Raw genomic sequence first — 124,000 nt, forward strand, 5'->3', positions numbered from 1 at the left:
CAATAGAGATCTGAAGTCGTAATGCAAATCTATCCTGGTCCCAACCGCGGTTTGGCACCATCTGGTGGCACGTATCCACCACAGCTTAAATATGGAGTGGTGGGCATTCCAGGAGAGGCCCAACGATTTCCAGGAATCTTCTGGTTGTTTGGCTCCTTTTTCACTGGCTCTAACTTGGAGAGACTGGGCTAGGAACATACTGACTATGCAGGGAGCCACTCTTCACCTTATCACCTACTTTGCCAGACAATGTTGCCTGTCATTTCCAAGGTAAGAATTTTTACCTGTTCTTTGAGAAGATAATAGGAACCAAGTATCCATTGCACAATCTTGGCGCCATTGTGTGAAAGGATTTTACTTTAATTTAAAGGTATGAAAAATAGCAGAGGACAAGAGCAAAATCCTGAGGCATGGTTCCAGATGATTCTTCCATGTATTCCCAGGTTTGATATAATGGTAAGGGAATGGGCAGACAGCAGGATAAGAAGTGTACTGTGTCATTGGGCATGGATTCCTCATAGAAGGGGAATGCGTCCCCACTTCTCTTTTGGTGTGAAATAGTTGGGTTAACACCACAACTCAATGCCTGGAAAGACTGAGCAAAGGGTCCCTTGTATTGTTTGAATTGACCCTTATTTTGAACACCTTCTATAGTACCTAACTTTTCTGACTGCTAGAGTTATTGTTTTTTAAAGGCACTCTTATACTTTTAATACATACAATTTTACAGAGAATTTTTTTAATTCCCAATCTCACCACCCCCCAAAAGTGATTCTTTAAAAGAATACATAAATGTGTTTCAAAAATTCAAATAGTGCTAAGAATAATAAGATGAAAATTAATCAGTCTTTTTCTTTTCACCTTCTCCCTCAAATAACCACTGTCAGCTATTACTAAGCTTCTCTTATACTCTTGCAGTTATATACACATGCCTGAACAGTTCTGCATTTTACTTTTTGCACTTAATAATATATTTTGGAAATCTTTCTGTATCAACACAGTTACATACAGATCCACCTCGCTGAAGAAAACTACATAGAGACAATCATTCGCTGCCTTAGCCTAGTTTCCACCCAAGAGCAGAGCCTGAGATAAAGCTTTTTGTACAAGTAGTTTATTGGAAGTGACTCCAGGATCATGAATGAGTGGTAGAGGAAGTATGGTAGCCAACTCCCAAGACCGCCCAATGTTCCCCACCCCTTGGTATTCACACTCCTGTGGAGTCTCCTCCCATATTGCACCAGAGTTGATCTATGTCGCTGACAGCGTACAGCAGACGTGATGATAGGTCCCTTCTAAAGCTAAGTGATAAAACACACTGTAGCTTCCTGCTTGCACTCTCCCTTGTCCTCTCTCTTGGATCACTCGCTCTGGGGAAAGCCAGCTGCCATAAGGTGAGCCGCAGTCCACACTGGGAAAAACTCCTGCTCACAACCACGTGAGTAAGTTCAGAGGTGGATCCTCCAGCCCCAGTCGAGCCTTCTGATGGATACGGCCCTGGCTGACATTTGAACTAAATCCTCATGAGAGATCCTGAGCTGGAAACAGCCAGCTGAAGCGGATTCTGATTTGTTGACTGTGGAACCTGTGAGAACAAAAATTTGTTATTTTAAGTCACTAAGTTTTGAGGTAACTTTTAACACAGCAGTAGATAACTAATACAGGAAGTCAACCAGAGAGGGCGGGAAAGTCAATGTAAGGATATGTTCATTGCTGCTATGGTCAATGGATGCTCCATTCAGCAGGACCTTCTGAGGAGCCTTATGAACTGCATGTCAAGCATTCCATCAGCCCCATCCTTCACTGGTCAAGTGTGCTCCATGGGTGTTGACTCTCCAGCACTTCCAGGATACACATGTGTGAGTGCCAAGTGGGTTCTTACAGGCTTCCCATGCCACATTGTGAGACACATGACGTGGCTCAAAGCAAGACTGGCGGGTTGTGCCTGTGCAAACCTGCTTGAAAACTGCTCGAAACTGCAGGCTTCACAGCTAGAGGAGTGGACAAGATACAACTACACACTTATAACCGTACACATCAAAGATACTTCCCCTCCCCTTTCTTTCTGCAATCTATGCTACATGGCTCATTTTTAACAGAACATTCTTTTTTGGTGTTTTTTTTAAAAAAATACTGAAACTGAATACATTTGCCACACTTCTTCCTTCATGTGAAAAGTCAAGGTTTTATTGTTAATGTGTCTATGCTTAACTCTATATAAATTTATAAAGTAACTATTTTTCCCTTCAATTTGCAATCCATTAAATTAATAAAGGGTCATGTATTCTAATGGATAGCACTAAAACGAATCAAAAGAATTTCAACCCTCCACATTGTTAATCCACTTCTCTGAGATCCCTTTGGAGTCTGTGACTAACTAAAGCAAGAGAAATTTTGCACTTTGGGTGCCCATTATGAGCTGAGATGAATCACCACTTCCTCTAACACATCAGAAATTGCAGTTCAATTCAACTGTGAGAGATGTTGAAATGTTGATATTTTTCTCTTAGTTTGAATTTTGTATGAACTTTCTTTGATCATATGGCTTCTCAAAACCACCTTTCTATTTTTTGGAGGTCAGTCTTAAACATAGGAAGACATTTACCTGCACCAGGGAAAACAAGGTCCTGCTTCTTCAATGGGGCGCTCTGAGTTTGTGAATCTTTCTCGTCTGAAATTGGATGGAGAGATCTGTTGGCAGAAACAGCCTTTAAAATAAAGGTAACAATGACTCAACTTCTGAAGTAGAGCCAGGTTCTCAGGCTGCAGGGTGCTGGGGTTAGCAGAGAGAGAACTCATTTCAGGAGAGCACAGGAAGCTACTTAATGTTGCTTATGAGTCAGAAGAGAGTTGGATCCGTGATGACTGAACTCTTATGTAGTTACACATATTCGCAGATACCTTAATATGTGTGTGTAAAACATGTATGTGTGTATTTTTATTCATCTGTGTTCTATGTTTTGCTTTGATAGGAACCCCTCATCCCCATCCTTCCTCAGCTTTTTGAAGACCGTAGTAATGAGTCACTGCTGCCTATTGCTTTGAAACTAAGGACTTTCTAGGTCAGAGATTTTTTTTTAACATTCTCCTTAATTCAGTCCCCTCGGTGGGATTTTATATAAGTGCATGTAGTTCAGAGACTTCTTGAATGAGGAAAGAAAAGTTAATCTATATTCACAATACATCTGCTATGTGCTTGGAACTTTATACACTATTTTATTTAGTCCATAAACAGGCATAATACTTCACTCTGAAAAATGTGAAAATGGCAACAGGGGCTTAGTTATGCTAAGAGACTTCTCCAACATAAACTAGGATGTGGCAGGCTGGAAGTGAAGTCAGGGATTTCCTGTTCACATAACCCGTGATCTTCCCACCACAACATACTCTCTCTAATTCTTTGTAATCATGGCCTTTGCCAAGGTTCAGTGCTGTGCCAGGTCACTACTTCTCTGTATAATTGTTTCTTCTGAAAAATGAGATATTTAACGCTGAGAGCCAGTCCAGTTCCAACACTATTTAACTTCATTTTGTTTTCCATCAGGGGCTTTTAGGGTCTGGCCATTCATAACAAAAATGCTGAATAATACACATAAGCCATGCTTGGGACTACTAAATCTGCCATTATTGAGACATTGATTACTGCCCCATTTTTCAGAGACTTGTCCATTTGTTTGGACGTTTAGAAATAGTTTTGCAAACAGAGAAGCCTCATATAATCTGTGCTCAGCTGGGAATCAATATAGGTTTTCTCTATCTGACTGTGGGCCTTCAGGCCAGATGTCTTGGGAAAATTTTAGGGAATTCTGCTTGATAAACCAATTCCACTAGTGAGAACAGAGCCTTCTCTTTGGGGCCTCTAGCCCCCTCTTTCCATCTTTGGAAGCAAAGAGGAATAGGCAAACAGCTGGAAAAAGCAGGATCTCATCCCAACACTCTTACAGTCATCACTATATCTATATATTGTGCCCTCTTAATTCTAATAGGTGCCCCCCACATGCAGAAGTTAGGTGATATTTCTGGCAGTTTCAAGATAAGTTATTTTGTTGGAGATGATCTTTGAAGTAGTACTAAAAGGTAATATTTCCAGGGGTCATTACTACTTTAATAGGACTTTAATAATCCTACTTTTTTTCCTGGAAGAGAAAGAACCCATCTTCCCATCTTACAAGAGGCACTGGGGTGTCTTCTGGCCAATTGTTGGCATGAAGAGCTATCTTGAAAAAGAATTCTGATCAACTCCATCCCTTTTGCTCTATTAGCCAATCCACATGTTTTTAAAGATACATTTTGAAAATCAAAGAAATAGAAAATGTTATCACTGCCAATTTCTGTTTGATAAGCCAGTGAAGAAAGTTAAAAGAGCAAATGACAATGAAGTGAAAACTAATATAGATTAACTGAATGCAAAGATTATTTCTTAAGGTTCTGTACATGATACTCTTAGCCTTGTTTGGCTTGAACAAGATAAATTAAGTATCAGGCTTTGCATATATCTTTGCTTTGCAGTTACATTTCTCTCCTTGAAATTAGAAGCCAAAATTCTGTGTTCAGGTTATGAGGGTAATCTGGCTGAAAACATACTGGAATCAAAGATAACTTTTTGCTAAATAGAATCAATTAGATTCTAACAACAAAAAACTCTTCTTTCTAAGTAAAATCGAGACAATTCTTGAGACAACAGTAATTAACTCTCTCATAACTGGAGTTTTAAGATCTTAATTTGGTCAAATAAAGGAGGAATTGAATAGGTTCACTTTATTAAAATTAGCTCCCAAATAATTCTGTGATACAGACGAGAGAGCCACAAAATAAAAAATAAACAATCACTACTAGTAACAACTACTACTATTTTTACTACTAATAGTTACAATTTATTATGCCCGACCATGTATCAGACACCATGTGTAATGAAGCACTGTTTCTCAGCAGTGCTGTGTCTTTTTTTTTCTACTCTTTGTGTTCTAATTTGTGCTTTCAATTACTGATATCTTACATTGGCAACTAGCTGAATATTGAACTCTAGAATTGTGTTCTTTTAATATTAGGAAATATAATTTTATTTTCAAACAACCAAATAAAAAGTTCAGACTGATTTAAATACTTTTGATTCGAATGTTGGATATCACTACTTTTACTTTGCATTTGAATTCTCATAGTTATGAATATTTAGAAGACAACTTGAAACATTTATGAAAATGATTTTTATTTTTTTCATTTTTTGCATTTACTGTAATTTATATTTGTATAAAATACATTAACATTTTGAATATGATTATATTTATTTTTAAATCTTTTAGATCCCATAAGTAGAACACAAATTATGAGGAAGTGTTGATGACAACACAGCTAGTAACCTTACAGAATTAAAGGCCAAAAAAATTGGAATTAATATAAAATTATTTATGATTTATATGTGCTTTTATTTATATATACTCATCCAAATATTGTCAAAGCAACACTCATACATGAGCAATCATGATTAAATTCATACGTCTTTGACATTTTGCCACTAAACTATAGTTTGATGAATATTTTAAAACTTTGGTTGTGATGAGGCATATTTGTCAGGGTAGACATATAGGACTCATTTTATTTGTTTGCTTCTGTTATTTGTAACTTCTAAATATTTAGGGCTCTGTTGAACTGACCTTCATTTGTATTCTTGCCCAGGGCCCTACAAATGTTAAGGGTGGGCCTGGGGAGAGGCACTTCCACTCCTGTAACATTCTCCAGGTCCCTGCCCTTAGTGCTGGACTTAGAGATCCCCTAATCAGACCCCTGTATTTTACAGATGGAGGAACCCTGATGGTTGGCTTCAAGCCTAAGCCAAACCATCACGTTGTCTGCATAGACCAGGAAATGGAGGCCCCTGAAGCAGGCAGAGTGGCATGTTCCTTGCGCTCAGCTGGAGGACTGCCAGGTCCCCTCTTGCAAACAGTTCACTCATCTTAGACTGAAAGCATGGGCCGCGATAGCCAATTGTATGAGGTTAGCTTATTCCTCAGGCTCGCAGGCAGCTCACATGGGCAGCAGGCCCCTAACCAGGAGCCCTCTCCAATTGCCGACCCTCTCTCTCTAACTTATGTATCTTTTAACAAAGCATTGTGTTGAGGCCACCCCTAGGAATAGTGCAGTATCCTGGGGCTAGAAGCAGCTAAAATGGTATCACTGAGAAGGTGGTGACCAGAGTCTAGGAGAGAGATGAGTGTGGAGATGGCTGCCTGAGAGTGGCCTTTAATGGATGGACACGTTCAAAGTGACCTCAGAAGGAAGGAACGGGGAGAAAAATTCCATATCTTCCACCTATTTTCCTCCATCTCTGGCCAGGGCTCCCCATTGGTCAAACCTAGCTGGAGGTGAGAAGGCACAGAAACCCTGAAGATGTAATACTTACCAGTCAAGACAGAGCATATGAAAAGGGGTGGAAATGCATTTGCAGGGGCAAATGGGTGAGATTTGGTACAGCAAGTGAGTCTTTTTATCATATATTTTGGATCTTTTGATTGTCTTGCTAAGCAGGATAAGTAGTGGATGGAGGGACCAGAGCACTCTAATACCTGAGCAAACAGGGTCCCTGTGCAGGTTGGAGTGACTTCCTCCACAATATCTGAGACCCTTCCAGTGCTTGGGACCAGCTGGGACCAGCAGAGCCACCCAGGAAGGGTGCTCTGAGAGCAGATCGAGACCTGTGTGGGCCTGGTCTTTGTTTCTTTCCATCAGGGCACTTTTTGATGTTCTATTCCACACACAAACGGGCATCAGAAGCTCGGAGTAGCTCTGGGACTTGTGCTGTGGGATGGTCGCTAGTGATCCTCGCCAGACCCCAGTTCCAGGGTGGGGGCCGGACAAGTGGCTCACTCTGCTGACTAGTGTAGTCCTTTTACGGGATCACGTGAAATTGGGCCACCAGCATGGTGGTGACAGACTGACTTGATGTGACTCTCACTCAGGTTAGACACAGGATGAGTTCAGGACTCTATTTTACTGCTGACCCTTGGCTCAAGCAGCATGTGTGGCCTCTCAATTGTCAAGGTTCCAATCAGGGTGCCACCTTCATCTCTAGAACTCATGAGTGGTAGGCATGGCAGAAGGCATCCTTTGGCTTGTGTATCCCCCACCTCTGGTACCCAGAGCAGTCTCCCACCCCCTCTGAAGGCTCCATGCCATATATTGGTCGGTGCCCCAGACCAGGCCACACCTGTCTGGCTGATAGACTTCAAGACCAATGCACTACAAGCCAATGGGTCCATGTCCGCTCTTATCTCTGGAACTGTGATGTGCTCTCAGGTCTGTCTGAGACTATGCCAGGTAAGGGTGACAATCCTTGCACAATGGGACCACTCTTCTCGTTTCAATCACTGGCCTCTTGCCTGTCCTTCTCACTGGCGACACTGTGTGGAAGGCAAGGGTACAGGTGACACTGAAAGAGAGAACATTCTAAGAATACATTAAGGACTAAAGAGTTCAAGAGAAGATATGGTTGGAAAACGTTTTGTTCTATATTTAAGCTATAAAGCTCTGGATGGTAAATTTAACATCATCGTGAATAAATTATTGTTCTAATTTCCCTGCATAGATGGGGTAAGACTTACATTTGTGGGCTTCTCCAACAAAGCACAGAAACACTTTCTAAGTCACTGGAAGCCAACATTCACGGACAGCACAATAGATAGCACAGTATTTAAAGTAATGATATAACCAGCATTAAATAAATGGTATTGAACAACTGCAGAGGCAAGAAGAGCTTTTGTTTCCCACATATAAAGAACCAGCATTACAACAGCACTGCTACCATTTGCTTGTGGTAAGAGATATGAAATTGTGCAGAAACTTTGTCAATAAAAAACAGGAAAAGATGGTTCCCAGATCTGAGCAGAAAGAAACGGCGCCTGGATGCCACAAAGCATCTTTATTGAACCGATTAAACAATAAGAAATTACTAAGTACTTCTTCTCTCCCGTTTATTCTAAATCTTCATCAATAAAATACTATTCCTCCCACCAACCCATGACTTTTATAATGCATTTTAGTCTAGATGTGGATATAGACGAAGGATCCAAAAAAAATTATTTGCCTAGAAGGAGCTCTGTGGAGGACCCTAAGGAGCTTTCTCCCTTAGTGACCGGGAACAGGGGGCAAGGTTAATACTGATTACAAAGGGAGTAGATATAATGTTGATGTAATGAGATCACTGACCCAAAAGACTGAAAGCTGGGTTCAAGTCTGGGCTCTACTTCTTACTAGCTGTGTGGCCTTTTTTTTTTTTTAAATAAATTTATTTATTTTTGGCTGTGTTGGGGCTTCGTTGCTTTGTGCGGGCTTTCTCTAGTTGCGGTGAGCGGGGGTTACTCTTCATTGTGGTGCACGGGCTTCTCATTGTGGGGACTTCTCTTGTTGCGGAGCATGGGCTCTAGGCACGCAGGTTCAGTAGTTGTGGCTTGCGGGCTCTAGTTCAGGCTCAGTAATTGTGGTGCGTGGGCTTAGTTGCTCAGCGGCATGTGGGATCTTCCCGGGCCGGGGCTCGAACCCGTGTCCCTTGCATTGGCAGGCAGATTCTTAACTACTGCGCCACCAGGGGAGCCCTGTGTGGCCTTATGTTTTTCTTTTTTTTTTTTTGCAGTACGTGGGCCTCTCACTGTTGTGGCCTCTCCCGTTGCGGAGCGCAGGCTCAGCGGCCATAGCTCACGGGCCCAGCCGCTCCGCGGCACGTGGGATCTTCCCGGACCGGGGCACGAACCCGTGTCCCCTGCGGCAGGCGGACCCTCAACCACTGCGCCACCAGGGAAGCCCTGTGTGGCCTTTCAAAGTGAACTTGACATCACAAATTCTCAGCTTATTCATATATAAAACTGTAGTAATAATATGTGCCCTCCTTACCAAATAGGTTTAGTTTACTGCCAACAGAAATTCATGTTTAAGAACAAACTTTGTAAACTTTACAGTGATTTGAAATAGGTATTTTGAAATAGCAAATTTTGTATAAAAACAACGAAAATTCTTTTCTCTTTAAAGTAATTCAACACTCTGTATGCACATTCTGTTTATTTTATTCTAATTAGTGAAAAAATAGTCTCTCTAAGGTCACCTTTTCCTTTCAGTGGTTCAAAGCAGCATTCATTAGGCCTCTTTATGTAATGGAACAGTCAAAATTGCATTAAAATTATTAAAAAGCCATTTCCCATCAAAGGCTATTTGATTTGGGCTTTCCAAACCACTGACAATTTCACTGTTGTGTGTTTTCAGCAGAACTATGCATTTAAAGCTTATATATAAGCTGAAATTCTCCCCCAGGATATCAAGAACACCACAACTTTCCTTTGGTGTCATTTGTGTTATGATTTTAATTATTTCTTGACATTTCAGAAGTGAAAGCTTTGGCCTCCACTCTCTATGACTTCAAAAGATGGATCCCATTAGATCAATAAGTGGGCCAAGGGACCGAGGGGGTAATTTATACTGCCATTGCCATTCAATTTTCTTTTAGCCTGGGGTCTCTTTTAAGCAGGAGAACACGAAGATGAAGTGCTGCTGTCTAAGCAGAAAGCCAAGTGGAGAAAAGACTGGGCTCTATTTTCATTATTTGGCTGAGAAAAATAAACCTCTCTTTGTCTATCTATGTCTCTAATTTATTACAGTTCTTCATTGCAAAGTATTTCCAAAGATTAAAGTCCACAGTCCATTTGTCATTGTAGAGTTAGAGTGTCTTAGCCCTTGTCTCCTTGCAACAAGTTTACCTGGTTTAGACCTCACGTCAAAAGTCATGAACACACAGCCATGAACTTTGGAAGGGAAGTCAGGGGGTATTGATTTGGGGGATCCTAACCAACTTACCCCTAAGTTCTTGCATACTGTGAAATCAGCATGTGATATAAATGAGGGTGATGTACTACCACAATATCACAGATGTAAACGAACACACTACTGTGGTTTACTAATAGAAATAAAGTTCTCTCTGTTTCTGACCTCAGTCAGACCATTATTAGAAGGTTGTGAAATAGACTCATTTGGAGATACTGTAATTAAAAGTAAGAAAACCTAAGAAGTATTCAGAAGTCAAAAATGACTATAAGGTTAGGAAGATCCTTTGATGAAGGCCTGAAGGTCTACTTTGGGTTAATGGAGACATATGAAAGGGATTTAATAGTAGCCTTTGGGCTTCCCTGGTGGTGCAGTGGTTGGGAGTCCGCCTGCCGATGCAGGGGACGCGGGTTCGTGCCCTGGTGTGGGAGGATCCCACGTGCTGCGGAGCGGCTGGGTCCGTGAGCCATGGCTGCTGGGCCTGCGCGTCCGGAGCCTGTGCTCCGGAGCGCGAGAGGCCACAACAGTGAGAGGCCCACGTACCGCAAAAAAAAAAAAAAAAAAAAAAAAAAAAGTAGCCTTCAAATAAGAGAAGGTTTTTAACAGGAGGCAATAAGTTTTTTCCTTATCTTCCTGATAGGCCTTTATTACTTTGCTTGAATTTATTCTTTCCATCTTCTCGCCAACTCTCTGTTTTTTGCAACCTTAAAAATCAGTTTCTTCTTAACCCTGAAGACATTCATTTCAAATTTATAACAAATTTAACTTGCCACCATGACATACGTAGGGCCTTATATATACAACTCCATCCACAGAATCTGTAATTTCTGTCCACTCAACCCACCTTTCAGTCACTGCTTCCTTCCACTCACTATCCTGTCCTTTCCTCTCAACTACTTAACATGACTCCTACCCCAGGGTCAATCATCTTGCCACAAGGACTTCCAGGCCCAACTCTAGTCTCTGTATCTCTGCTCTCCCACAGCTGGAGATATTTAATCCTTGCTTGAAGACCGTCTTAGTTGAACCTCCAGGTCTTCCTCACCAATTTATCCAGTTAGTAACAAGTTAGTCGCGCTTTCATCCAAATACTTCTTGTTCCTTCCTCATTATGCTTAACTCTGGTTCGGGTCGTGGTAAGCATTTTCCTGCAGCGAGAGTCAGCATACCAGAGTGGTGAAAATGTTCACACCCTGAATTTAAACAGTTTGCCCCTTGCTAGCTCTGTGACCTGGGACAAATTACTTAATCTCTCTAAATCTCTCTAAACTATAAAGGAAAGATATTGGTAGCATCAATCTACAGAGGCAGACTTCACATGAAACTATCAAAGCTTAAGCTTTAGGGTTCTTCTCTTGCACAGGTTCCCTTCAAAGTCTTGGGAGGAAGAGCACTAGTAATGTGTTTTACTTAGTCATATCTTCTTGAAAATTTTGCAACAGTATGATATGTTTGATGTCTGTCTTCCTTTGTTGTAATTCCTGTCATTGTATGGTATATAGACTGGCCACAGACATTTCTGGGATCCAGGTACAGGGAAGTTTAGTTGGTCATATATTTAACTTGAGTGTAGAAAGATATAAGTACGTGTTTCACAATCACTTTGTCATGTATGATTAAATTTTACTTGCTTCCAGAAATATTCTTACTTTACTGCAGAGTATGGCATCAGAAGTATGTGGATACAGGAGAAAAATCAAGTTGTGAAATGTACAAATCCAGAAGATAATTTGCATAAAACTCTTCCAATTAGATTTATAAAATTTATATTAGAGGGTTCCAATCCTGTAGAGGGCTATTCAAAGGAGCATAGGAATATAGTCAGTAAGACAGCAAATACCAATATGAATGTACCATATGCTTTTTGCTAAATATCATTCAAAAAAGATATTTTGATATATATCATTCAACATAGATATTTCCAGAATTCCCGTGTCTGTAGGACACAAACCAATAGTAGCAGTATTAATACAGAAAGCAATTATATCTGTAACAAATATTAAAGAAATTTGATAGGGCTTTCCCCAAATTTTACAATCATCTTAAAAAGTTATATTACCAAGATCAATTTTCAGCTTAATAAAAATTGATAATGAGTGTCTAACTCATTATCAATAATGAGTTATGAAGTTGAAAGAAGTTTTTCTAAGTAAGCAATAGTTTAAAAAAGAAAACAAACTTTGACAAACGCTGCTAGAGAAAATTTTCTATTCCCTGTATCTGTTATCTATTGCCTGGATAATGCTGTGTGCCAACTGCAAAATCTCAGTGGCATTCACGGATAAGCATTATTGTTCATGAGACTGGAGGAAGATGGGGGTTGACCAGATGGCTCTCTCGATCTTAGCTTCATTTCTTCATACGTTTGGGGATCAGCTAACTGTAGGCTGATCTAGGCTGGCTCTTGGCTATGACAACCACGGTGATGAGGCTCTGCTTCACGTCTCTCATCCTCCAGCAGGCTGGTCTCATTGTAAAGGTAGAGGTGCAAGACAAAGGAAGCTCAACTGTGCAAGTGCTTTTCAAGTCTTTTCCTGCTTCCAATTTTTAACATCCCACTGACCAAATCAAGTTACATGGTTAAGCCCAAAGTCAAAGTGGTACAGCATTACAAAGTTATGTGACAAAGGTGTGAATATAAGCAGTAGTGAAAATGGGGGCCATTTTAAAAATTGATTCATTTAAATATAAACATTATAAAATGCTTCAAAGGTATGGTGCAATCACTTCTGACATTCCCAGATTTATTTTGCAAAGTACTAATTACATAGAGTCACAGTAGAAAATGATTATAGAGATGAGATTTTAAAATTAGGATTTAGAAATAATATACATTGACTTTTAAACATTAGATATTACACAAATTACCCCCTTCCTGATAAAAATTTACCATCAAAATTTACCATTCTGTTTTATTTATTGTGTTACTTACAGTCTTACCTTTAAACTGAAGAGATAGTACCTGTGTAGAGGCATTTGAGGGATGTACAGATTTCATCAATGTTATTAACAGAACTTTATTATTATTTATTATTAGTGGTTAGCATTATTGTGGTAATTATTTTTCATTTCTTACTATTTAATAGCAGAAAGTAGAATGAGCTAAAAGGTGGAAGGGGGAAGATGAATAGCTGAACTGATATGTTAGGGCTGGGATGTTGAGAAAGGTGCTTGCCTCAACAAGCAGCCAAAGTGTGGCATGATGTTACTAGGCTGAACACAGAAGCCACCATCACCCTTTACTCCAGGACTTGAGGGGGAGCTAGTTGGACTGAGGGAATTACCAGAGGCAGCTCTCCTTCTCACCGGCATGTAACCAATAGCTCTCCATTTGAATCCAGCCCCTTCTGACCTGATCTCCAAGGTGCAAAAAGAGTGTATTTTCCTAAGGCACAAATATGATTATATTACTCCCTAGTTTTTATGGTTATTGCAGTGGCCTCCACATTGAAACTCATTAGTGCTCTCTGTTCAGACAGGGGCTCACATCTCTAGTCTCAACTCTTAGCACACCTCTTTATTCTATTTTTAAAACAAACAAAAGCCAACAGATCAAACAAGGAGAGAAAAGGTGTTTTCCAACCCCAATTGTCCTGCAGTGTCTTGCTTCTGATCACTTGGGCATACCATGCCCTCTGCATGAAAAAGTTTCCCTCTGACCCCCCACCTACCCACCCAGCCCTGCACCCAACATAAGCATATATTTCCTTCCCTCTCCTGCCTTTCCTATTCTTCCTTCAGGGCTGAACTCAGATCATACTTTCTCCAGAAAGTCTTCCTGGAAAGCAGCCTTCCTCAAACTTGCTTAGTGTCTATCCTCTGGGAGCACATAGACCTGTGCATTTAACCCATCGTAGCCTTTATCACTCTGCACTGAAATTGTCTCTATATGTGCCTGTTTCTCTTCTAGATGCAAGACTCTTATGGCCAGGGATTGTGCCCTGCTCAGGATGGTAACCCAAACCCAAGCTTAGCATAGTGCCTGACACAAGAGAGGGACCAAATATTTGTTGTTTTAAACTAAGCATCAGTGGAGAAAAATAGGGATAATTACATTCTTATATTATTGTAACCAGAGATCTTCTGAATGTAGTCGAAAGAATCAGCGCTACTCTCAACCCTTCTTGCTTAGTCATCTGTTCTTTCAGTTTTGTCAAATAAGGACAAAATGCCTCCAATATTCTAAAGATAAGGGAACAGACATTGTGCCTTTTCATGCCTGAGGACACAGTGACTCATAACAGGATGCTAGTGTATGCTGGAAACACCATCTCTCTGTACTGTTAAACCCACTGTCCTTTACAATCAGCTGTGTTTATCTCCAGATGTGTTCTTTTGCTATAAGTCATCAATGTATAGCCTGAGCTGGGAAGCACATTTATTCTCTCAGGCTACCTGCTACTGGAATAGATCATGTTCAGGGAATTCTTCTGTAGCTGATCTCAGTATTTGTCTAGATCTAGGCTTTAAATAATTAAAAAAAATTAGAACATGTGTGTGTGTGTAGGAAAAAGAGGGTGTGTGTGTGTGAGTGAGTAAGAGAGATGTAAAGAGGCAAAAAATAAAAAAATATATGCCTTCTATCATAGCAATAGGAAAAAATCTATTATCTTGGATTTAAGGTTAGGAGTGTGTTCCCATTTTTCATTGCTGGGTAAGGAATCACCTCAAAACAAGTATCTCCTTGATTGCAAACGGGGTTGTACATCTTTCTATTGTTATGCTAACTAGCTGTATTTCTTACAGTACTCAACTTTTGGTTTCAGGACCCATTTACACATTTAAAAATATTGAGGACCTCAAAGCTTTTGTTTATGTGGATCATATCTTTTGATATTTTTACCATATTACAAATTAAAACTAACAAGTCTTAAAATAGGCACTTATTAATGAATTGAAAAAACCTATTATATGTTTTCAAATATAAAATTTTAATGAAAAATAATTGCTTCTAAAACCAAAAATAATTTGAGAGGAGTGGCATTGTTTTATATTTTTACAGCTTTAATCTGAAACTTGTTAGAAGACAACTGGATTCTCGTATTTGCTTTGGTACGCAATCCATTACAATGTGTTGTTTTAGTTGAATTATAAGAAGAAAATTCAGTATCTCACAGATGTGTAGCTGGAAAAGGAAGAATATTTTAATAGCCCTTTCTGAAAATTGTAGGTTGATTTTTTTTTTTTTTTTGATACTGCACAAAACTCACCAAGTGGCTACTTCTTAAAGGTTACTTTGAAAACAGAATCTGAAACCATAGTAATGAAATTTTGGTGTTCTTTTCAGTAAAATCCATTGGCATTTCTAGGACTTTCAATATATTTTTCTACCCATGCATGATTTTAAAATATCATGCCTAGGGCTTCCCTGGTGGCGCAGTTGTTGAGAGTCCGCCTGCCGATGCAGGGGACACGGGTTTGTGCCCCGGTCCAGGAGGATCCCACATGCCGCGGAGCAGCTGGGCCCGTGAGCCATGGTCGCTGCACCTACCCGTCCGGAGCCTGTGCTCTGCAACGGGAGAGGCCACAACAGTGAGAGGCCTGCGTACCACAAAAAAAAAAAAAAAAAAAAATCATGCCTAAGCCACTTAGAAAATATTAACTTGCTGAGTTATTTAAAACTTCCAAACATTATCACATTTCATTACAAAGTATCAAAAACTCAAATTTGTTAATATTATCACCAACCTCATCAGAAAAGTGTTGAAGAACTGGCAAGCGGTCAAGTTTACCATAGTAGTTACACATTTTCCAATATTCTGATTTTTCACTTGAAAACTCAGCTTTTTGTCACTGGCAACAAATATAATTGTTTTCATTAAAGTGAGAGCTTACTCAGTTCAGTTTCAAGAAAATGTCTTCCAAATACCTAAGTTCAAATAACCATAATTTGTCAATTCCTTCAAGTATAATGTTGTTCCATGAAAAAAAATGGCGAGTTCCTCTTGCAGTTTAAACAATCACAAAGTGCTTTCTCGAGATACTATTATAGTTCAGTATTCAGCAAAAGTGCTTTTTTGTTTTTGTTTTTGTTTTGCGGTACACAGACCTCTCACTGTTGTGGCCTCTCCCATTGCAGAGCACAAGCTCCGGACGCGCAGGCTCAGCGGCCATGGCTCACGGGCCCAGCCGCTCCGCGGCATGTGGGATCTTCCCAGACTGGGGCACGAACCTGTGTCCCCTGCATCGGCAGGCGGACTCTCAACCACTGTACCACCAGGGAAGCCCAAGTGCTTTGTTCATACTTCTTATTTTGTCACACAGCAAACTAACAAGTTGTGTCCTCAAGGACTGAGATTTAGTAAAACTGATAACATAATGTTACTGCTTCATCGAGAACATTCTTCATTAAAATTGGCCTTTTTGTTTTGTGTTGTTTTATTTTGTTTTGTTTACCATGAGTGCACAGTGGTGAAAAACACAGTGATCACAAGTTTGGTGCTGCTGTCTTGGTTTACGCTAAAGCGCCAGTAGTTTGCTCACCATTGCTTTTGTACAATGTCAACACAGAGGGGTTAGTATCCAAAAATATAAACAACTCATACAACTCAATAGCGAAAAAGCAATCCAATTAAAAAATGGGCAGAAAATCTGAATACACATTTTTACAAAGAAGACATACAGATGGCCAATGGGCACATGAAAAATGCTCACCATCACTAATCATCAGGGAAATGCAAATCAAAACCACAAAAAGATATCACCTTATACCTATCAGAATGGCTATCATTAAGAGGACAGGAACTAACAAGTGTTGGCAAGGACTGGAGGACATTATGCACTGTTGGTAGGAAGGGAAGTTAGTACAGCCACTATGGAAAACCGTATGGAAGTTCCTCAAAAAATTAAAAGTAGAACTATCATATGATCCAGCAATTACACTTCTGGGTATTTCATTCAAAAAAATGGAAACACTAATTGGAAAAGATATATGTACTCCCATGTTTATTGCAGCATTATTTACAATAGCCAATATATGGAAACAACCTAAGTGTCCATTGATGAATGAATGGATAAAGATGTGATAGACACACACACACACACACACACACACACACACACACACACACAGGAATATTATTCAACCATAAAAAAAGAATGAAGTCTTGCCATTTGTGCAAACTTAGATGGACCTCAAGGGCATTATGCTAAGTGCAATAAGTCAGACATGGAAAGACAAATACTGTATGATCTCTCTTGTATGTGGAGTCTAAAAAATATATTAAAATTTTTACATAAAACAAGTTTGTAGATACAGAGTAGAGAACAGATTGGTGTTTGCCATAGTCAGGGGATGAGAGATGGGAGAAATGGGTGAAGAGAGGGAAAAAAGGATTTGATTCTAGAGACATTGCTTTATTAAACTTTCTCTACCTTCTCCATACTTCTAAATAGAAAACAAACATGAGTTAATGCCTGACCCTGAGATTCCATCACAACTCTCACTGAAAATGTCATCTTAGAGTTTGGCACTTGTGTAGTTTTATTTATTACTTCTGATTTGGATTCCTTGCTAAAAATTTATTTTAACAATATGTCATTTTACCAATATGTTTCACCATATAATAATTAAAATATGCTCCCTAATGAAGGAGAGTACAATTTTTTAAATCCTAAAAAGTGAAAATGAAAACTCACTGCCAGTGTTTATAAAGAACAGAGTAGTTTTAAGTGCATTATTGCTGTACTACACATGAGAGAGAAATATGTCGATGATACAGTTGTAAGTAATGAGATCTTCAACTGTCAACCAGTCTGACCTAGCAAGGTACTTCTATTTGTCATAACTAAAAATTCCTGATGGTAGAGCTTGATTTTGGGTCTTACCAAAGCCTTATTCGGACTTGGGAGAAGTGCATTTACCCCACTCCAGCTGTGGTTAGCTTCCCTGTCTCACTTAAAAAGGTAAAAAAAAAAAATTGAAGAAGCACTTATGAAGGTCACAGCCTGAAGCACTGGCTCACTAAAAAACTGAGATTTAATCATAAGATTATAGAACACTTCCCGTTACCAATATCTTATCATCACATCAACAGGGCTCCAGAATAATAACAACTGGAAGAGCTGCAAGGCTCAGACTTGATTTAAGAAGGAATTTCTAGGAGAGCCCAAAAAAACAGGGGGACAAAAACAAATACACTAGAGGAATTTAAACCCTCTGCCACCTACAGTTACAGAAAACATTAAATATAACCCAAGTCCTAACTGTATTATGAAACCACACAATAAAGGCCTTTAGCTCAGTTCTTATTGCCCAGTGAATCACTACTCTAAGCATGTCTTTCAACAAAAAATAAAAAGGCAAGTTAAAAGGCACAGTCTAAAGAGACAAAGGAATCATCAGAACCAGACTCAGATATGACACAGATGTTGTAATTATCAGAGAGAGAATTTAACTAATTATTAATATGTTAAGCATTCTAATGGAAAATGTAGACAACATTCAAGAATAGATGGCTAATGTAAGTAGACAGGCAGAAACTCTAAGAAAGAATCAAAAGGATATGCTAGAAAAAAAACTGTAACAGAAACAAAGAATGGATTTGATGGGTTCATCATTAGACTGGACCTGGCCATGGGAAGAATCAGTGAGTTTCAAGACATATCAATTGAAACTTGCTAAAGTGAAATGCAGAGAAAAAAGATTGGAGAAAAAAACCCATACAAACAAACCCTGGAACATTCAAGAACAGTGGGACAATTTTTGAAGATGTAATACGTTTATAATTGGAATACCAAAAAGAAAAGAGTGAACAGAAGAAATATTTGAAATAAAAATGGTCAATAATTTTCCAAAATGAATGACAGACACCAAACCATAGACCCAGGAAGCTCAGAGAATATCAAGCAGGATAAATACCAAAAAGAAACAAAATCCAAAACAAACCTCACATAAGCATATCTTATTCAAATAGCAGACAGCCAAAGCCAAAGAGAAAGCCTTGAAAAAACCAGAGGAGAGAATCGGGAAGATGGCGGAAGAGTAAGACGCGGAATTCACCTGCCTCCCCACAGATACACCAGAAATACAACTACACGTGGAACAACTCCTACAGAACACCTACTGAACGCTGGCAGAAGACCTCAGACCTCCCAAAAGGCAAGAAACTCCCCACGTACCTGGGTAGGGCAAAAGAAAAAAGAATAAACAGAGACAAAAGGATAGGGACGGGACCTGCACCAGTGGGAGGGAGCTGTGAAGGAGGAAAGGTTCCCACACACTAGGAAGCCCCTTCACAGGCTGAGACCGCGGGTGGCGGAGGGGGAAAGCTTCGGGGCCGCGGAGGAGAGCACAGCAACAGGGGTGCGGAGGGCAAAGCGGAGAGATTTCCGCACAGAGGTTCAGGGCCGACCGGCACTCACCAGCCCGAGAGGCTTGTCTGCTCACCAGCTGGGGCGGGCGGGGCTGGGAGCTGCAGCTCGGGCTTCGGTCGGAGCACAGGGAGAGGACTGGGGTTGGCGGCATGGACACAGCCTGTAGGGGGTTAGTGTGCTACGGCTAGCTGGGAGGGAGTCCGGGGAAAAGTCTGGAGCTGCCGGAGGCAGGAGACTTTTTCTTCCCTCTTTATTTCTTGCTGTGTGAGGAGAGGGGATTAAGAGCGCTGCTTAAAGGAGCTCCAGAGACGGGCGCGAGCCATGGCTAACAGCGCAGACCCCAAAGACGGGCATGAGACGGTAAGGCTGCTGCTGCCGCCACCAAGAAGCCTGTATGCGAGCACAGGTCACTATGCACACCCCCCTTCCGGGGAGCATGTGCAGCCCGCCACTGTCAGGGTCCCATAATCCAGGGACAAATCCCCCGGGAGAACACACGGCGCGCCTCAGGCTGGTGCAACGTCCCGCCGGCCTCTGCCGCCGCAGGCCCGCCCCGCCTCCGTGCCCCTCCCTCACCCGGCCTGAGTGAGCCAGAGCCCCCGAAGCAGCGGCTCCTTTAACCCCGTCCTGTCTGAGCGAAAAACAGACGCCCTCCGGCGACCTACACGCAGGGGCGGGGCCAAATCCAAAGCTGAGCCCCGGGAGCTGTTGAGAAGAAAGAAGAGAAAGGGAAATCTCTCCCAGCAACATCAGAAGCAGCAGATTAAAGCTCCACAATCAACTTGATGTACCCTGCATCTGTGGAATACATGAATAGACAACGAGTCATCCCAAATTGAGGAGGTGGACTTTGAGAGCAAGATTTATGATTTTTTCCCCTTTTCCTCTTTTTGTGAGTGTGTATGTGTATGCTTCTGTGTGAGATTTTGTCTGTATAGCTTTGCCTTCACCATTTGTCCTAGGGTTCTATCCGTCTGTCTTTTTTTTTTTAAAAAAAACTTTTTTCTTAATAATTATTTTTTATTTTAATAATTTTATTTTATCTTACTTTATTTGATTTTATCCCCTTCCTCCCTTCCTTCCCTCCTTCCTTTCTTTCTTTCTCTCTTTGTTTCTTTCTTTTACTTTTGCTCCCTTTTATTCTGAGCCGTGTGGATGAAAGGCTCTTGGTGCTGCAGCCAGGAGTCAGTGCTGTGCCTCTGAGGTGGGAGAGCCAAATTCAGGACACTGGTCCACAAGAGACCTCCCAGCTCCACATAATATCAAACGGTGAAAATCTCCCAGAGATCTCCATCTCAAAACCAGCACCCAGCTTCACTCAACGACCAGCAAGCTACAGTGCTGGACACTCTATGCCAAACAACTAGCAAGACAGGAACACAGCCCCGTCCATTAGCAGAGAGGCTGCCTAAAATCATAATAAGTCCACAGACACCCCAAAATACACCACCAGACGTGGACCTGCCCACCAGAAAGACAAGATCCAACCTCATCCACCAGAAGACAGGCACTAGTCCCCTTAACCAGGAAGCCTACACAACCCACTGAACCAACTTTAGCCACTGGGGACAGACACCAAAAACAATGGGAACTGCGAACCTGCAGCCTGCAAAAAGTAGACCCCAAACAGAGTAAGATAAGCAAAATGAGAAGACGGAAAAACACACAGCAGATGAAGGAGCAAAATAAAAACCCACCAGACCTAACAAATGAAGAGAAAATAGGCAATCTACCTGAAAAAGTATTCAGAATAATGATAGTAAAGATGATCCAAAATCTTGGAAATAGAATAGAGAAAATGCAAGAAACATTTAACAAGGACCTAGAAGAACTAAAGATGAAACAAGCAATGAAGAACAGCACAATAAATGAAATTAAAAATACTCTAGATGGGATCAATAACAGAATAACTGAGGCAGAAGAATGGATAATTGACCTAGAAGATAAAATAGTGGAAATAACTACTGCAGAGCAGAATAAAGGAAAGAGAATGAAAAGAACTGAGGACAGTCTCAGAGAACTCTGGGACATTAAACACATCAACATTCGAATTATAGGGGTTCCAGAAGAAGAAGACAAAAAGAAAGGGACTGAGAAAATATGTGACGAGATTATAGTTGAAAATTTCCCTAATATGGGAAAGGAAATAGTTAATCAAGTCCAGGAAGCACAGAGAGTCCCATACAGGATAAATCCAAGGAGAAACACGCCAAGACACATATTAATCAAACTGTCAAAAATTAAATACAAAGAAGACATATTAAAAGCAGCAAGGGAAAAACAACAAATAACACACAAGGGAATCCCCATAAGGTTAATGGCTGATCTTTCAGCAGAAACTCTGCAAGCCAGAAGGGACTGGTAGGACATATTTAAAGTGATGAAGGAGAAAAACCTGCAACCAAGATTACTCTACCCAGCAAGGATCTCATTCAGATTTGATGGAGAAATTAAAACCTTTACAGACAAGCAAAAGCTGAGAGAGTTCAGCACCACCAAACCAGCTTTACAACAAATGCTAAAGGAACTTCTCTAGGCAAGAAACACAAGAGAAGGAAAAGATCTACAATAACAAACCCAAAACAATTAAGAAAATGGGAATAGGAACATACATATCGATAATTACCTTAAATTTAAATGGATTAAATGCTCCCAACAAAAGACACAGACTGACTGAATGGATACAAAAACAAGACCCATATATATGCTGTCTACAAGAGACCCAATTAAGACCTAGAGACACATACAGACTGAAAGTAAGGGGATGGAAAAAGATATTCCATGCAAATGGAAACCAAAAGAAAGCTGGAGTAGTAATTCTCATAACAGACAAAATAGACTTTAAAATAAAGACTATTAGGAGAGACAAAGAAGGAAACTACATAATGATCAAGGGATTGATCAAAGAAGAAGATATAACAATTGTAAATATTTACGCACCCAACATAGGAGCATCTCAATACATAAGGCAAATACTAAGAGCCATAAAAGGGGAAATCGACAGTAACACAATCATAGTAGGGGACTTTAACACCCCACTTTCACCAATGGACAGATCATCCAAAATGAAAATAAATAAGGAAACACAAGCTTTAAATGATACATTAAAAAAGATGGACTTAATTTATTTTTATGGGACATTCCATCCAAAAACAACAGAATACATATTTTTCTCAAGTGCTCATGGAGCATTCTCCAGGATAGATCATATCTTGAGTCACAAATCAAGACTTGGTAAATTTAAGAAAATTGAAATTGTATCAAGTAATTTTCCGACCACAACGCTATTAGACTAGATATCAATTACAGGAAAAGATCTGTAAAAAATACAAATACATGGAGGCTAAACAATACACTACCTAATAGCAAAGTGATCACTGAAGAAATCAAAGAGGAAAGCAAAAAATACCTAGAAACAAATGACAATGGAGACACTACGACCCAAAACCTATGGGATGCAGCAAAAGCAGTTCTAAGACGGAAGTTTATAGCAATACAATCCTACCTTAAGAAACAGGAAACATCTCGAATAAACAACCTAACCTTGCACCTAAAGCAATTAGAGAAAGAAGAACAAAAAAACCCCAAAGTTAGCAGAAGGAAAGAAATCATAAAGATCAGATCAGAAATAAATGAAATGAAAGAAATAATAGCAAAGATCAATAAAACTAAAAGCTGGTTCCTTGAGAAGATAAACAAAGTTGATAAACCATTAGCCAGACTCATCAAGAAAAAAAGGGAGAAGACTCAAATCAATAGAATTAGAAATGAAAAAGTAGAAGTAACAACTGACACTGCAGAAATACAAAAGATCATGAGAGATTACTACAGGCAACTCTATGCCAATAAAATGGACAACCTGGAAGAAATGGACAAATTCTTAGAAATGCACAACCTGCCAAGACTGAATCAGGAAGAAATAGAAAATATGAACAGACCAATCACGAGCACTGAAATTGAAACTGTGATTAAAAATCTTCCAACAAACAAAAGCCCAGGACCAGATGGCTTCACAGGCGAATTCTATCAAACATTTAGAGAAGAGCTAACACCTATCCTTCTCAAACTCTTCCAAAATATAGCAGAGGGAGGAACACTCCCAAACTCATTCTATGAGGCCACCATCACCCTGATACCAAAACCAGACAAGGATGTCACAAAGAAAGAAAACTACAGGCCAATATCACTGATGAACATAGATGCAAAAATCCTCAACAAAATACTAGCAAACAGAATCCAACAGCACATTAAAAGGATAATACACCATGATCAAGTGGGGTTTATTCTAGGAACACAAGGATTCTTCAATATATGCAAATCAATCAACGTGATATACCATATTAACAAATTGAAGAAGAAAAACCATATGATCATCTCAATAGATGCAGAGAAAGCATTTGACAAAATTCAACACCCATTTGTGATAAAAACCCTGCAGAAAGTAGATATAGAGGGAACTTTCCTCAACATAACTATTTAAGGTAATAACATTAACAAAGTATTTGATGATTATAACATATAGATAAGAAAATTAATGACACCAATGTCATAAGAGATGGAAAGTAAGAATTGGGAATAACCTGTTATAAGGTACCTTCCCTACCTGTGAAGTGGTATAGTGTTTTTACACTGAGAATATTTGTAAATGCATATTGCAAACTCCAAGGCAACCACTGAAATTTTTAGAAAGAACTATAATTGATATACCATGACATTAAATACAATGGAATTATGTAAAATGCTCAATTAAAACCAGAAAAGGCAGAAAAAGGAGGAAAGGAAAAGAACAAAGAACAAGTACAATGAAATAAAAAATAATTACAAACGTGATAGGTATTTATCCAACTATATCAATACTCACTTTAAATGTGAATGGTCTAAATTTACCAATTAAAAGTCAGAGATTCTCGTAATGGATAAAAAAATAAAACTCAATTATATGTTGTCTACAAGAAACTCACTTAATATAAGGACTCAGGTAGGTTAAGAGTAAAAGCATGGAAAAGGCTATTCAGACTAAATCAAGACATTAGTCTTACATTTAATTAATTAATTAATTAATAATTTTGAAAAGTTTCTCTTCCTCCTTCCCCTCTCCATTTCAGGATCATGAAGGAAAAGGAATATGGTCATGTCTTTTATTTCCTGGTGCTCTGTCTGCTTTTCTCTTCCATCATCTGAGTCTTCCAGAGTTGGGACGGGAGAAGAGAGGTTTAAAGGAATAGGGCCAAGATGCAGATATTCAAATACTGGCTGTTTCCCAGGCATAGATGTGGGTTCCTTGGGAACCTCTGAACTGCAGTTTCTCAACACGGGCAATACACTCCCTGGCTGAAATCTTGTGACCCCTACTCAGCTCCTGTCTCTAGTGGTTTACCCCTGTAGTCACCTTGTCCTTGCAGGAGATCCCCACTGGGAGGAGTGGTTTCAAGAAGCTTGAGACTCTCTACCTTGGGAGGTACCTACATGGCCAATGGGAGCTATGTTCTTGCCATAAAATTTTCTGTAAATGGGGCTGCTCTCACCACTTCCCTGGCTCATTGCCTTGCTATTACAAGCTATTCCCACTAGCCCCCTGCCTTTAGAGTTCTTCAGGTAGAAGAAGGGACCAGTTCTATGCCTACATTTCCTATCCCTGGGGAGCATGCATCATGTTCTCCTCAGAGCTGTTCAACTGAGTTCACTCCTCACCTGGTGGTTGAATAGAGATGGTCTGCAAATTTCCAGAGTTTATGTAATTCTTCTTTAGGAGGTCCCCAAAGGCTTAAGGCGGGAAAGGGAGAAAAATGTTAAGTGTTCTCCACTTCCATGTAAGCTCTTTACTGAATTCTCTCAAAGAATCTCCAGTCTTCTCTTACAAAGGCTGGAGGTATACATTGCAGTAGAGAGGCAAAGGATGGTTTAGCTACTTCTCAGTGGGTCCATAGAAATAAGGTCTTGCAGTTTTCTTTAGAAACAGGTTAATTGTCACCCATTCTCCATAGCTTTAGAGATATAGAAGTATTCTAGGACAACAGAATAAATTTCATTTCTACTGAGTTTTCTCTCCCTGAGTAATGCCTACAACCGCTAAATAAGTAACTACATATAATCTATATTGCTAGGCAATATTCTAAGACCTTAACATGTGTGAACCTATTTAATCTTCACTATAACTCTATGAAGTATGGCTGTTTGCCATTTTACAAATGCATACAATAAGATACAAATGAATTAAGCAAGTTGCTCAACATTAGCCAGGTAGTAGTTGCCAGAGCTGGAACCCAAAGCCCTCTAGTCTGCCTCAAAATTCACGCTCTTAACCCATAAGCCATCCTGCCACATCAGCATATCATCCAGTAGTTCCCAGGATTTCTTAGTCCATAAATAATTATGGAATTTTTGCACTGCTGACAGGAAGTGTGAATTGATAGAAAAGATCACAAGAGAGCTGAAGAGTTACTTAATAAGCAGCAGCAATGTATTGAGTGCTACTGTGCACTGCAAAGTTACAGGACTATAGGGGAAGACCAAAACAGACATGGGTTCTACCTTGATGGAAGTTATATTTTGAAGCAGTCTTTCTCAAGAAAGACTCTCAAGTCTTATAACTTGGTTATAACAATTACTAGGTAGCAAAATCAGTTTTGTGCAACAAGACCTACATTAGTTTTTTCTTTTTTAACTAATATAGAATGGAATAGAAATTATTAGAGGGTATCACATGTAGTAAGGGTGAGTTTTGTTTCAGTCATATACTTGTGTATGTGTACTGAATAATATTGGAAAACTATATATTATTTCTTATTGTAATTGTGTGTCAGAAAAAGGCATTGGACTTCACAGGGCAGTCTTGAAGATTAAATGAGATCATTATATATATATATGTATATATATACTATGTATATATATATATATATACATACACACACATACACACACACACACACACACACACACACACACACGAAGTTGATGCCTTATTCTTCCAGAATATGAGGATTCAGGTCATTTTATAGAGAGATATATAAACAGAAAGATAATATCAATTCAAAAATGATGTAAAGAGACAAGAAAATAGTGACATGTATCAGAGCCAGAAATTTCTTCCTCAGATGCATTCCATGAAGTTCTAAATACTTGTAAACTGGGGAACTCAATTTTGGCTTTAATTTTTGTAGTTAAAAAAAAAAAAAAGAACAAGAAAGGGAACCATGATCAGCTCCATCATATCAGTTACCTAAAAGATCAATGCTCAGGGTTGCTTGTAGCACCCACAAGAAGGCCAGAGAGAAGTTTTTCTCCAGGATTCTCATTAGGAAGAGACTCTACAATGCAATACACAGTTTCACTACAAGAAGTAAACACTTAGCTCCATGACAAACTACAGGTAATTAATTAAGGCTATTCGTTTCCTTCCTGTCCTATAATAATCTCTAGGCTCAGATACACAAAGGAGAGAAATGGCATATAACTCTTAAGAAAAGCCAGGGAGAATGCCATTTGAACATAACTTAAAATCGACACAGAACCTGCACTCCGGAATTGTCAAGGCTAAATAAACTTTCTTAGGAATTTGTTCTTCAGGCAATAACAATTATACAAATTTTGACAGGAATTCATACAATTTTAATATGTAAATACAACTTTGTTTCTTAAACTTAGCAAAATTTATACTCATAAGAAATAAAACTTCCTTAAAACACATTCACCATAAGTTGAATAGAAACAAAAACTTACTACTTAATAAGTATGCAAAAATGTGGCACTCTTCAAGTAGCAAAAAATGAGCTATTTTTATCTCTTGTTATGAGTATTTCTTAAACCCAGTTCCACAGATAAAATGTCAAATGACTAACCTAGGTTACTCATAATCATAATTAAATAATGATGAAAACCAATTTCCCTAGAGGAGAAAATGTTTGAAAGTTTTACAGGATGCAGAACCAATCTATTGGAACGGGCTGCTCTGGGGTTGGTTGGTAGGTTGTCATGATCTAGAGAAAGGATTTGGCAGGATTTTCACTTTCAAATCTTTATCCTGTTGCCTACAAATATACCAGCTTCCTGAGAAGTAGTACACAGTTAGAATATATGCTAAACAAATGCCCTTGCTTGATTACTAGCTGGCATGGGTCCTTAATCACTATCTTCATGCCAGTCCTAGTGACACGTTCCTGTGCGAGCATGGGGACAGCGCCAGGTTACTCAGTCCGTGGCTGCATTTCCCCGATTCCATCTTAGGCCCCTCTTGGTCTTCCAAAGACCAAGCCAGCAACATAGTGGAGCTATCTGAAGGAGCATAAGTCCCTGCATGGAAGGGATTTCCAAAGGAGTGGGATTTGTCTTAGTCCAGTTTCATAAAACAACAAGTTCTGTCTCCTTATGTGGTTATCTAATTGAGAGTCCCTGAAAATTCTATTTTCTTTCACTTGGTTTTAGAGAGCATCCAACTGTGTGACGTGGACAGGTTTGGAAGGCTAAAGTGTGCCTCACACATGCCGCCAGAAGAACCTGGTTACAGCATCTGCCAGCTCGTCTGTTTACAGCATGACCCTGATAAGGGTAAGTAACAATAATGTTTAGACTCCTTATGCAACTGGTGAATTGAATGGGTTTATCTTGGGGAACAGTTGGGAATTGACTGCATTTTCCTCTCATCATGGCCTGTAGGCATCTCCATTGTCAGACATTCCTTCGAAATCATCTTAGGTCCTGTAGCTTTTAGTTATGCCTCTTTCCAGTAATTAGGACTTGCTTTCAGGCTTTAATCCAGCCCAGTCCAAAGCAAAACTTCAATCTTTTACTCTTACAGTCAATATAATAATCTTACAATGGCTTGGGAACTACAGTGGGGAGGAGGGATGGCCCGTTTTTCCTACTGCCTTTCCATCTCTGCTATTTGCTTGTCTTGCTTCTTTCTCTGGTGTGATGCAGCCAGAAGGTAGGAGGAGGGGAAAGACACAAACCTGAGTTTCTTCTGACTGGTGCAGTCATGGTCCGACGGCAGGTGCCTATGTGAGGCAGGAGAGCTAGATGCCCCTTGAGCACATTGTGAGTGTCTATGGGAGGCTCCCTCTGTAGTTTTCTGAAATGGTGAGTGACTCTTGGTTAATTTCCAAACATGGCAAAGCATTGGGTTGGCTAGAAACTTCTTTCAGGTTTTTCCGTAAGATGTTATGGAAAAACCTGAGTGAACTTTCTGACCAATCCAATACAATTCTTCCCTTTATTTATTCAGTAGCTGCATTCCTGAAATATCAGAGTATGTCAAAAAGGCACCAAAAATACTGGGTGTTTATGTGTGCAATGGAGTTAAGTTCTGGGTTCAGAGAAGTATAAAGAGGCTTTTCCCCAGTGGGACATTTGAAGGTTATGGGGGAAGTGGAACAATTCTCTGCTGTGTGGGATAGGCCGATGCACTGCAGAATGTCAGGCATCCCTATCTCCGCCCACTAAGCATCAAAGGCAGCACCCAGCCCCCCTACCTCTTCAAATTTCCAGAAACACCCCAACGGGGAATTGTATTGCCCTCATTGAGACGTCTAGCAGCTACTTTTTGAGCATGGGGACATATTACTGCCTGTTCTCAACTCTGAGCCTTTAGCTGAATCTTGAAGACAAAGGTCCTGATTCAGGAAACCACTACTAGGAGTTTGAGATTAAACTACACTTACTGTGCTATGCACTGAGAATACTGATTCTCACAAAATTGTGATAGGTTAAACTTTTGCAAGTGAGAAAACTCAGGGGAGTTCAATGATTTATCTGAGGTCGTTCAGCTAACAAATGGCCACATCAGAATTTGAATCACAGTCTCCTTTTTTTTTTTTTAACAGCTTTATGGGAGTATAATTGCTTTATAACGGCGTGCTAGCTTCTGCTGTGTAACAAAGTGAATCAGCTATACATATACTTATATGAATCACAGTCTTCTGACTCCAATGCATTAAAATAACTAAATTGGACTTATGTGAGAAAGAGCAAAGAAAAAACACAAATCACACTATAAAATGGAGCCAGGGATAAAGTTTATATTCATAAAATGCCTGCCGTAAAGTTCAATAGACTGCCTAAGGCTGGACCACAAATTTTGCCCTGAAATAAAAAGAGGGAAACATTTTCAGCTACATGATTCACAAAATCTAAAAGATAAACTAAAGAGAATCAGTATCCTTAATTTTCCTCTTACTTTTCTTTCTAACTTTTGTGGTCCTAATTATCTACTGCCCTCACTGAGCATTTAGTATGTTGTAGCTTGTACAGTTATTTACCTCTCTATGCATGTTTTCTCTCCCCACCTAATAATTGTAGACTCTTCAGAGCAGAGACTATTCCTTACTGCTTTGTATATTTTAGTGCACACATCATACAAGGTCTGTAATCCAATGAGTCTTTGTTTTTCATTTTGTTGTTGTTATCAGAAACTCTAATATAGAGCATAGAAAATAGAGCTGTCCTAATTGAAGCAGAGGTAGAGGTCCAAGCCCTTTTTCTTACCTTCCCCTCCACCTACCTGCATACACACGCACACACAGGCACACACACGTCCCTTCCCCAGCCCACCCCTGCTGCAAACGCACCAAGCTCCATGGAGCACACTTTTAGGAGGGGAGAACTGGCAGTTTTAGCAGGATGAAGAGCAGCGGCGTTCCTTGGGCAGCCTCTTTTCCTGAACCCCAGGAATTCCTCCCTCCCCTGTCTTTTCTGGCTACAGGAAAAGCATTTTTCTTGTCTCTTGCTGTTTCATCAGACCTTGTTGGTTTGAACTCAGCCAGCTCCTCTCTAAATTGTCCCTTCATTAACTTCCCAACAGTCTTACCCCATGACTGTGCTATCTGCTTCCTGAGGGGCTCCATCTGACAAACAGCAATTCACCAAAAATCAATGAAAACCCGTTTGCCAAAAGCTAACTTGCTGACTTATAGAGGTTGTTATCTGCAAGATTTTCTCTTTGCTGTAGTTCCCCTACCTCTCCTCCCCAGTCCCCACTCCAACCCCTGCATCTGCCCAGCCTCTCTCTCTTCTGCATCTTCACACTGTCTTAGACTCACTTTACATTATCATCTGGTAGTTTGGGTGGAAACTAACTTTTAGTCAGCTGGCTTTAAATTTGCCTTTGGCTAATTGATTTTCAGTGAACTGGTAATTCGGAGGCTTGCTCTTTCTGAAAATTAGCTGTCTGTAAATTTGACTTATTGAGGACTTCCTCTGAGCTCGTTTTGAAGAGTATTGTAGAAGGTTGATTTTGTGAAGCGTGATGGTGCTGTTGATGACACTCTTAACTTCCTAACTTCTCTAGAGCCTGCATTCTCCTCTCCATCCTCAGCATTGCTCACTGGTATCCTGACCTATCTCTTGCCTGGCTCCAAACCATCTGCCACATGCTACTAACTTCTTTCTAAATGCAGATCTAACTATATCTCCTATCTGCTTAGACTAGTCCAACGGGTTCTTAATACCTAGAGGATCGATGCTAAATGCTCATATTTGGCAATAAACTCTTTTTTGACACTCTGGTTCCTGATTATTCCAGTCTAATCCCGTGCTGCACTCACACCCTGCATTACCATCTATTGAACAACTTGCAGTGCACAGCAACCTTTCTAGGCTTGGAGGAACTTGTTCATGCTGTTCTTCCTGCTTGGAATACCCTTTATACCCCATCCTCCTGTTACGTATGTCTTCCTTGTTTTGATCAGGGATCATTGTATTAGAGAGGTTTCAGTTGCTATAGGCTAGGTGATAAATAATCCCCAAATTTTGGTTGATAACAGCCATAATCACTTATCTCATGCTCTCAAGTCTGCAGGTCAGCTGGGGCAGCTCTGTTTCAGGCTGTGGCTTAAGTTTACATCCATTCCTCCTGTCTCTCATGATGGGACCTATGGCTACCCGGGGCCTATTTTTCTCCTGGTGGATCGCAGGTCAAGAGAAGCACTCAATCAGTAAAGTACATTTAAAGGTCTTTAACATTCCAGTTTTCAGTGTGAGGCATATTGCTAAGCACAAAGTCAATGGAATGGAAAAGTTTACTTTGCCTGTTTGACAGTCAGAGTCACAGTTACGTCTCATGGAAAATGGTGTAGATGCATAATTCTGTTATAGAGAGGTAGTGAAGACCTGGGAACTATAATTCAATTGGTCCTAATCATCTTCTCCATGGAGCTTCCCCTAACTACCCCAGGCCCTCAATGGAAGAGCTGCTTCTTTCTCTGTGGATCCACTCCACAACAGACATAATTCTATGATAGCATCTTAACAGTAAATATCTGTCCTCTTCTATCAGATGGTAAATTCTTGCTTTATTCATCTTTGTGTTTTTAAGGTTTATCACAAACACTGGCAGACATTAATAAATCATTGTTGAATCAGTTATTTAATTTTGTCACTAGGTACATTGAGCAAAAGAGCACACATGAGTGTAAAGACTCTAAATGAACCATGTAAACCTTTGACCACAGAGAGAAAAACAAGCTGTAGGTCATTTAATCAAGTTCATAAAGAGAGGAGGGCCTCTTTTTACCCATCTGTCTTTGAGTACATGCAATGAAGATAGCCAAAGCAAAGAGGAGACTTTGGGGACAATGTACGTGGTTTCTTGTGAGCACGTGGGGCAAATGCTCAAGACTGGTTTAATCCAGACATGGGTGGACATGGTGGGAGAGAGGGACAGGGAAAGTGTGGTGAGGGGCTGTCAGGAGGAGGAAACCTCAGCTGAGAAAATAGTCTTGAGACCGTATTTATGAGAACATTTTGTGGAGCTCTTTAAATGGGGAAGTAGCTACTTTATAAGCAAAAATCAGGCCTCTGAAAAAAGAAAAAGGTTCATTGGTTATACGTTTTTTGTAGTTAGTGCAACAAACAAAAATATCTCGGAAATATTGTATAGTGTGTACTTGTAAGATGAGATTAAATAAATTTGTGAAACCTCATTTTAATTAATATAATTGATTATGTTTTAGAGAGGCCATAACATATATTCACATGAATGCAATTTCCAATGTTTACTCAAGCTCTTTTCTATGAGTATCGATTATAATTTCTGGTTTTTTACCAAGTAATCACTTATTATGTTTCATTTAGTTAAAGTGGATTGTGCAAGATGGGGGAAAGATGATTGAATCAAAAAGAAACTAAAAATTTTAAAATTAAAATATCAAACTCTTCTAATTACTTTATTCTCCACGATACTATTTTTTCACTCTCTGCCCCCCAGGTCCAGGAAAGGAGGCATAAGAGTGGGGAGAAATAACTTACTGTAATTCTCTGGATTTGGGGGTTTTTTTCATCATTTTTAAACTTGCAAGTTTTCTCTGTGGAGTTAGGTTAGAAGCCAAGAAAGACCTCAAAGTAAGAGTTCAGATTGCCTAACAAAAATCTATTTTCCTTTGGGCATTAGTTTTTAATCTTTTCTATTGGAAGACAAAAGCTCTCTTAACTTGCCCTAAAGTCCCAAACTTCTGGGAAGAGTTTGCTTGCTTTTAGTGTCTTTTCTTCCTGGCCTCAACCCATCTGGATCCCATTTCTACCACCTTCACTTGGCTGAATCTGCTGTCATCAGAATCACCACAAACCTCCTTGTCACTCTCCGGGGTCAGCACTTAAAACTCAGCGTTCCTCATCCACCTGGCTTAGCGTTGTTTTCTCCTCTACAGACTCTTTTTTCCATGACTTATCTGGACTCCCAACCCTACCGGCATGGCTTCAGTTTCCATTAAGACACCCTCACCCCTGGCTGCCCAGTCTCCCAGCCCCCCAGCTCCACGTCAGTGTAGTCACAGGCAACCAGTCATATTCACGTAGTGGTTTTCAATGAGACTCAAATTCAGTTTGTTCCACACATAGTGATATCACCATCCACACATCTAACCAAATCAGAAATGTGGAAATCTTTCTTGACTCCTTTTTCTCCTTTGTCCATTACTTCCAATCAGTGATTAATGGATTTTCTTTCCTTAACATCTCTTGAATCAACCTGTATCTTTTTGTCTTAACTGCCTTTGCCTAAGGTCAGACTCTCATTATGTCTCACCTGACTTACTGCTACAGGCTTGTAACTGATCAGCTCACCCCCAGTCTCAGCAGCCCCCAAACCATGGTCTATGCTGCAACTAGGATTTTTTTTCTTTAATACAAACATGATTTTATTACATCCCTGCTTTAAGCCTTTCCATAGTTCCCTACTGTCCTCATAATAATTCTTAACTTCGTATAAAAGACCCTCATGATAACAACTCAAATATGTCCCTGGTCCCATCAGGTATTATGCCCTCCAAGCCATTTCCCACAAAAAATTAACTTCTCCAGACATACTGAATGGCTTCCATTTCCTAAAATGCATCATACTTTCTCTTGCCAGGCGTTAAATGTGCTGCTTCCTTTGTCCTCCACACACACCCCTCCCTGCATCAACTCAAACATCGCCTCCTTAGGCTCTCCTTCCTGACTCCCACCCCCAAGGACAGCCCACCCTGAGCACCCTGCCTGATTATTTATTATTATTCCTGTTACTCTGTAATTTCGGACGAGGCAAGGAGGGTATCTTATTCATCACTGAATCTCTGGTGCTTGTTAAATATTTGATGAGTGAACATAAACATGAGGATAGAAGAACAAGTTCGATATGAAGCTAGATGTATGAGGATGACGTTAAGCTATTTTGATTATCCTCTGAGAAGGAGAACATAGTGTTCAATAGCTTGATGGCTTCTATAAATGCTCTTTACCTTACCACTTGCAAAAGGTAGCTTAAAGAAGTCAATCTACCATTGCTTAAACAACACACGTGGTAAGCTGCTCTTAATGCATCCCTTTACTTTGTCTGGCTCTCTGTAAAATTTTTGCTTTCATTCCAGAGGTTAGATTAATCTTGTGCATTTATCTGTAGTACCTAAGTTTTGCTATTGTCCACTCTGAACTCCTGTGGTCCTCATGCATAATGGCTGTACGATGTAGTTAGTTAGGAGCACAGACCCTGGAATGGGGGTCTTGCCTTCTCCACTTATTGCTGTGTGACTTTTACCAAGTTACTTAAATTCCTGTGCCTAGTGTCCTCACCTGTGAAATGGAGATAATAGGATTGTTTGAGAGGTTTAAGTGAGTTACTAGATGTAAAGTACTAAGAACAGGATCTGGTACCTAGTAACACTATACACGCATTATTATTATTTATGTACAATTAATGCTGTCAATACAGTCTCTTATTCTTTAACTGTATTGCCTCTCTCATATTCAGCAGTAACTCCTTGTGGACAGGTACCATGGTTTAAACTTCTTTATACTCCTGAAAGCACCTAGACTAGGACGAGGTTCATAGTAGTTCACTAAATTTTGATTATGCTTTGATTAGTAACCTGGGTATACTCATTCACCAACTCAGGATACAAGTCTATTCCCACTTCTTAGCTGCATGCAGTTAATCCAGGCTCTTCTGTTTGCCCTCCGGGACTTATGTTATCCCAAAAGAGTCAGCTCCACTTCTAAACACAAGGCAGTGGCTACCCTGTGTCTACTCAGATCCTGTACACTCTGGCGGCTGGAATTGCATTAGCACAGGATGTCCTCGCTGGCCCAGATCCCTAGGCAAGCCTTGGTGGAGCCCATGCTGTGCCCCAAGGTCAGGCCTACACGCTCAGTTATTGTTCCCAAGGACTACGCTCTGGACAAGTCCGCAAGGGCTTCCTATGATGAACAAGCCTTGTTTAAGAATCAGCCCCAGGCCATGACCTTTGGTCCTCAGCTTAAATCATTCCTCTTTCCCTTAAGGACTCATAGATTTTTTTTTTTTTTTTTCTGCCCTCAGGTTCTGGTTAGGGCCACCTTGTTCCATCGTGGCCTATTTCCCTAACTTCAGTTTTTAAGGGAGTCAGGGTGATGGGACAGGGGAGGGAAGTTGACGCTGTCCTTTCCTTCCCCAAAGATTTTTGGGCTCATTATGCAAATTCATTCACCCCTTCCCTAAGCTTTGCACACAGAAGGTCAGGGCCACATTAAAAAATCAAATAAACAAAAAATCAGAACCTCCAAAAAACCAAAATTACTCAAAAGTTGAAAGACTCTGAATCTGAATCATACACTCGAGGGGCAAGGCATGTCTCTTGGCCATTCAGAATCTTCTCAACTCTCCCTCCCAGCAACCCTCCATCAGAGAAGTTCTGGTCAAGGTGACTTGGTAGATTCTGGAGTCAGTGAATGAATAGGTGGCTGCTAGACCTCCATTCAAGGTTATTTTTAACAGCCACCTTTTGAAAGACATAATCGTTCTGATTCTTTCCTTCTTTTTCCTCATTTAGTCTTTAATGCAACACAAAAGCAAGAGAATTAGAAGACTCTATAAAATGCTAAAAAGCAAAACGGTAAAACCCTGTTAGGACAAGTTGGACCTAGCAGGGACCATTCTAGTTTTAACAGTGTGAAATTAAAATGTAATTTTATTTCAGTTCTGGGTTTTTTTTTTTTTTTTTTTTTTTTTGCGGTACACGGACCTCTCACTATTGTGGCCTCTCCCGTTGCAGAGCACAGGCTCACGGGCCCAGCAGCTCCGTGGCATGTGGGATCTTCCCGGACCGAGGCACGAACCCGTGTCCCCTGCATCGGCAGGCAGACTCTCAACCACTGTGCCACCGGGGAAGCCCCTGTTCTGGGTTTTGAATTAGTCATGATGTATACAAATGAGTATTGTGGGGAAAATATGCAAAGCAAGGATGCTGCCTCAAGCAGCTCTTCATCTGGGAGAGTCAGTGCCATCTTTCACCAAGAAAAGATACTGAACTACATTCACTCTATTCACTTAGGAGAATTGTAATTATTAGCATTATTATTATTATTTGTATATCACTCACCTCTATCGAGCTGCACAGAAAACACTGGAATGTCTGAATATCAGTAAGAAATGAGTTTACAATATCAAGTTCCAGATTTGATGACAGAGGTAAGAAAAGTATGGAAAGGCTCTGTTGCCTGTTTCCACTTGCATGCAAGAAAAAGCAGGAAGTTTTCCTACTAGAGAAAGAAGGGCTTATAAGACAGTGCTGTGTGTGTATGCCTTTCCCCCTGTTAGTCACAGTTACGATGCTTCTGAGGTTGTCTCTGGAAAACCACATCATCATTTATTCTTCCCACTCACATGCTCATCTCCTCACTCCTGGAATTAATGTTGAAGCCAGGTTTTATGGGGGCCTTGTAAGTCCCCTGAGGAAGCCAGGGAAAGAGGAGGGGGGTGTCTGTGGACCCTGAGAGGGCCTGACTGAGCCTGGAGAGAGTGAAGGAGGGCACAGAGGAGATATCGGCAGTTACGTCCCACTCTTAGAACTGGGATAGTATTTTTAGAAAAATAGAATGATGTATTTCATTTCCTCCTTTGAATCCTGTTCCCTTGAAGTCCCTCAACTGAGTTCTGAAGCTCTGTAGGAAAGGAGAGGACAGATCCCTCCAAGAGCAGGAGGTCTGCCATCAGCCTTGCCTCTTAAAGGTGGATTCCTTCTGGCTAGAGCAAGACAACAGCGCTGAAGCACAGTCTTTATGAAAATGCAAAAAGATACTTTAACTCACTCACCTTATTTATTAAACATTTCAAAATCCTGGCCTGGTAGATCTGATCCTCCAGTTTTGGGGAAGGGAATTCTTCACCTGAGAGGAAGAGTGGGAACGTCTGACCCTTCCAGGGAAAGTCTGGCTTGTGGGAGAAAGATGAACAGAGAAGACTAGAAATGGGTAAAATGACACCGTTTCCAGGTGTCCTGTCTCTGAGCAAAAGTCCTGGGTGTAGAAAGAATGCTGAATAATTTAAAGGCAGTGCAACACACACACAGGCGCGCACACACACACACACACACACACACCACCACCACCACCACCACCACCACCACCACCACCAACAACAACAACAAATAGAGACTTTTGCACCTCTCTTCTTTGAGGAGCCACAAACTGGGTGACCATAGGGTCGGAGTGGAGGGTCTGAGTCCAACTTGCCAGAGTCCGCATCAAACTCATGGCATGGATGTATTTAAATCACCTTGAGTTCCCTGGGAGGGATGGGGAAGGTAGGCAGTGGTCCTGGTCGACCAGCTCAGGTGAAGGAGGGGTGTCACTGCAGGACAGGCAAAATGCTGCTGGATCCAAGGCCACAAACTTCACTCAAGTGGGAGTTACCGCCCGACCTCAGGAACAGAAATGGAACCAGTAAGAGTTGAGATAGGGCCCAGTGAGCAGGGAGAAGCGCTGAGGAAGCTCAGTTCATTACCTGAAGAATTTAGCTTCCTATTCCCGTAGGTTGTACAGTAATCAGGCGGAAGGGACACCATGTGGAAACCAGAAGAGCTGAGGGCCTTGCTAGTGTCTGTGCAGAGACCCTCCCATAACCCCCTTATCTGTTGCTATAAGGTTATGCAAGCTTTCCATTGCCCACTGTACGGGGTGGGGAGTCTGTCTGTCTGGTGGGGTCCATCTGTCTAGAGCCCTCGAGTGGGGGAGGAGGCCATTCCTGAAAGACAGTTATGTAAGAAAATATTGGTATTGTTAGATCAAGTTTGGCTTTCCAAGTGGGGCTCAACGTTTTTCCCTACAGCTCCGCTAAGTAGGAGCTCATGAGAAAGATCCGATGAGTTCTAGAAAAGGAAGAGATTCTATTGTGCTTGACTATCTTCATGAATCTGCACCTCTGCTACACGTCTCTGAAATACCCAGAAGGCAGTTTCTACGCTCTCTTAAAGTGATTGACTCTCCGCAGGTAACGGAATTTGCCTCCAAAAATGTCAGCTGGTGGATGGGTGTGCACAGTTTCCTCCAGGGAAGATAACTTCCTGATTGGCTGCTTTTCACTTCATATGCTCTAAATGTCTCTCCCTCTCAGACGCATCCTGTTTGCTAAAGGAGCTAGCTGTACTAGGGAGAAAAGGATTGCTACTAGTTCCACTGTTTCTTCAGTCAAAACAATGCAAAAGTCTTTAAAAAATAGTCTTTGGCCACTTCTCTGGCGGGAACTGATCGTGCTGGCAGGGAGGTAGCCCGGGTGGGGCTGGGGAGTCAGTGGCCCAGGCTTGTGCAGTCTGTGCTGGCTGCAGCTCGCCTGCAGCTCTGCTACTTGGGGAACTTTAGGGCTGTGGCTCGATTCCTCCTTAGTGACACCTGCTTCCTGCTGCTGTGACTTAATAACTTCTGCAGTTTAGTTACATTGCCCGTGTGTGCTTTCCTTTTAGATTTTTATTTTGTTTCATTAAGATTCAGCTCCTTCAGGCAGGTTTCATTTGACTTTGGTTAGTTGAGGAGTGAAACAAGATCAAGGGAATAGATTAAATACAGACCTATAATGGTCTTCATTTCTGTTTTTTTTTTTTTTTTTTTTTTTTTGCGGTACGCGGGCCTCTCACTGCTGTGGCCTCTCCCATTGCAGAGCACAAGCTCCGGACGCGCAGGCTCAGCGGCCATGGCTCACGGGCCCAGCCGCTCTGCGGCATGTGGGATCTTCCCGGACCAGGGCACGAACCCGTGTCCCCTGCATTGGCAGGCGGACTCTCAACCACTGCGCCACCAGGGAAGCCCTCTGTATTTGGTTTTTACAAAGTGTAGAGAAGTTGGGTCATGAAAAAAGCTCACGTTTGGAAAATTATTTGGGGGTAGGACATGCCCCAGTAATTGCCTGGTTATCACACTTTATCAGGGCTTGTTGTAAAATTGTGTGTATAAACGGTAATATGTCACTTTCTTTCCCTTCCTCGTCCCAATAATAAATAACAAGTTCTCCTTTGAATAAGATGCTCTAAGCGATTCAGCATACTAAGTCATGTATGAGTGACTGCTATTCACTCACCCCTCCCTCATGGACTCAAAAAGCATTTACTGAGCACCCACTATGTTCCAGGTATGTCATAGGTAATGGACCTGCAGAGGTCAGCGAAATCTAATTCTAGGCTTCAAAGAGTTCACAGTCTCATTAAGGAGAAAAGTGTTCCAGGAAAGATAATGAACATCGTGACTATCTCGCTACAGCCAAATGGTAAGACACATGTAAGCAATACAGCAGCCTACGTTACGTGCCATCTGCGTCTGTGAGCTGGAAATTTTCATTCTGGACAAGTTGTACATAAAATACAGAGGCCAGATCTGGATCCATGTCATAATGCCACTCCCTAACTTACGGACACCAAGACAAACCTTTTTGACTAATCTACAAGACGTTTTTAGATTACACAGAAGAAAACGTTGTAGGTGCCGGGGAACAAAGAATGTCAGGGAAGTTCCTCTAAAATATCATTGTCCAGGAAACGATCCAGGTGACCGTGATGCATGGCAAGAGTGACCCTAGTTGGTGACAAGTGACATGTGTTTGTTGCCTTTAGAGCTTCTTCTCAATTTTGTCCCCCTAATCCTCACTGTTGTCTGCCCCTTCCTTCCTATCTGTCTTTACTTCCTAATGACATGCTTTCTTCTTCCACTTCTAAACTTTCATCTAACTCCATTTTCCAAATTTGAAAATACATTTTTTATCTACCTCACTATCACCCACTTTTTAAATACCAGATTAATTTTTCCCCTAAACACTTCTGCCTCACCCTCCCTCCACTGCCTTGAATAGGGAGTCAGGAGAATTGAGTTTTAACATCAGTTCTGCTGCTGCCTAGCAATGCGACAGCTTTGGATAACTTCCTAACCTTGTGTGGTCTCATTAGCCCAATCTGTCAAAGAAGGGGACCTGCATCACTGGTCTCTAGGCTCTTTTCTGGGTCTATGATCTCATGGTTTCATGAATTTTCCTAGAAAAGTCCCAGAAGCTTTGTTAATGTTTTTTCAGTCATTCTTTGAAGTCCCTAAGCACATTTTCCTCTCTTTCTTTGGGTAAAACTTGCAAACACAGAACCACATGGATCTCTATGACCATTAATCTTTTGGGGATGTTGGCGCCCCAGAGCTAAAAAGGAGGAATGAGGGGTTTCCTAGATATTTTCAGACACACGGAAATATTCAGTACTGAAGTCTATGCTTTTTTTCACGGTCATACTTACTGCCATTCTCTCTGGCATTTTCTTTCTTTTTTTTTTTTAACATCTTTTTTGGAGTATAATTGCTTTACAGTGGTGTGTTAGTTTCTGCTTTATAACAAAGTGAATCAGTTATACATATGTCCCCATATCCCCTCCCTCTTGCGTCTCCTTCCCACCCTCCCTATCCCACCCCTCTAGGTGGTCACAAAGCACCGAGCTGATCTCCCTGTGCTATGCAGCTGCTTCCCACTAGCTATCTATTTTACTTTTGGTAGTGTATGTATGTCGATGCCACTCTCTCACTTTGTCCCAGCTTACCCTTCCCCCTCATGTTTTGTTTGCAAAAGAACACAACGATGTCATGAAAGATATGGCCATGTATTGTATTGGAAAAATCATTGCCATCATATTGATAATGCTAATAATAAAGCTAAAATTGATTAAGTTTCCTGAGTGCAGGGCATCACACTAAGCACTTTATGTGTAGTACTTCAGTTAATCCCGCAGCAGCCCTGCATCAGATGTGCTCGAGGGACATTGTAGGATCATATTTGTGGGAGGTCTCAATCTATCTACCAATGATACATTCTAATGATTTTTTCATGAATTTTCCAGTGATATACTTGAATGAGTCTCTGTTTCAGTGCTAGAAAATATTCTCATGAGTGTGGGTTACTGTATGTGGAGATTATAAATTATTGGTATCAGTCAGAAGGTAGATAGATGGAGTGATAATAGGTAGGATATATTAAAGACTCTCTCTATAAACCCTAAAAGATAAAGAGGAAAGGTTGCTAATTAAAAATTTTGTGAATCTTAATCTGATGACTGAAATATCAATCAGAGGAAAACTGTGTATAGTGTTAAATGAGAATTATATGTCAAGGCAGGGAACCAGAGTTTAAGAAGGTGAGTGGGTATTACTGGAAACCATTGGAAAAATCCCCTACATGGGTCTGAGGCCCTCTTGGCACTACTGTGTCCAACTTTTCCTTCTAAAGTAACAAGTTGGTTTCAAAAGGCTATGACTTTATCTATTATTAAACAAGTTGTGCCAAAGGTATCCATATTATTTCAAGAGCAAAGCTAAACCACACCAACCTTCTTTTATTACATATAAGTTTTATATTTATATAATATATATATATATTGTATTTTTCCCTGTGTAGTCCAAATATGACAGAAAAAAATTGCTTGGCTATCACCATGGGTTCACAACATGGCAAAGGTAATCAAGAGGGTTAGAAGACTACCATCTCCAACCATGTGTAAGAACAGATCCCTGGGACTTCCCTGGTGGTGCTGTGGTTGGGAATCTGCCTGCCAATGCAGGGGACATGAGTTCGAGCCCTGGTCTGGGAAGATCCCACATGCTGCGGAGCAACTGAGCCCATGAGCCACAACTACTGAGCCTGTGTGCCACAACCACTGAAGCCCGTGTGCCTAGAGGCCGTGCTCTGCAGCAAGAGAAGCCACTACAATGAGAAGCCCACGTACCACAACTAGAGAAAGCCTGCGCGCAGCAACAAAAACCCAACCTAACCAAAACTAAATGAATGAATTAATTAAAAAAAAAAAAAAGAACAGATCCCCAGTTATCCTCACAGTGGATTGGCCTCAGTCTGTATTAGGGTGAAGGACCCATCTAGGTTCACACCTACTGACAAGTGAGTGATGCCACCTGAGGGCCTAGAAATGTTAGCATCAAAAAAGAATCCTCTCCATTTGTATGGCATTACATACAAAGGAGTAATGTAGGAATAAAAGGAAAATGAAACCTTTTTTTTTTTAAAGATTTTTTTTGATGTGGACAATTTTAAAAATCTTTATTGAATTTGTTACAATATTGCTTCTGTTTTATGTTTTGGTTTTTTGGCTGCGAGGTGTGTGGGATCTTAGCTCCCCAACCAGGGATTGAACCTGCATCCCCTGCATTGGAAGGCGAAGTCTTAACCACTGGACCGCCAGGGAAGTCCCAAGAATCAAACCTTTTAAGGAACCCCTTGGTATCTTACATTTTCTAAAATATGGCAATTGAAAATATCAACAGCCAATATAGCCCATAGGGTAGAGGCATCCTTAATTTTGGCAGTCTCTAAAACCGTGGGGCAGCTCCACAGCCCAGACAGAAGGTAAGACCCATCCTAGCCTAAGAGTCTAACACCTGGGATACAAGGTAGATACTATAAGCTACCACTATTTGACAATCTGACTGCACCCAATTGCGAGGCTAAATGTTTTGTGCAACACTTCACAATGGAAGAGTCAAATTACAACTTTTATCCTGAAATCCCAAGAATTTTCTCTGTCATCTTCTTGTTCATGGAGCTCAGAGATGGCCATAGACTCATTTCTCACCAAAGCATAAATGAGTATATGTAGCCCTCTCCCTCCTCTATACCTTTGGTTCTCTGGGTTCAAATGGACACCGAAGGAATAGGAAGAGGATATAATCAAGTCACTTAGAAATGAAAAACCCCAGTCCATTTTTCTTTTAGGTTTTCACCTTGACTAAGTTCTAGGTAAAAATCAAAATTAAGGAGGAATTCTAGGGAAATGTAATAAATACTGGTAGCTTAAAGTATCTACCTTGTATCCCAGGTGTTAGACTCGGGCTAGGATGGGCCCTACCTTCTGTCAGGGCTGTGGAACTGCCCTACTGTTTTAGAGACTGCCCAAATTAAGGATTCCTCCACCCTATGGGCTATATTGGCTGTTGACCTTTAGTTGACTAAAGCTCTATTCAAATTCAATGTAAAAAAAGATTATCACTCCTATTTTAGTTATGAGAAATCTGAAGCTTATAATTAAATTAATTTGCTAATCCAGACTTTAACCAAGGGTCTGTATTTATTCTAAAGTGAGTCCTCCAAACCACCCAAATTTTTGGCTCTTTTAGGGTGTATTTATCCCTTCAACCTTGATGGTGATTTTGGCACAGAGTAAACATGGCAAATCGCTCTTTCATTGCCTCATCTACAGAACCGGGATAACACTCCATGTACAAGCTAAAGGCTGGGATTTGGCAAGTCCTTTTCTTGAGCACAAAGGCTAATATCACGAAGGATACCTTTTCCAGTACTTAGCTCCTAGATGCTAATCATCTAAAAGGCTCATCATCTAAAGCAAATTTATATTAGTACATATAACCTAAAAGGGCTCTAAAGAATAAATAAATCTGGGGTTATCATCTCCCGGAAGTTGAAAAGAATACTTATAGAAGAGAGGGTGCCTGTATAGTGAAGGCATATTCCTTTATGAGTCATTCCTAATAGTAAAGGTTTCATACTATATGATGGAAACAAAGAAAATGAATTGATTTTAAAATGTATGAGGCTGGTTTAAAATGGGTTCCAGTATTGCACTCTCTTGAATACTTTAGATTTATCTCCCTTTCTGCCCTAGAATTAAGATTGCCTCAGTGTTTGATTGAGGCTCTTCAAGTACAAAGCACATGTAACATATTCATGTCTCCGAAGGAAATTCAGCTCATAGCTAAATAACCGTTCTGGCATCAGCCTATAAATAAATAATATTGGTGTATCTCATATGGCTATGAAGTAGTTAAATAATAAAAAGTTATACTTGCAACAGAAGAAGTGGAGTTGATAAATTTGGGAAGAAAAGTATTCTATGTGAGCTATAATTTTTTGAGAGAAAATTAGAATCCTTTTCATGTTGGAACAAATCTAGAAGCTTTTCTTCCCTTTTTTGAAAGTACACAGTAAAATAAATACTCTTCTTGCCACTAGTAATAATAACGTCACAGAGAGAAATGTAGGCATGGATAAATGAAGCTACTCCTGACTAATAAGCTGCAGACAGCATTTGCAGGATATATTAAGCAAGAACAATCCTTAGATTCCAGCATTTCATCTTCCAAGCAGTGGCCAGACACAGAAATACAGTGTCTTAAAACACTATTCTTAAGGTGTGACTTTTCGTCAACTTTCTAATACAAAGAACTTAGAATTCTCTGCAATTGGTATTGAAAGCTATGTTACAAAAAAAAGTTTTCTTCCAACACAGACCTCATAAGAAACAAACGGTATAGGAAGCAAAAGAGAACCCAAAATACTATAAAAACACAAAATAAAGTGGTGGATCCAAAAGAGACATGAGAGAAAGTAGCCAGTAGACACAAGCTTTAAAAGAATCCAGAGGTTGTATTTAGCAGGTAAAACTTTAAGTAAATATGCTTAATAAGTTAAAAAACAGAATGTAGAGGGAAATATGAACAAAATGGATGAAAAGATGGAGGGTTACAATAGAGAATTAGAATCCATGAAAAACAATAAAAAAATTCTAGAAATGCAAAATACAGAGCAGGCTGAACATAGAAGACAGTATTTATACTGTCAAAATGGGTCAATAGAAAATATTCAAGAAGCACAGACAGAAGAAAGAAGGAAGGAACAAAATAAAACATATAGGAGATATGAGACATGATTAAAATGCCTAACTGACATATAACTGGAGTCTCAAAAGGAGAGGAGAGAGATTGGGACAAAAGAACTACTTGAAGACATTTTGGCCGAAAGCTTTTCAAATCTGACAAAAAATTACCCACAGATTCAAGAAATTCAGTGGACTCCAAGCAAGATAAATACAAAGAAAACTTCAGCTCTTATTATTTTAAAAAATAATAATGAGAAAATCTTTAAAACATAGGAAAAAACACACCACCATCAGAAAAATAACAGTAAGAAATACCACTGATCAAATCTAGATACTAGAAGATTTTATTAAAGAACTGAAAACCTAAACAAAATAATGCCTTCTAACCCAGGATTCTACACAGAGTGAAAACATCCTTCAAAAAAACGAAGAAGAAACTTTTTCAGATAACCAAAACTGAGAGAATCGTTGCTAGTAGATCTACAATAGAAGAAATACTGAAGAACATTTTTGACGTCGAAGGATAATGGTCCCAGATAATGGAATAGATGTTCAAGTGTTTATGACTTGGGTAGAAGAAAAAAATGTGACAGCAATAGCAAAAAATGATAGTAAGGGGATAAAAGGAGTTAAACTATTATAATCTCCTTGTAGTATTTAGGAAATAGTAAAAGTAGCCTGCAGTCATGGTTGCATTTTGTAATTGCCGGGTAATCTCTAAAATAGTGTTACAAAAATGTATAGCAAAAAAAGCTAATAAAGAAGATAAAATTCAATAATAAAATGTAATTTATTAATGCAGAAAGTAGTATCCTTAGTCAGGAAAGAACGAAAGAATCACATGACTCTGACTTTTTTTAAAATACAAGATTGAACTATTTGAACTAAGAGCTTCCGCTTTGGATGTTTTTATGTTATTTTAATACTGTTAGAAGCAACACTTACTTACTGCAGTGTTTATTTTCTGTCCCACTCCATATCAGTATGCACACAACCTGGGACTATTGGTCTCTTTCAGTCAGTTTAAATTATACACTCATGTGCATTTAGCTTCCACCACCTTCTCAATTCACTTGACACTTTATGTATTACCTAGTTTACAACACCAAGATGCGTAAGATAAGTATGCGGCACCTCCAATAGCCAAAGAGACAAGCTTATAAAGAATCTGGCCAGCACAAAATTTACTATTTGTTTTACCAAAATTATATCCTATTCCTCTACTAGATATCATCAGAAGGTGAGTATTATTCCTCTCTTAATATATTAAAAAGAACTTGAGAAAGTAATGTTGATCGAGGGACCATCGGAAGGCAGTAAAAGGATTTAAATTCCAGAGCTTTGAAATCCAAATCTCTACTTCTCACCCTAGCTCTTCCTTTTATTCATTTCCAAGTTTGTAAATGCAGAGGTTTTTAAATTGTATCCTAAATACTGGGAGTGTAGCCATGCTCTTTCTGGTTTCTAGCATCAATTTTCTTATTCCTTTTGTACAGGCCAAGACTTACCAAATTCTTGGAGGGATTTATAGAGCATTTATGAATATAGATTTTCAAGTCTTGTCTCAGAGCTAACTGCATCATAATCTTTGTGGGTGTGTTCAGTAATTTTTGTTTTGAGGTACAGAAATCACTCTTTCAGGCTATGTTGTTTTTTAAAAAAAACACAAACAAGCAAATGTTTCTACCTACTGAAAATGTACTTGTGCTGTACAAACAATTTTCTTTGAAGCACATAGCAGATCATACTGTTGGAAAGACAATAGACTTCCGGCCCATAGAGTCATCACTGGGTGAGTCTCTACTAAGTGTGTCTGTTTGATAGGCCCAGTTATCTATCTATCTGAGTATGTTATTAAGGTGACTGCATACTTTCACAAATATGTGACTCAAACTGATTTCTAAGTTACTGGGGTTTTCTAGGAATTACTATTCTTGTACCTATTTTCAAATTTGCTGGAGGATTTGAAGAGTTGAAAGGAATGCAGTTACATTGTCTGGCTTTCTGAATAGGTCAACGAGTCTCAGAATTTATCTTTATTTGGGCTTTATTGCTCACATTCATAATCTAATTTTTCTTCCAAAAATAAAGTTTGGAGGGAATAATTTATTCCATGAAGCAAAAGTCAGAAAGAGACACAATGTTTTGTTACTAAGGTGAGAAAGGTCATCTGGGGCTTCCCTGGTGGCGCAGTGGTTGAGAGTCTGCCTGCTGATGCAGGGGACGCGGGTTCGTGCCCTGGTCCGGGAAGATCCCACATGCCGCGGAGCGGCTGGGCCCGTGAGCCATGGCCACTGAGCCGGCGCGTCCGGAGCCTGTGCTCCGCAACGGGAGAGGCCACAACAGTGAGAGGCCCGCGTACCGCAAAAAAAAAAAAAAAAAAAAAAAGAAAGGTCATCTGGACAAGAGGAAGAAAGATGATGAGTTTTTATGAAAATGAAAAACATCTCCTTCACTGTCAAGTCTTCCTTTCTCAGGCAGCTGTCCTCGCCCACCTTCCCACAGGTGAAGATAGACTCTTGAGTAGGGTGGCATGTTTTTATACCAGCCCAGGTGAGCCCTGAAAGGAGTGAAACAAGACATGAACTGGGCTGTCACGAGTATCCCACTGAACTGCACCGTGTCTCTTGCTAACAAATCCACTTGTGGATCGTGACCTCCAAGCTTGTTTTAACCTTTACTTCCCTGACAGTAGAGGCAACTTGCCGACATCTAAGCACAGACCAAACTTGAAAATACTTAGCTCTGACCCAGCCATAAGCCAGAGTTCCAGAGGGATCCTTAAAATTATACAACTGACCTGGCGCTGTGAAGCAATGGCGCCATCTACAGAGAAATGTGTGAAAAAACCCCCACAGAGCTGGAAGTCTGATTTAGCGGGGAGGGAGAGGTATAATAATTTTTTTTTAAGTGTAACACTTTACAGTATATTTTATATGTGCATTTGGTAAGCTAATGTTGCCATTACATTTAAAGGGAATCTGTGTATTTTTCATCATTGATAGTGTGTTTTAAAATGTGAAAAAGAGGTGTACAAAAATAAAATAGAAAAGATAATGAAGTTGGAATGAACACATCACAATCCATGTAGCACATGGATCATGATAAATGAAATGGGGTCCTGAAGCCAGCAGTGGTGTCGTTGGTCTCCTGAGTCCTCATCTTCCAGATTGTAGCAGAGGAAGCAGTTTCTAGTCAGGCCATTTATATCTTATGAGAGTAATCCCTGCAAATTCAGGCCACAGCCTCTTCCTCCAGCCTTTCCAAAATTGTTGGGAGTCACCCCAGAACTTCTAATTGACCTCTTTTTTTACATAAACTGACTAGAGGCTGTTTTGTTGCCTTCAACCTTACCCTAACTCTGTGTGACGACACACAGAGGTGAAATAGGTTACTGATGGAGTGAGGCCCGGGTCAAGGGGGCCTCTGCTGCAGCTACCACAGAAAACCAAATGCTCCCATGGCCCAGAATCCCTGAAGAGGCAGCAGCACTTTCCTGCAAAGGCAGCACAAGCAGCAGAAGTAGGGCCTCCTCTTCGGTTTCATTTATGCTCTTAGATGATTATAAAGTGACAGGAAGGTAGATAAATAGGTGTGATAGGTGTGTCTCCCACATCCCAGGCTGACGCGAGATCATGATGGGGCCTGACCTCAAAGGTGTGTGGGAAATGTAGTCTTTAGCTTCCAGACTACCGTGTGCAGTAAGGTCTCTTCCCTGTCGGTGGGAATGCAGGTAGTGAGCCAGTCTTCAGTGCTGGCCTCATGTGGTTTCAGCCTAAAACTTCTCTTTAGGCTTCGCCAAACTCCTCTTTGTTCTCATTTCAGAGGCAATTTTGTTTAGCAAGGGCAGCTGGTGATGTACCATGTTTTCCAAGCTTCACTCATTCTTGCACCACAGTCAGGCCTAATACTTGTTTAATGTTTTTAAAAGTCTCTGAATATTTTAACTTAAGCATTTTCCTACGCAAGTATTCTGAGAAATCACGAGCTTGACGTAACCATTATATTGTTTCTAGGACCCATTAAGATAAACCGCCCCAGATTCATTTTGTGTGCTACTGCTGAGCACCCTGGTGCATGGAAAGAGTGCAGACTCTAGAGCTAGGGCTTATCCTGCTCTACCTCTGTTAACCTCTCTAAGCTTTGGCCTCCACCTTCCCAGGAGGATCCAGTCAGAACACTTGTAAATGCTTGCCAGATCAGTCAGCCCGTGGCTCTGAAAATGATACTGTTAGGTATTTTCTAATTTTTCAAAGGCTCTACTATAGTCATTGATCTCTCCGGAAATGCAAAAAATAATCAAGTTTTGAGGTATTTAAATATATTCTATTTGACAGTTATTTTCTATACGATATCGTAGGATGTCACTCAGTAAGGAAACATGGGGCGTAGTTTATAATAAAGCCAACATGGTGTCAGAATGAAACATGCTAAGGGCTTCTCTTGTGGTGAAGTGATTAAGAATCCGCCTGCCAATGTAGGGGACACAGGTTCAAGCCCTGGTCGGGGAAGATCCCACATGCCACGGAGCAACTAAGTCCGTGCGCCACAGCTACTGAGCCTGCGCTGTAGGGCCTGCGAGCCACAACTACTGAAGCCCATGCACTACAACTACTGGAGCCCGTGCTCTGCAACAAGAGAAGCCACTGCAATGAGAAGTTCATGCACCACAATGAAGAGTAGCCCCCGTTCGCTGCAACTAGAGAAAGCCCACGCAGCAACGAAGACCCAACACAGCCAAAAATAAATAAATGAAAAACAAACAAACAAAAAACACGCTAAAATCACTTTCATTCATCTAGCTTCATGCTTACAGCTGTGTACATTTCTCTATGTACCTTGGACACCAAAAAGAGTTTATAATAAAAGGAGAGAACTGACAAGACATTTCATACTTGGACATAGGTGGATTAAGCTAGAGAAATGACATATTTTACTGAAAGAATGCACAACAAATGCAGAGTAGATATCTAGGTAGAATGAAGAGAGCAAGAAAAAGATTTATACAATACTGTGTTCTGTGAATCTCCTTATAGAATATTATCTTCCAAATTCAAGAGTCTTTTATTTTGTACCATAACACAAACGGAAAATTACCCTTCATTCAAGGTTCTCAGTTGGCAGTTTTCCCCACTGATTTAAGTAAAGAGTATAGTTTTTGATTATAGATTTTTCCCCTTGTCACATGATTTTTTTTCTTTCCTTTTGGCTTCATGTAAATATTTGCTTCTCTAACATTATATCATCATAGACACAGACATTTTAAATGTAGACATTCTTCTTTCAAATACCTGGAAAATATAAGTACTTTGCATCTCAGAAATATGTAATGATGATGTAGAGAGGGAATTGAAGTAAACTTTAACTCAAGGAAGAAAATATGCAAACATTAGCAGTTATGTATACAAGAGTTATGTGAAAAGGAGTACAATAGAAAGTCTCTAAAAATATATAAAAGCTGAAAGAAACAAAGGACACATTTAAAAAGGTACCACTGGAGACAGATCTTTCCATCTAAAGAGAAACTTACTCTTAAAGTTTGTTTACATTTCTAAGTGGCTCAAAGTGGTGACTAAATAAATTATAATGAAAACACTAAGAAACCTGAGTGTGTCCCAGCAGTATCGCCTTGAGAATGAATAAAGGTAGGGTGGGCAAAAACCTGGATCCTGCTGGTAAAGATAGTCACAGAGGCATTTGGCTTTTCTGTGGCAGCTCTTACAGGGGTCCCACAGCTGAGTTCCTCATTCTCCAGTGTTAAACATAGGACATCCATTTTCATGGAATGGATCATGGTGGAAGTGGTGTGCTCCTGGAGCCAGCAGTGGGGGTTGGCTTCCCAATTCCCTACCCATCAATGTTAGGTGCCAAATATCTGGCTTTAAAAAAAAAAAGACTTATTTTGCTTAAACATACTAGGCTAGAGTCTATGTGTTCTGCATCTGGTAACTGAATCCCAACTGATACAGGATGACAGTGCAATAAATCAGATTAATAATAGGAAATGTGAGTAATTTAAAAAAATTTTTCTTGAGGAAGAATTGTGGTTCATTTCCAGAAAATTTAGAATAAAATCAACAACGATGTGCTTTTATGTTTTAGTGGATTCCTGCCTAGCACTGGGAAACTGAAGAAAATATAACTGTATTTAGTTCTAGAGGTGTATGTAGTAGAATAGACAGTGGAATATTACTGAGAATTTACAGAAATAAAAAGAATCATAAGAGAATACCATAAAAAGGGTATGCCCCAACATTAGCTAACTTGGTCAGAATTAACAAATTCCTAGAAAGACACAAAACTACTGAAACTGATTTAAGAAGAAATAGAAAAACGGAATAGACCTAATATAAGTGAACAGATTGAATTAATAATCAAAGAAAAGTCCAGGCCCAGATGGCTTCATTGGTGAGTTCTACTAAACGTTTAAAGAGAAATTAACATATTTGCAAATGCTCCTCAAAACAAAACAAAACAAAAACATAAGAGGAGGCACAACTTCCCAATGCATTCATGAGGCCAGTATTACCCTGATACCAAAAGCAGACAAAGACATCACAGGAAAAGAAAATTACAGACCAATATCTCTTATGAATGCATATGCAAAAATCTTCAACAAAACACTAGCAAACTAAATTCAGCAGCATATAAGGTTTATTTAATTATGGTAAGTGAGATGTATTCCAGGAATGCAAGATTAATTCAGCACATGAAAATCATTCAATGTAAAACCTCATATTATTTGAATAAAGGACAAAAACCACATGAACATGTCAATAGATGTTACAGGAATAGAAGGGGACTTATCTAACCTGATAAAGGACATTAATGTAAAACCTACAATTAATATCATACTTTATGGTGAAATACTGAAAGCTTTCCCCCCAAATCAGGAACAAGACAAGCCGTCCATTCTTATTACTTCTATTCAACATTGTTCTAGAGGTTCTAGCCAAGACAATTAGACAAGAAAAAGAAAAGTCATCTAGATGGGAAATGAAAAAGTAAAACTACTTCTATTTACAGAAAACACAATCTTATACATAATACGTCCTAGGAATCCACAAAAAATATTTTGAGCTAATAATTCAACAAGATAGCAGGGTGCAAGATCAATATACAAAAATCAGTTGAATTTCTGTACAACAGCCATGATCAATTAGAAAAGAAATTTTTTTAAAATTTCATTTATAGTCACATCAAAAAGGATAAAATATTTAAGAATAAATTTTGTAAAAAAAGTACAAGAATAGTACACTGAAAACTATATAACGAAATAAATTAAGGAAGATATTAAATAAATAGAAAGGCATCCTGCGCTCATGAACCTGAAAGACTATTGTTAAGATGGCAATACTACCCAAGTTGATGTACATATTCAATGCAATCTTCATCAAAATTCCAATTACATTTTTTACAGACATTGAGAAACAATCTAAAATTTATATGGAAATGTAAGGGACCCAGAATAGCCAAAATAATCTTGAAAAGAAAGAACAAAGTAGGAGTGTTCATGCTTTCAGATATCAAAACATATTACAAAGCTACATTAATCAAGATAGTGTGGTATGGGCATTAAAATTAACACATATATCAATGGAAGAAAATTGTGGGTCAAGAAATAAACCTAAACATCCTGGTCAGTTGATTATTGGTCAATGTGCTTAATCCATTCAATGGGGGGAAGAATCATCTTTTCAATAAAAGGCACTGAGACAACTGTGCAATTCCTTGCACAATTCCTTGCACAATTTCTTCATGTGCAATCCATATGCAAATGAAGGAATTTGGACTCATACCTCAAAATGGATTGAAGATCTAAATGTAGGAGCTAAAACTCTAAAACTCTTGGAAGAAAACTTAGATGTAATTCTGTTACATTGGATTAGGTGATTTTTTTTTAATATTATCACATAAAACACAAAGTAACCCAAGAAAATACAGATTAATTTGACTTCATCAAATGAAAAAAGACTTTTGTCTATCAAAGGACTCTATCAAGAAAGAGAAAAGATAACCTCAAAATGAGTTGAAGATTTGTAAATCATAAATCTGTTAAGGAGCTATATCCAGAATATATAATGAATTACTTCAGCTCAAAAATAAGAAGATAAATAATCTAAGTAAAATATGGACAAAAGATTTGAATAGACGTTTCTCTAAAGGAGATATACAAGTTGACAAAAAGCATATGAAAAGATGCGCAATATCATTAGTCATCAGTGAAATGCAAATCAAAAGTACAAGGAAATACCACTTCATACTCACTAGGGTGTTTATCATTAAAACAAATTAGAAAGTAACATGTACTGGTGAAATTATAGAGAAATTACAACTCTTGAACATTGTTGGTGGGAGTGTAAAATGGTTCAGTTACTGTAGAAAATATCAATAGTTTGGCAGTTCTTCAAAAAGTTAAATGTAAAGTTACTTTATGACCCAGCAATTCCATCCTATGTATATATATCCAAGAGAATTGAAAATATATGTTCAAACAGAAACTTATATAGGGATGTTCATAGCAGCATCATTCATAATAGAAGAAAACCCGAATGTCCATCAACAGATGAATTGAAAAACAAGATGTGGTATATCCAGTCAATGGAATATTGTTTATCCATAAAAAGGGATGAACTAACATGTGACAACATGATGATACTTATAAACATTATACTATGTGAAAGAAACCAGACACAAAGGCCACATATTGTATGGCTTCATTTTTATGAAATGTCCAGAAAAGGCAAACCTATAGAGACAGAATATAGATTAGAGGTTTCCAGAGGCTGGAAGAAGGTCACAGTGGAGAATGACTGCTAATAAGTACAGTATTTTTAACTCAGGGCCATGAAAATATTCTGAAATTAGTTTGTGGCAATAATTGCATAACTTTGTGAATATATTGGAAACTACTAAATTTCATACTTTTAAGTGGTAAATTTTATGGTATGTGAAATACATTGCAATAAAAAAAAAATCCAGGTCTCCTTTAAAAGCAAAGGCAAAACTTTTTGCTAAGCATTAAGAAAAATAGTTTTTCCTTACTGAAACGGAGTTTTCTCCATTAGTCCTGTAAAGGAGATTAATGTCTGCAAGAGATTTACACATTTTCAAGTTTACAAGGAGTCATATTCATTATTTATTATCTCAGCATAGTAGTCCTTTCTTCTGAGGAAGTGAGAGCTAAATCTGCAGTATGTCCCAAGGTGCTGAACAGTCCAGCACCCTGTACGTCGAGAGGGAGGAGTTCTTTATATAAACACTAGAGGTCGCTGTACACTTGTAGAAATGATAAACTTCATCAAACCACTAGACTGCTAAGATTTTGGTGTTTTTAAAAAAAATTTATTTATTTAATTTATTTATTTTTGGCTGTGTTGGCTCTTTGTTGCTGCGCGCGGTCTTTCTCTGGTTGCTGTGAGCCGGGCTACTCTTCGTTGAGGTGCTCAGGCTTTTCATTGCAGTGGCTTCTCTTGTTGTGGAGCACGGGCTCTAGGGGCACTGGCTTCAGTAGTTGTGGCTTGTGGGCTCTAGAGAACAGGCTCAGTAGTTGTGGCGCACGGGCCTAGCTGCTTCGCAGCATGTGGGACCTTCCCGGACCAGGGCTCGAACCCGCGTCCCCTGCACTGGCAGGCGGATTCTTAAGCACTGTGCCACCAGGGAAGCCCCTAAGATTTTGTTTTTAATGGCCATTCAGTGTAGATTATAAAATAAACCATACGGCCCATGAGTATCATAGCAGTAAATTGTGTTTTTAAATTTCTATTAATCAATATGATCAGAAAGTAAAGCTTTTAGGTAAAAATAAAAATATATCAATAATAATAATTTTAAATAAATAACATACTCTCATTTCCAAAGGATTTTCATACATATCATCTCACTTTTTTTTTTTTTTTTTTTTTTTTTTTTTTGCGGTACGCGAGCCTCTCACTGTTGTGGCCTCTCCCGTTGCGGAGCACAGGCTCCGGACGCGCAGGCCCAGCGGCCATGGCTCACGGGCCCAGCCGCTCCGCGACATGTGGGATCCTCCCGGACCGGGGCACGAACTCGCGTCCCCTGCATCGGCAGGTGGACTCTCAACCACTGCGCCACTAGGGAAGCCCCTCATCTCACATTTTTTAGCATCATCCTTGGGTGGGAGGAAGCAAGGATGGATATTATCATGCTTCCTGGTACACATGAGGAAAGCAGGGGCCTTGGGAGTAAGGAGACGTATCCACATCACGTGGCTGGTGAGGAGTGGCAGAGAGAGGAGAGTGCCACAGCCATTCCTACTGCGTCATATTGACATGCAGAAGAAAATATAACGATTTTTAAAATTCCGAGTAACTATTTATAACAGTGACTTCCTCTTTGATTTGGGAACTGGTAATCACCCTTTCTTCCTGCCATACGTAAAATCTCAAAAGTTTAAAATCAGTCCATGTGTTAAATGTGAATTACAAATGACACTTTGACCAAATTACCCAGGAATTCTGAGATCTCTGGCAATGGTCTCTTCCAGCACAACTAATTAAAATATATATATATATTTTTAATACAGCAGGTTCTTATTAGTTATCTATTTTATGCATATTTGTGTATATATATCAAACTAAAAATATTTTAAACAGAGGTGAATATTCCATTAAACAGACCTGGCAATTTTTGACATTTCTTTTCCATGAATAGTTTGAAGCACTGAGCCATCCCCCACTCTTTTCTTTATCCAAAGTTCATAGCCGATCTTACTGTACAGGATAAGCATCACCATAAGAGGCAGGAGGAAGAGGATGACAAGGATGAAGGTAGTATAGATTTTCTGGTGCCCAGGGCTGGTCCACTCTTCCAAGCAGCAGATGTGTTCTTTTTCATATAAGAAGTTATACTTAATCTTTAAAATAAACACAATTCAGTTAGAAGAGCCAGAGGCAGCATCAAAAGAACACAAAGCAGGGCTTCCCTGGTGGCGCAGTGGTTGAGAGTCCGCCTGACGATGCGGGAGACGTGGGTTCGTGCCCCGGTCCGGGAAGATCCCACATGCCGCGGAGCAGCTGGGCCCGTGAGCCATGGCCGCTGAGCCTGCACGTCCGGAGCCTGTGCTCCGCAACGGGAGAGGCCATAACAGTGAGAGGCCCGCGTACCACAAAAAAAAAAAAAAAAAAAAAAGAACAAAAAGCAGCCAAATACTACTGTAATGCAGCATTTTTCAGATCCTTACATATTTACCGTGGGTACATATTTCAAGTGAGATACAATTTTGATTGTCCTTTTGTTGGGAGGTGTGGGGTTTTTTCCACTCCACTGCTTAAATTCTTAAGAGGTTCATATTTCCTTTTTTATTTTAAATGGAATTGAGGTCCATAGCCTGTTCACTTTTTTTTTATCTTTCTCATCTTTTTACACGATAGTCGTTAAGTTTTTAGTTGGGTGAAAGAAAGAACACTACAATGACCAAAGTATGTATGAAAAGAATACTTTGTACTAGCATGCCAGCTAATTTACTGTTACATTATTTTGCTCCCTCAGTTGTTGAAGAGACCAATTCTGACATGGCATCAGACTTCTTCCCATTGAATTCGTACTGCAAGTCTGTATTTTGTTACTGCTATTTCAGATTGCAATGATCAGGTTGCTTGCAAAGATTTCAGAGAGGCAAGTGGTAGCTTGTAGATTCTGAGATGAATGAGAAACTGGGATTCAAACTATTGCCAATGTATGAATATTCAGACCAAATTATAAGCCTTTGAGCTATATATTTTACAGAAAGGCAATTTCTAATTATTAATACTATTTCTAACAGACTGATCTCATGGGTTCAAAAAATTAATAATAACAGTATTAATACAGAAACTAACACAGCATTGTAAAGCAATTATCCTCCAATAAAGATGTTTAAAAAATATTAATAGTAATAGAAAATGCTAATAAGGGACAAACCAAACATTTAAAGCATATTCAAAAGTCACACATCTGGATAATAGGAATTAAAGTTAGAGAATTTATGGAAACTGTTGTAGTTTGAGTCACTCTGGAGCTTTCCAGGTGAAGAATACTTAGGTCTTAAGACATATTTCTGCCTCCATTCCCAGAGGATTCTCACCAATCTTCAAAGTCAATTGAATGGGGGAAACAAGCTTTCTGGTATAGTTATCAAAAGTATGAAAATTCAAGTTCTGATCTAGGTGTTATTTTTCAAATACAACTAAGAATGAAAACACTTACTGAACAATAATTTCAAGATCCACGCTCTCTGAGAAGAGGATATTATGGTGAAACTCATTCTGACTCCATGTAGGCAGAGCCCACTGGGCCAACAACCATGGGGGCCACGTATTGACACATTCTAAAGCACAAGGCGAGACTGACAGTCTCTGAACAGGTGCACGTTCCCCTGGGGACAAGCAAAGGCCTTCTGAGGGCACGCTCAGGTGGTTTCATGGGAACCAATCTCAGATCTTCTATTTCCAAGCACATACTTCTCTAAAACTCCACTGCCAAAGAGAATGCCTGGGGTTGAAGTGTCATGCTGAGTGTACATTCTCAGTTCCTCTTTCATAATCACCCTTCTTTCAATTTTCACAAGTCATATCTCTCACCCAACCCCAATCTCACTATGGGCCCACCAAAGCAAGACGTGGTTCAAACCATTTGATGTCAGTGAAGCCACCTTGATCGAGGCACCATAAATCCATGATGGGGCTTTGTGCCTCTCCCTGTATTTCTATTCAGGGGAAAACTTGGCATTGGAAAAAAGGTATTTTGACAGGTGATGACATGTTGTGAATTCCCATTTTCTGTACAGTGAAGGGGCTGAAGTAATGGGGCAACTTTAACCTAACCACCTCATTGCTTCCATTCCCTGAAAGTTGTCAAATACATCACTCCGGAGAGAGAGCCAGTGACAGCAAAGCAAAGAGAACATCAGTGGAAATGGTGAAGTTAGTGGTGCTTCATTTCATCCAACTGAGGGATTAAGGCTTTTTGTATGCTCGCACTCTCGCTAATAGGACTTAGGAATGAGAAGGTGGCTGTGGGAAAGCATGTTAATACGTTTATTTGATTTGCAAAATGAAATCGTACTTTTTCTTGACAGAAAGCAAATCTGATTAGGCTGATCTGTGACAGAGAGGACTGGCTTTGCCAATTAGATTTTATGCATTTTCTACAAATGAAATGATTTATATATTTAAAATATATAAATATATAAATTTTATATATTTATATATAAAATTATTTATATATATGATAACATAATTTTATTTAAAAAATGGACACATCTCCTTGTGTTCTATGGGTCAGAAATGGACCCCACGTGGGAACTGGGTTGGGTCATTTATAAAAGGGCTTCATTGGTGTGGGTTTCCTGCTGGAGATAAGGGCAGCCTCAGAGAAAGGAGCTGGTCACGTCCAGTTGTGTGTGGAAGCTGAAAGGTCTTCACTAGCAGCTGGCTAAAGGGAGTAGCCGTTGGAAGCCTCAGGGTTGTTATTTGTGAGAAACCCATGAAGTAAAGAATCAGTCGTGGGAAACGGTCATATGCAGAATAAGGGGACAGTATCCCCTCTGCATACTGTAGGATTCTAGGCCTAAAGATGGCTCAAACTGGGGGAAGGAAGACGTTTTAAATTGATTGAGGGTATGGACTTTTGTGATTGTGACACTGGACTAGACATTTTGATAAGGGAACTAACTCTATTCAGTGACCCGTCACTGTTCTTATGACTGAAAGTGACCAGAGGAATTTTATTCTCTGAATGACCGCAAGAGTTACAGGGCCCGCTCAAGGCTTCATCCACCATATTTCATCTGAGGACTGGAAAGACTGCATTTTTGTAGGTGGCAAGGGATAGAATAGAACTGCCTTCTGCTCTTACCTGTGGAGTCCAGCTCATTCAATATACCAGTTGCATCAAACGTCAAGCCACTTTTTAAATGTACCCTTGCCTGAGGGCTCATTTCATACCCTTGCCAGTGGATACTGAGTGCCCAGTAAAGTTTCACATTTGCTTATGTCAATTTAAAAGGTACAAAAGACACGTAGTTTCAAAAATTATCTTAGAGGGTATGTGAGCAACCCCCTAGTGTCCTTAATGACTACTGTCCACGCTAGATCTTCCAGGCAGGACGCATTCAAGTACACCCCAATGGAGAGACCGGGTCACCAAAAATGGTGCAGTGCTTCCTTCACTGTGAATTACCAGAAGCCTGGGCCCATCTGACAAAGATGTTGGGGAAGCAGAGAGGTTGGAACATCCTTTTACATGTTCCAGTTCAGATTTCAATTTGTCAATGAATAGGCAGGCAGGTGAGAAACGGCTTACGAAGGAGAATCAACCAATAAGTAGATAAGAGGTTACAAATTTTTCATGTGTCTTAAAAATAAAAGAAAAGTCTAGAGCGAACATTGAACTCTTAAAACATAACAAGACACTGAAGAACACTAGGAAAGCCATGTTCTGCTGGCAGGAAAATGTAGAATGTGTCCCTGGTACATTTTATTTTAAACAATAAAGTCTTAACGATGTAAGATCTGGATAAAGCAGAGGAAAAAATCTTAAAGCAAATTATTTTATTCCACTTGAGAAACCTCCAGTGAAATAACTGAGATCATACAAATTTGCTGTAACACTCTTGCAGGAAGGAAAATGATTATAATTAAGAGGGGAGGGAAGACATTTCAATTGTGTGATTGATTACCAATCCCAGCCCCGAATCTACCTCAAGTCGTTGCACATGCCACATGGGGGAGCCTATGATGACTGCCACCAGCCAGACCATATGTGCAAAAACGTTAAAATCATCAGAATACAACTCGGCAAAGCCAAATACATCTGTGCTTAATTCTCTAACCATAAAGACTCCTTATGTTCAATGCACCCCATCACCTGTACCCTGGAGCAGTGCAATCGTTTCCTCATACATTCTCACCTCCACTCCTTCACTACCCTCAAAATTGCTGCTGGAATAGTCTTCCTGAAATACATTTTAAATGTTAAAATGTGCCTAAAAGATAAAGCCCAAGTGCCTTAAAATGGTCCCCGTGGTTCTCTGCACTCTCACTTGCCTGTCTGTCTTTGACATTTCTGCCCGTGTTCTTCATGCCCGAGTCCTCTGCTGAGGAATTTACAGAGTTGCTTTCGGTTCCCATTTCCCAGAATACATTGTGCTGCTCCACGCCTGGATGCTGTCACCCTGGATTGGCACCCTATCCCCACTATCGAACTGTGGACCCATTTTCTAGGACTTGACTCAGAAGTCATCTTCTTTTGGAAACCTTTGAAGGCCACCACCATTTTCAGATAGAACTGACCACTGTTGTCTCCATGTGCCCTCCAGAGTAGCACCTTTGTTGCCCTTCCTGGTTTCTTCTCAACTTCCTCTGAGCAAGGACAATGCCATTTATTTTTTTGTGTTTGTTTCCCCAGATAAAATTCCCAGGGAAATTCCTGGCCCTCAGTAGCTGTCGATCAAGCACCTACTGCTTCTTTGTTGAATGGATGAATAACTTAAGCATGGTATAGAGAACCTTCTACAGCATCTTAAAATTGAAAGCACATTTATCTTAAGCATAATTATGGGAGCATTATTTTATTGTTTACAAAACAAACACTTGTAACATCAGAAACCAGGGTGCTCTTTCCAGATTTCCTGTCTTCCATGAGTTTGTTGAGAGGATTACTTTAATGATGCATCCCTGAGCAAGGAACAAAAGAGAATCTCAATGGATTAGGGAAAGGCCAGAACCAAGAGCCCCAACATGGATTTTGAAGAAAATTTCCCAGCTCAAGCACTGCTTGTTCTTTCTATTTTGAGTGGAAGCATTAAGAAAACACTGTATTAAAAAAGAACAAGGCTTCCCTGGTGGCGCAGTGGTTGAGAGTCCGCCTGCCGATGCAGGGGACATGGGTTTGTGCCCCGGTCTGGGAAGATCCCACATGCCGTGGAGCAGCTGGGCCAGTGAGCCATGGCCGCTGAGCCTGCACGTCCAGAGCCTGTGCTCCGCAACGGGAGAGGCCACAGCAGTGAGAGGCCTGTGTACCTCAAAAAATAAATAAATAAATAAAATAAATAAAAAGAACAAAATAATGCCATTTGCAGCAGCATGGATGGACCTAGAGATTGTCATACTGAGTGAAGTAAGTCAGAGAAAGACAAATATCATATATCACTTATATGTGGTATCTAAAAAAAAGGGTACAGATGAACTTATCTACAAAACAGAAATAGAGTTACAGATGTAGAAAACAAACTTATGGTAACCACGGGGTAAGAGGGGGAGAGATATATACAATGGAATATTACTCAGCCATATAAAAGAACAAAATAATGCCATTTGTGGCAACATGGATGGACCTAGAGATTGTCATACGGAGTGAAGTAAGTCAGACAGAGAAAGACAGATATATGATATCACTTATACACAGAATCTAAAAAAATGGTACAAATGGACTTATTTAACAGAAATAGAGTCACAGATATAGAAAACAAACTTATGGTTACCACAGGGAAAGGCTGGGGGACGGATAAATTCGGAGATTGGGACTGACATATACACGCTACTATATATCAGATAGATAACTAATAAGGACCTACTGTATAGCACAGGGAACTCTACTCAGTACTCTGTAATGACCTATATGGGAAAAGGATCTAAAAAAGAGTGGATATATGTATATGTATAACTGATTTACTTTGCTGTACACCTGAAACTAACACAACATTGTAAATCAACTATACTCCAATAAAAATTAAAACAAAGAAAAGAAAAGAAAACACTGTACTGCCATGGGTTTCAAGGAACTGAGACTCAGTCCCAAATTGGGGTTTATGATAAAGATACAAATGAACTGACACCACCTATAGAAAGTCATTATGAATCAATAATTCAAGATAGTACTATGGCTCACAAATCAATGTCTCTGTCTCTGTCCCTCTCTCTCTCTCTCTTCATCGCTATACACATCTATTCTCTTCTAGTCCAATCGTTATTTTATTGTATTATCTCATATCCAATCATTTTTCCAATCTTTAGTAGAAATTCTGGAGGAATTGAGTCCAGTTGGCTTAGCTCATTGCCAGAAGGAACCTTAACTCCTGCAGAGTGGAGGGACAGGGAGAAGATTCTTACAGTTTCCAAGTGCCAAGAAGAAGACTCAATAGAGAGACTGCAAGAGGAAACTGACAGCAAAGAAGATGAGCCATTTTTCTCCAGAATTCTTATTAGACTTAGGGAAGGAGATGGAAGCTGCCCAGCTGGCTCTGAGAGGAGGCATGTCCATTTGGGCTGCTATAACAATGTGCCGTGGATGGGGTGACTTATAAACAACAGAGATTTATTTCTCACGGTTCTGGGAGTTGGAAGCCCGAGATCAGAGTGCCAGCATGGTTTGGTGAGGACCCTCTTCCGGGTTGCAGACTTCTCACTGTATTCTCACTTGGCAGAAAGGGCGAGAGAGAGCTCTGTGGCATCTCTTTTACAAGAAGACAAATCCCATTCATGAAGGCTATACCCTCCTGACCTCTCATTTTTTCTTTCTCTTTATCAATTGAAAATTTTATGAGATAATTATAGATTCACATGCAGTTGTAAGAAATAATACAGAAAGATCCCTTGTATACTTTGCCCAGTTTCCCCCAATGGTAACATTTTGTAAAACTACAGTAAACTATCACAACCAAGATATTGACGTTAATACAATCCACTGATTTTATTCAGGTTTTCCAACTTTACCTGTACTCATCTCAGTGTGCGTGTGTTCTATAGATTTTATTAATAGGTTCAAGTACCTGCCATCACAGCCAAGATACTGAACACTTCCAACACCACAAAAGCCCCTCCTGTTGCCCTTTTATAACCACACTCATATGCCCCTCCCACCTCTGCCCCTCCCTGCCCCTAACCACTGGCAACCACTAGTCTGTTTTCCATTTCTAAAATTTTCTCATTTCAAAAATGGCATATAAATTGAGCAATATACTAAATAATCTTTTGGGATAGGCTCTTTTCTTTTTTTTAAATTAATTAATTAATTTATTTTTGGCTGCATTGGGTCTTCATTGCTGGGTGCGGGCTTTCTCTAGTTGCGGCGAGCAGGGGCTACTCTTCATGTGGTGCGCAGGCTTCTCATTACAGTGGCTTCCCTGGTGGTGCAGTGGTTAAGAATCTGCCTGCCATTGCAGGGGACACGGACTCCATCCCTGATCTGGGAAGATCCCACATGCCATGGAGCAACTAAGCCCATGCTCCACAACTACTGAGCCCATGTGCCACAACTACTGAAGCCCGTGCGCCTACAGCCTGGCTCTTTTCTTTTAGCAGAGTCCCCTGGACATGCATCCAAGTTGTTGCATTTATCAAGTTTGTTCCTTTGTATTGCTGACTAATACTCCACAGAATATATGTACCACAGTTTGGTTAATCATTCATCCACTGAAGACCATCTGGGGTATTCCAGTTTTTGACTATTACCGAAAAAGCAGTTATGAATATTCACATATAGGTTTGGGTGTGAACACAACTTTTAATTTTTCTGGGATAAATATGCAAGAATGGAATCCCCTGGCTGCATGGTAATTGCATATTTAGTTTTATAAGAAATTGCCACATTATTTTCCAGAACGGCTGTGTCATTTGATATTCCTGCTGGCAATGTATAAGTGATCCAGTTTCTCCACATCCTTGCCAACATTGTGTTGTCACTATTTTTTCTTTTAGCCATTCTGATAGATGTGTATTGATATCATGGTTTCAGTTTTCATTTTCCTGATTTCTAACAATGCTGAACATCTTTTCATGTGTTCGTTTGCCATCTGTATATCGCTTTGATGAAATTTCTCTTCATGTGATTTGTCCATTTTCTAATTGGACTGTTTGTCTTTGTGCTGCTGAGTTTTGAGAGTTTATATATTCTATTGATAGATACTAGTTTTTTGTCAGATATATACTTTGTACATATTTTCTCCTTGTCCGTAGCTGGTCTTTTCATCTCTCCACATGGGCTTTAACAGAGCAAGTGTTTAATTTTGATGAGGTCCAAATTATCAATTTTTCCTTTTATGCATTGAGCTTTTGGTGTCAGTTAAGGACTCTAAGAATTCTGTGCTCAGCCCTGATAATTTTCTATGTTTTTTCCCCAAAGTTGCATAGCTTTACATTTACTTTTAAGTCTACAATCCAGTTTGAATAAATTTTTGTATAAAGGGTGAGATTTAAGTTTTTGTTTGTTTTGTTTGCTTATTTTCACCTATAAATGTCAATTGCTCCAGCACTATTTGTGGAACAGGCAATCCTTCCTCCATTGAATCACACCTTTGTCAAAAATCCTTTGAGCATATTGTGCAGATCTATTTCTAAATTCTCTATTCTGCTTCATTCATCTGTGTTTATCCCTCTGCCAATACCACACTGTTTTGATTACTTTATCTACATAGAAGCTTTGATATCAGGCAGAGGAATTCCTCCCACTTCTTCTTTGTCAAGATTATTTTAGCTATTTTAGGCCCTGTGCCTATTAAAAAGTTTTGAATAAGCTTGTCTATGTCTTCAAAAATCCTTGCTGGGATTTTGATAGGAATTACATTAAACCTATTGATCAATTTTGGGAGAACAGACATCTTTAATATATTGAGACTTCCAATCCATTAACACAGTATGTCTCACCATTTCTTTATGTATTCTTTGATTTTCTTCATCTGCATTTTGTAATTTTCAGCGCACAGAACTGAAAACTATGTTTTGTTTACTGTATACCTAAGTATTTCACTTTCTTTGGAGTAATTATAAGTAGTATGGTATTTTTCATTTCATTTTCTGCACGTTACTTGTTAATATAAAAATACCACTGAGTTTTGTGTGTTGATCTTATATACTTTGACTTTGCTGAATTCACTTATTCTAGGAGATTTTGTAGATTCTTGGGATTTTCTATGTAGAAAATAATGTCTTCTGCAAATAGAGGTAGTTTTCTTTTTCCTTTCCAACCTTTATATCTTTTATTTCTTTTCTTTGCCTCCTTGCAGTGGCTTGAACTTCAAGCACTATGCTACATAAGAGTGGTGAGAGCAGACATCCATGCTCTGTTCCCAATTTGAGAAAAAAAGCACTGTCTTTCACCATTAAATATGATGTTAGCTGTAGGTTTTTGTACATGCTCTTTATAAAGCTGAGAAAGTTTCTCTCTATTACTAACTTGCTGAGAACTTTTATCATGAATGGGTGTTGGATTTTGTCAAATGTTATTTGTGTGTCAATTGCTATGATATGAGTTTTCTTCTTTAGCTTGTTGCTCTGGTGGATTACATTGTTTTTTTTTTGCGGTACGCGGGCCTCTCACTGTTGTGGCCTCTCCCGTTGTGGACCACAGGCTCCAGACGCGCAGGCTCAGTGGCCATGGCTCACGGGCCCAGCCGCTCCATGGCATGCGGGATCTTCCCGGACTGGGGCACGAACCCGTGTCCCCTGCATCGGCAGGCGGACTCTCAACCACTGCGCCACCAGGGAAGCCTTTACATTGATATCTGAATATTGAGCCAGACTTACATACCTAGGATAAATCCCACTTGATCATGTGTATAATCCTTTTTATACATTGTTGGATTCCGTCTGCTAATACACTGAGAATTTTTATGTCTAAGTTTGCAGTTGAGAGACATTGGTTTGCAGTTTTCTTTTTATTGTACTGTCTTTGTCTACTTTGTCAGAGTAAAAATGGCCTCATGAAGTGGTTTAGGAAGTGTTCCCTTCTCTTCTATTTTCTGGAAGAGTTTGTGTAAAAGTAGTGTTAATTCTTCTTTAAGTGTTTGGCAGCACTCTCCAGTGAAACCATCTGGCTAGGAGATGTTTTTGGGGGGGGCAGCTTTTCAGTTACAAATTTAATTTGTCTCTTCCTTTTAAAAATGTCTTTTTAATCAAAGAATTATGAGCAAATCATTCAAAATCAGAAGGGCTACGATAAAAAAAGAATGGGTCTCTGCCCACCTCCTCTCACCTGCTGTCCTACTCCCCGACATCTACTGTGTTTAATTCTTCTGCCAGGTACCGTCACATTGCTAAACAGGTTGCTTTATATTCTTGATTTACTGATTTTAGATGGTCTATATTGACTTTCTTCTCGGATAGATGGGCTTTTAGTTCACTTTTATTACCTCCCACCTCTGCTTCTCCCCACATCTTTTAGTTTTCTTATAGTTATAACAATTTCTTCAATTATTTCTTTGAAAAGCTTTAGAGAAGTGTGTTTACTAAATTCTTGCACGTGGTTTCCTCTGTCTTTGACTCATAAAGTAATATACTTAACACCCTTTTCCTTGGTCTATCAGCTTCCAACAGTTTATCTTGTCCCTCACTTTGTAAGATGATGATACCTCACCTCCTCATGTCACCTCCTTCCTCCTTTTCTTCCTCTCTTCTTCCTTCCAACTTCTTTCAGCTATACCTTTATATTTACTTTATCAAGACTGATAGCTTTGCATTCTGTTCCATTGCCATGTTAAGTCTTCTGTACTTGGCCTACATTTTAATTATAAAAGATTAAAACTATAAGCAGCATTTTCATTATTATGACTACTTAAACATTATAACTACAAAACCAATATACATGTTCCAAATACATTTCTCTTTCTCTGAATTTATAGTAATGATCCTTGTGAATTTACTCATTGCTCTAAAGTGTGCCATATTTTAATGTGCTTTGTATCCGGGCCATGACCTTTTGTAGAGTATTTTCATTTATTTAATTTTTCCTGGAGTTTTAATTTGCATTTCTTTTGTTCCAGTTTGAAGAAGAAACAGGTACCTTCTTCAACACAGTATAGCAGTTTAGAGTATAAGCTCTGGAATTAGACTGCCTGGGTTTGGATCTTGGGTTAACCACTAGTTAATAGTGTGACCTAGAGACAATTACCTTACTTCACTGTGTCTTGGGGTTTCTTATCTATAAAATGTAGATGATGAAACAATACTTGTCTCATAGGACTCTTGGAGGATTAAATGAAATCATAAATGCCATGTGTTTAGGACAGAGCCTGGCACTATGTGAAAGTGCAGTCATGAGTGTTAGCTACATTTATTGCTGCCGTAATCATCATCATCATCATTATTTTTACTATTACATCTCAACTTTTCACATAACATATACACAACTTGGAATCAATTCTAGTATTTGTTCTTTTAAGACTTTCTTCTGGAAGACTACTGACTTCTAAGTTTGATGACTGTGTTTATTTATTTATTTAAAGATTGTTCTATAGCCATGTTCTTGAAATTCATTTAGAATGGATTCCTTCTCCACTGTTCCTTTTATTTCATGGCTTCTTATTTCTTGTATTTCACCCTTGTTTTGCATGAATCTTTTTCAAGTAAGTTCTTCAAATTAATGAGTTTAAAGTAAGCTCCTTAAGTTCTTGCTTATCTGAAAGTGGCTATAATTTGACTTTAAATTCAACATTATCTTCCTTTGGAATCTTGAAGATCTTGCCTTGTTGACCTCTAGCATCCACTTTTGGTGCTAACACATCTATACCATCCGACTGATTTTTGCTCTCTTATGAGTATCCTGGTTTACTATTTGGAAGCTTTTATTGACCTCTTTGTAATTGTACTTCTGAAATGTTATGGGGATATGAGTTGAAGCCTAGACCATTTTTTATTCTTTTGCTCTTTGTGTGCCTTTTGAATTTGGAGGCCTCTGACTCTCTTATCTCTGTGTTTTATCTCTGTGTTTTGTGCATTTTTTTGGTGGAACCCTTATTAATCAGATTTTGGAATTCCTGGCTGTATTCCCTCATGTTTCTATCTTTTGTTTATACATATTTTTTGCTTTATAAATTCTCTTTGTCTTTTTTGGTCCACATTACAGAGATCTTCTTCTCTTTATCTTCTAGCTCTTATAATTTATATATAAGTTCAGCAATCATATTTTCACTTTTAAGAACTTTTTCTTATTCTCAAATGTTCCTTTTCAGAGATGCTTACTCTTGATTTATGAAGTCAATATCTTCTTAAATGAAGACATCTCCCACTTACCATTAGTAACTCATTCATGAAAATGAGACATTCTGTGTGAAAATGTGCACTAGTAGCCTATTCCCCGTTATTTAAAATGCCAAATCAAACTCCCAACAGAATTCCTGAAGTGTAACTAAAATATAGTTAAGTCATCATTTAGTATGTAAAATGTATAAAATATTGCTCCCAATTTCCAGAACAAGAATGGTTTTTATCAAATGGTTTGTGTGCATGTTGCTCTGTATGCAACATTTTCATGGTGCATCATGAATAATTTTTTCCAACAAGGCATAGCAACCAGCACACAGAAATTAATAAATATGTTAGAAAATTTCAAATATAATTTGCAACAAAAACAGGACAATTACCTTGGATGACCTGATACCCATGAAGAAAGGAACAGACTGGAAACTTGAAGAAAGTTGAAAGGCGAGGAGGGCTGAAATGTAATCATTGTCACTGGCTGTGGAAAGTGATATCATGAGTAAGTTGGCTTGCAAAGGTGCAATTTCAGGCAAACTATAAAACTCAGAAGCTTTCAGTTTTGTTTTTTTTTTAATCACTTTTGTGCTCAGGTAGGGACTCCTGAAAGAATCTTCAGGGGATGTAGTTGACTCTTTAGGATGAAACACTACAGAATAAAGCTTTACTTACTCTCCTGTAGTATGTTTATAGAAGTATTTGCATGGTGATATAAGAGATATCTGGCAGTAATATCTCCACCAAGTTCAAAGATAATGATTATCATTGTATCAGCAGAGCCCACAAATAATTTTCAGCAAGCAATGTCTAGTGGTTTAATTGAATACCTTCTGGTTATCACTGTGATTAACTTTTTCAGACTGATATCCTGAACAACTTTAGTACTTGCTAATTTCTCATCATGCATTTAAATAATTCTTCAACATCTTTTTCATTGACCTCTTTGCAAAGCTACTCTTCTTTTCAAGAGTAACAATTGCAAAGAATGGTTCAGTCGCAAAGAATGTGTAAAATGATGTGATGCTTCTCTTAGTGTCAGCAACATTCAGTACACACATCCCATTGTGAACACTAGGCATGCTTTTCAAAATATCTATTTGTGATTTTGATGTTCTACCAAATGTATTTGGAATATAGCTGGATAATTTTTATTTATAGATAAATCATTTGGTTTAAAATGTTTTCTTAAGTTTTGGGACATACATTTTTCTTATGTAAAATCATCTTAAAAAGTGTTGTATTGAATGATACATTTATTGTAGAAGTTTGAGACTAAAAACCAATAGGAATTCCACTATGAAAATATCAAATGAGGAGACATTCTTCAGAATATGTCCATAGATATGAAAATACCACTTAGAATTTTTTCTAAAGAAATCTATAAATCACCCATTTATGCTAGTTTCATTTATCTGTTTGTTTGTATTCCCTTTTATTCTGCAAACTTTCTTCAACTGCCTAACAATCCTTGATTGCCTTTACATATTTAAGAATGGGGCAATGTGAAAGACTTCTGGCTTCTCTGTGTACATGGGCTGGAGCTGTCCTCAGAAAGATTTTGATTTAGGATGAGTGGCCCTCCACAAGAGGCCATACAAATTGCGAGACCCTGAGGTTTTTCTTTGTGGAGCCAAGCTGATACTAACTGTAGTTCTGCTCAGAGTGCTTCCTTCAACTACTTTACAAGAAGAACCTTCTGGGTGCATATTTGTGTCAGAAAACAAGTTCACCAAAGTAAAATTATGTCTCTTCTGGTATTTCTCTTCCTATTTTCATTACTCTAATAGCTACAAATACCATTTTAGAAAAGTAACTGAATTGTTTTTTTACTTTCCACTAATGGCAATAATTAGACTTTCAAATAATAGAGTAACATAAGCCCAGGTTAAACATTAGGGTAATAAAGCAGAAACAAGGTGGTTTCATTGTGCTAAAACTCTTAAAATAACTCACTGTCAAATAATATAGGAGGGATTTTTCTTTCTTTTCTTTTTTTTTTTTTTGTATACAAGGAAAGAAATGGAGAAGGTCAGGTTAGCCATTAGGAAAAAATTCTTGAATGTGAAGGTTATCAGGCAACAAAATGCATTATAAAGTGTTCTTCCCCAGAAATGCTTAATAAAAATTTTTAACTATTCATGTAATTTATGTACTCAGTTGCTCACCAAACATAAAATAACCTCAAATTAGTGTAAACTAATGCCAAAAATAGCGGGATGGCTAAATAAAATATATGTCAATATAATGTAAATTATTAAATCATCTTTCAATGGACGTTTTAAAATGAAAACTAACTGAAACAAGCAGTAAACAAGTGATATATACATGTACACACACATACACTCAAACACTAAAGGGTTTCTATTTTGCTAAAAATATATTCAGGAGAAAACTAACTACTAAATGTTACTAATTTTAGTAACACACTAAAATTCTCATCATAATTACCTCTGGATTTGGAATACATAATTTTTATTTTCTTTGTATTTGTTTGTTCTATATATTAGTTAGATGTTTTGGACTGCAAATAAAAGAAAATTCAGCTCAACTGGCTGAAACAATAAGGGAAATGTACTATTTCATATAAAAGTGATTCCAGAGGTAGAGCAATAATGGGGCAGTAAATTCTACAGCTGAATGATTTCAGCATGGATTGGCATTCTCTCCTTTGGATTACTTCGTCCTCCTCAGCATGCTTTTGTTCTTAGGATTCGAAAGGAAAATATACGCTTTTCTCAGTCCCTTTATGAAAGTGAGGAAAACCTCAGACTCTATGGCCAAAATGGGCTGCATGCCCATTTTAAAACTCATCGACAAGGAGAATGAAATTTAAAATATTGACCTACATTAATGAAATCCAACTCCTAGAGCTAAGAAGTATCCTAACCTCCCCTGAAGAACATGCCCACCCAATACGTTAACACACCAGGTTTCTGTCTGGAAGGAATAACATCCAACAAGACCTAATTAAACAGAGTCATTCTATGTGTAAGAGGTGATTGTATTAGTTCTCTACTGCTGCTCTAACAAATTACTACAATCTTAGTGGTTCAAAAGAACACACATTTATATCTTATAGTTCTGGAAGTCAGGTGTTTAAAATGGGCATGCAGAGCTGCATTCCTTCTGAAGGCTCTAGAGAAGAATCTGTTTCCTGGCCTTTTCCAGTTTCCAGAGACTGCCTGCCTTCCTTAGCTCAAGGCCCTGCGTCACTCTGACTTCTGGCACGGTTGCCACATCTCCATCTCTGCTCCTGACACTCCTGACTCCCTTTGTAAGTACCCTTGCGATTAATAGGGTCCAGCTAGATAATACAGGATGGTCTCCCCATCTCTAGATCCTTAACTTAGTCACATCAGCAAAATCTCTTTTGCCATGTAAAGCAACATAGTCAGAGATTGTAAGGATTAGGTTATGGACATCTTTGAAGGACCACTGTTCTGTCTTATCACATAGGATTAACATGACAATATTGCACAGTGACTTATCATTAAAATGTCAATTATCTCCAAAACAGCAGATAAATTGAATACAATACCAATCAAAATTCCAGGGGGACAAACTTATTTTTAAATGCTTATGGAAAACTAAAGGTCCATACATAACTAAATCAACTCTGAAAGAGAAGGTCAAAGAAATGGGGGACTTTCCCAATGCAATATTTAGATATGCTAAAAAGCCTTTGCAATAAACACTATAGCACTGGTGTGGACTTAGACAACTAAGCAATGTTTCAAAATAGACAGAAAAGAAGATGGGAAATGGATTTATAATTAAAATAGCACCACAAATCAAGGGAGAAATTATAAGTTGTTTATAGGAAGTGTAAAAAAGACTAGCTCTCTACATGGAGAAAAATAAACCAATCTGCCTATCTTGTATCACATACAAAGGTGGACTCTAAATACATAAATTATCTGTTAAAAATAAAAGCATTAGATAAACACAGCAACATGGAAAGATGTTGGAAACAGCACTGAGCAAAGTAACAACGCATATTTATGCAACATATGTAAGAAGAATACAAACAAATTTAAAGGTACATATCAAACACATTATTGTAGCCACCTTTTCAGGGGGAGATGAATTATAGCAGGGAATGGGGATTTAAGGGAAAAAAAGAATATAAACATAATAAAACAAGAGAAGGTTATTGTCCAGAATGATAATAATATCATATTATTAACTCAACGCTATGAACCTGAGATCCCAAAAGAGAGCACAAAAGCAAGAATGAGAGAGAGTTGTAGGATGGAAGGTGAAAGAGAGAGAAATTTACAAACAGTTTTTACAAGATGGAGAAGGTGAAATGGGAATTTTTGTTTGCTTGTTTCAAGCTATAACTAAAACTTTAGGCCAGTCATATCTGAAGATGGAAGCAGTAACCATCAGTTACAATTCTCAGCAGTTACTCCTAGGTGGATATTCAGACACCCTTCCCAACAACAGAAATGTGTACACTGGGAATTCCAAGACCTACCCCAGATTCCAAGCCCTAGAAAGCACTGGTTCTCAAACCTGGCTACATGTTGTAATAAGCTGAGGATCTTTAAAGGAAATTGATACCTAGATCTCTGGGGGGCTTGGGGAGGGCTTAGGAGGATATCTTAGTCTATCACACTAATTTTTCATGCTATAGTCTGTCTTCTCATTCATTCGTTTGTTCATTCGCTCACCTATGGATCACATACTACTGAAGGCTCTGACTACAGACCGAGACAAAACATAAACACTCCCAGCTGTTCTTCACGGAAGGAGAGCAGGAGTTAAACAATATCCCACAAATAAATGTATAATTACAAAGCAGTATTCCAAGAAATTCTGTTTGAATGCATACAAGGATAAAGTTTAAAAAAACAAAAGTAAAATGCTGGATTAAAGTTGGTTGAGAAAATGACCATATACATTAAAGCAATGGTGGTGAGTAATACCTAGAATATTGATGATTGATTATCTTGTACATTACAAGGGATACAAGCAGTGGTGTGCTAATAAATGTTAACAACCAGCTCCCCAGGTTAAAAAAAAAGTTTCTGATCATTAATTATTTGCTAATTTCCCTGGTATAAATATGGTCACCATGGCCAATCCCAAACTACCAAAAGGATATCAATAAGTGTGGAGCCTGGAATAGATGTATACACAGTTGGTTATCATGAGTTGGTACAAATTAGCTCTAGCACACCATTGGATACCTAATTATGTTCAAAAAAATGATAGCTAAAAAGAATGCCAATCTATATATGTTTTATGACTTCTTTTATTTTTTGGTTTTGTTTTCTTCTTCTCTGTTCTTTCTCTCTGTGTATCTAAAACACTATTCCTGAACAGACTAGTTGTAAAAGAAAGTTTGTGTTTTAGATATGACTTCTTATGATAGTTAATTTTTTTCTTCTTTTTTCCAGTTGTATTGAGATATAATTGACATACAACCTTGTATTAGTTTAAGGTATAAAATATGACTTGATACAAGTATATATTACAAAATGATTACCACAATAAATGTAGTTAACATCCCATCACCCCACATGGACCTACTGTATAGCACAGGGAACACTACTCAATACTCTGTGATAGCTAATTTTATGTGTCAACTTGTATTGATAATGGGGTGCCCAGATGTCTGGTTAAACATTACTTCTGGTTGTGTCTGTAAGGGTGTTTCCAGAGGAGATTAGTATTTGAATCCGTGAACTGAGTAAAGCAGATGGCCCTTCCCAGTGTGGGTGGGCATCACCTAATCTGTTGAGAGCCCAAATAGAACAAAAGGGTGGAGGAAGGTGGGAATTTGTTCTCTGCCTGACTGCTTTGAGCTGAGAAACTGATCTTCTTCAGTCCTTGAGGCCCCTAGTTTTCAGGCCTTCAGACTCAGACTGGAATCTACAACGTTGGTTCTTTGACTCTCAGGCTTTTGAACGACCACTGCCACCTGCTTTCTGGGGTCTCCAGTTTGCAGACAACAGATTGTGGGACTTCTCAGCCTCCATAATTGTGTAAGCCAATTCTTCACAGCACATCATACATATACACACATACTATTGGTTCTTTTTCCCGGGAGAACTCTGACTAATAAATATGCTTATCTTTCATCTCTTCCCCTGAGCTGCTCTCATTGACTTCTGTGGTTCTGCAACATCATGAAAGTCTATCTCTGCTCTCCTCTGTTCTCTCTTTTCTTTTGTCCCTGTTTATGCCTTATACCTGCCAGAAGTGTCCTTTGTCCTGACTGAGCCACAATGATGATAATGTTCAAAGTTAAAAGACTAACTTCCAATCTAGAACACTTTTTACCATTTACTGTGTTATAATCAGCATTAACTCCATAAACTCATAAAATCTGCTTGGCAGCAACACCATAAAATATGTATTGTTATGACCTCCATCTGTAGAAAGAGATGAGAAATAAAGCAACTTACCCAAGGTTGTTCCTATATGCCATAAAATGATGGCTCCAGAGTCTATGCTCTCAGCCACTGTGAAAAACAGTCCCCAAACCACAGGTTTTCCATAATTAGTGTGGAGAAGAGGTCTTACAAAATAAGTAAGTATTTAGGGTATTCAATGGTTTGGAAGCATCAATCCTATTTCTTTTCAATTACGTTTCTACTTGCCAAATTAGTATAACTCTATTCTCTACCTGTCTCTATATTATGACTTGGAAGACAGCTGATTATCACTGTTTTCCTTCTTTTCTACATCTCATCTCTTTATCTTTCACATTTCCCTGCTTTCTTCCCACCCTGTTTTTCTGAACACCACTTTGCAAATCTTGTCGGGATAACATTTTTCTAAAATTTATTTGAGTAGTGGGTCTCCTACAATTTTGTAATCTCTACACTTAACACAGTTTGAGGATTAAAATATATTATTCTGAGAGACTACACCATATATTTTTCAAGAACAGCTCTGATTTTACTGCAGTAATAAAAATAGTCAGAGGGCTAGGTGGCCCTAGGCAAAAATCATGTGTATAGCTGTTCTTCCACTCGCCATGACTTGCATCTTTTTGTATAATCTCATCTAAACAGTCTGCCTTTGTCACAGTCTCATCCACACCCACACATTCCAAGATGAATAAAAACTTCTGCTTTATTAGCAACCAGCCACAGGTAAATCAATTTTTTAATTATCTGTGTTCCTTAAAATTGCATCATCAATTCCACCACTTTAGTAATCGAATTCAGAGAGTTGGCTGTAACAAAGTACTGCCACAGGGTAGCAATGGAACATAACCATGGCTGATGAATTCTGATGGGTTTAATTTGCTTATGGTCAACCATACTTGCTCTAACTTGACTCCCTTTATACTAGTGGTTTTAACCATGATCCACAATAGGAAATACCTTTACATTACACACACACACACACACACACACACACACACATAATTTAAAGATATTTCTTATTGCATGTGGAGATACATATATATACACACACAACCAAACTTTTACTATGTAAATGCTCTCTGAAATTCTCTATTCTAATATATATCATTTTTTTAAAAATTGCTAATCCTGACTCACCCAATGACTCATGACTAATTAATAGGTTGCAACTCCTAGTTTGAAATTCGTTGCTTCAGATTAGTGATGCATCTGCTTCAGAATAAAATTCAAACTCCTTAACATAGCACTAGAAGGCTCTTCATGATTTCTCTTCTTTTCTCTCCAGCTTCATCTCTCACCACTTCCCCTTTGAATGCTAAACTCCAGGCCTACAGAACTACTCACATTCTCCAGGAAAACTGCTGTCTTTCCTCAAAATCTTTACACGACATACATTGTGTACTATTCACCCTTGTATTTGAGTTCAGCATAACGACTAGCATATATTAGTCATTCAATAAATAGTTGAATCAGTAAAGGAATGAATAAATAAACAAATGAAAAATATTATATCAAAGTCTATGCAAAGAATGTACTTTGTCAATAACATCCCATAGATTTCACTCTGAAAATGCAGGTATAGGCTACAGAAAGGAGAAAAAACACCCAATAACCTAGAGATTTATTAAGGAAAATTGTAATTTCTGGAAACCGGAGTAAACAGCTTCATAATAGCTTATTTACTTTGAGGAAATTTTTACCCATTTAATTTGGTTCAGCTGGATTTTGGTCATCAACAAATCAGGCAGACAAGTAAAGTTGATTGTGTATTAAATTCCACACCTTCCTTGGTATAATTATGACTTGGAAAAATAAGCTCTAATGGGAAAAGTCCTAGTTATTGTAGTAACGGCCTCTATGGTATAACAGACAGTCAGAGAGAAATATTTAGCCTGTCTATTTGCTAACGAAAAGCGCTCAGTGGTGGCCTATTACCATTGGTCAAAATAACCTGTCCCCAAAGTGGAACACAGCAATGGTGTTTTAGAGACCAATGAATCTCAACCTTCCTTGTGAATTTGGACCACATAGGGAATTTTGTTAAAATGCAGATTCTGATTCAATAGGTCTGGAATGGGGACTGAGACTGCATTTCTAACAAGGTTCCAGGTGATGCTCATGCTGTGGGCCCACGGCCTAGACTCTAAATAGAAAGAAAAGTACACAATTTATTGAAGACATTCTGTTTTGCTCCTAGGAAGCATTATTTCCTAACTCAAATATTTTTGTTACCAAGGTAACTGGGCCACAAGCAGGTCCTGTGACCACTTGACCTAATGACTTGTGCTGGAGGAACTGTTTTAGCCAAGCAGCAGCCTCTCCTCCCTCCACAGAATTTCAAATTAAAAGGAACAAGTACTATTTGTCCCAGAATAAGATATCTTCTAGTTACCAGTGAAGCAGCCCTTTCTTATTTACCTCTTTACATCAGGAACTTCATTGCTGACAACATTCTGCATTGCCGCTACCTAGAACTGAAGCATGTTGAAAAGATGTATAGAAGCCATGCCGAAACCAAATAGCTCAGTATATTATTTTGGCGCTTATGCCTCTCACTTAACACTTGTTTTTCTGTTAGATTTCCTTCAGGTTTTCAGTGGAAGATAATCACATCCCATTCTCATATAGTCAGCTTCCCATCTGTCAGTAACATCTGTAAGTCAAGAGTTTCTGACAATAATAGAAAAATGTGGGTGCTTTTTTCCCCCAGTTCTTCCTTTTTTAAACAATTTTTTTTTTTTTTTGCTATATACCTTTTTCCAAGAAGAGAAAAAAAGGGGGACATGTACAGAGTTGCTTTAATTAAAGGGAACGCTCCTGTGCCTTTTTCTCAAAAAATAAGCCATATGTACTGGTCAAAAGTTTTTCCATTAGTTCTGTGGCGTTAGTTGCACTGGGCAACTTTAAAATGCCCAAGTATAATGATTTCATCAGAGTGCATAAAAAAGTCAATAATCCATAAGTCAATTTATGACTGCATTATGTGTCACTTTCAAGCTAATACTATGTACTCTAGTGTATTGGGGGAAATATATATATCATAGATGGGATGGGAATCAAAGATTTTAGCAACCTGATCCACTAACAATAAACCCGGCGCAAATTAATGAAAAAAAGCAATGCCAGGGACTTAATTTGAGGATCTCAAGTTGGTAATGGTAGGATGAAAGAAACACCCGCCGTGAGAATAAAAGGAATTAGGTAAGGAAGGGGTGGAAATAGCAGAGTTTGAAAGCACAATGATTCATTTCTCTCACATTCTCCCTATATTTCCAATCACTTTCTATGAATTTTGAGATGGTCACAAGAGTACATCCACCCATGAAAACACAGGTACAATCAATGTTTCCTCGTCCCCAAGGCACTCCATAAGCACTGGTGAGAATACAACCCACTACTATTTATGGGTTACAAAACACGCTCTCTAGTCATGTCTCTTTGGAAAGACTGCATCATTTAGAGAAGTGCAGTGTCTTATTTTTTTCCCACACACTGCTCCCAACAAAGGCTCCAAATGATTCTCTGCCATTTCTGCTCCCATTCTAAGGAAGAGAAATTAATCTCTCTTCCTTTATCAGTCAAGAGGACATATATTTTCTGTGTTCCTTCTCCAAGTGTGACTCTGTTCATGTATTTTTTAAAAAGAAGGACTAGATTTTTTTTTCTGCAAATGCATTATATTTGTTTTAAAGTTTTAAGTCCATATATATACTTGCAGTACAAATACCTGTCTGGAAGCCCCATGGGCAACTGGGGAGTGAAGCTGGAGGTTAGAGGAATGAGGGGATGTTGAGGTTTTTATTATTTGAATTATTTTATCTTACTTTTATTTTAAAAATAGGAAAAAGTCTTGGTAATTGTGGAAAAGGGAGCTGAATTAACTGGTGCCACTTCCCACCCCACTGCGGTGGGACTCTCCTAAGCATTTCCCTAACTTGTGTCTCTAAGCGACACGGAGAAAAATGCTGGAACGGAATCAAAAGGAGCAAAAACTTATCTCCAAGTGAGGGCAGGTGAGGAAGTTCTAAGAAAGGGTACTGGATTCATTTGGTAAAGAGAAAAATGGAAGAAAGTCAGAAGAGTAGAGTGTGTGTTGTGGAGGGGGTCCCCTGGAAGGCTGGGGATTAGGGGAGAAGGAAAGCGCGCGGACTCACCCCCCAGCCAGTTGTTGAAGATGTTCTCGAGCATAGTGACCGGGATGCAGAAGGAGATGGGCAGGTCGCTGAGCGCCAAGGAGCAGGTGAAGATGTTGGTGACGGTGCGCATGGCCTCGCTGAGGGTCACCACGTAGACCACCAGCGCGTTGCCAAAGAGCGCCAGGACGAAGATGAGCACGCCGGTGAGCACGAAGGCCAGCTTGGCGCGCCCAGGTAGCTGCGGGGTGTAGACCAGCGGCCGCAGCCCGTACAGCGCGATGAACTGCGCCCGTGTCGGGTTGTGGTCCCGCAGCAGCCGGGAGAACTGCTCCGGGGTGATGTTGAGCGACTGCATGCTGCGCGCGCCCCGCGTGCCATCCACCTCCCGGGGCTCGGACTCCCGCGCGGCAGGGCGCGGGCTACCGGGGGACCCGCGCGGCGGCCGCCTCCCTCCCCTGCAGGCCGGGACAGCCTCTGCTCTGGACTCGGGCGCACGAGAGGGCTCCCGTCAGCACCTCGGGAGGTTCTGGAGAAGGAAAGCAGTGCAGGGTTTTAACTCACAATCAACAGGCAGGAAGCCAAAGCGAGGGAGACGATCCCGTTGACCAAAAATGTTCGTAGTTCAGTCTTCCGCTCCTCTCTGAGGCCCGGCGCTGTGGCCGTCCGGAATGCCGGAGCGACAGTGCCCGTGCTTCTCACTCCCCAGCCTCTGGCCACGCGGTGAAGACACCGCACCGGCTCCGGGGGCGACGGAGGGTGGGTCTGGAGCTCGGCTGCGCGCCCCTCACTCCCGGCTTCAGCAGCGGGGACCCCGCCTCCGAACCCTCTGCGCAAGGGAAACTCCTCCCGGGCTCCCCAGTTTGTGCCACCGAGCCCCTTTCTCGTGCCTCAGATCACGCTTATGTGTAAAATTGAGTATTGGGGTTTTCCACAGTCTCACGGTTTCTCCTCTTAAGAAATAATGTGGGCCACAGCTAGCCAAGGCAAAAGAAGATTTATTTTTAATTATTTTTCTGTATTAAAAATTAATTACAGCGCCTAGGAAATTACACAGATAGTACAGAGAGGTCCAGTGCACCCTTCGTCTGGTTTCTCCAGTTGATTACATCTTATTTAACTATGGTACGATACAAAACCAGGAATTTGCTATGTGTGTGATATGTGTGTGTGTAGGTCTGTGTCATTTTATACCAAGTGTAGATTCCTGTAACCACCACCAAAATCAAGATAGAAAGCTCTTCTATCACCACAGAGGCCTCAGTGCAGCTACCCCTTTACTGTCACACCCAGCCTGTCCTCCCACCTCTAACCCCTGCTGATAACTCATCTATTCTCCATCTCTATATTTTGAGAGGTTGTATAAACAGAATCTTACAGTATATAACCTTTTTTTAAAACATCTTTATTGGAGTGTAATTGCTTTACAATGTTGTGTTAGTTTCTGCTTTATAACAAAGTGAATCAGCTATATGTATACATATATCCCCATATCCCCTCCCTCTTGCGTCTCCCTCCCACCCTCCCTATCCCACCCCTTTAGGTGGTCACAAAGCACCACTGGGCTGATCTCCCTGTGCTATGCTGCTGCTTCCCACTAGCTGTCTATTTCACATTTGGTAGTGTATATATGTCCATGCTACTCTCTCACTTTGTCCCAGCTTACCCTTCCCCCTCCCCGTGTCCTCAAATCCATTCTCTATGTCTCCGTCTTTATTCCTGTCCTGCCCCTAAGTTCATCAGAACTTTTTTTTTTAGATTCCATATATATGTGTTAGCATACGGTATTTGTTTTTCTCTTTCTGACTTACTTCACTCTGTAGGACAGACTCTAGGTCCACCCACCTCACTACAAATAACTGAATTTCGTTTCCTTTTATGGCTGAGTAATATTCCATTTATATATGTGCCACATCTTCTTTATCCATTCATCTGATGATGGACACTTAGGTTGCTTCCATGTCCTAGCTATTGTAAATCGTGCTGCAACGAACACTGTGGTACATGTATCTTTTTGAATTATGGTTTTCTCAGGGTATATGCCCAGCAGTGGGATTGCGGGGTCATATGGTAGTTCTACTTTTAGTTTTTTAAGGAACCTCCGTACTTCTCTCCATAGTGGCTGTATCAATTTACATTCGATACTAATTCTTTTTCTAGTCAGCATCATGCTCTGCAGATTCATCCAAGTTGTTAGGTATATCCGTAGTTCCTTTTTATTGCTGAGGATGTATCACGGTTTAACCAGTCACCCATAGTAAGATGTTTTGGTTGTTTCCAGTTTGGGGCTATTACAAATAAAGCTGCTATGAAGAACCAGGTACAGATTTTTGTGTGGACATGTTTTCATTTCTTTGGGAAATGCCAAGAAGTTTGGTTGTTGAGTCTATGGTCTGTATGTTTAGGTTTTTAAGAAATTGCCAAACTACTCTTCAGAGTGGTTGTTCCATTTTACGTTGCCATCAGCAATACATTGGAGATTCAGTTTCTCCACATCCTTGCCAGCATTTGGTAGTTTCATTACTTTTATTTTAGCTGTTTTAATAAGTGTGCAGTGCAGTGATATCTTATTGAGTCTTAATTTGCATTTCCCTAATAGCAGATGATGAATATCTTCCCATGTGTTTATTTGCCATCCCAATATCTTCAGTGAATTTTTTTTTTTTTTTTTTTTTTGCGGTATGCGGGCCTCTCACTGCTGTGGCCTCTCCCGTTGTGGAGCACAGGCTCCGGATGCACAGGCTCAGCGACCATGGCTCACGGGCCCAGCTGCTCAGCAGCATGTGGGATCTTCCCGGACCGGGGCACAAACCCATGTCCCCTGCATCGGCAGGCAGGCTCTCAACCACTGCGCCACCAGGGAAGCCCGTCAGTGAAATTTTTAAAAATATAGTTTACCCACTTTCTAATTCAACTGTTTGGCCTAACTGCTGTTGAGTTTTGAGGGTACTTTTTATATGCTAGATGCCAGTCCTTTGTCAAATAAGTGGTGTGTAAATATTTTTCTTCTGTCTGTACCTTGTTATTTATCCTCTTAACAGAGTCTCTCACAGATCAAAGTTTTTAATTTTGATGAAGTTCTATTAATTTTTTTATAGGTTATACTTTTGATTTTTTTATAGGTTACACTTTTGATGTCCAGTCTAAGAACTCTTCACCAAATGTTGTGTCCCCAGATTTTTCTCCCATGTCTTTTTCTAAAAGTTCTATGGCTTTACATTTGACATTTTGAGCTCTCTATTTTGTTCCATTGACCTAGTGTTTCTTTGTCCTCCAGTACCTCACAGGCTTGAATACTGCAGCTATGTAAGTCTTGAAACCAGGTAGAGTGATTTCTGCCACTTAATACTTTTTGTAAAATAAAATAATTTTGTACAAATTATTTTAGATATTCTAGGGCCAGCGCCCATTCAAATAAATTTTAGAATATATTTGTGTATCTCTACAAAATGCCTTGCTGGGATTTTGATAGGAATTGAGACCTTTCCTATGTTGAGTTTTCCAATCTGTGAATCGAGTAGGTCTCACTGTATAGTTAGATCTTCTTTGATTTCTTTCATCAGCGTTTTGCAGCTTTCAGCATATAGGTCCTGTATATATTTTATTAGATTTGCACTTAAGTTTTTTTTTCAAGCATTTGTGCATGGTATAGTATTTCTAATTTTCAGTTCCACATATTCATTGCTAGTACATTGAAATGTGATTATTTTGTATGTTGATCTTGAAACTTACAATGTTGCTGAATTCAGTTATTAGTTTTGGGCAGTTTTTTTTGTTGTTGATTTCTTGGGATTTTCTATGTAGACAATCATGTCACTTGAGAAGACAGGAAGTTTTATTTCTTCCTTTGTGACCTGTATGCATTATATATCCTTTTCTTGCCTTAATGCAATGACTAGAGCTTCCAGTAGTATGATAAATGGCAGTAATGAGAATGGATATCATTGTCTTACCACCAGTCTTAGGGGATTAGGTCCTGTTGGTTGATGGTGTGGTTGAGTTCTATTTCCTTGCTGATTTTTTCTCTACTTATTCTATTACTTGTTGAGAGAGGAACTCCAACTATAATTGTGGATTTGTCTATTTATCATTTCAGCTTTATTAGTGTTTGTCCTACATATATTGTAGCTCTATTTCTTAATGAATGCACATTTAGGACTGATATGTCTTCTTGATGCATTAACTCCCTTATCATTATACAATGTCCCTTTCTGTACCAGGTAGTTTTCTTTGCTCTGAAGTTGATTTTATGCTATAATAATATAACCACTCCTGCTTTCTTTTGATTAATGTTTGTATGATATTTCTTTGTCTGTCCTTGTACTTTAAACCTATCTATATTATTACATTTAAGTTGAGGTTGTTATAGAAATAAATCTTTGGGTCAATTAAAAAAAATCCACTCTCCAATCTCTTTTAATTTGTATATTTAGACCATTTATATTAAATGCAATTGTTGCTATGTTAGGATTCAAGTCAACCATTCTATTTGTTTATTTGTTTGTTTTCTGTTTGTTCTTAGCTTCTCTAATTTGTTTTTCCTGCCTGTGGGTTATATAAACATCTTTTAGCATCTCATTTAGATTTAACTGTAGTGGTTTTGACTGTATCTCTTTACGTACCCATTTTCTATGACTGCTGTATGTAAGTCACACTGCTTATGGTATTTTGTTATGGCAGCCCAAGTAGACTAAGATACCTACATTTTTCTAATTTTGCCCCAACTCTTTCCTTAATTTGACATGAACCCTGTAGCCATTGTTCTCTATCACTAACTTTCATGATAATAAAAAGCTGAGAAACATAAAAAACTCAGAATATAAATATTCAGAAATACACCTGCTAACCTACATCTGGTATTGGAAATGAAGTAGTTATCTAAATCTAATGTTGGCATCTACCCACATGTTACTGCAAACATCTAGGAATTTTTTATGGTAATTTTTAAAAACAATGCAACAGTGTTGTGCTATTATATTTTAAAGAATCTGGCATTCCAAAAAAGCAATGATAAATGAAGTTCAACATTGTAACTATTGATGGAAGCCTAAGAAAGGAAGATGTCCTAATGGTTGCAGCCCACTGAAACCTCCTTGTAGAATTGATAGCCCACATCTGTGATCCTGATTCTCTGGACTGTGGGTTGTAGATTTGGGTCACAGAGGATAGCCCTCAAATAGTGCAGAAGTCACAGAAATTGAAGACCTGCCCCACCTCTCCCTGGGCCTTGGTACTGGGACCAAAGAAGGCTAGTAGTACAGCTGCACACCAATCCAGAGAAGAAATCTCAGGATCTGTTAGAAGCTGGAGTGAGTCTGGTGTCACCATATTCAATCGCCTGCGCTATGTGGACCCATGTTACTGTGGATAGCGGTGGTACTGACCTGGATGCCTCAGCCCTAGGTCTACTCAGCAGTCTTCAAACAGATAAAGAGTATTAGAAATCAGGGAGGTGTGAGAAGGAAAGATTAGCTCTCAGTGGCTCCCTGAGATATATTCAAAACCCTGTGGAGCTAGAGTAGGAAAATGTTAATTGAAATAATACATGATTCATGTTAGGGTTGGACTAGAGCTAAATATGAAAAAAGATGAAATTCATCTTCAAAGTTTCAAATTCTGTGTTTGTTATTCTCCCTACTGATACCGTACAAGTACTCATTTCCACCACTTATTCACACCTCTTCGACCATTACTCCCCCATCCTCCCAACCCACTCCATCTCACCCATCTACTGCCAATTCCCACCCAAGTGAAAATATTCCTATGAAGACAGCCCAAGTCTGATCTCACAAGGCACTCCTGACCTCCTCACCCAAACCCTGAAAACCCTAAGTGATCCAGTTCTTCAGATCTCTGCTTACTGCTAGAAAACTGAAAAACTAAATGAACAGTTATCTCTCTATCCAATACCTTTTTTGGATGGCAGTAGCAAACCATGCACTATGTTCATAATTGTGATGAAGAAACAGACATATCCCCTGCCTTTAAGAGGTAACTTCTGATGGACAAAGCACCATGGCATGCACACAGTGGCATAAAACACAGCTCGGACTTTAGGCAGTTCATACTCTAGTTTAGGGGGTCTGCGAACTACAGCCTGGGCCAAAGATGGCCCACTAATTGTTTTTGTACTGCCCATGAACAAAGAATGGTTTTTACATTTTCAAATGGCTGAAAATAATCTTAAAGAGAACATATTTCATGACACATGGACATTGTATGAAATTCAAATTTCAGTGACTATAAAAACAGAAAAATTTGTTCAGAACATAACCATGTTCATTGGTTTACATATTGTCTATGGCTGCTTTCATACTACAACGGCAGAGTTGAATATTTGCCACGGAGACTGTTTGGACCTCAAAGCAGAAAATATTTACTATCTGACCCTTTGCAGAAAATGTTTGCCAACCTCTCATCTTCTTGGAGAGGCAGGATGGACACAAGTATTCATAACCCAGAGCAAGGTGATATGTGCCACATCCACACACAGAAAAGACATGTTCCAAAAAATGCAAGCAAATCTACAAATGCTGCATAGAGAAAGTAGAGTGTGACCCAGGCCTAGAAGGAAGGGAGAGATGAAAGAAAGGCCACCTATTTCACACTGAGGGAACTGCCTCCCTAAAGGCACTGAGGTGGAAATGATTATGCTAGAGATAGGGGAAGCTGGAAAAGGTAAGGCAAGGAAGGTAGGATCGGCTTCTGATATTTGTTGACAATAAAAATGACTAGAAGAGGACTTCTCTGGCTGTCCAGTGGTAAAGACTCCACACTTCCAATGCAGGGGGCATGGGTTCAACCCCTGGTTGGCGAACTAAGATCCCACATGCCCCATGGTATGGCCAAAAAAAAAAAAAAATGACTAGAAGACAGTAGTGAAAGAGGGTTCCTTTTCTGAAAGAAACAAGCTGACCAAATGAAGGAGAAGCAATGAAGAACTCTCTACTCCTGAGGATAGAAACATGGGAGAAATTATTTCGATAAATGTAAAAGAAAAGGCAAAAGCAATTATACTCCAATAAAGATGTTAAAATAAATAAATAAATAAAAATTAAAAAAAAGAAAAGAAAAGGCAAAGGTACTTTATGGGAATGTTCTAGAGTTTATCTTGCCAGTCAGAGGGTGTAATAATCAAGTCTTTCCCAGAAAAGATTACAAAATTGTCCGAGATGGGGGATTAACTAGACACTGACTGAAAGTATAAGTAGTCTAAAAACATAGTGTATGGTGAATGTTTTCTTCACTTTGCTGAGAATCTTGTCACTCAGAAGGAAGAAGTAGATTCCATATATACATAGGGGCAGGACAGGAATAAAGACGCTGACGTAGAGAATGGACTTGAGGACACGGGGAGGGGCAAGGGGAAGCTGGGATGAAGTGAGAGAGTTGCACTGACATATATACACCACCAAATGTAAAATAGCTAGTGGGAAGCAGCCACATTGCACAGGGAGATCAGCTCGGTGCTTCGTGACCACCTAGAGGGGTGGGATAGGGAGGGTGGGAGGGAGATGCAAGAGGGAGGGGATATGGGGATATATGTATACATATAGCTGATTCACTTTGTTATACAGCAGAAACTAACACAACATTGTAAAGCAAGTATACTCCAATAAAGATGTTAAAAAAAAAAAAAGAAGTATCTGGTAGAACTGGTGTTTTGTTTTTAACTCTGACCAATGTGGAAAGAGTTGATGGTATGACGGGAGTGACAGAAAGTTTGGGATGATTTTTGCTGTCAACTCTGAGTGTGAGGTGAGGTAGAACATATATATGTATATATATATATATATATATATATATATATATATATATATATATACACACACACACACAAAACAGACACAAAAACTTCTAAGAAGAGAATAAACTAATGTTTGTGATCATGGTAAAAAAGAAAATGGAAGAAACAGAGACAGAGAGCCAGAGAGAGAGAGAAAGGCTTTTTTTCTGTTTGAGAGCAAGAAGTTGAACAAATAAGAGCTAGGTTCCACTAATTTGGGTACTAGATCATATAATTTTATATATTGGATATTTTATATCCATATTAATTACCATAAAAGAGGATTAGCAATAACTTATATTTTAAAAATTGCACTTAATGATCCCACAAAAAATTGTAAAAATAAACAATTTAGCAAAGTTGCAGGATACAAACACAACCCACAAAACCAGTTGTGTTATGTTTTTATACACTAACAATGAACAGTCTGAAAAGGAAATTAAGAAAAACCTCACATATATGGTCAAACAATTTTCAATATGGGTGCCAAGACCATTCAATGGGGAAAGGACAGCCTTTTCAACAAATGGTATTGGGGAAACTGGATATCACATGCAAAAAACAATGGACCTTACTTAGATACAAAAATTAACTCAAAATGAATCAAAGACTGAAACATCAGAGCTAAAACTAAACAACTCTTAGAAGAAAACATAGAGAAAAAGCTACAGAACATTGGATTTGGCAATAATTTCTTGGATTTGACATGAAAAGCACAGGCAACAAAAGTAAAAATAGATAAACTGAGCTACATTAAAATTTAAAACTTCTGAGCATCAAAGGATATAATCAACAGAGTGAAAGCAGCCTATAGAATGGGAGAAAATATTTGCAAGTCATATATCTGGTAAGTGGTTAATATCCAGAATATATTAAAAACTCCTACAACTCAACAACAACAAAAAAGCGACCTGATGAAAAAATAGGCAAAATACTTGAATAAACATTTCTACAAAGAAGACATACAAGTGGCCAACAAGTACATGAAAAGATGCTCAACATCACTAATCACTAGGGGAATGCAACTGAAAATCACAGTGAGATGCCAGCTCACACCCATGAGGATGTCTACTATTTAAAAAACAAAAACAAGATAACAAGTGTTGGTGAGAATGCAAATAAATTGGAACCCTTGTGCACTGTTGGTAGGAATGTAAAATTCCAGTCACAAAAGGACAAATACTGTATGGTTTCATTTATCTGAGGTACCTAGAGTAGTCAAATTCATTGAGACAGAAAGTAGAAAGGTGGTTGCCAGGAGTTAGGGGTAGGAGGGGATGGAGAGCTGTTGGGATATACAGCATTTCAGTTTTGCAAGCTGTGAAGAGTTCTGGAGATTGGTTGCACAACAATGTGGATGCACTTAACACTACTAAACTGCACACCTCACAATGGTTAAGATAGTAAATGTTATGCTATGTGTATTTGAACACAATTTTTTTTTTTTTTTTTTTGTGGTACACGGGCCTCTCACTGTTGTGGCCTCTCCCGTTGCGGAGCACAGGCTCCGGACGCGCAGGCTCAGCGGCCATGGCTCACGGGCCCAGCCGCTTCGTGGCATGTGGGATCTTCCTGGACCAGGGCATGAACCCGTGTCCCCTGCATCAGTTGTTGGCTGACTCCCAACAACTGCGCCACCAGGGAAGCCCCCTGAACACAGTTTTTAATAAAGGGAAAAATTCATTAATAATATCATTTGAACTATACTTTACCTGCATTATTTTATTTTCACAACAACCATATGAGGCAGGTGCTTTTATTATTTTCATTTTATAAATGAAAAAGGGAGGGATAGAGAATATTACGAAACTCAAGTTCACACAGCTAAAAACTGTTAGTCTGTTTCTCAAAATTCCAGTGAGTCAGGCTTTTAAGCCCATGCTCTCTTTACTACTCAGCAAAAAGCTATAAACTTATCAGGACAAAACAAAAAAATGGTGAGGCAGGGGCTTGAGGCATGAAGTTGGTAATGAAGGAAGCCAAGCAGGTATTTATACTAGTGAACCTAGATTACAGGAACTACAGCAACTGGGTGGAATATTTAGATACCAGCTTCCTGACCAGAAGGGAGTCAGGGCCAGGAGAAAAATATAAAGTACTGCAATCCTCATTACTCAGAAAAGAAAGGAAGCATGCTGGTATGTCAGAAGAGACCAAGCTCTTTCTGGCTCTGAACTCTTGGGGGCGGTGACGGGGGGTAGTAATTTACCACATCAGCCTTTATAGAAGAAACATTGAAGTACATAATGGATGGTGTCTTCAGTACTGGTAGACATTCTGCATGTAGCCATAGCAAACGATGCCAGCTGTTGGCATAATTCAAGTCATAGTTCTATAAAATGATGTGTATGGAAAACCAAAATAATAAAATGCAGGTATGGTGCTTTCTGGTGATTTGATTCCATGGGAAAAAGCTTAGGGAATGTATTACTATTCATGTCTCATAAACTACCAGCCCTGAATATCAATTCTATTTGTCAGGCTTTGGACAGGAGCTGTATAGCAAATGGCTCTAAATTGAGATAAATGAGATACATTTTTCTTTTTTTTTTTTTTTTTTGCGGTATGCGGGCCTCTCACTGTTGTAGCCTCTCCTGTTGCGGAGCACAGGCTCTGGACGCGCAGGCTCAGCGGCCATGGTTCACAGGCCCAGATGCTCCGCGGCATGTGGGATCTTCCCAGACTGGGGCACGAACCCGTGTCCCCTGCATCGGCAGGCGGACTCTCAACCACTGCGCCACCAGGGAAGCCCCAAGTTACTTTTTAATAAGACTAAGATTTTACACAATATATTGCTGAAGGAATAAGGTATGATTCAATTTAATATATGCAATAATGTGTGGTCATAGTAAATGGAGAGATGATAAAGGTTAGCGGTGGTGGTATAAGTACAGATGCTTTTTAGTTACTTTGTTTTGATTAGAAGTATTTTCCATTTTTTCCTACAATGAGTATATATAAAAACGGGGGAAATATTTTGAATTTTAAGATGTAGAGTGATCAGGAATGTCAAAATCTAAAATTTTTATAATAGGATGAGAACATGCTTGGAATGTATTTGTTTAAATTTTCTAGCCAGTTGAGTTTAGTGGATAGAAATCATAGCATCCAGCCTTAGGAAAAATTTGTAAACACGTTTCAGAATGTCCATTTATTTATTCATCAAGCACACATTCTCCCCAAGATATGCCACATGCTGTGTTATATATTAGGAGTAAAATGATAGGTTAGATAGAGCATAATTCTGGGTGGCAGAGCCTCTTGCCCTTCCTAGAAAAGAGCAAAGCCTAAATTTTCCTAAGTCAGAAGTTCTCAGGTTTGGAGGCACATTAAAATCATCTGAGGAGCCTTTAACATCACCAATGCCCAGGCCCCACCTGAAGAGACTCTAGTTTAATTTAAAAGTGACTCAGGTGACTCTAATATGAAGCCACAGCCTGAAGAATGGGTATTGAAACCGACCGTTGAGGGATATGAGGAGGGGCGTGCAGGGATGGAGGGAAGAAAGAGACCGGGTAGAGGCTGGTCAGTGATGGCAGAAGTGGATGAGGGATGCGGAGGACATGGGAAAGAATGATGCCCAGTGATACCCTAAGAAACTTCTGTGCACCTGCTTACAGGTATGCCCTGTGTAAATGTGTTTTTTAAATGTTTTACTAAAAAGGACCTGGCCCCTTTAATAAAGGAAAAATCTGTGCCAGCCATCCTGAGACAGGTGGGGAAAACTGCTAGAAGCCTGTGACATAGCTCAGTAAAAACAAAATTCCATGTGCGTATAAAGAATTTATCATAAACCCCAGCTCCAGTGGAGCGAAGGCTGTCAAACCTCAGCTCAAATGGCACTTGCGGTGGGTCAGACTAGAAAAAACCAATAATCAGAAACACATCAAAACCGCAGGCGCAGAGAAGGTCACTGGGACAAGTCTCAGCAGTTATTGACAATAAAGCAAAGAACATACAGGGAGATTGACAAACGGATTTCAAGAGGCCTGGCAACAGTCCTAAGGCCATGAAATCAGACTGTGGATATCAGCAAGATACAGCAGTAGGTGGCCGGCTTAGGCCTGGCAGATACTTGGAGCTTGAACTACAGACCCCAGAGGGATGAAAGGGAATAAGAAAAGGTGATTATCTCAGGTCGGGGCCTGCATCAGAGGCTGCAAGGTGAAGGTGAGCGTGGGCAAGAGAAAAACAGAGACACATTCTTAAAACTAAGATATAAAGAAGGATATGACCACAGAAGTAAGTCAACAGCCTATTTGAGAGTGGACTAAAAGTCAGACTACATCAAAGGCTATGTATGGGCCAACTTAAGCGTGACGTGGCGCCTTTCATGAAGGAAGAGTTCAGGGCCCCCAGCCAGGCTCAGCTGGCGGCAGCTACAGTTAAGTGGCTCCAGCTGCAGGACCTCGTATGCGCAAGCCCCGCCGGTTATCGCGAGGCAGACTGGAACTAGATCCAAGGAGAAGGGGGCAATCAGAGGGCCCCCTTCCTAAGGCCTAAGGCTGGAAGAGCCCCTCTCTCCCTCCCACTGCACATCAGAGAAAGGTGAGTTCTCCCTGGATCTTGCGGGCCCCTGAGCTATTTATTTCTGTGCTGAACTTGGCTGTCAGAAACGCTGAAAGGGGGTAAACAAGGAATGTTGGGAAGGCAGTTAGCGTGGGGTAAGAATGCCTGCAACACGGGAGAGGGCTACCAGGGAGGACTTTACACGTTCTGTAATGATGCGGCTGCAGGCGAGAGCAAAAGAGGTGTGTTTGTTCATTTGTTTGGGGAGGGGAGAATCACTTTTTTAAGAGAATGAAGGGAAGACAATTACATTGAGATGTTCACAGCACATTGTTAACAAAGGGTTTTAAGCTTAAGTTCCTGGTACATAGTATATGGCTTAATTTCAGTTGTATAACATTGGAAAAGAGGTTCGTCTGAATGCAGAACAATTAAAAAGAGAATTAGATTAAGCAGTTACAAATAGGAGCTGGCATTTAGGAAGTTTTGCATTATTATCAACGTATTACTTCATACAAAGCACTTAAAAGTGCTCTGAGTGCCTGCTGCCACCGCTGCTGCAGCTACTCTATTTAAAAGCGTAAACATTTAATAGGCAGAATAATGGTTATGAGCCAAACCGATGGCACAAAAATCATGTTCCATCAACGAGAGTGACTTTGGATAAGTCACTTAATTTCTGTCCCTTATTTCCATCAGCTGTAACATGGAGACAACAATAGTACCATAGGGTCATAGGGAAAATTAGGTGAGTTTATATTCATAAAATGCTTACAGCAGTGCCTGGTACGTAGCAGGTACAATATCACAAGTGTTTTCAATTATTATGTCTAATTAAATAATATAAAAAATGTTAAATCTCCCTGTAAATCAGTAGTTCCCAAACTTAGCTAAATGTTGGAATCTCCTGGAGCACTTTAAGATGTATGACACCTGGATCCCACCCCGAGTTATTATATAATGGAAGCTCCCTAGATGATTGTAATGGATAATTACGTTTGAGAATCATTAAGGTAAATAATGACTCCCTTGCTTTAAGTAATGAGTCTCATTTAATTAAATAGGTCATTTTATAATAAATGAGTCTAATGACAGCTAACCAAACTGCAGATATAAAACCAACTGAAAAGAATCAGCTTTGTGACCCAATTTGGGAGGTACTTGCACTGAGTTCATAATACTTGTTTTATGTATTACATAATTCTAGTACTATGACAAACGCCGTAAACACTGTGAAAAACAATAAATAATTGCCAAATCAATGGAGCAAGGGATCATTTGAGCAGGTGCTTTATCAAGGGAGCCACAAGGGGAAAAAGGCCTCTGTCCTCAGGATGGTGTATGAACTCATGCAAAGACTATACTCAGAAGCTTTTATTATTCCTGTGGATTTGTTTACGATGAGGGTAACACAGAATTGCTGATGTTCCCAGGATAGTGTAGCCCACATGCTACTGGTTTAAACAGGGATTTTCCCCCAGGGCCACTAGTACAAAAATGGTAACTGATGCTACATTTTCCAGGAAATGCCAGAGTATCATAGAATGAGAAATCAGTTTTTATTTCAGAGTCTGAGTAGCAGATAGTTCTTCGGGCCGAAGGGAGGTTAAAGTGTGTGTCGCCTGTTAGAAAGGCAGAATCCGGTGATTGCAGAAAAGACCACAGCCACAAGATCACTGCAGACCCGGGGGTATTCAGATTAGAGAGTTTGGGAGCTGTAAAATTCCGGAGGTTGGTAAGCAAGGCAGGCAGCCAGAATTTTGTGCAGTGTTTTGGAAGGAAACAACATTTTCTGAAGAAATTAATTGCATGCTGCTTAAAGACTAAATTTGGAACAATAAACAAAGGCATAGAAGTTCTCTATGATTTGTATCAGGAACTCTGAACTGCATAGGATGTAAGGGAAGAGTCCTTTAGCTGCACTGGTCAAAGGCAATGGATAGTTTTTGAGTGAAGACACAGAGACCATCCACACCTACCATATACCCTTCTTATATAGCCCATGTATGCTTAAATGTGTATAATTCCCATCACAGGATAAATTTACAGTCAGTCTCAGCAAGTCCACGTGAGAGGTAGCACGGCATAGCACAGCACAACACGACTGATTCAGACTTCCCAGGTTTGAATCCTGGCTCTGCCATGTACTCACAGGGGAAGCTTGGGCAGTTTTTTCATCTGTAAAATAGAGTCCATAAAATACCTTCTCTCAAAAAGCTGTTATGTAGATTAAAAGAATTCATATTTGTAAACCACCTAGAAGAGTGCCTTCACACTGCTATAGAAATGCTTCTGAAATAAGTAAAGCCTGGGCAGTTTCACGAGTGTTCTTAAAGTGAACATGAAGATTTGAACCTCTTGACTTGCATGATTTTGTAGGGTTTTCTGGGTCAAGTGAATAGCAAACCATTTTTAGAGGTCACCTCAGGCCACTTACCAGAAAAGCAGGGGCTAGTATTTCTATATCACCTAGAAGCTGAAGCCCAAATTCACCGTATCTGCAGCATGGACTCAAAGAAGCTACCCAGTGACACTCTGCGCCCAAAGTGCTCTGGCTAACTGGTTACAAGCTCTATCTTTGACGGGCCAGTGACTCTCTCAGCTGGTTTAGTGGCAAAACACTGTTGACCCTCAGCCAGTTTCTACATGGCATCATCATGGTAAAAGGATGACTCTAAGGAGCTCCTCTGGCCATACCTGCCCAGAGCGGGAAAAAAGGAACGTATGCCAGCACCGTGCATCCTGAGTGGCATAAACAGCTGACACCCTCCCACTTGGGATTTTAAGTTTTTATCCTTTTTAATGTGTGCAAGTGTCATAAGACTTTGACACCTCTCCCAGAATTTCTCGGGATCTTTCCCGAAGAGCATTTGGCCTAGAGCCCTATTGCTACAGACTGTACCTCCTCTCTCTTCCTCTGCTGTTCTCTTTACAGCTAGACTTGCAAAGTAGATTTGTGTTAAAACACTTAAAAATGAAGATCATATATATATATATATTTTTTTTTTCTTTTTTTGCGGTATGCGGGTCTCACTGTTGTGGCCTCTCCCGTTGCGGAGCACAGGCTCCGGACGCGCAGGCTCAGCGGCCACGGCTCACGGGCCCAGCCGCTCCGCGGCATGTGGGATCCTCCCGGACTGGGGCACGAACCCGTGTTCCCTGCGTCGGCAGGCAGACTCTCAACCACTGCGCCACCAGGGAAGCCCGGAGATCATATTAATACAACTCAAAATTTACCTTATTTTGTTCAAAAAAAAAAAAAAAAAACACAGAGTGAATTGTCGAGTTTGAGCTATGAATGAAGCTTTGGGTAGATTTCAAGGCAATAATGCCAATCGACCTACTGAGTTTATCCCAAAGTGGACTGAAAGTTTGAGGAATCTGGCTGTGCTACTTAGATTGCCTAACCCATCCCATTAAATATTATTTTCTAGACCCAAAATTTCCCTTTTAGATTATTATCCATTGGCTGTTTTCTTGCCTGTGGTAATTACTGGGCTCCTGCCCCACTGGAAGTACAGCAGAAACATGCAACACAATCTTTTTTCTATTATGCTCCTAACCCTGTTTCTAAGTTCCAAGCAAACTCTCATCATCCTAAATTTACACACTCCTCTTCTTCCTTAGAGAATGGTATGCATTTCTATTACTAAAATAATATAGTGGAAAAATATTTGCAATAGAACTTGTTTTTTCCTCTTAATTTTTATACAATTTTTAAAGGTTTCACTCCATTTACAGTTATTACAAAATATTGACCATATTCCCCATGTTGTACAATACATCCCTGTGGCCTATCTTACTCCCAATAGTTTAAACTTCCCACTCCTCCACTCCTATTTTGCCCACCGCGTTCTCCCCAAGGGTAACCACTAGTTTGTTCTCTATATCTGTGAGTCTGCTTCTTTTTTGCTATATTCACTAGTTTGTTGTATTTTTTAGATTCCACATATAAGTGATATCATACAGTAGTTGTCTTTTCTGTTTGACTTATTTCACTTAGCATAATACCCTCCAAATTCATCCATTTTGCTGCAAATGGCAAAATTTCATTCTTTTTAAAGGATGAATAGTATTCCGTTGTGTGTGTGTGATATATATCACATCCTCTTTATCCTTTCATCTGTTGATGGACACTTAGGCTGCTTCCACATTTTAACAATTTGTAAATAATGCTGCTATGAACATTGGGGTGCATATATACTTTTGAATTAGTGTTTTCATTTCTTTGGACATATATACACAGGAGTAGAATTGCTGGATCATATGGTAGTTTTATTTTTGGTTGTTTTTTTTTTTTGACACCTTTATTGGAGTCTAATTGCTTTACATGGTTGTGTTAGTTTCTGCTGTATAACAAAGTGAATCAGCTATATGTATACATATATCCCCATATCCCCTCCCACTTGCATCTCCCTCCCACCCTCCCTATCCCACCACTCTAAGTGGTCACAAAGCACTGAGATGACCTCGCTGTGATATGTGGCTTCTTCCCAATAACTATCTATTTTACATTTGGTAGTGTATATATGTCAATGCCACTCTCTCACTTCTTCCCAGCTTCCCCTTCCCCGTGTCCTCAAGTCCATTCTCTAAGTCTGCATCTTTATTCCTGTCCTGCCCCTAGGTTCTTCAGAACTTTTTTTTTTTTTATTCCGTATATATGTGTTAGCATACGGTATTTGTTTTTCTCTTTCTGACTTACTTCACTCTGTATGACAGACTCTAGGTCCATCCACCTCACTACAAATAACTCAATTTCATTTCCTTTTATGGCTGAGTAATATTCCATTGTATATATATGCCACATCTTCTTTATCCATTCATCTGTAGATGGACACTTAAGTTGCTTCCATATCCCAGCTATTGTAAATAGTGCTGCAATGAACATTGTGGTACATGACTCTTTTTTAATTATAGTTTTCTCAGGGTATATGCCCAGCAGTGGGATTGTGGGGTCATATGGTAGTTCTATTTTTAGCTTTTTAAGGAACATCCATACTGTTCTCCATAGTGGCTGTATCAATTTACATTCCCACCAACAGTGCAAGAGGGTTCCCTTTTCTCTACACCCTCTCCAGCATTTATTGTTTGTAGATTTTTTGGTGATGGCCATTCTGAGCAGTGTGAGGTGATACCTCATTGCAGTTTTGACTTGCATTTCTCTAATAATTAGTGATGTTGAGCATCCTTTCATGTGTTTGTTGGCAATCTGTATATCTTCTTTGGACAAATGTCTATTTAGGCCCTCTGCCCATTTTTTGATTGGGTTTTCTGTTTTTTTGATATTGAGCTGCATGTGCTGCTTGTCTATTTTGGAGATTAATCCTTTGACAGTTGCTTTGTTTGCAAATATTTTCTCCCATTCTGAGGGTTGTCTTTTAGTCTGGTTTATGGTTTCCTTTGCTGTGCAAAAGCTTTTAAGTTCCATTAGGTCCCATTTGTTTATTTTTGTTTTTATTTCCATTCCTCTAGGAGTTGGGTCAAAAAAGATCCTGCTGTGAGTTTTGTCAAAGAGTGTTCTTCTATGTTTTCCTGTAACAGTTTTTATAGTATCCAGTCTTACATTTAGGTCGCTAATCCATTTTGAGTTTATTTTTCTGTATGGTGTTAGGGAGTGTTCTAATTTCATTCTTTTACATGTAGCTGTCCAGTTTTCCCAGCACCACTTATTGAAGAGGCTGTCTTTTCTTCACTGTATATTCTTGCCTCCTTTATCAAAGATAAAGTGACCATATGTGTATGGGTTTATCTCTGGGCTTTCTATCCTGTTCCATTGATCTACATTTCTGTTTTGTGCCAGTACCATACTGTCTTGATTACTATAGCTTTGTAGTATAGTCTGAAGTCAGGGAGTCTGATTCCTCCAGCTCCATTTTTCTTTCTCAGTTGTGTTGACTATGCGGGGTCTTTTGTGTTTCCATACAAATTGTGAAATTTTTTGTTATAGTTCTGTGAAAATTGTCATTGGTAGTTTGATAGGAATTGCATTGAATCTCTAGATTGCTTTGGGTAGTATGGTCATTTTCACAATATTGATTCCTCCAATCCAAGAACATGGTATATTTCTCCATCTGTTTGTATCATTTTTAATTTCTTTCATTTCTTTTGTTGCAGTGATAAATGGGAGTGTATCCTTAATTTCTCTTTCACATATTTCATCATTAGTGTATAGGAATGCATGAGATTTCTGTGCATTAATTTTGTGTCCTGCTACTTTACCAAATTCATTGATTAGCCCTAGTAGTTTTCTGGTAGCATCTTAGGATTCTCCATGTATAGTGTCATGTCATCTGCAAACAGTGACAGTTTTACTTCTTCTTTTCTGATATAGATTCATTTTACTTCTTTTTCTTCTCTGATTGCTGTGGCTAAAACTTCCAAAACTATGTTAAATAATTGTGGTGAGAGTGGGCAACCTTGTCTTGTTCCTGATCTTAGTGGAAATGGTTTGTTTTTCACCATTGAGAATGATGTTGGCTGTGGGTTTGTCATATATGTCATTATTATGCTGAGGTAAGTTCCCTCTATGCCTACTTCTGAAGAGTTTTTATCATAAATTGGTGTTGAATTCTGTCGAAAGTTTTTCTGCATCTATTGAGACTATCATATGTTTTTTATCCTTCAATTTGTTAATATGGTGTATCACATTGGTTGGTTTGCATATACTGAATAATCCTTGAATTCCTGGGGTAAACCCCACTTGATCATGGTGTATGATCCTTTTAATGTGCTGCTGGATTCTGTTTGCTTCTATTTTTTTGAGGATTTTCACAACTATGTTCATTAGTGATATTGACCTATAGTTTTCTTTTTGTCACATCTTTGTCTGGTTTTGGTATCAGGATGATAGTGGCCTCATAGAATGAGTTTGGGAGTGTTCCTCCCTCTGCTATATTTTGGAAGAGTTTGAGAAGGATAGGTGTTAGCTCTTCTCTAAATGTTTGATACAATTTGCTTCTGAAGCCATCTGGTCCTTTGTTTTTGTTTGTTGCAAGATTTTTAATCACAATTTCAATTTCAGTGCTTGTGATTTGTCTGTTTATATTTTCTATTTCTTCCTGGTTCAGTCTTGGGAGGTTGTGCTTTTCTAAGAATTAGTCCATTTCTTCCTGGTTGTCCATTTTATTGGCATATAGTGGCTTGTAGTAACCTTTCATGATCCTTTGTATTTCTGCAGTGTCAGTTTTTACTCTCCTTTTTTATTTATAATTCTGTTGATTTGAGTCTTCTCCATTTTTTTTCTTGATGAGTCTGGCTAATGGTTTATCAATTTTGTTTATCTTCTCAAAGAACCAGCATTTAGTTTAATTCATCTTTGCTATCATTTTCTTCATTTCTTTTTCATTTATTTCTGATCTGATCTTTATGATTTCTTTCCTTCTGTTAACTTTGTGGTTTTTTTGTTCTTTCTCTAATTGCTTTAGATGTAAGGTTAGGTTGTTTACGTGAGACTTTTCTTGTTTCTTGAGGTAGGATTGTATTGCTATAAACTTCCCTCTTAGAACTGCTTCTGCTGCATCCAGTAGGTTTTGGGCCGTCGTGTTTTCATTGTCATTTGTTTCTAGGTGTTTTTTGATTTCCTATTTGATTTCTTCAGTGATCTCTTGATTATTTAGTAGTGTATTGTTTAGCCTCCATGTGTTTGTATTTTTTTTTCAGTTTTTTTTCCTGTAATTGATATCTAGTCTCATAGCATTGTGGTCAGAAATGGTACTTGATATGATTTTAATTTTCTTAAATTTACCAAGGCTTGATTTGTGACCCAAGATATGATCTAGTCTGGAGAATGTTAATGAGCAGTTGAGAAGAAAGCATATTCTCTTTTTGGATGGAATGTCCTATAAATATCAATTAAGTCCATCTTGTTTAATGTGTCATTTAAAGCTTGTGTTTCCTTATTTATTTTCATTTTGGATGGTTGGTCCATTGATGGAAGTGGGGTGTTAAAGTCCCCTACTATGATTGTGTTACTGTCAATTTCCACTTTTATGGCTATTAGCATTTGCCTTATGTATTGAGGTGCTCCTCTGTTGGGTGCATATTTACAATTGTTATACTTTCTTCTTGGATTGATCCCTTGATCGTTATGTAGTGTCTTCCTTTGTCTCTTGTAACAGTATTTTAAAGTCTATTTTGTCTGATAAGAGAATTGCTACTCCAGCTTTCTTTTGATTTCCATTTGCATGGACTATCTTTCTCCATCCCCTCACTTTCAGTCTGTATGTGTCCCTAGATCTGAATTGGTCTCTTGTAGACAGCATATATACTGGTCTTGTTTTTGTATCTATTCAGCCAGTCTGTGTCTTTTGGCTGGAGCATTTAATCCATTTACATTTAAGATAATTATCAATATATCTGTTCCTATTACCATTTTCTTAATTGTTTTGGGTTTGTTATTTTATGTCTTTTCCTTCTCTTGTGTTTCCTGCCTAGAGAAGTTCCTTTAGCACTTATTGTAAAGCTGGTTTGGTGGTGCTGAATTCTCTTAGCTTTTGGTTTTAATTTCTCTGTCGAATCTGAATGAGACTCTTGCTGGGTAGAATAATCCTGGTTGTAGGTTTTTCCCTTTCATCACTTTAAATATGTCCTGCCACACCCTTGTGGCTTGCAGAGTTTCTGCTGAAAGATCAGCTGTTAACCTTATGGGGATTCCCTTGTATGTTATTTTTTGCTTTTCCCTTGCTGCTTTTAATGTTTTTTCTTTGTATTTAACTTTTGATAGTTTGATTAATATGCATCTTGGCTTTTTCTCCTTGAATTTATCCTGCATGGGACTCTCTGTGCTTCCTGGACTTGATTGACAATTTCCTTTCCCATATTAGGGAAGTTTTCAACTATAATCTCTTCAGATATTTTCTCAGTCACTTTCTCTTTCTCTTATTCTTCTGGGACCCCTGTAATTCGAATGTTGGTATGTTTAATGTTGTCCCAGGCGTCTCTGAAACTGTCCTCAATTCTTTTCATTTTTTTTTTCTTTATTCTGCTCTGCAGTAGTTTTCCATTCTTTTATCTTCCAGGCCACTTATCTGTTCTTCTGCTTTAGTTATTCTGCTATTGATTACTTCTAGAGAATTTTTAATTTCATTTATTGTGTTGTTCATCATTGTTTGTTTGCTTTTTAGTTCTTCTAGGTAGCTTTTAAACATTTCTTGTATTTTCTTCATTCTGTTTCCAAGATTTTGGATCATCTTTACTATCATTACTCTGAATTCTTTTTCAGGTAGACTGCCTATTTCCTCTTCATTTGTTTGGTCTGGTAGGTTTTTCTTGCTCCTTCATCTGCTGCATATTTCTCTGTCTTCCCATTTTGCTTAACTTACTGTGTTTGGGGTCTCCTTTTCGCAGGCTGCAGGTTCATAGTTCCTGTTGTTTTGGTGTCTGCTCCCAGTGGGTAAAGTTGGTTCAGTGGGTTGTGTATGCTTCCTGGTGCAGGGGACTGGTGCCTGTGTTCTGGTGGGTGGGGCTGGACCTTTTCTTTCTGCTGGGCAGATCCGTGTCTGGTGGTGTGTTTTGGGGTGGCTGTGAACTTCTTGTGATTTTAGGCAGCCTCTCTGCTAATAGGTGTAGTTGTGTTCCTGTCTTGCTAGTTGTTTTTCATGGGGTGTCCAGCACTGGAGCTTGCTGGTCGTTGAGTGGAGTTGGGTCTTAGCGTCGAGACGGAGATCTCTGGGAGAACTCTTGCTGATTGATATTACGTGGGGTCTGGAGATCTCTCGTGGTCCAGTGTCCTGAACTCGGCTCTCTCACCTCTGAGGCTCAGGCCTGACACCCAGCCAGAGCACCAAGATCCTGTCACCCACACAGTGCAGTGGACTGGTTCTCAGAGACAGAAATATTCATTGGAAGATACCGTGCAGCTCATTCAGTCCGCCAAGGACTTCCTGCCAATCAACAAGGCCCACTTCAGCAAGTTCAAGTTCGAGCCACTCAGGGAAGTTTAGACAGGGTGTGATCTCCTCAGCCCAGTATTCCAAGAGCTTCCTGTACCTGCCTGCTGGGGAGAATTTCCAGAACATCTTCGATGAGCTGCTGGAGCTTGTGCACCTGGACTTTGGTGGCTTCAAACAGCGTCCCCACATCACCACCAGTAAGAACAAGAAGAGTGCATGGCAGTCCAGCAGCCAGCAGGTGGCCTAGACTTCAGGACCCACTGGTGGGCAGGTGTGCTCCAGCAGCAAAGTCAGCAGCCACCAGGTGCTGCATGTAGCCACTCCCAGGAGTCTCAAGTAGTGCTCCCCACTTTGGGCAGGGGCTGCCACACCTGTGAGCCTCCATCCTCCTTCCTCCTTCCTCCTTCTCCTGGGCTGCCAGGCAGCTGGGGGAGGCCCTGGGGAGGCCTCCCACTCAGGCTCCTCACCACTGGCAGCCTGGGTGTCTTGTGTTTTTTGTTATTGAGTTGTATGAGCTGTCTGTATAATTGGGAGATTAACCCCTTGTCAGTTGCATCATTTGCAGATATTTTCTCCCAGTCTGTAGGTTGTCTTTTCATTTTGTTTGTGGCTTCCCTTGCTGTACAAAAGCTTGTAAGTTTGATGAGGTCCCATTTGTTTATTATTATTTTTTATTTCTATAGCCTTGCGAGACTTAAGAAAACATTGGTATGATTTATATGAGAGAATGTTTTGACTATGTTCTCTTCTAGGACTTTTATGGTGTCATATCTTATATTTAAGTTTTTAAGCCATTTTGAGTTTATTTTTTTGTATGGTGTGATGGTGTGTTGTAAATTCATTGATTTACATGTGTCTTTCCAACTTTCCTAGCACTACTTGCTGAAGAGACTGTCTTTCCTCCATTGTATATTGTTGCCTCCTTTGTCAAAGATTAATTGACCATAGATGCATGGGTTTATTTCTGAGCTTTCTATTCTGTTCCATTGATCCATATCTCTCTTTTTGTGCCAATACCATGCTATTTTGATTACTGTAGCTTTGTAGTATTGTTTGAAGTCTGGGAGGGTTATGCCTCCTGCTTCATTCTATTTCTCAGGATTATTTTGGCAATTCTGAGTCTTTTATGTTTCCACATAAATTTTAGAATTTTTGTTCTATTTCTGTGAAAAATGTCATGGGTAACTTGATAGGGATTGCATTAAATCTGTAGATTACTTTGAGTAGTATGGCCATTTTGACAATATTGTTTCTTCCAATCCAAGAGCACGGATGTCTTTCCATTTCTATGAATCATCTTCAGTTTCCTTTATTGATGTTTTGTAGTTCTCAGCATATAAGTCTTTTACCTCCTTGGTCAGGATTATTCCTAAGTGTTTTACTTTTTTGCATGTGGTTTTAAAAGGGATTTTTTTTTTACATTCCCTTTCTGGTATTTTATTGTTAGTATAAAGAAATGCAACTGATGTCTGTATGTTAATCTTGTATCCTGCTACCTTGCTGAATCCACTTATCAGTTCTAATAGTTTTTGTGTTGAGTCTTTAGAGTTTTCTATATATAGTATCATGTCATCTGCATATAATGACAATTTTACTTCTTCCCTTCCAATTTGGATACCTTTTATTTCTTGTCTGATGACTGTGACTAGGACTTCCAATTCCATATTGAATAGAAGTGGTGAGAGTGGGCATCCTTCTCTTGTTCCAGATTTTAGCAGGAAGGCTTTCAGCTTTTCACCTTTGAGTATTATATTGGCTTCTCATAAATAGCTTATATTATATTGAGTTATGTTCCCTCTCTATCCAATTTGGTAATAGTTTTTAGCATGAAAGAATGTTGAATTTTAGCAAATGCTTTTTCTGCATCTATTGAGATGATCATGTGGATTTTGTCTCTTCTTTTGTTGATACGGTGCATCACATTGATTGATTTGCATATGTTGAACCATCCTCATGACCCTGGGATGAATCTAACTTGGTCGTGGTGTATGATCTTTTTATGTATTGTTGGATTCAGTTTGCTAATATTTTGTTGAGAATTTTTGCATCTATATTCATCAAAGATATTGGCCTATAATTACTTTTTTGGTAGTATCTTTGTCTGGTTTTGGTATCAGGGTCTTGGTGGCTTCAAAGAATGTCTTTGAGAGTGTTCCCCTCCTCTTCAATCATTTGAAAGAGTTTGAGAAGGATCGGTATAAATTCTTCTTTGTTTGGTAGAATTTCCTGTGAAGTCATTGGGTTCTGTACTTTTGTTTGTAGAGGTTTTTTTTAAATTACAGATTCTATTTCACTTCAGGTCATTGGTCTGTTCATATCTATTTCTTTTTTTTATATAAATTTACTTATTTTTATTTTTGGCTGTGTTGGGTCTTCATTGCTGCACACGGGCTTTCTCTAGTTGCAGCGAGTGGGGGCTACTCTTCGTTGTGATGCATGGGCTTCCCATTGCAGTGGCTTCTCTTGTTGCGGAGCACAGGCTCTAGATGTACAGGCTTCAGTAGTTGCGGCTCGCAGGCTCTAGATCACAGGCTCAGCAGTTGTGGTGCACAGGCTTATGTCCCCTGCATTGGCAGGCAGATTCTTAACCACTGCGCCACCAGGGAAGCCCTCTATTTCCTTTTTTTTTTTTTGAACTTCTGAAATAAGGTTTTAATGTTGAAAAAAGATCTTATTTTACAAGGCTATATATTCTTTTTTTTTTTTAACATCTTTATTGGGATATAATTGCTTTACAATGGTGTGTTAGTTTCTGCTTTATAACAAAGTGAATCAGTTATACATATACATATGTTCCCATATCTCTTCCCTCTTGCGTCTCCCTCCCTCCCACCCTCCCCATCCCACCCCTCCAGGCTGTCACAAAGCACCGAGCCAATATCCCTGTGCCATGCGGCTGCTTCCCACTAGCTATTTATCTTACTACGTTTGTTAGTGTGTACATGTCCATGACTCTCCCTCGCCCCGTCACTGCTCACCCTTCCCCCTCCCCATAACCCCAAGTCAGTTCTCTAGGAGGTCTGCGTCTTTATTCCTGCCTTACCCCTAAGTTCTTCATGACATTTTTTTTTTCTTAAATTCCATATATATGTGTTAGCATACGGTATTTGTCTTTCTCTTTCTGACTTACTTCACTGTGTATGACAGACTCTAGGTCTTCTATTTCTTCTTGATTCAGTTTTGGTGGGCTCTATGTTTCTAGAAACTTGTTCATTTTTTCCAGGTTGTCAAATTTGTTGACATATAGCTGTTCATAGTATTCTCTTATGGATTTTTGGTATTTCTGCAGTATCAGTTATTATTTCTCATTTTTCATTTCTTATTTTGTTTATTTGGGTCCTCTCTCTTTTCTTCCTGGTGAGGCTGGCCAGAGGTTTGTCAATCTTGTTTAATCTTTCAAAGAACCAGTTCTTGATTATGTTGATTTTTACTATTTTTAATCTCTATCTTATTTATTTACTCTCTGATCTTTATTATCCTTCCTTCTGCTGACTTTAAGTTTTGTTTGTTCTTCTTTTTCTAATTATTTAGGTTGTAGTTTAGGTTGTTTATTTGAGATTTTTCTTGTTTTTTGAGGAAGGCCTGTATTACTATGAACTTCCTTCTAAGAACTTCTTTTGCTGCATCCCTATATTTTGTATGGTTGTGTTTACATTGTCATTTGTCTCAAGGTATTTTTAAATTTCCTCTGATTTCTTTGTTGATGCATTGGTTTTTCAGTAATCCCTTTTTTCTTATTTCTTTTTCTGTGGTTGATTTCTAGTTTCATGCCTTTGTGGTCAGAAAAGATGCTTGAAATAATTTCTATATTCTTAAATTTGTTGAGGCTTGTTCTGTGCCCTAGTTATGTGGTCAATCCTAGAGAATGTTTCATATGCACTTGAAAAGAATGTGTATTCTGGTTTTTTTGGATGTAATGTCCTGAAAATATCAATTAAACCTAACTATCTATTATATCATCTAGGATCCCTATTACCTTACTGATTTTCTGTCTAAAAGATCTGTCCATTGATATGAGTGAGGTGTTAATGTATTCTAGTATTTTTTTATTCCCATCCATTTCTCCCTTTATGTCTGTTAGTATTTGTTTTATGCATTTGGGTGCTCCTATATTGGGTGCATATATATTGGCAATTGTAATATCCTCTTCTTGTATTGATTCTTTTATCATTATATAGTGTCCTTCTTTATGTTTCTTTATGGACGTTGTTTTAAAGTCCATTTTGTCTGATGTGAGTACTGTGACCCCCTCTTTCTTTTCATTTCCATTTGCATGAAATACCTTTTTCCATCCACTCACTTTCAGTCTATGTGTGTTCTTTGCCCTAAAGTGGGTCTCTTGTAGGCAGCATATTGTAGGCTCTTTTTTTTTTTAATCCAATCTGCCACTCTATGCCTTTGGATTGAAGCATTTAGCCCATTATCATTTAATGTAATTATTGATACATATGTGTGTGTTACCATTTTAAACCTTTTTTCCACTTGATATTTTATTTCTTTCTTGTTCCTTTCTTTTTGTTTTTCCTTTTGTGGTTTGATGATTTTCTTTTTTTATGCCCTTGTTCTCTTCTTTTTGGTTTTTGTGAATCTATTGTATGTTCCTGATTTGCAGTTACCCTGTTTTTGAAGTATGTTAACCCCTTCCTGTATCTATTTGCTTTAGACTAATAGTCATATGGGTTCAAACACATTCTAAAAAAAAAAATCTACATTTTCTTACTTTTTCCCCCAAATTTTATGATTTTGATGACCTCTTTTACATCTTCATGTTTACCCGTTTCCTATTCATTGTGGGTATTATTACTTTCACAAAAATTTTTTTTGATTTAAAAAAAATCTGTATATGGGCTTTTTTAAGTGATTTACTTTCCAATTGTGATTTTCTCTTTCCTATGGATTCTTCTTTTTTATTTAGGGAAGACCTTTCAATATTTCTTTTAGGATAGGTTTATTATTGCTGTATTCTTTTAGTTTTTGCTTGCTTCCTGAGAAATCCTTTATCTCTCCTTCTATTCTAAATGATAATGATGCTGGGTAGAGAATTCTAGGTTGCAGAATTTTCCCTTTCAGGACTTTGAATATATCTTGCCACTCCCTTCTGCCTTCAATATTTCTGTAGAGAAATTAGCTGATAGCCTTATGGGGGTTTCCTTGTAATTAACTTCTTGTTTTTTCTCTTGCTGCCTTTAGAATCCTCTCTAACTTCTGTCATTTAAATTATAATATGTCTTGGTGTAGGTCTGTTTGGGTTCATCTTGATTGGGACCCTCTATGTTTTCTGTTTCCTTCTGTAGGTTTGGGAGGTTTTCAGCCATATTTCTTCAAATACATTTTCAATCTCCTTTTCTCTCTCTTCTCCTTTGGGAATCCCTATTATGCATAGATTGGCACATGTTATATTACCCCATATGTCTCTTATATTGCTTTAATTTTTTTTCATTTGTCTTTCTGTCTGCTGTTCTGATTGGGTGCTTACCATTATTCTATCTTACAGATTATTATTTGTTCTTCTGCATTATCCAATATGCTATTTATTGCCTTTAGCTCTGCTTTTGTCTTGGCAAAAGAGTTTCCTAATTTTTCTTAGTTTCTAATTCCTTTTTACAGTAATCTGCATTTGCTTTTTTTAATTTTTAAAAATTTAAAAATTTTTTACTTTTTAAGGCCTAAAAATTTAATTTCTGCACTTTCTAGTGGAAAATTTACAGAAAAAGAAATACTTATCAGTTCAGCTAGAAGTCCTGTTATTTAGAAGATATCCAAAAATATTAAAAGTGGTTTAGTGTAAAATCTTCAAAAATATTTCAAAACTACAAAAAATTTCAACAAACCCATAAGCCCATATTTTCTATACTGTTTTCTTGTTGGTTTTTAATTTTTATTTTATATTGGAGTATAGTTGATGAACAATGTTGTGTTAGTTTCAGGTGTACAACAAAATGATCCAGTTATACATATACATATATCCATTCTTTTTCAGGTTCTTTTCCCATTTAGGTTATTACACATTATACTGCAGAGTTCCCTGTGCTATACATTAGGTCCTAGATGGTTACATGTTTCAAATATAGCAGTGTGTACATGTCAATCCCAAACTCTCATTCAAACACTCCCTCTCCACTCTTCCCCCCTGGTAGTTGTAAGTTTGTACTCTAAGTGTGTGAGTCAGTTTCTGTTTTATGTAAGTTCATTTGTATCATTTTTTTTAGATTCTACATCTAAGAAATATGATATGATATTTGTTTTTCTCTATCTGACTTACTTCACTTAGTATGACAATCTCTAGGTCTATCCATGTCGCTGCGAATGGCATTATTTCATTCTTTTTAAAGGCTGAGTAATATTCCATTGTATATATGTACCACATCTTCTTTATTCATTCATCTGTCAGTGGACATTTAGATTACTTCCACATCTTGGCTCTTGTAAACAGAGCTGCAATGAACAATGGGGTGCATGTATCCTTTGAAACTATGTTTTTCTCTGGATGTATGCCCAGGAGTGGGATTGCAGGATCATATGGTAGCTCTGTTTTTAGTTTTTTAGGAACCTTCATGCTATTCTACATAGTGGCTGTACCAGTTTGCATTCCCACCAACAGTGTAGGAGGGTGCCCTTTTCTCCACACCCTCTCCAACATTTATTATTTGTAGTTTTTATGATGGTCATTCTGACTGGTGTGAGATTATACCTCATTGAAGTTTTGATTTGCATTTCTCTAATAATTAGTGATGTAGAGAATCTTTTCATGTGCTTTTGGCCATCTGTATGTCTTCTTTGAAGAAACGTCTATTTAGATCTACTGCCTTTTTTTTTTTTTTTTTGCGGTACGCAGGCCCCTCACTGCTGCAGCCTCTCCCATTGTGGAACACAGGCTCCGGACGCACAGGCCCAGTGGCCATGACTCACGAGCCCAGCTGCTCTGCAGCATGTGGGGCCCTCCTGGACCGGGGCACAAACCTGTGTTCCCCGCATTGGCAGGCGGACTCTCAACCACTGCGCCACCAGGGAAGCCCTGCCCATTTTTTTGATTTTTTTCTTTTTTGATATTGAGCTACATGAACAATTTGTATATTTTGTAAATATTTTCTCCCATTCTGTGGGTTGTCTTTTTGGTTTGTTTATGGTTTCCTTTGCTGTGCAAAAGCTTTTAAGTTTAATTAAGTCCCATTTGTTTATCTTTGTTTTTATTTTCATTTCTCCAGGAGGTGGATCCAAAAGGATATTGTTGCAATTTACATCAAAGAGTGTTCTGCATATGTTTTCCTTTAAGAGTTTTATAGTATTGGGTCTTACACTTAGGTCTTTAATCCATTTTGAGTTTATTTTTGTGTATGGTGTTAGAGTATGTTCTAATTTCATTCTTTCACATTTAGCTGTCCCATTTTCCCAGCACCATTTATTGAAGAGACTGTCTTTTCTCCATTGAACATTCTTGCCTTCTTTGTCATACATTAAGTGACCATAGGTGTTTGGCTTATATTTGGGCTTTCTAGCCTGTTCCATTGATCTATATTTCTGTTTTTGTGCCAGTACCATATGGTTTTGATAACTGTAGCTCTGTAGTATAGTTGGAAGTCAGGGAGCCTGATTCCTCCAACTATTTTTTGTTTTTTCTCAAGATTGCTTTGTATATTCAGGGTCTTTTGTGTCTCCATACAAATTTTAAGATTTTTTGTTCTGATTCTGTAGAAAATGCCATTGGTGTTTTGATAGGGATTGCATTGACTCTGTAGATTGACTTGGGGAATATAGTCATTTTGACAATATTGATTCTTCCAATCCAAGAACACGGTATAGCTTTCCATCTTTTTGTGTCATCTTCCACTTCTTTCATCAGTGTTTTAACGTTTTTGGAGTAGAGGTCTTTTGCCTCCTTAGGTAGGTTTATTCCTAGGTATTCTTTTTGATGTGGTGTTAAATGGGGTTGTGCCTTTAATTTCTCTTTCTGATCTTTCCTTGTTAGTGTATAGAAAAGCAACAGATTTCTGTGCATTTATTTTGTATCCTGCAAATTTACCAAATTTATTGATGGACTCTAGTAGTTTTCTGGTAGAAATGTTAGAATTTTATGTATAGTATCATATAATCTGCAAATAGTGACAGTTTTACCACTTCTTTTCCAATTTGATTTCCCTTAATTTCTTTTTCTTCTCTGACTGCCCTGGCTAGGGCTTCCAAAAGTATGTTGAATAAGAGGGGTGACAATAAACATCCTTGCCTTGTTCCTGATCATAGAGGGAATGTTTTAAGCTTTTCACCATTAAGAATGATCTTAGCTGTGGGTTTGTCCTATACAGACTTTATTACATTGAGGTAAGTTCTCTCTATGCCCACTTCCTGGAGAGGTTTTATCATAAATGGGTGTTGAATTTTTTCAAAAGTTTTTTCTGCATTTATTGAGATGATCATATGTTTTTTATTTTTCAATTTGTTAATATGGTGTATCACACTGATTGATTTGTGGATATTGAAAAATCCTTGCATCTCTGGGGTAAACTCCACTTGATCACAGTGTGTTATCCTTTTAATGTATTGTTGGACTCTGTTTGCTAGTATTTTGTTGAGGATTTTTGCGTACATATTCATCAGTGGTATTGGCCTGTAATTTTCTTTTTGTGTGGTATCTTTATCTGGTTTTGGTATCAGGCTGATGGTGGCCTCATAGAATTAGTTTGGGAGTGTTCCTTTCTCATCAATTTTTTGGAAGAGTTTCAGAAGGATAAATGTTAACTCTTCACTAAATATTTGATAGAATTTGCCTGTGAAGCCATCTGGTCCTGGACTTTTGTTTGTTGGAAGTTTTTAAGTCACAGTTTCAAATTCACTACTTGTGATTGGCCTGTTAATATTTTCTCTTTCTTTCTGGTTCAGTCTTAGGAGATCGTACCTTTCTAAGAATTTGCCTATTTTTTCTAGGTTGGCCATTTTATTGGCATAGAGTTGCTTGTAGTAGTCTCATGATTTTTTGTATTTCTGTGGTGTCCTTTGTAACTTCTTTTTTATTTCTAATTTTATTGATTTGAGCCCTCTTCCTCTTGATGAGTCTGGCTAAATGTTTACCAATTATGTTTATCTTTTCAAAGAACCAGCTTTTAGTTTCCTTTATCTCTTAAATTGTTTTTATTGTCTCTATTTCATTTATTTCTGCTCTGCTCTTTACTGTTTCTTTCCTTTTACTAACTTTGGGGATTTTTTGTTGTTGTTATTGTTCTTCTTCTTCATCTTCCTTCTCTAGTTGCTTTAAGTGTAGGTGTAGGTTGTATGTATGAGATTTTTTGTTTCCTGAGGTAAGTTTGTATTGCTATAAACTTCCCTCTTAGGACTGCTTTTGCCACATCCTATAGTTTTTGGATCATTGTGCTTTTGTTTTCATTTGTCTCTAGGTATTTTTTGATTTCCTCTCTGATTTCTTCAGTGATCCACTGATTGTTTAGTAGCATATTGTTTAACCTCCATGTGTTTGGTTTTTTACAGGTTTTTTTTCTTGTAGTTGATTTCTAATCTCATAACCTTGTGGCCAGAAAAGATTCTTGATATGATTTCATATTTCTTTAATTTACCAGGGCTCACTTTATGGCCCATCATGCGATCAATGCTGGAGAATGTTCCATGTACACTTGAGAAGAATGTGTATTCTTCTGCTTTTGGATAGAATGCTCTATAAATATCAATTAAGTCTATCTGGTCTAATGTGTCATTTATGGCCTGTTTTTCCTTTTTGATTTTATGTGGATGATCTGTCCATTGATGAAAGGGGTTTTATAAAGTCCCCCACAATTATGTCACTGTTTCCTTTTATGACTCTTAGCATTTGCCTTATATATTGGGGTGCTCCTATGCTGGGTGCATATATATTTACAATTGTTATATCTTCTTCTTGGATTGAGCCTTTGATTATTTTGTAGTGTCTTTCTTTGTTTCTTGTAAGTCTTTATTCTAATTCTAGTTTTGTCTGATATGATTATTGTTACTCCAGCTTTCTTTTGATTTCCATTTGCATGGAATACCATTTTCCATCTCCTCACTTTTAGTCTTTGACCCTAGATTTGAAGTGGGTCTCTTGTAGACAGCATATATATGGCTCTTGTTTTGGTATCCATTCCACCAGTCTAGGTCTTTTGGTTGAAGCATTTAATCCGTTTATGTTAAGGTGCTTATCAATATGTATTTCTTATTGCCATTTTCTTAATTGTTTTGGATTTGTTTTTGTAGGTCTTTTTTCTTCCCTTCCTCTTTTATTCTCTTCTATTGTGATTTGATGAGTAACTTTAGCATTTTGTCTGGAGTTTTTCTTTTGTGTGTGTGTATCTTTGTAGATTTTCAGTTTGCCCTTACCATGAGGTTTTGATATAGCAGTCTATATATAAACAAGATTGTTTTAAGTTGCTGGTCTTTTAATTTCAAATGCACTTCCAATGTCCTGAATTTGTACTCTCCTCACAGTTGCTGGTTTTGATATCATATTTGTGTTCAGATGTTTTCCTATTTATATTTGCCTTTACTGGTGAGCTTTTCCATTCATAATTTTCTTGTTCTTTAGTGGCCTTTTCTGCTTAGAGAAGTTCCTTTGGTCTTTGTTCTAGATCTTGTCTGGTGGTGCTGAATTCTCTTAGCTTTTACTTGTCTGTAAAGCTTTTAATTTATCTGTCAAATCTGAATGTGAGCCTTGCTGGGTAGAATATTCTTGGCTGAAGGTTCTTCTCTTTCATTACTTTAAATATATCATGCTACTCCCTTCTGGCCTGCAGACTTTCTGCTGAGGAATCAACTGATAACCTTATGGGAGTTCCCTTGTATGTTATTAGTTGCTTTTCCCTTATTGCTATTAATAGTTTGTCTTTCATTTTTGACAATTTGATTACTATGTGTCTTGGCATGTTCCTCCTTGGATTTATCCTGCCTGGGACTCTCTGTGTTTCCTGGACTTGGGTGATTGTTTCCTTTTCCACTTTAAGGAAGTTTTCAGCTATTGTCTCTTCAAATAGTGTTCCAGGTCTTTCTCTTTCTTCTTCTGGGACCCATATAATGTGAATGCTGGTGCATTTAATATTTTCCCACAGGTCTCTCAGACTGTCTTCATTTCTTTCGATTCTTTTTCTTTATTCTGCTCCATAGCAGTGATTTCCACCATTCTGTCTTCCAGCTCACTTATTCGTTTTTATGCTTCAGTTATTATTCTATTGAGTCCTTCTGGTGTATTTTTTTCATTTCAGTTGTTTTATTTTTCATTTCTGTTTGTTTGTTCTTTAGTTATTCTAGGTCTTTGTTAAACATTTCTTGTATGTTCTCGATCTGTACCTCCATTATTTTTCCCAGATTTGAATCATATTTACTATCATTATTCTGAATTCTGTTTTGGTTATATTGCTTATCTCCACTTCACTTAGTTATTCTGGGGTTTTATCTTGTTCCTTCATCTGGGATGTATTCCTCTGCCATCTCATCTTGTCTAACTTTCTGTGATTGCGTTTTCCATTCCGCAGGCTGAAGTATTGTATTTCTTCTTGCTTCTGCTGTCTGCTCCCTGGTGAATGAGGCTAAGAGGCTTGTCCAGCATTCCTGGTGGGATGGACTGGTCCTGCCCACTGGTGGGTGGATCTGGATCTTGTCCCTCTGTTGGGCAAGGCCGTGTCAGTGGGTGTGTTTATCAGGCAGCTGTATGCTCAGGAAGACGTTAAGCATCCTGTCTGCTGTTGATGTGGAGCTCTGTTCCCACCCTGTTAGTTGTTTGGCCTGAGGCATCCCAGCACTGGAGCCTACAGGCTGTTGGTTGGGACTAGGTCTTGTTGAGAAAATGGCAGCCTCAAGAGGGCTCACTCCAATTAGTACTTCCCAGAAACACTGCTGCCAGTGTCCTTATCCCTGCAGTGAGCCACAGCTGCCCCCCTCCTCTGCAGGAGACCCTCTAATACTAGCAGGTAAGTCTGCCTAGTCTCCCATGAGGTCACCACTTTTTTCACTGGGTTCAATGTGCATGAGACCCTGTGTGTGCCCTGTAAGAATGGAGTTTCTGTTCTTCCAGTTCTATGGAATTCCTGCAGTCAAATCCCACTGGCCTTCAAAGCCAGATTATCTGGGGGCTTTTCCTCCCGTTAGCAGACCCCTAGGCCAGGAAGCCTGACGTTGGCCTCAGACCTTTAACTCCTGTGGGAGAACCTCTGTGATATAATTATTTTCCAGTCTGTGGGTCACCCAACTGTTTTGCCAAAAGTCTGCTTTTGGTTTTAAGGTTCATTGGATTTGCTCGCAAAATAACCACTCATCTCACACAAATAAACAGCTTTAATCAATTCTCTAATGAAAGGTGATTTAGCTTAATTTTAATATACAATCATTAGAAGGAAAGGAATAACATTAGAGAAACATAATAGGGTATACATCACTGAACTGGGCCAACACATACTTTCAGATCCAAACAGCAGCTGGGAAATCCTGAGTGACAGCAATCTGGAGCCCCAATTGGGAAGAGTCCTGGGCAGTGCGTCCACCCCATGAGTGAGACTTCAGCTTGGAGTTCTAGGGGCTTCCATTTATAATTCCAGACCACAAACTGATATTATCAGTTTACATGCAAAAATGCAGCTCTGGATTCACTTTAACAATGTTGTTGGTTTCACCATGTGAGTCACAAGATTTTCTAGATCCCCAGGGGACTGGCCTGGTCCGCGGGGCTCAAGAAATTCCAAGACCCACTCCCTTTCTGATCATAAGTGCTGTTTGACTTGCTAGCAGCAATTGTTATGTGTGCAAGCAGACGTGCAGTCCAGGCAAGGTCACAGGTCGGTCAGAGGCCTGCTTCTGCCTCTGAAGCCTGAAAAAGACTACTTTATTAATTTTCCCAACACCAACTGGCGTGTATGGGATTTGATTTTACTGGAATTGCACCCCTCCTATTGTCTTGTTGTGGCTTCTTCTTTGTCTTTGGGTGTAGGGTATCTTTTTGGTAGGTTCCAGAGTTTATTTGTCGATGATTGTTCAGCAGTAGTTGTGATTTTGCTGTTTCCATAAGAAGAGGTGAGCTCACAACCTTCTACTTTGTCATCGTGTCTTGGCCCTCCAATAATCTGCATTTCTATCAATAGCCTTTCTTAATTCCTTCAGTATTTTCATTATCTCCTTTTTGAACTCAGTATCTATTAGACTGAAGAGGTCTTGTTCATTGTTTGTTCTTTTAGGGGATTTCTCTTGATCTTTTAATTGGAAGTGGTTCTTCTGCTCCTTCATTTTACTTATATTTCCCTGACTCTATGAGTTTAGGAGAAACAATTACCTACTGTGGCTTTGGATGGCTATTTTTATGTGGGAGCATTTCTTTGTAGCCTGTATGGGTTTAATATTTTTGGTGCAAGGGCTGTTTTTAGTATGGATGCCTGCTTCCTCTTTCCTCACTGTGTGCTGGATGTTATCCTCTTGATGGGGGATGTTACTGGTGTTGTTGTGACCAGAGCCTGCACTGGATGTTGAGCAGGGTCTCTTCTTTGCTATACGGTTGTCACAGCCCTTTCAGGGGCAGGGTCTGCTCCCTAGTTGTTGGATTAGAAGTCCCCAGATCCATTTCTGAGCTGTGGTATGAGGTAGGAGGAATTGGAGCTCTCCCACTAGGAGAGGAACCACTGTGTACTCCTCCACTGGAGCTGTCCTTTGGGGATTGTGCTCTGTGGTGTGACTTGTCACCTGTACTGTGGGCTCACAAAGTACACTGTTGTTGGCACTACCCTCAGCCCTGCCTCAACCATGACAATTCCAGAAATTGGACCTGGTGTCCCTTAGGTGTTGTTTTCATGAAGACAACAGTGTAGATCCATAGGAGCAGATCCACTGAAGTCAGGTTCCAGGACCAGAGTAGTCATGCACCTGGACCCACCATGGGAGCTATGGAATCAGCCTAGACCCTGGCCCTGTCTCCATGTATGTATGCCCTCTAGACCTACAGCTGCTAAGGCCAGACCTGTCCCAGCCATGGGAGCACCCATTTTCCACTTGGATGTCCTGCAGATGCTAGGTTAGAAAGCCACTTGTGGTGGCATAAATCCAGGGGTTGCATAGCCACAGGAAGAAAGCTCAGATTTCAGCCCTACTTCCTTAGTTGCATGACCCCTGGGGATAAGCTCTGATTTCAGCCCCACCTCCACATGTGGACAACTCACTGGCACTTGTGCACTCTCAGAGCTCATAGAGGTGGCTCTGAGCAGGCTGAGAGTGTGCTGGGAAAGAGGCTGTTATGGCAGGGCCTGCCCCTGCCTTCTCACACCTCTTAACAATGGTACTTCGTTTCTATGGTGGGCCCGGGCTTCTTCTGTGTACACCCCCCACTTGTGGCCATACCACACTCCAGCCCCTTCAGGCTGTCTCCATGCAGCCAGCCCCATTCCTTTCCCAAGGTCTGTCATCTAAAACCCGAGTTTCAGTGCCCAGCCCCCGCCTGCACCAGCAGACATGTGTCTCAGGCTGGGGAGTGCAGGAGAGTGGCATGGACCATCTGCAGGTCTCTTTCTGTTCTGCCTGTCACAAACTGGCTGCTGCATTCTTCTTTGAGCCTCTGAGGCTCTCTTTCTGTCCTGGCTGATCTCTCTGCTGGTGAGGGGACTTCCCAGTGTGAAGGAACATTTCCTCTTTCACAGGTCCCTCCTAGGGGTGCAGGTTGCATCCTGCTTCCTATTTTTTCTTTTGTCCTACCCAGTTTCATGGAGATCTTTCTTGCACTTTTAGGTGTCTGAGATCTTCTGCTAACTCTCAGTAGGTATTCTTTGAGAACTGTTCCACATTTAGATGTATTTTTGATGTATTTGTGGGAGGAGTTGAGTTCTACTTCCTTCTATTCTGTCATCTTCATTGGGCCCTCCCTCTGCTTTACTTTTGTTTGAATTTGTCTGATATACTTTCCATTCCTTTGCTTTTACTTTTAGCCTTTTTTACTTTAGCCTTTCTGAATCATTCCCTTTTAAGTGCATCTCCTATATATGATATAGAGTTGAATTCCACTTTAAAGCCAACCTTATTTTTTAGCAGGTAAATTGATTCCATTTGCATTTATTAATATGACCAACATTTTTTATCTCCATATTTTTAATATTTCAAGTTATATTTACTATGTGTCTTTCATTAAATGTTCTCTATTGTTTATTTTATTTTGAACTTTTTGGTTTTTAGGAAGGTGTGTATTTTTGTTCTAGTAGTGATCTTTATTCTAATACTTTTATATAATTCCCTAGTCCCTTTTTTCTTTACTTGGGCATTTACTGTTAAGTTTATTATCTTTAAAAAATATTCTTCAACTGTCATCTGTTATTTATGGGCCAATTCATGAGGCAATTACATCCTCTTTTCTTTCCCTTATTCCATTTTTTGGTTGTCAAACATATATTTATATGCTTTTCTTCTACCTTTATTTTAGTGTTAAATGCTCACTGTTTTTTTACAGAAGTCTCCCTGATCATCTCTGAAATTCATTTTCTTATTGTTTCTTTAGAAAGGACATGTAGATAAAATATATCTTTGAGTTATCACATGTTTAAAACTATTTTTTCAATGACCTTTATACAGACTTTATTCTTTGCTTAGTATGTTGCTGTTGAAAAGCAGAGTTACACCAACCTGATTTCTTTCCTTTGTAAGTGACCTTATGTATTTGCCTGGAGGCACAGTGTATCCTTTCTTTTATTTTTTATTTCTTATCTTTAAAATCCAATAGTTTTACTAGATTGTGAGATATAACTGAACTTCTGGGATCAATACTGTCAGGTATTTAATGGAAACATGATTTTTTCTTTAAGCATAGTTTAAAATGTTCTCTTTAACTGTATTTTCCCCTATATAAGGACTCAAATTATATATTATATATATAATAGATCTTTTGTCCCTCTCTTTTATTTCTATTACTTTCTTCTACCTTGTTCATAGTTCCTCACTTCTGTATATTTATTTATTTTTAATTCTAATTTTATTGGGATATAATTGATACACAGCACTGTATAAGTTTAAGGTGTACAGCGTAATGGTATTTTTTTAAAATAAATTTATTTATTTTTGGCTGCATTGGGTTCTCATTGCTGTGTGGGCTTTCTTTAGTTGCGGTGAACAGGGGCTACTTTTCATTTCAGTGCATGGGCTTCTCATTGTGGTGGCTCCTCTTGCTGTGGAGCACGAGCTCTAGGTGCATGGGTTTCAGTAGTTGTGGCACGCAGACTCACTAGTTGTGGCACGTGAGCTCTAGAGCACAGGGTCATCAGTTATGACACATGGGCTTAGTTGCTTCATGGCATGTAGGATCTTCCCAGACCAGGGCTCGAACCCATGTCTTCTGCATTGGCAGACAGATTCTTAACTACTGCGCCACCAGGGAAGCCCCAGCATAATGGTTTGACTTACATATATTGCAAAAAGATTGCCACTGTATGTTTAGTTAATACCCATCGTCTAATATAGATACAAAAAAAGAAAAAAGTTTCTCTTGTGATGAGAATTTTTAGGATATTTTCTTAGCAATTTTCATATATACGATGCAGCAGTATTAACTATAGTTATCATGTTGTACATTACATCCCTAGTAGCTATTTATCTTTTAACTGAAAGTTTGTAACTTTTGATTACCTGAATCAAATTCCCCAACCCCTTACCCACACCTCTGGTAACCACAAATTTTTACTTATTTTTTAGTTAGTTTGTTCGGTTTTTTTCTTTTAAATTTCACACATAAATGAGATCATTTAGTATTTGTCTTTGTCTGACTTATTTCACCTAGAATAATGCCCTCACAGTCCACCCACATTGTCCCAAACAGGAGGATTTCCTTCTTTTTTAGGGCTGAATACTATTCAATTGTGTATATATACACAAACCACATTTTTATCCATTCACTTGTCCATGGACAATTTAGGTTGTTTTCATGTCTTGGCTATTGTGAATAATGCTGCAATAAACATTGGGGTATAGATATTTCTTCAACATAGTGATTTTCTTTAGATATATACCAGAGGTTGAATTGCTGGGTCATATGGTATTTCTAGTCTTAATTTCTTGAGAGACCTCCATATTGTTTTCCATAATGGTTGCATCAGTTTACATTCCCACCAGCAGTGCACAAGGGTTCCCTTTTCTCTACATCCTTGCTACATTAGTTATCTCTTGTCTTTTTGATGATGGCCATTATAACAAGTGTAAGGTGATATCTATTGTGGTTTTAATTTGTATTCCCCTGATGATTACTAATGTTAAGCACCTTTTCATGTAACTGTTGACCATTTGAAAACCTTCTTTGGAAAATGTCTATTCAAATCCTTTGACTGTTTTTAAATTGGATTAGTTGTTTTTCTGCTATTGAGTTGTCCTAGTTTCTTATATATTTTGGATATTAACCACTTATCACATATATGATTTTCCAGTATTCTCTCCCATTTTTTAGGTTGTCTTTTCATTTTCTGGATTTTTTTTCTTTTGCTGTATAGAAGCTTTATAGTTTGCTATAGTCCTTTTGTTGCTTATGCTTTAGGTGTCATATGCAAAAACATCATTGTCAATACCCATGTCAAGGGGCTTTTTCTCTGTTTTCTTCTAGGAGATTTATGGTTTCCACTCTAATATTTAAGTATTTATTCTGAATTATTTTTTGTTAGTGGTGTGAGATAGGGGTCTAGTTTCATTCATTTACATGGAATATTTCATTTTCCCAGCACCATTTATGGAAGAGACTGTCTTTTCTCCACTGTGTATTCTTGGCTTCCTTGTCAAATATTAGTTGACTGTGTTTGCTTAGGTTTGTTTCTCAGCTCACAATTCTGTTCCATTTGTCTATGTGCCCATTTTTATACCAGTACAATACAGTTTTGATTAGCTTTATAATATACTTCGAATTCAGGAAATGCATGCCTCCAGCTTTTTTCTTTCTCAGGATGGCTTTTGGCTATTCAGAGTCTTTTGTTGTTGTATACAAACTTTAGAATTGTTCTACTTCTGTTAAAAAAAAATGGTGTTGGAGTCTTAATAGAGATTGCATTAAATCTATAGATGGTTTGGGTAGTATGGAAATTTTAACAATGCTAATTATTTCAATTCATGAACATAAGATATCTTTCCATTTATTTGAGTCTTCAATTTCTTTCATCAAATTCCTGTAGTTTTTAGTGTAAGGATCTTTCACCTCCATGGTTAAATTTATTTCTAAATATTTTTATTGTTTTTGATTCTATTGTAAATGGGATCATTTATTTTTTTCAGAAAATCCCTCATTGGTATATAGAAAAACTACTGATAATTTGTATGTTAATTTTGTACCCTGCAACTATACTAAATTTATTCATTAGACCTAACAGGTTTTTAGTGGAGTCTTTAGCATTTTCTATATATAAAATCATGTTATTAACAGAGACAATTTTACTTCTTCCTTTCCAACTTGGTTACCTTTTCTTTTTCTTTTTTGCCTGATTGTTCTGGCCAGGAATTCCAATTCTATGTTGAATAAAAGTGGTAAGAGTGGTCAACCTTGTCTTGTTTCTGATCTTAAATGAAAAACTTTCAGCTTTTCACTATTGAGGTTGATGTTAGCTGTGGACTTGTCACATATGGCCTTTATTACATGGAGGTTTGTTCCCTTTCTACTCACTTTGCTGAGATATTTTATCATAAATGGATGTTGAATTTTGTGAAATCCTTATTTCTGCACCTTTTGAGATAATCATATTGTTTTCATTCTTGATTTTGTTAATGTGGTGTATCAAATTGATTTGTAGAGGTTCAACTAAACTTAAACTTGAATACCTGGAATAAATTCTACTTTATCATAGTGTAAAATCCATTTAGTGTGATGCTAAGTTGGATTTGCTAATATTTTGTTGAGGAGTTTTACATCTGTACATATGATGGAGATTGGTCTGTAATTTTCTTTTCTTGTAGTGTCCTTGTCTGGTGTTGGCATCAGGGTAATTCCAACCTCATAAAATGAGTTTGAAAGTGTTCCTTCCCCATCTATTTTTTTGGAAGTGTTTAAAAATAATTGGTATTAATTTCCTTTAATGTTTGGTAGAATTCACCAGTGAGACCATTTGGTCCTGTGCTTAAATTTGTTGGAGGATTTTTGATCCCTGATTCAATATCCTTACTTGAAATTGGCCTGTTCAAATTTATTTATTTCTTCATGTTTCAATCTTGGTAGGTTTTATGTTTCTAAGAATTTATTCATGTTTTCTAGGTTGTCAAGTTTGTTGGCATATTCACAGTCACCTCTTACAATTCTTTGTATTTCTGTGGTATCACTTGTAATGTCTCCTCTTTCATTTATATTTTTTTCGTACAAATTTTAAGATTTTTTGCTCTATTTCTGTGAAAAATGTCATTGGTAATTTGATAGGGATTGCACTGAATCTGTAGATTTCCTTAGGTACTATAGTTATTTTGAAAATATTGATTCTTCCAATCCAAGAACAAGGTATATATTTCCATCTGTTTGTGTCATCTTTTTTTTGCGGTACATGGGCCTCTCACTGTTGTGGCCTCTCCCGTTGCGGAGCACAGGCTCCGGACGTGCAGGCTCAGCGGCCATGGCTCATGGGCCTAGCCACTCTGCAGCATGTGGGATCTTCTCAGACTGGGGCACAAACCCGTGTCCCCTGCATCGGCAGGCAGACTCTCATCCACTGTGCCACCAGGGAAGCCCTGTTTGTGTCATCTTTGATTTCATTCATCAGCATCTTATAGTTTTAGGAGTATCCTTAGGTAGGTTTATTCCTAGGTAATTTATTCTTTTGGATGCAATGGTAAATGGGGTTGTTTCTTGAATTTCTCTTTCTGATCTTTCACTGTTAGTGTATAGAATGCAAGAGATTTCTGTGTATTAATTTTGTGTCCTGCAACTTTACCAAATTCATTGATGAGCTCTAGTAGTTTTCTGGTAGCATCTTTAGGATTTTCTATGTATAGTATCATGTCATCTGAAAACAGTGACAGTTTTACTTCTTCTTTTCCAATTTGGATTCTTTTATTTCTTTTTCATCTCTGATTTCCATGGCTAGGACTTTCAAAACTATGTTGAATAGAAGTGGCAAGACTGGCCATCTTTGTCTTGTTCCTGATCTTAGAGGAAATGCTTTCAGTTTTTCACCGTTTATTATGTTGTTAGCTGAGGGTTTGTCATATACAGCCTTTAATATGTTGAGGTAAGTTTCCCCTATACTCACTTTCTGGAGAATTTTTATCATAAATGGGTGTTAAATTTTGTCAAAAGATTTTTCTGCATCTATTGAGATGATCATATAGTTTTTATTCTTAAATTTGTTAATGTGGTATATCACACTGATTGATTTGTGGATTGAAAAACCCTTGCATCCCTGGGATAGATCCCACTTGATCCTGGTGTATGATCCTTTTAATGTATTGTTGGATGTGGTGTGCTAGATTTTTGTTGAGTATTTTTGTGTATATATTCATCAGTGACATTGACCTGTAATTTTCTTTTTTGTGGTATCTTTGTCAGGTGTTGGCATCAGGGTGATTGTGGCCTCATAGAATGAGTTTGGGAGTGTTGCATCCTTGGCAATTTTTTGGAAGAGTTTCAGATGGATAGGTGTTAGCTCTTCTCTAAAAGTTTGATAGAATTTGCCTGTGAAGCCATATGGTCCTGGGCTTTTGTTTGTTGGGAGTTTTAAAATCATATATTCAATTTCAGTGCTTGTGATTGATCTGTTCATATTTTCTGTCTCTTCCTGGTTCAGTCTTGGAAGATTGTACCTCTCTAAGAATTTGTCATTACTTCTACGTCGTCCATTTTATTGGCATACAGTTACTTGTAGTAGTCTCTTATTATCCTCTGTATTTCTGTGGTATCTGTTGTAACTTCTTCTTTTCATTTCTAATTTTATTGATTTGAGCCCTCTCTCTTTTTTTATTGATGAGTCTGACCAAAGGTTTATCAATTTTGTTATCTTTTCAAAGAACCAACTTTTAGTTTCATTGATCTTTTCTATTGTCTTCCTCGTCTCTATTTCATTTATTTCTGATGTTTATGATTTCTTTCCTTCTACTAACTTCGGGGGTTTTCTTATTTTTTTTTAATTGTTCTTCTTTCTCTAGTTGCTTTAGGTGGAAAGCTAGCATGTTTATTTGAGATTTTTTGTTTTGTTTTGTTTCTAAGGTAAGATCGTATTACAATAAACTTCCCTCTTAGAATGCATTTGCCACGTCCCATAGATTTTGGATCTTCGTGCTTTCGTTTTCATTTGTCTCTAGGTATTTTTTGATTTCCTCTTTGATTTCTTTGGTGATTCATTGGTTTTTTAGTAGCATTTTGTTTATACTCAATTTCTTCAGTGATCCATTGATTGTTCAGTAGCATATTATTTAGCCTCCAGGTGTTTCTGTTTTTTATAGTTATTTTCATGTAGTTGATGTCTAATCTCACTGTGTTGTGGTTGGGAAAGATGCTTGATATGATTTCAGTTTTCTTATATCTACTGAGGCTCACTTTGTGGCCCAGCATGTGATCAGTCCTGGAGAATGCTGCATGTGCACTTGAGAAGAATGTATATTTTGCTACTTTTGGGTGGAATGCTCTATAAATATCAATTAAGTCTATCTGATCTAATGTGTCATTTAAAGCCTGTGTTTCCTTGTTGATTTGCTCTCTGGCTGATCTGTCCATTGGTGGAAATGAGCTGTTAAAGTCTCCCACTGTTATTGTGTTACTGTCCATTTTACCTTTTATGACTGTTAGTATTTGCCTTATTTATTGAGGTGCTCCTATGTTGGGTGCATATATATTTACAATTTTTATATCTTCTCCTTGGATTGATCCCTTGATTATTCTGTAGTGTCCTTCTTTGTCTCATAACAGTCTTTATTTATTTATTTTATTTTTTGTGTGTGTGGTACGTGGGCCTCTCACTGCTGTGGCCTCTCCCGTTGTGGAGCACAGGCTCCGGACGCACAGGCTTAGCGGCCATGGCTCACGGGCCCAGCTGCTCCATGGCATGTGGGATCTTCCTGGACCGGGGCATGAACCCGTGTCCCCTGCATTGGCAGGCGGACTCTCAACCACTGTGCCACCAGGGAAGCCCCAACAGTCTTTATTTTAAAATCTATTTTGTCTGGTATGGGTATTGCTACTGCAATTTTTGTTTGATTTCCATTTGCATGGATTACCTTTTTTCATCCTCTTACTTTCCATCTGTATGTGTCCCTTGATCTGAAGTGAGTCTCTTGTAGATAGCATATATATGGGTCTTGTTTTGGTATCCATTCAGCCAATCTAGCTCTTTTGGTTGGATCATTTAATCCATTTACATTTAAGGTAATTATCAATATGTATGATCCTATTGCCATTTTCTTAATTGTTTTAGATTTGTTTTTGTAGGTCTTTTTTCTTCCTTTCCTCTTTTGTTCTCTTGTGATTTGATTACTAACTTTATGTTGTGTTTGGATTCCATTTTCTTTTTTGTGTGTATACCTGTTGTAGATTTTCAGTCTGTTAACATGAGGATTTGATATAGCAGTCTATATATAAACAAGATTATTTTATGTTGCTAGTCTTTTAATTTCAAATGTATTCCCAATATCCTGCATTTGTGCTCTCCTCTTCCCACAGTTGCTAGTTTTGATATCATATTTGTGTTCAGATGTTTTCCTACCTTTACTTTATATTTGCCTTTCTGGTAAGCTTTTCCATTCATAATTTTGTTTCTAGTAATGGCCTTTTCTTTTCTGCTTAGAGAAGTTCATTTAGCATTTGTTGCAAATCTGGTCTGGTGGTGCTGAATTCTCTTAGTTTTTGCCTGACTGTAAAGCTTTTTATTTCTCCATCAAATCTGAATGAGAGCCTTACTGGGTAGAGTATTCTTAGTTGAAGGTTCTTCTCTTTCATCACATCAAATTTATCATGCCTGCAGGTAAGTTTATCTTGCCTTCTGGCCTGCAGAGTTTCTGCTGAGAAATCAGCTGATAACCTTATGGGAGTTCCATTGTATGTTACTTGTTGCTTTTCCCTTGTTGTTTTTAATATTTTTTCTTTGTTTTTCATTTTTATCAGTTTGATTACTATGTGTCTTGGCATGTTCCTCCTTGGGTTTATCCTGCCTGGGACTCTCTGCACTTCCTGGACTTGGGTGACAGTTTCCTTTCCATCTTAGGGAATTTTTCAGCTACTATCTCTTCAAATATTTTCTCTTGTCCTTTCTCTCTCTCTTCTCCTCTGGGACCCCTATAATGTGAATTTGGTGCATTTAATATTGTCCCAGAGGTCTCTTAAATTGTCTTCATGTCTTTTCATTCTGTTTTCTTTATTCTGTTCTGTGGCAGTGATTTCCACTATTCTGTCCTCCATCTCACTTATCCATTCTTCTGCCTCAGTTACTCTGCTATTGATTCCTTCTAGTGTATTTTTTATTTCCATTATTGTATTTTTCATTTCTGTTTTTTTTTCTGTAGTTCTTCTAGGTCTTAAACATTTCTTTTATCTCCACAATCTGTGCCTCTATTCTTTTACTGAGATCTTGGATCATCTTCACCATCATTACTCTGAATTATTTTTCCAGTAGATTGCCTATCTCCACTTCACTTAGTTCTTCTGGACTTTTATCTTGTTTCTTCATCTGGGACCTATTCCTATGCCATCTCATTTTGTCTATCTTTCTGTGATTGTGTTTTCCATTCTACAGCCTACAGGGTTATAGTTCTTGCTTCTGCTTTCTGCCCTCTGGTGTATAAAACTGTCTATGAGGTTTGTGCAGGCTTACTGTTGGGAAGGTCTTGCCCACTGGTGGGTGGAGCTGAGTCTTGTCACTCTGGTGGGCAGGGCTGTGTCAGGGGGTGTGTTTATTGGGCAGCTGTGGGCTCAGGAAGATTTTAAGCAGCTTGTCTGC

At 38.9% G+C, this 124,000-nt stretch overlaps 1 protein-coding gene across 1 annotated transcript; it reads right to left on the reverse strand.

Moving 5' to 3' along the window:
* Positions 1-1,448: 1,448 nt before the first annotated feature.
* QRFPR (pyroglutamylated RFamide peptide receptor) lies at positions 1,449-78,335 on the reverse strand. Its single transcript, XM_060013198.1, has 3 exons — positions 77,988-78,335; positions 2,606-2,671; positions 1,449-1,585 (listed from the first exon to the last, which is right to left on the reverse strand). The coding sequence occupies exons 1-3, from the start codon at positions 78,322-78,324 to the stop codon at positions 1,449-1,451; spliced, it is 540 nt and encodes a 179-aa protein (XP_059869181.1). The 5' UTR covers positions 78,325-78,335.
* Between the last annotated feature and the right edge of the window lie 45,665 nt (positions 78,336-124,000).

The sequence above is a fragment of the Delphinus delphis genome, chromosome 5 (assembly GCF_949987515.2).
Source record: "Delphinus delphis chromosome 5, mDelDel1.2, whole genome shotgun sequence".
Classification (NCBI taxonomy): Eukaryota; Metazoa; Chordata; class Mammalia; order Artiodactyla; family Delphinidae; genus Delphinus; species Delphinus delphis.

Excerpts from the sequence above, each read along its gene's own strand:
- QRFPR (XM_060013198.1), bottom strand. The coding sequence starts at position 78,324 with ATGCAGTCGCTCAACATCACCCCGGAGCAGTTCTCCCGGCTGCTGCGG. Across the intron at positions 2,672-77,987 it reads CTTCAACAACTGGCTGGGGG|ACGAGAAAGATTCACAAACT; the intron begins GTGAGTCCGCGC and ends ATCCAATTTCAG. Across the intron at positions 1,586-2,605 it reads CCTTGTTTTCCCTGGTGCAG|GTTCCACAGTCAACAAATCA; the intron begins GTAAATGTCTTC and ends TTGTTCTCACAG.